General features: G+C 33.6%; 19 protein-coding genes across 22 annotated transcripts; 6 read left to right on the forward strand and 13 right to left on the reverse strand.

Annotated features, from left to right (window-relative positions):
- Positions 1-7190: 7190 nt before the first annotated feature.
- LOC109159021 (UPF0161 protein At3g09310) lies at positions 7191-8430 on the reverse strand. The gene is made up of 5 exons (XM_019306999.1): positions 8250-8430; positions 8056-8131; positions 7897-7956; positions 7639-7779; positions 7191-7440 (listed from the first exon to the last, which is right to left on the reverse strand). Exons 1-5 carry the CDS (start codon positions 8379-8381, stop codon positions 7382-7384), a joined length of 468 nt encoding a protein of 155 aa, XP_019162544.1. The 5' UTR covers positions 8382-8430; the 3' UTR covers positions 7191-7381.
- Positions 8431-8640: 210 nt separating this feature from the next.
- On the reverse strand, positions 8641-11377 carry LOC109159019 (uncharacterized protein At5g02240). The gene is made up of 7 exons (XM_019306997.1): positions 11169-11377; positions 10126-10397; positions 10001-10037; positions 9815-9912; positions 9299-9360; positions 9055-9178; positions 8641-8971 (listed from the first exon to the last, which is right to left on the reverse strand). The coding sequence occupies exons 1-7, from the start codon at positions 11218-11220 to the stop codon at positions 8852-8854; spliced, it is 765 nt and encodes a 254-aa protein (XP_019162542.1). The 5' UTR covers positions 11221-11377; the 3' UTR covers positions 8641-8851.
- Positions 11378-13098: 1721 nt separating this feature from the next.
- On the forward strand, positions 13099-18687 carry LOC109159016. Of its 2 annotated transcripts, none has more exons than XM_019306993.1 (5): positions 13099-13299; positions 17421-17608; positions 17698-17986; positions 18124-18296; positions 18454-18687. In XM_019306993.1, exons 1-5 carry the CDS (start codon positions 13145-13147, stop codon positions 18612-18614), a joined length of 966 nt encoding a protein of 321 aa, XP_019162538.1. In that variant the 5' UTR covers positions 13099-13144; the 3' UTR covers positions 18615-18687. The 2 variants fall into 2 exon arrangements, with proteins under 2 accessions (XP_019162538.1, XP_019162537.1); XM_019306992.1 differs by lacking the exon at positions 13099-13299 and adding an exon at positions 16941-17243 and having other exon boundaries at positions 18454-18684.
- A 4069-nt stretch (positions 18688-22756) lies between these two features.
- LOC109159020 (protein FAR-RED ELONGATED HYPOCOTYL 1) lies at positions 22757-24619 on the reverse strand. The gene is made up of 3 exons (XM_019306998.1): positions 24376-24619; positions 23147-23766; positions 22757-23042 (listed from the first exon to the last, which is right to left on the reverse strand). The coding sequence occupies exons 1-3, from the start codon at positions 24414-24416 to the stop codon at positions 22969-22971; spliced, it is 735 nt and encodes a 244-aa protein (XP_019162543.1). The 5' UTR covers positions 24417-24619; the 3' UTR covers positions 22757-22968.
- A 662-nt stretch (positions 24620-25281) lies between these two features.
- LOC109159017 (probable protein S-acyltransferase 16) lies at positions 25282-28399 on the reverse strand. Its single transcript, XM_019306994.1, has 7 exons — positions 27937-28399; positions 26853-26945; positions 26670-26771; positions 26410-26487; positions 26225-26323; positions 26038-26133; positions 25282-25894 (listed from the first exon to the last, which is right to left on the reverse strand). Exons 1-7 carry the CDS (start codon positions 28219-28221, stop codon positions 25778-25780), a joined length of 870 nt encoding a protein of 289 aa, XP_019162539.1. The 5' UTR covers positions 28222-28399; the 3' UTR covers positions 25282-25777.
- Positions 28400-31299: 2900 nt separating this feature from the next.
- On the reverse strand, positions 31300-34075 carry LOC109159014 (laccase-17-like). Its single transcript, XM_019306991.1, has 6 exons — positions 33887-34075; positions 33632-33783; positions 33301-33545; positions 33075-33203; positions 32015-32983; positions 31300-31675 (listed from the first exon to the last, which is right to left on the reverse strand). Exons 1-6 carry the CDS (start codon positions 33998-34000, stop codon positions 31545-31547), a joined length of 1740 nt encoding a protein of 579 aa, XP_019162536.1. The 5' UTR covers positions 34001-34075; the 3' UTR covers positions 31300-31544.
- Positions 34076-38596: 4521 nt separating this feature from the next.
- On the reverse strand, positions 38597-40656 carry LOC109158688 (aspartic proteinase PCS1-like). Its single transcript, XM_019306583.1, has one exon. The coding sequence runs from the start codon at positions 40391-40393 to the stop codon at positions 39086-39088; it is 1308 nt and encodes a 435-aa protein (XP_019162128.1). The 5' UTR covers positions 40394-40656; the 3' UTR covers positions 38597-39085.
- A 2673-nt stretch (positions 40657-43329) lies between these two features.
- On the reverse strand, positions 43330-46743 carry LOC109158862 (vacuolar amino acid transporter 1-like). The gene is made up of 12 exons (XM_019306751.1): positions 46678-46743; positions 46229-46568; positions 45461-45750; positions 45147-45361; positions 44991-45014; positions 44707-44887; positions 44370-44589; positions 44147-44282; positions 43908-44073; positions 43750-43793; positions 43590-43652; positions 43330-43490 (listed from the first exon to the last, which is right to left on the reverse strand). The coding sequence occupies exons 2-12, from the start codon at positions 46429-46431 to the stop codon at positions 43404-43406; spliced, it is 1629 nt and encodes a 542-aa protein (XP_019162296.1). The 5' UTR covers positions 46432-46568; positions 46678-46743; the 3' UTR covers positions 43330-43403.
- Positions 46744-49820: 3077 nt separating this feature from the next.
- On the reverse strand, positions 49821-51519 carry LOC109158873 (putative cyclin-D7-1). Its single transcript, XM_019306759.1, has 6 exons — positions 51302-51519; positions 51113-51199; positions 50896-50994; positions 50484-50697; positions 50219-50358; positions 49821-50090 (listed from the first exon to the last, which is right to left on the reverse strand). Exons 1-6 carry the CDS (start codon positions 51515-51517, stop codon positions 49830-49832), a joined length of 1017 nt encoding a protein of 338 aa, XP_019162304.1. The 5' UTR covers positions 51518-51519; the 3' UTR covers positions 49821-49829.
- Positions 51520-58731: 7212 nt separating this feature from the next.
- On the reverse strand, positions 58732-61295 carry LOC109158635 (L-type lectin-domain containing receptor kinase S.4-like). The gene has a single exon (XM_019306521.1). It carries the CDS (start codon positions 60965-60967, stop codon positions 58979-58981), a length of 1989 nt encoding a protein of 662 aa, XP_019162066.1. The 5' UTR covers positions 60968-61295; the 3' UTR covers positions 58732-58978.
- Positions 61296-62971: 1676 nt separating this feature from the next.
- On the reverse strand, positions 62972-67087 carry LOC109158742. The gene has a single exon (XM_019306641.1). The coding sequence runs from the start codon at positions 67085-67087 to the stop codon at positions 62972-62974; it is 4116 nt and encodes a 1371-aa protein (XP_019162186.1).
- A 77-nt stretch (positions 67088-67164) lies between these two features.
- Positions 67165-68985, reverse strand: LOC109158743. Its single transcript, XM_019306642.1, has one exon. It carries the CDS (start codon positions 68983-68985, stop codon positions 67165-67167), a length of 1821 nt encoding a protein of 606 aa, XP_019162187.1.
- A 983-nt stretch (positions 68986-69968) lies between these two features.
- On the reverse strand, positions 69969-72263 carry LOC109158864. Its single transcript, XM_019306753.1, has 4 exons — positions 71717-72263; positions 71233-71641; positions 70491-71033; positions 69969-70256 (listed from the first exon to the last, which is right to left on the reverse strand). The coding sequence occupies exons 1-4, from the start codon at positions 72166-72168 to the stop codon at positions 70146-70148; spliced, it is 1515 nt and encodes a 504-aa protein (XP_019162298.1). The 5' UTR covers positions 72169-72263; the 3' UTR covers positions 69969-70145.
- A 1895-nt stretch (positions 72264-74158) lies between these two features.
- Positions 74159-74755, reverse strand: LOC109158744 (zinc finger protein 6). Its single transcript, XM_019306643.1, has one exon. The coding sequence runs from the start codon at positions 74753-74755 to the stop codon at positions 74159-74161; it is 597 nt and encodes a 198-aa protein (XP_019162188.1).
- Positions 74756-94070: 19315 nt separating this feature from the next.
- LOC109159291 (probable transcriptional regulator RABBIT EARS) lies at positions 94071-110973 on the forward strand. Of its 2 annotated transcripts, none has more exons than XM_019307393.1 (2): positions 94071-95023; positions 110961-110973. In XM_019307393.1, the coding sequence occupies exon 1, from the start codon at positions 94250-94252 to the stop codon at positions 94991-94993; it is 744 nt and encodes a 247-aa protein (XP_019162938.1). In that variant the 5' UTR covers positions 94071-94249; the 3' UTR covers positions 94994-95023; positions 110961-110973. The 2 variants fall into 2 exon arrangements, with proteins under 2 accessions (XP_019162938.1, XP_019162939.1); XM_019307394.1 differs by lacking the exon at positions 110961-110973 and adding an exon at positions 95026-95299 and having other exon boundaries at positions 94071-94995.
- On the forward strand, positions 107081-108987 carry LOC109159289 (tropinone reductase homolog). The gene is made up of 5 exons (XM_019307391.1): positions 107081-107283; positions 107403-107610; positions 108169-108385; positions 108494-108600; positions 108716-108987. Exons 1-5 carry the CDS (start codon positions 107189-107191, stop codon positions 108902-108904), a joined length of 816 nt encoding a protein of 271 aa, XP_019162936.1. The 5' UTR covers positions 107081-107188; the 3' UTR covers positions 108905-108987.
- Positions 110974-115566: 4593 nt separating the features above from the next.
- LOC109159290 (tropinone reductase homolog At5g06060-like) lies at positions 115567-116861 on the forward strand. The gene is made up of 5 exons (XM_019307392.1): positions 115567-115763; positions 115859-116066; positions 116146-116362; positions 116446-116552; positions 116641-116861. The coding sequence occupies exons 1-5, from the start codon at positions 115669-115671 to the stop codon at positions 116827-116829; spliced, it is 816 nt and encodes a 271-aa protein (XP_019162937.1). The 5' UTR covers positions 115567-115668; the 3' UTR covers positions 116830-116861.
- A 2794-nt stretch (positions 116862-119655) lies between these two features.
- On the forward strand, positions 119656-121063 carry LOC109159282 (tropinone reductase homolog). Of its 2 annotated transcripts, none has more exons than XM_019307387.1 (5): positions 119656-119858; positions 119956-120163; positions 120235-120451; positions 120590-120702; positions 120826-121063. In XM_019307387.1, exons 1-5 carry the CDS (start codon positions 119794-119796, stop codon positions 121003-121005), a joined length of 783 nt encoding a protein of 260 aa, XP_019162932.1. In that variant the 5' UTR covers positions 119656-119793; the 3' UTR covers positions 121006-121063. The 2 variants fall into 2 exon arrangements, with proteins under 2 accessions (XP_019162932.1, XP_019162933.1); XM_019307388.1 differs by having other exon boundaries at positions 120590-120699; positions 120823-121063.
- Positions 121064-125702: 4639 nt separating this feature from the next.
- LOC109159284 (tropinone reductase homolog) lies at positions 125703-127170 on the forward strand. The gene is made up of 5 exons (XM_019307389.1): positions 125703-125823; positions 125926-126133; positions 126253-126472; positions 126579-126691; positions 126817-127170. Exons 1-5 carry the CDS (start codon positions 125762-125764, stop codon positions 126994-126996), a joined length of 783 nt encoding a protein of 260 aa, XP_019162934.1. The 5' UTR covers positions 125703-125761; the 3' UTR covers positions 126997-127170.
- Positions 127171-129077: the final 1907 nt, after the last annotated feature.

Below are 129077 nucleotides of genomic sequence, written 5' to 3' on the forward strand. Positions count from 1 at the left end.
AATAAATTTAAATATGATTAGGTTATATATATAATAATTACTCAATTAGTAAAACAGCGAACCAGCTTGCTCATGCCTAGGCAAAGCAGTTGGCACCGGGTTTAGTTGTATATATGATTTGAGACAGGACTCCCCTATCTATATCCAGCTCCTCATTCATTAATACATCATTGTTGATTTGGCTTTCGAAAAATAAAAATAAAAAACCCCATCAGTATAGAGTGATTTAGAGTATTTCCACCGGTGTTTTTGACATAATTTTTGCATGGTTTTTTAGGCCATGTATCTTAGGTGGAAGTGAGAGAAAATTTTAGTATGTTGCAGGAGAACAAGTTTTTGGTCTCAATTGTGGGCCTAACTAGTCAGCCCGAACAAATCCACCTAGTGCGCGTGAGGCGCACAAGGAGCGCCTAGTCGGGCGCGTTAATGAGAGTTTTTTTAAATTCTGATTTTGTTTTTCGTTTTTTCTCTTCTCTTCCATTTTATTTTTCCTAATCATACTTACAAAAACTTCTAAAAACCGCAACTGTTGATGATGCTCTTAGTCTAGTATTTACTTCTTTTTCTTTTATATTTATTATAATATAAATTCACACTACAGAAAAAGGGAAAAGAAGTTGACTTGATGCATAAGAAACAACAATTTAGAGAGTACACTGTAGTACTGTACACATCATATTTACGTACTATGCATATGACATTATTATTATTTCAGTTTTACCGTTCCATGAAATGCTTTAATGTGAAGTTTCCTTAATAAATAAATAAATAAATATATATATATATATATATATATATATATATATATATATACACACACACACACACATATATAGTACTATATTTATTGTGTGCTACTATTTTGAAAATAAAGAGGTTGTGGAGTCACATCAGTGAGAAATGAAGCCATGTGCCTGCAACGGATGCCAAAGTAGTTATCCCGGACCAACAGCGTTACATATTATTTTTTTCTTCCTCTCCCATACATATTAATTTTTTTTTTTTTTTTTTTTGTTTTGAACATATACGTATTAATTATTTAATTTACGTTCAAATTACTTATAATGACTAATCGAGTTCAAATCAAGACGATAAATATAAGAATCAAATTTAAAATTTTATAGTTACCAAGCTAACTGACCTATTCAATTGAAATTGCTCTCATTACATATTAATTCTCATCATTATATTCAAATCTTATGACCTAAAAATAGGGGAAAAAAATTCTCAATGCCCATAATAAATAAGTACACACACACATATATATATATATATGTAATGCACATGTGATTGGAATAATTGAGTGGCCTGGGTTGTTTTTCTTGTATCTAGCTTCTTCTTCTCCGACTAGCAAAAAAACTTGTTCCATCCTTTCTGCTCTTGGGTGAATCCATATGGGAATGGCCAACCAAGCATGTGCCTTCACTTATTGCTCCATATTGTTGTATAAAAATATCATTTTCCTTTAACGTATACAAACTAATTAAATGGTGTATGTAAACTAAAATTAGAGACAAGAGAGTGATTCATAAGGAATGTGTGATTAAACTTGTTGAATTCATGTACGTATGTACTACTACTAAACTCTGACTAAATTTGTGCTTACACTAATGAAATTTGTAGACTGATATGAAACATGACGCGTTTATACTATTGACATTGTTAGTGGATGACTAACAATATAAATACATATATATCCAATAATCACCTTGGTAGCTAACCAATATAATGTGTTCGTGTTTTGAGGTGGGTATGCAAAATGAAGAAAGAATGTGATTGTAGATGGAAGGAAATGAAATTATAGATAGAAGCTAGGTGGAATATGCACGGACGCGGGGGAGGATATGGGAAATCTGCCAAATCATCATCGTGGATCAGGAAATAAAGGGAGGGAGGGCAGTAGAAAGAATTAATAAAAGCAGATAATAAAGAGGGCAGGGGATATAATATATGCAACGTAACGTAACCAAATTTAATTTGATGACCAACTAACCGCACCAAAGGTGGTGGGTGCAGTGTAGTAGCCATCAACGTAACCCAGATCCGATCCGCTAGCCACCCCAATATACACGTGAATTTCGCACCCTTCATATCGTAATATTGGCCTCTGATCTTCAATCTTCTCCTTCTACCTCATCCCATCCTGTATGTACACTTGTACCCATCTCAACCTCAATCCCTTAGCTTTTTGCGATGTGATGATCTGTGAACTGGAAATTTGGGAGAATGCTAGCTAGCTAGCTAGCTTACTACTTTAAAATCAACATTGCACCATACATGTTTAATTTGGGGTTGATGGATATAGTACGAACGTTATTTCATCATCATCATCCTAATGATTGGCAAACTAGATAAGTTGGTACATATATAGCTAGGGTACTAGTGAACGTGTTTCAAACTATCTACACTTGAAGGCTAGCTGGCTAGCTTTGGAGATTGAAGCTAGTGTCGTTGTGCGACATGTAATAATGTGGAACATTAGGTTGTTTTAGTGTTAATCTCAACACTATTCTCCTAATTTCACATATAATCATATGTTGATTTTAGGTTGATTCGCGTACAGTGTAGGAATGCGCGCAATGGATCGGAACAATAACATGGAGGATGTGGTTGAGTGGAAGGGACTCATTCATTCTTAACCAAAGGTCAGAGTTCGATCTTTAGGCTTGTGTATGGAGCAATGAATTTCTAGGCCAGCTGTTCCACCCAAAAAAGACTATGTCCGACAATGGAAACCCTAGGTACACTCAAATGTCAAAGGTTTGATCCTTAGGCCTTGGTAACATTGTTGAGATAATTAATTGATATTCATTTTACTTAACTTAATATTCTAAAATTTGAGGAGTGAGGATGAACCACAGAATCATGAATTACAAAATTAAACTCATATTAACACTAAATTTTCCAGTTCCAAAGCGGCAAAGCCAATCATTTGAATTAATAAATGTACATCCTAAAAATATAAATAAATTAACAACAACACCACATAATAAATTATTAATTAATTAATCAACAAATAAAATTAAAGCATATACCCCACGGATGTTTTAAGTTAAGTTGGGTACTTGATAGTTGATACCTTTGTTATTGAAATCTTGAAAATTAAAATCTACGGTTTCTTGAGAGTAATAATAGGTATTCATCGTAGAACATTAGCTAGCTTATTCAGGTGGTATGCTTTATAATGATTACATTTAATAATAATAATAATAAAATTTAATTAATTAATTATCCGACTCATTATGCCTTACCCACACGATTATTAAACCACATTTGCAGTACAAATCAAGTTTTCATATTGCTTCAGTCTACACCAAAATCAAAGCTTATATAATATGCCTACACTTTTGCCTGTTCTAATAATAATTTGTATGAAAAAATATAGGTTAGAAAAAAAATATTTTTTTCCTTAAAAATGATATTATTAAATAGTTTAGAAATATGTATTTATTAATGTATTATTATCCAAGAAAAAAAAAAACATATAAGCAAAGAATCTCATACACAACATGGGAGGAGACGTGACTTAACAGCTATTGAATAAGCATATTTTTGAAAGTCAAATAATTATTAAATTTATAGATAAATTGTGTTAGTCATTTGAATAAATGCTCCTCCAGATTGCACTCTGACAATTTCTTATTATTTAGGGAAAAAAATTCATATTTTATATGCATAAAGTAATACGGAGTATTATTTTCATTCCTTAAATATTTAAAAAAAAAAAAAAAAAACAGTTTTTCATGTTTTTTTGTTTTTTTCGTACTTCTGAAATTTGGATTCCACATGTTCCGTACTGTTTCCCAGTCAAGGAATGGTAATTTCTAAATACTTAAATAATTAGTTTTTAATTAAGTATGTCGGTGATCAAATGTATTGATTAAAATAAGAAGAGACGTGAGTGGATTGCTATGGAATATGGATCATTAGTTTTTTTTTTTTTTTTTTTTTTTGAAAATCTATGGATCATTAGTTATTTTAACACAGATGGATCATTAGTTATTTTAACTTGCACTATGTTGACTTTTGATTTTGTTTTGTTTTTAACTAGAAAGTTTGATGTAGAAGTAGATGTTAAATTACTTGGTTTAACATAAAGTGATCAAGTTATTAATATGAATTTATGTAAAATAAAGATATAATAACGAATAAAAGAGACAATGATTTTTATGTAGATCTTTAATTTGTATGATTATGAGAACAATAATATTGTATATGATTATGGTTGAGGGTATTAATACTTATCAATCTTTAACTTTGGTTGTATTCTTGGTGAGCCAAGCATGAAGGTGTGCATAATACATGAGTTTAATTGACCACATCTAATATTATCAAATAGTATAAATATAATTAATTAAGAGGCTTGAACACTAACTTAAATAAGTATATAAAGCTTGTTTTATTTTTGAGTTACATACGTTTTTACCAGATATGTAAAAAAAGAAGAAAGGAAAACAATTTAATATCTTAATTTCTTCCATTTTTAAATTTTGATTTGTATTCCCTTTTGGGTTTTTGTGGAGAGATGGATATTGATGTCGAGAGAAGAAGGAACAAAGGTGCATGGAGATGACAGAAAGACTGAAATAAGAGCATGTGAGTTAACCTTTGAAATGGAGACACTACAAACATCTCCCATGCAATTTCACTACTGTATTGTATTATCAACTCTTTCTTTTTAATTTTATCTCTTTTTTACCAGACCACATATTTCCTCAGTCAGAGTACACTAGTTAATTGTATTTCTCATACTTGACTTGAATCCAAAACTTATAATTACAATGAAAGAAATTCATGTCATCTCATTTATATTGTACTCATATGTTAAAATGAGATAAAACAAATTTAGTTATAGGTCTTTTTCAGTGTAATCGCTACTCTTTTATTTATTTATTTTTATTTTACTTTTGGAGTGGGGGCTTGTGCATGTAAACATGATAGGATAGTCATTGAACATGTACATGTGGGGACTAATTCAGAAAAATAATAAAAATATATCAGAAATGGAAATTACACCATGGGATCTGAACTTCATCTCACGTAGGACAATGAAGGAAATAGAAAAGTTGAACGGTCACTATCCAAGTCATCTAAGAAATGAGTTTCACTACACAAGCTCTGTTCTTGAAAGTGAAAAGTTTTATTTATTTATTTATTCATATATGCTTACCTACTGTCCATTATTTCAAAAGTTATCCAATACCCAATTTTATTTTCTTATATATCTCTATAGTCACTAATGTCTCCAAGGTTAAACATGCAATGCATTACATTACTGTGCATGCATAGAAAGAATGCAGACAATAGGTCTTGGTATGCACTTCGTTTTGTAAATATATAAAAAGAGAAACACAAACAGACAAAATTTAATGTAGGAAACAGTGATATGAATGAACGTGGCAGAACTCAAGAACACCCAGTTTCAAGTGTGTTTAATTTCTCCCAATCCAAAATGTGTACCATAATTCTAAAAAATAAAATAAAAATGTGTACCATAAATTGACATTAATTGTGTTATATGCATAGTACAAACCAGCTGTTAATACCGACTTTGAGGCTTTATGGTCTCATATTCTAACTTTTTTAAAAACATATATCTTCACAGTACAGTTGTCATTGTTTGTTTCACTGGCTTCATCATTTTCGTCGTCGGTGTTGCCGTTGTCCTGCCTAGTACTTATGCTTCTTTCCTAAACGTTGTTACACAAGAATTAATTTTTGTTATATATCATTTGTTATTAGAGTCAGGTCAATTGAAGCATGTGCTTCATCTCAATTAAAAGTCTAAGCTGCTAGTTAGATTGCACATTTATGTTTATAAACTCTCTGACACCAAATTGAAGAGTATGTGTTCCATCTCAACTAAAAATCTAAGTTGATAGTTGGATTGCTATATACTCAACAAGGTCAAACTTCCAACTTAGAATTCCCATGCAACTCATTTAACACGATAAAAATTGTGTCTTGTAATTTTGTGTTTTGGTATGTGGGCTCATGCAAATTACGATATCATTAAAATAACTAAGAAATTGTTTGATTAGTAATTATCGAAAAAATTAACAATTGGAAACGGTGGTTTAGGGAGGATTTGGTTCATATTTTTTGAATTTGAAATGAATGGACATGTGTAAATGAAAGCGAATCAACGTTAGAAGTTGGATACTTGGATGGGGTGGTTATTAAAGCAGGGAAAATTAGTTAATAAACTGCGGGCACCTAAATGTTTTAGGTTAAATTCAAGTAGACAAGATTTATAGTTGTTGCTAACTTTTGTCCAACAATAGCTGTTACGTTTTCAATATTATCTTTCAACACGCTTTTATATATTGTCCAAAAAAAAAAGATGAGAGAAAAATCATTAATGATTACAGGACAATGTAAAAAATTAAAAAAAAAAAAAATCAGATACACACAATAAAATTTTTTGTTGATGACTGTTTGAACTTAGGTATGCAAGTGGTTGGAATCTTGAAGATAAGCTACCCAGCTCAAAATGTAAATGCATGTTTTTTAAAAAAAAAATATTTTCCATTAAATTATGTACGTATAATATGGTAGCTTTTAGCATTGAAACAGGCTTTTATCTACTCCACCTATATACCCTTTTAATGCAACTAGGCAGGTCTGCCAATAGGTGCATTAGGCCAATCTTTATTTACACGGTTGAATTTTGGAGGTCTATAAAGCTAAGTTGTTGTTGAGGTGCATGGGAGAAGATATGGTAGGTTGGATTTGAAGCATTCATGAATTGCTATGCTGGCTTCATTTCATTCACCGGCCCCCAATAATTGCTCCGAAAGCAACGTTGTTTTGATTGCTCTAATACTAAATTAAAAAAACGTGTTTCATTTTAACTAAAAAGATTGAAACGTCAAATTCAATCGAGCCAAAATGATATTGGAGTGAAAAGAACTTGGTTTTGTACAAGTAATAGTTACAACATATAAAACAATGGATAGTGTACTTGAAATAATGTAACTCTTTTCCCCAGTTTCCAAAACCCCTTAGTTCTGCAAAAGATAGTATCTATAAACAATTGAAAAAACGAAGGTCTTTCTCAACTCAGGTATTTGTACATATTCATTCAGGTATTCAAATGATTCCTAATAGTTACATAGACCTTCATTCATGTAATGGAAGGTTAGCTACAAACATTTTCTTTTTTTTTTTTTTTTTTTTTTTTTTTTTTTTTTTTTTTCTGATCAGATGTCAGATGCCATTTTTTTCTACAAAGGAATAATGTGGCAACTTGTAATAGAAGAAGAGATATCAATATCAGGAAAACCAAAATCTACTGTCAAAATGCTGCTATATATGCAATGAAGATGCAAACATGATTTAATTTGTATAATGAAGGAACCAAAATCTACTGTCAAAATGCTCATTGCTCCGGTGGACTTGCCTCATCAAACCATCTCGGGGGATCGAAGCCAGATCCTCCTGTCATAGTTAAATGACGACGATGATGATAACAAATATTATTTATCAATTAGGTATAACCACTAAATATATTACAAGAGTTCAATATGCATTAACAACCAAACAAAAGCAACAGATAATATTGGATAGATACAAGGTTAATACAAGTTCCAACTAGGCCAATTTAATTTTTTTTTTTTTTTAAAGAAGAAATATTACCCAGAGGATTACAGCGACAGAGACGCCAAGCAGTCAAGACTGTCCCCTTCACAACTCCATATTTCTTGTAAGCAATCATGGAATACTCACTGCATGTAGGAATGTATCGACAGCTATTTGGCAACAATGGTGAGATTTCTCCTGCTCAATACCCAATTCTTAAGCCAAACCAATATATATAAATGCCAATTTAAATATAACTGTAAATAATTTTGCTTCTATCTGGATAGTTACCCAAAAAAAAAAAAAAAAACTCACTTTTGTAGAACTTGAGCATAGACAATGCAGCTTTAACCCCCAAATTATTCACTTCCTCATCTGAATTAAAACACACAGGAAACTCAATTCATAAATTCAAGTTGGAAACTTTCTACATCAAAAATGCCCTCCCCAGTGTGGCAGAGTGTAGGAGCTGACCTTGAGAGCTGCTATGGCTGGAGTCTTTCTCTGCCCCATTAGCAATAACCAAACGACTCTCCTTCGCCCACCTTATCTGCAAACAGAGAACAGATTAAAAACTAACAAATCCAAAACATGACATCAATAATGGGTTTTCAATAATAATTAAATAAATTAAAAAAAAAAAACAATACAAAGGAAAAGAACCAGACTTTTTTGTTGGGAAAGAGATGATTGAAGTGACGAATTTGGTTAGGAGAAACTAAAGGGGAATTGAAATTAGGGTTCGGTGGAGAAAATGGTTTGTGAAAGAGGGTACAGTTTAGGGATACCGCGAGCGCCATTTTTTGACACGAGTTTATCAGAGGAAAGATATCAATGGGTCACCATTCTTGATCAGCTGGGATGCGGGTACACCGTACACCAACATATGTAGTGAAAGCTGTTGTCTTAATCTTAATGGGTTTACACATTATTATCTGAGCATGTGTATTAAGTAAGTCCCACTTAACAAGGTAAATTAGCTTAAGATAATTGATCAGAATCAAATTGTAACTTGTAGTTACAAAAATTTCCAAGAAAATGAATCTAAAGCCAGTAATATTTAACAGCCAAAAGAGCCCATGTATTATATAAAGACAAATCTAGGATTGTTCAGACTGTTCAGTAATACAATCCTGGAGCAATACATTTTGAATTGAGTCTGACAATTGTCACAAGGCAATTACATATGTGATTTGCAAATTGTGGATCAACATTTGATCTAGGCATAAAACAACTGGAAAAGATGATGGTTCAAAGTTGATGCAGCAAATTAGAAGCGGGTGGTCACTTGGGCAAAAAGGGCCTTAAAATCCTTAGTTGGTGTTCCAGTACCCTCAGGTTTTGAGCCCAAATCGAATGCCTTGGATTTCGCCTCATCGAACAGTACAGCCTGCCAATATGAGAATGGAGTTTATGAGGTAACGAAATGGTGCTATTACAAAGAGCATAGGAGCAAAACGAATTAAACGATACCTGAATGCAGACTTCTGCAACATCAGCCCTGGTAACAGTTCTATTCTCTGTCTGAAGAAGTTCATCGTCCTTTCCAACAAGTAGCTCCCGCTCACCACCATTCTTATCTTGCAAGCCCCCGGCTCTGCACAAACCAGAGAGGTTAAAGTTACAAATACCGAGAATAACTGCAATAGAGTTAATACCAAGAACCCAAAACGATAGTCTGCACACTCGCAAAAATGTGAAGGGAGAGAAGGGTTACCTAATAATGGTATATGGGACTCCAGAGTCCGCTAAATACTCTTCAGACTTCCTCTTCCAAATCTGTAGTCATAAGTTCTAGATCAAAACCGTTTCAACACAGAGAGCAAGACAAACAGAGAACGAAAGAAACAAAAAAGTCAAAGCAAGCTCAGGTTACAAGTAGGCACCAGTCATGTCATATTTTCTCTTTACCCTGAAAGAAACAAGTTCTATTCTTATCTTTTATTTGTCATAACAATTGCTGTTATATACTATTTTTTTTCTTCAAGAAAAGCTTTTCATGCATACTATCAAAGAAAAGGTAGATTCCATGGTTGCACCACAAATCTTTATCATTTTGATAGCTAATTGCATCATACATCTTAGAGTAGATGGTGATGCAAGTCTAACCATGGAAAGAAAGACGGTTAGGAGAGCATCAGATAGCACAAGCACCCTTTGAATAGCACACAAGGACACAGAAGAAGGACGGATTATGCAATAAAGATTTAAGGAAAATGAGTAGTCCACACACCAATATGTTTCCATTTCCTAAGGTGTTCAGGGGGTGGTTAGGATTTGTTCCTCCCATTGACCCAACCAGCACAATATGCTTTACTCCTGCGGCCTTAGCTGTAAATTGATAATGATTCAACAATACAAACATTATTCAGAATTTGGATAAGTTCAATTTAGATAAATAAAAATTCACAGCCCTCACCAGTATCTATTTGATTCTTCTGCCCAATCCAGTCCACCTAGAATAGATCAATCATATCATTAGTAAGGTGTGAGAAAGATAAAACGGAAATACAAATTGAGAACAAGTTCAACTGTAAAGCTCACTTGTTCAGGGGATAATCCATCTTCAAAGTAGAACTCTGGCCTTTCACCTTTAGATGGATCGAAACCTGGTTTCATCTTTGGCACAGCACTTGTAAGAATTATAATAGCATCGATACCCTGAATTGCAGGAACTATGCTCTCAGCATTCCTTATATCACCAATGTAAATATCATCTGCGCCACCAATTCTCGCCTTGCTCTCCTCACTTCTCACCAAACCTCTTGTAATATACTTGTCTGAATTCTCCCTCAACTTCTTATACACAATTTGCCCTGTCATCAACAGAAAAGTAAGTGAACAAACAACTTTGGAAGACATGATTTTCAAAGAATGTTGCATTTATGTGCTACAGTAATAACATGATAAAGATAAAGACTTTACTTCCAACTAAACAACCTAAACGACCACAAATTTCTGGTAGCATTCTCATAATATGAGGACTCTAAGAACCAAAGTGATCAAACTTTTGTGATCTTGAGACTGCCTTCATGAACAAGTTCAGAGAAAGATAAACAGCAAAACTTGATCATGAATCATTATTATCCATTTGGCATTCTAATGCTACAAATGTTTCCACCAATGATTACTTTTTGCCTTTTAATTATTTGATAGATAGGCAATATAACACAAATGCAATCCAATGTTAATATCGACCGAAAGAGCTTCACTACAGAAAAACTCAAGGTACTTAAAAAGTTCCTAACCTCTAATTCGATAAAGGATCCAAATTTGGGATATGAACACCTTTTTTCTCACTATTCTAAGCTTTCTCGGTCACATTTCAACTGACCCGAAAGGCCAATCCAGCAATTCAATTCGTGATACTCTAGCAAATATCAAATTACGATGCTTTCTCGTAATACTTCCAATATTAGCAAGAGAAATGTATAAGCCCAGTTTTCAATTCAACCCATCAGAATCGCGCGAATTTCGCTAAAAGGTACAGATAAGGCAAAATCAATGGAACCCTTTTATGAATACACATAGAAAGTCCAAAACGGCATATATCCGATTACAACGAAGGAAAAAGATGGGAAATCTACCGGTTCTGCCACCAGCTCCGGTAACAAGAACGGTTCTTTTACCATCAGCCATGGCCACCAACTAAAAATTGCCAGATGCTCTCCTGGTTCTGCTTCGTCTTGTAACTGAACTCGATGGAGCAAGAGCAGATTGTTCTCGATTTCCAGATTTTCGCTGCTAGTTGAAGCAGCAATCAGGACACGTGTTAAGACTAGCAGTTTCTCTTATGTGAATAATTGTAAAAGTGACATAAAATTTAATTTAAGGGGTATTTAGAAATCAAGAAAATGAATTCTGAAAAATTACTTATTTTTTGTTTTGTTTTTTGTTTTTTTTGTTTTGTTTTTTTTTTTTTTTTTTTTTTTTTTTGGTTATACTTTGGAAAATGTTTTGGTATGTTTGGTTATTTTTATAAAAGAAACAGATTTGTATAATTAAACATTTGTTTCATTCCTTTCCATTCAAAACATTGGTTTCATAAATAAAAATTAGTATTGTTTATAAAAAAAATTAAAAAATGAACAATGGTAAATGGTTTCATTAAAAAAAAAATGTTTGGAAATAAGATGTGGTTTCCAGCTTCGAATTGGTTTTCGTCGGATACCAATTTTTTTGATTTTCGTGGGGAACCACTCTACCATTGTTATAGGACCGTCCGAAGATGGAGCAGGCTGCAGTGGAAAATTACTTCCCAAAAAAGACGAAGTCATTTTTTTAAAAATTGACTTTGATTTTCTTTGACCGGAAATCAGTCATTTTTCAGAAAATATTTTTCATTTACAGTGTTGGGTTCATTATGAAAAACCGCCTTGGTGTGTTTGGTTAATTATTTTATTTAGAATATAAAATATTTATAATAATATTAAGTATAATTTTATTTATTAAAAATTATATTAAAAAATATCATTGGTTTCTGGCAGACCGGAAACCTTGTTGTGCGTTTGGTAGAAAATGACTTTCGCCAAATTTTGGTGGAAATCATTTTCCCAAAATGACCTTATTTTGTTCCGTCAACGAAAATGTTTTCCAAACACTGAAAACTTGAAAAATAATTTATAGAAATCATTTTTCGAATTTTAAACACACTCTTAGAGAAAGTATGTCTTGAAAAAAAAAATTGAAAATGACTTTCCTACGTTGTTGTTGTTGTTCTTATTATTATTATTATTATTATTATTATTATTATTATTATTTTTTTTTTTTAAATTTTCATTGTTTGATTATCTAAAAAATTTGAAATTAACCTAAAATACCTATTCAAATAAAAAAGGATTATTTTCAATATAAAATGTGTTTAAATTTTTTTTTTTGAAAGAGACTTTTCATATTTGTTTCTCAAACTTAGTTCTCGCCATGAATTTTATCAAATGACAAATTCGAGATAGTTTACCATTTACTCATTTACTATTGACAAAATTTTAGGTTGAACTTAGTCCACACAGTGCTGTGCGAATTATAAAAAAAAAATATTTTTAATATATTAAACGTACATTATTTGAATACTGAAAGTATTATTTATTATTCAAATAATGTATTATCTCTGAATACAAAATATATTTTTAATATACTAAAAAGAATATAGTAATATGCAAAATATAGTATATTAAAAATAATACAACAGATAATTAGTGAATAATGGGAAATTAATTAATTTTTAAAGATGTGTATGTAGCATTTATCACACGTTAGAAATTAGAAAAAGAAGTAAATTTGCATCACTATATATAATAAGGAATTTGAATTGTAATTTTTGGGATCGGAAGTAATATTATTCACAGTGTACAAGTGATCCCTCCCCCAAATCCTATATACAAGTGATCCCTCCCCCAAATCCTCAGAAGTTCATTGCCTTATCGAAAAGTAATCCCTCCCCCCATTGCCTGCAGGCTGCAGCTATTATAAAGGCAAATTACACACCTATCCGCCTTGCCACCCAACCTTAACCGCAGATCAGATCAGAGAAGTGAAAAATTAAACAGACATTTGGAAACCTAACATGGATTCTACTGCAGCTGCAGGAGGAGTCGAAATGTTGAAAAGGGATATTCCACCAGCTCATTTCATATTTATGATACGTTCATTTTCTTTACTCTCTGAAACAGGGAACGAGAAACATGAATCTGGAGTTTTCCAGGCCTGTGATAAAAAATGGTACACCCTACGACTATATATATATATGTTAATTTCCTGTATGGTGCTATGCATATATAAGATGTTGGAGGAACAGTGAGGCGGTTTCACTAAATGAAAACTCATTGGGGCTTCGATCAGCTACTTCCCTTGTCCACTTTTAACGATCTCTCTAATGGATATTTGGTTGATGACACATGTGCATTTGGAGCTGAGATTCTTGTCATTTCCAATGCTACAAAACGCGAATGTCTTTCGATGGTGAAAGATCCATCAAGCAAAACTTACACATGGAAAATAACCGACTTTGCATCAAAAAGGAACCAACTTTTCATATATTCTGATGAGTTCACCATTGAAGGAAGCAAATGGTACCTAAGTTGTGCCCTTTTACTTTGGTCAATATATATGATTTGGCATGCATATATGCATTTCTAAAATCCCCTCAAGTAATATAATGTGTACGAATTGAAAATGCTGCGAGCAGGAAGCTGAATGTCTATCCCAGTGGACAATCAACTGCAAAGGGCAAATCTTTGTCCCTCTTTCTGGAGTTGGTCGATTCATCAAAGCTTAAGGATCTTGGTAGAAAATTATATGCAGAGTATAAGTTGCGGATATGCAATCAATTGAACAGCAGTGAACACAAAGAAAAAAAAGGTTACCCTTTTGCTCATATATCCAACCTATCATTTGTACATATATATATATATATATATATATATATATATATATATATATATATATATATATAGTAGTTTGAGTTAATATTGTTGGGTCTTATTTATACTTCATCTGTCCTATCCTATTCTATTCTATTCATCCATCTTATTTATTCATAAATAAATTGTGCAGTGGAATATTCTTTTGGTGCCTCTGCAGAATTCACAGCCTATGGCTTTTCCAACTTTATGTACCATGACGAATTGGAGAGTGCTACAAAAGGTTTCCTAGTCAATGACACTCTAGTTGTGGAAGTTGAATTTATGCTTTTGACTAAGTTCTCGGAATTCTAGTTAGCTACAATTATATATATTGTTTCTATAGATTTCATTCATCATATTGCTGTGTAATATGCATGTATTCTTCGGGAATATAATATTTCATTACGACTATTGAATTGTAAGCAAACTTTAAAAATCCTCCTTAATTTTAAAAAGTATTTAATGGACGCAAGTATTCACACAAATTCATGATTTAAGATATTATATTTTATTTTGGAATTCGTTGTAAACAAACTTTAAAAATTAAAAGGAAAACTAATTTACGACAAACTATTCCTTGGTATCTTAGGGTGCGCTTGGTTCATGAGTTTACACCTCTAAAAATGAGAATCAAAATCATAATTTTTGTTTAGTTGATAACTGTTTAAAATACAATTATGAGATTTGATTACTTCTCCTTCAATTAAAATCAATATTTTCTAATTAAATGTATTATTCCATTTGATCCCCCTCATCTGTCACTACCCTACCTCTCCTTCAATTAAAAATTACATTTCCTAATTAAAAACGCCTATCATTCCATCTTATCCTTCGTTATTTGTCACCTTCTAATCTGTCGCCTCCTTACTATATCCCTCATATTTTTATTCTTATTTTTTGTTCATATTGGTGCTTTAATTTGAATGCCATTATATTAAAATTAATTGCTTTGATTTTTATTTTTTTAGATTTAATTAATTTTTTAAAATTTATCCAGAATTACATATTTAGTTGTTACAGAGTGCATATTTAAAAAGTGAGGTTGACGATAATTACAAAAATACCCTTACATATTTTTAAAATTTGATCTATCCATACTAAGATTAGTTCTTAGTTTTTCTTCGAGGTGTGTTCTCAAGGGATCATAAGCCTATATGATTTAGCAGGCATTTTTGAAATCAAGGAAGTGCAGGAAACTGAAGCTCTATCCCAGTGGATATAGTAGTGCGAAGGGCAAACATTTGTCCCTCTTTCTAGAGTTGGCTGATTAATCAGACCTTGAAGATCATGCTAGAAAATTATTTGCAAATCGTACGTTGCGGATATGCAATCAATTGAAGAGCAGTGGACACCAGGAAACACAAGGTTACCCTTTCGCTCCAATCCAGCAAACTTATCATTTTGATGCATCGAGTTAATATTGTTATACTCATCATCTCTCCTATTCTATTCCTCTTATATATTCATAAATAAATTGTGCAGGTTCAGCTTTTTATGGTGTTGGCTCTTCAGCAAGCTCTATCTGGGGCTATACCAACTTTATGAACCTTGATCAATTGGATAGTGCTACAAAAGGTTTCCTAGTTAATGACACCCTAATTGTTGAAGCTGAATTTATGGTGTTGTCCAACTTCTCAGACTTTTGATCTGCTACTGTACTACTCTTGTGAAATTTCAATTTGTGATTGTTGTTGCAGACTTGCAGGACATAGTAATATATATTCACACATTATTTGATTTTCATCACAACATAATTAGCATGCCAAAGTACTGCTCAAACTCTTTGTCAATTGTTAGTTTTTTTGTACCTTCTTCAGTGTCTGCATTCAACAAAAAGGAGATTAGCTAGCTAGGTTCCTATTCAGATTATTGAGGCAAAAAAAAAAATTAAAAAAAATGAAGGGTTTTTAAATTTAAACTTGAGTTGAATAGAGATGTTATGAGTGTTTTCAGAATTTCAGAGAACAAAATACATACCTTGGCCAACTTCCCATCTCCCTGATGAGAGAACAAAATTGTTGGGGGTGATACCATTTGAGTATAACATATCTTCAACTTCCTTATCTGTACACGTTTCAATGTTCTCATTTCCACATTCTGAGCAACTGCACTCTACATGGCTTTCAAAGTCCAATAGATGGTCCTCGTAATTCAAAGAATGAGGACGCCATCCAAAATTCTGATCCAGAAAATCACATTCAAAAGTTCTGGTTTCATTACCTTTATTGCTTAGTAAAGAAAATTGAAAATTGATAGGATAGTGTGGTTCACACGTCTTCAGACAATGATACAAATAATGAGACAATGATACAAATAAAAATGGATTCGGTCTTTGGTTCACACGTCTTCAGTACTCAAATATTGTATTTTATATATACAAATAATGTATTTTTTATTTGTGGACCATTGTCCATAGAATAATGAATGTTTACCATTTGGATTGGATTGTCTTGAGTTGGGCCAAACAATAAAAATCGCTCGACTTGTCTCATAACCCAAAAACAATAAAGAGTATTATTTTGTATTTTTAAAAAATAAAAAATTAAGTTCAAAATTATTAAATTGAACCATATGTATTATTTGACTTGAAAATTTAAGATTACTCCATATCTAAAGTCAATAATAGAATTCTTGATATGCTTTGTGGGGTCGGAGTGTGTGGGGCTATTAGAGTTGCGGTTCAACCTTTTGGAAGAATAATCGAATTCTTGACATTTGGTTAATAAGGATGAATGAGACATCATCCATCTATTATCCTGGAGATGAGATGGAAGCAATCCTTTATTAATTTATTCAATGCCTTGTGTGCAAGTGATCCCTTCCCCAAATCATATCCTCAGAAGTTCGATCATTGCGTTTTGGAAAAGTAATCCTCCCACCCAACCCCATTATATTATATATATTGCCCGCAGCTATATATATATATATAATATGTTATATATAAAGCTAGGCAAATTACACACACGTATATAGTACCTTAGCTATATATCCGCCTTAAATTAATTGCCACTTATTAATTTCACAGTACAAACAGTAATCCCCCTACAGCCACCACCCAACTTAACGCAAGATCAGATCAGAGAATTGAAGTTCAAACACTAGAGACATGGATGTTTCTACTACTGCAGGAGGAGTCGAAATGTTAAAAAGGGATATTCCACCAGCTCACTTCATATTTATGATACGTTCATTTTCGTTACTCTCTGAAACAGGAAATGAGAAACATGAATCTGGAGTTTTCCAGGCCTGTGATAAAAAATGGTACACTGGCTTAGCTTGGCCCTAGCCCCACTCTCATCTTGTTTTAACTAACTTATTGCTAATTATTATATATAGAATTGAGGAGGAGGATTTCGATCTCATTCATATATACTATATATAACGCCTTAACTCTAGCGTGCGCCCTCGCTTTAATTATATTATATTTATTTGGTGTAGGAGGTTATGTGTTTATCCCAAGGGAAAGAAGAAGCAGCAGGCAGATAATGGAGATAATGGAGATGGTCATATCTCCCTCTACTTACAAATTGTTGATACTCATAATTTTTCTCCAGGATGGGAAGTTTACGCTAAGTTTAGTCTCTTTGTTTATGATCATGTTCAAGATAAATATTTGACAGTCAAAGGTATGTAAGTATATATACATATATACGTACAAAATTTAAGCAATAATCTTTCTTATTATGTTTTCCTGCATGGTGTTTTATATATATAGATGCTGGAGGAAAAGTGAGGCGGTTTCACTATATGAAAACTGAATGGGGATTCGATCAGCTACTCCCTTTGTCCATTTTCAACGATCCCTCCAATGGATATCTGGTTGATGACACATGTGCATTTGGAGCTGAGATTGTTGTGGTTTCCAATGCTACAAAACGCGAGTGTCTTTCGTTGGTGAAAGATCCAAAAAAGAACACATACACTTGGAGAATAAGCAACTTCGCATCAAAAAAGACCCAACAGTTTATTTACTCTGATGAGTTCACCATTGAAGGAAGCACATGGTACATACATAACATACCTAGCTTAGCTACTATACGTTATGTCCTTTTACTTTGGTATATATATATATATATGAATTGGGATTTCTAAAATCCCGTTAAGTAATGTATGTGTAAGAAATTAAAGTATGTACGTGCAGGAAGTTGAAGGTCTTTCCCAGAGGAGATTCAAGTGCGAAGGGCAAATATTTGTCCTTCTTTCTGGAGTCGGCTGATTCATCAAATCTTACAGTTAATGATAGAAAATTATATGCCAAGTATAAGTTACGAATCTGCAATCAATTGGACCAAAGAGAAGACCAGGAAAAGGAAGGTTACCTTTCGCTCCAATCCAACATATCATTTAATTTCTAGTTTGACTTCAAACACACACACATACATATATATATATATATATTTGTTTGGTTTTTAATTTAATTTATACTGATATGTCCTATATTTGATTTATTCATACATAATAAATTGTGCAGCGACATGTTTTTTTGGTGGGTCTCCTGCGGTCACCAGATGGGGCTATTACTACTTTATGCTCCTTAACCAATTGGAGAGTGCTGCAAAAGGTTTCCTACTTAATGATACCCTAATTCTGGAGGTTGAATTTATGTTTTTGACTAAGTTCTCAGAGTTTTAGCTACAATTTCTGGATTATGTAATATGATTTTATTTAACACTGTTACTGTACTTGAAATTATTGACAATCAAACTTACAAAGAAAAACTAATGATTTATTATGACATAATTACATAATTATTGCTAACTATCTCTCTATCCCAGTATACGAAAAATATAATGAAATTCTCGCTATTCAATAATAATTTATTATATTGTACAAAGGGAAAAAACCATTAATTATATATATTGTTTTAACTCGATCTTTTTGATCCCTATTCTCTCTTTTTGATATATATAAGAAGATAAGATTGAAGAAAATAAATTAGTATTATATGTTATATTAGTTAAACTCGTATACGATCAATTGCTTAGGTATATAGTATACAACTATTAATTCAAAATATGTAAAGCCGTAATATTTAACAAAGGGTATGCATATGTCGATGTAATTTTGATATTTTATTGAAATTGTTAAATTAATTGTGAAATATATAGTAAAATTTTAATAAACATATAACGTAATAGTTATTCATATTGTAAAAAAGAATCTACAATGTTATGTGGGCTCGGATCCATGATATAAATAAATTGTCATGCATAATAATTTTAGCCGGTTTGCAAAGTAGGAGTATAAACGAGCCGAGCCTAGCTCGAGCCTGAGCAGGCTCGAGCTCGAGCTTATTAATGGAATCTCGGCTCGAGCTCGGCAATTTTCGAGCTGCTCGAGCAACTCGATTGTTTGAGCTCGAACTCGATCTTGAACTTGCGTTCGAGTTTGATCTTGAACTTTTTAATTGTTATTTTTATATATTATAATTATATTATGTTATATTATATATTATAAATATTATATATTATACGGCTCGCGAGCGGCTCGAGCTCGATTATCAAATGAGCTGCTCGAGCACGACTCGAGCTCGAATCGAGCTTTGATCGAACCGCTCACGAGTAGCTCGCGAGCGACTCGGCTCATTTACCCCATATTGCAAAGTGACTTGCATCCCACAAGCCCACTATGCCCACTTTTTCATGGGCCAAATTTTTTTTTAATACTAACTCGCCCCACCGCAAAGGTTAAGGCTTCCCCAACCCTCTTTCACAAATCGTTATACCGTGTGTCAAGGCGCATATAGCAATATGCATCCCGCACCTTTTTAAATGACGCCATTTTGTTAAGCTATGTGGAGAGTTGACGCGACATAGTGTATGTGCATTCTGTTATATAATTATGTATATTATGTTATGTAATTATGTACATTATGTTATACAATTATGTACATTTTTTTATACAATTATGTACAATTTTTTTATACAATCATGTACATTTTTTTATACAATTATGTACATTCGTAACAAAAAAATTATGTGTATTATGTTAAGAGTTTATGTATATAATGTTAAGAGTTCGTGTGTATTATGTTAAGAGTTCATGTGTATTATGTATTATGTTAGATTATGTGTATTATCTTTTCAAAAAAGAGTATGTGTATTCTGTTATGCAATTATGTACATTCTATTATACAATTATTTACATATTCAAAACATGAGATTTTTTTTAAGAACTTAGAGCATCCACATTTGTTGGGGAGAATTGGGGGATAATGTAAGAGTGATTAGGAAAGAGAATATGGGAGGGGAGAGAAAAAAAAAAAGGGAAAAAAAAAAGAAAATTAAATTTAAAAAAAAAATAAAAATTAAGACGGTCAGGCGCGCCTGACGCGCCAGATGGGCACGTGCACTGCACGCGCCCGCTGTGCGCGTGCACTGCACGCGTGGCTGTCACCAGTGGTGTTTTATTTTACTTTTTGTGGTGGGTCTCACCATTTCTGAATTCTCCCTTCATTTGCAGGAGAGTTATTTCTCAAATAATTCTTCCCCACATTAGCTATTATCTTGGATGGGGAGAATTAATTCTGAAATAACTCCATATAATCCACAAATGTGGATGCTCAACAGCTGACACAGAAAGCAAATTTTTTTTTTTTTAAAAAAAGTATAAAACAACGTTGTTTTGCACTAGAGTGCACAATGCAATGTGCGCATTGGTGCAAGATATAAATTGCCCTCTTTCACACCCTTAGTTGCTTTATATTCATCAACTCAATTAAACAAAAACTATTTTAATTCAATCTACTTAATAATGATCCCTTAGCTTTTTAGTTTACAACCATTATGCATTTTAAGGGACTATTTTGTGGTACAAATATATGTGGAGTCCACTTCTAATTTGAGTAGGGTCAACGTAGATTTGAGTTTTTCGCAGTGAGACGAAAAGATTGATATATTATACGCTCAAAACGGATAATTAGTAAATGAAAAATTAATTTTCAAAATAAACCCATTTGAGTTGAAAAATAGATGTAGGAAAACTTATATGCAACATTTGTCCCACATTGAAAATTGAAAAAAGAAATAAGTTTGCATCACACTATATATAGAATACCCTTTTATAGGCAAATAACACGCCTATCTGTCTATATATATCCGCTTTGACACCCAACCCTAGATCAGAGAAGTGCAAAACAGACGTTTGGAAACATGAATTCTACTGCAGGAAGAGGAGTCGAAATGTTGAAAAGGGATATTCCGCCGGCTCATTTCATATTTATGATATATTCTTTACTCTCTGAAACAGGGAGCGAGAAACATGAATCTGGAGTTTTTCAGGCCTGTGATAAAAAATGGTACACCCCACTATAAAATGGTACACCCCACTATATTTATAGTTTAGCGCTTTCATATATTGTATAATATAACCTCTTAACTCTAGCGCTTTAATTATTATGTGCTATACTTGGTGTAGGAAGTTATGTGTTTATCCCAAGGGAAAAAAGAAGAAGGCAAATGGAGATGGTTATATCTCCCTCTACTTACAAATTGTTGATACTATAATTATCCCGTGGGATGGGAGGTTCAGGCTAAGTTTAGTCTCTTTGTTTATGATCATGTTCTGGATAAATATTTGTCAATCCAAGGTACATATATAGATATGTGTCAATTATTCCTGGCCAGAAATTTTATATATATTTGTACAAAATTTAAGCAATAATCTTTGTTATTATGTTAATTTTGTTCATGGTGCTATGCATATGTAAGATGTGAGGCGGTTTCACTATATGAAAACTCAATGGGGCTTTGATCAGCTACTTCCCTTGTCCACCTTGTCCACTTTTAACGATCCCTCTAATGGATATCTAGTTGATGATACATGTGCATTTGGAGCTGAGATTCTTGTCATTTCCAATACTACAAAACGTGAATATCTTTCGATGGTGAAAGATCCAACAAGCAAAACTTACACATGGAGAATAAACAACTGCGCATCAAAAAAGAACCTTGTCATAAAATCTGATGAGTTCACCATTGAAGGAAGCAAATGGTACCTACGTTACGTTGTGCCTTTTTACTTTGGTCAATATATATATGATTTGGCATGCATATATGCATTTATAAAATCCCCTTAAGTAATGTAATGTGTAAGAATTGAAAATGCTGCGGGCAGGAAGCTGCAAGCCCATCCCAGTGGACATTCAAGTGCAAAGGGCAAATGTTTGTCCCTCTTTCTGGAGCTGGTTGATTCATCAAAGCTTAAAGATCAGGGTAGAAAATTATATGCAAAGTATAAGTTGCGGATGTGCAATCAATTGAACAGCAGTGAACACAAAGAAAGACAAGGTTACCCTTTTGCTCTCAGCTCATATCCAACTTATCATTTGTACATATATATAGTAGTTTGAGTTAATATTGTTGAGTCGTTTTTATACTTCATCTGTCCTGTCCTATTCTATTCTATTCCTCCATCTTATGTATTCATAAATAAATTGTGCAGTGGAATATTCTTTTGGCGCCCCTGCAGAATTCACAGCCTATGGCTTTTCCAACTTTATGTACCATGACGAATTGGAGAGTGCTACAAAAGGTTTCCTAGTTAATGACACTCTAGTTGTGGAAGTTGAATTTATGCTTTTGACTAAGTTCTCCGAATTCTAGTTAGCTACAGAACATATGAAAACTTACATTATCATAATGTTTATGATAATGTTCATTATACATTACTATTAATTGTTGCCTACACTTACATAGATGTTAGCAGAAAAGTGAGGCGATTTCACAATATGAAAACTGAATGGGGTTTTGATCTACTACCCTTAGCTTGTCCACTTTCACAATCATCCCTTGTTTATTAAGTGCTAAAATTTGAAAGAAACAAATACATATATAAAAGGTGCAGAGCAGATACCAGAAAGAAGCAGTAAGCAATTGAAACAGAAGAAAAGCATACATACATGGATCGGGCGATGTACAAAATTCAGTTTCAGATTGGTTGGTTACCTTGTTGCAGGACATACTAATATTCACACAATTGATTTTCATCACAACATAAGCATGCCAAAGTACTGCTCAAACTCTTTGTCAATTGTTAGTTTTTTTGCACCTTCTTGAGTGTCTGCGTTCAACAAAAAGGATATAATATTAGGTTCCTATTCAGATAATTGAGTTGCATAGAGATGTTATGAGTATTTTCACAATTTCAGAGAACAAAATATATACCTTGCCCAACTTCCCATCTCCCTGATGAGAGAACAAAATTGTCGGGGGCGATACCATTTGAGTATAACATATCTTCAAGTTCCTTATCTGTACACGTTTCAATGTTCTCATTTCCACATTCCGAGCAACTGCACTCTACATGGCTTTCAAAGTCCAATAGATGGTCCTCGTAATTCAAAGAACGATGCCATCCAAAATTCTGATCCAGAGAATCACATTCTTTACTGACATGCGTTCGTTCTGTTCTATGTGAATCTGATTTTGTCATTGATCTGCTCTCCAAAGAATACAAGGCATCCTTGGACCAACTGCTACCCAAGTTAGCCGATGAAGTGGAAGGGCAGTTAGACGACGGGCATGCTTTCAGAAATTCAAGATCATCGACTTTAGCTTCACCAGACATGACACAATCAATGTCTTCAATAAAACCATTGCTCCCTTTTCCAGACTGGGTTTCAAGTTCATTGTCTTGGTTGTTAACTAACGAGCTATATCTCGTAACAAAGCTTTGATCAGCACACATATGCTTTGGCAGAGGCATGCCCAGTTGTTCAGCTCTAAGCTTCCTTTTCTTGTTCAAGCAAGCAAGGCTGGCATGTATCACCACACCCATGTGTTTACTGCCATATGGATGTTCACCAAAAAAGGAATATGAGAAAGTGACATCATTTTTCCACAGAAGGATAAGCCATAACCAATTTTCACAATTAATTAAGTGGAAGTTAAGGAAGATGGATTAAGTAGTGCAATAAAAGCTCAGATTTTCGCCAATAAAACTTAGTAGGTTAGATTCACCAAGCTAACCAAGAAGCAATGGTGTATTAACTATTAAGACATCACTGGCATAGCCCTCTTTCTGCAGATGACTACACTTTTTTTTTTTAAAAAAAATTTAGTTCTAAATAAAGAAATCGGGATTCTGAATCACACAAAGTTTCAATCTTTACAACAAATCAGACATTTTTCCGTGGACTTAATCCCATTCCTCCAAGAAACAAGGCAAAAATGGGGGAACACAATTCAAGAAAACAGATCCGTCTGATCTGTAAGAGCTACAAAACCAATCGATCATCATATCCTCAAAAGCAAAGTACTTGAGAGCTTCCAGAATCAAAAAAGCATTACACAGTGAAGAATGAAATGAAGTAGAAACTAGAAACTAGAAAGCATGCAATTGAAGGCGAGTGAGAAAGCTTGAAAAGAAAAGAAATGAAATCAAGAACCCAAACCTGGTGACCTCAGTTGGGGAATCAATATTTCCTTGCTCCATTACGTCTCAGAAAAGAAGGGAAGTTTGGGTCCAGAGAAGTGATCACAACAAGCGGATTGTCTCACCCAAAACCGGTCAACAAATCCGATGGAATAGCAGAAATCGGCTGTTTTGTGAAGACAGAGTCAGTGGGATGCTGGCTGGGTGAGAGCTGTATTGTATTGTATTGTGGTTCTTTCAAATCACCTATCCTAGGAAAGTAGGAATAAATATTATCTTCAGTACCCCAAAAAAAAAAAACAAAAAAAAAAATGAAGAAGAAGAAGCAGCACATGTCCACACCATGCTGTCGGCGCGTGTGTCTAATCTCTGTATATTGTATTATTATTGGTTTATTTATGGATTTACATATAATAATAATAATTATAATGACTTTGATTTGTTTAACTTACTTAGTTACTTACTAATTATAACTAAGTTAGAAGTAGTCTTAGATTCCGAATCCACTCCAAAGATAAAGATGCTAACAGAACAGAATAGTGGGGATAAGTAGGATAAAAAGGAAAACCAAAAAGCTCTCAAGATTTCCGTAATCAAGTGAGATGTACGCTTTAAGAATGGAAGGTTTGCAATTTTGCATCTTTATATTGTTGCTGACTAGGATAGGATCACCTCAAACCCACGAGGCCTCTATTGCGTGGCAGCTGATTATTGGCCTGGTGGGCCCACGCCTTTCTCCCGTGGCAAAACCCAATTGCTTTTCCCATCCATCCATACAATTAAATTAATAGGAACTGCTATTGACGATTTGAGTCAATCAACTATAAACCTGTATACTTTCTTATAGTCTTTTGCCGGCAGGCTAAAGTCACAAGACAAAGTTAAATCAATGCATATTCTCGAATAATAGCTGAGAGTTTTCTCGTCACTCAAAAAAAAAAAATAGTGATATTGATTAAATAACAATGAGTAGTTGGAGTATGAACAAGATGGTAATGCCAATACAAATGTGTGAGGTCACAGAGATTACAGGATGGATGATGAGTATCATCCATTTGAGCTTTTATCGCCTCCTGAGTTAGAGCTTTGAAAGGGTAGTTTTTTCATTTTTGTACATGGTGGTGTACGTACGTAAGATTCACATTTCTTCCAACTAGAACAAAACCGCCTAATTCTAAAACTGAGTCCATCATTTTCTCCTCTGCTATCTTTGCCTACCATGTGCAGCCTGCAACCTTAGCAGAATCAACGACAACCCATCACAAACACCTCTTACCATCAGTAATACACAAGCCGCTTCACGCCACAGCTATTCCCAATACAAGAGTTAGATACTTTCATTCACACGAAACCCAAATTCCATTAATATCTGCACTTGTCACCTTATGTATATCTTGCACGCTCTGCATCTCATCACACGCTTACTGTGATGATGCTGTTGCCTTCGCTGTTTTATCAAATGCAGAGGGATAGCGAAGGCCAGATCCTATGTGTCCTGTTGTGGGGAACAGCCAGCAAAGGACATTTGGGCCTAGAACCTGCCAGACAAACAAAAGATTGAAGCCATATGCAACAAAGTTGGTGTGTTCTCCTTGAATTCAAGCAAAAAGTACAGGTCTTCATTAACAAGGAAGGTAAGAGAAGCAGGAAGATTAAAAGATAAGGGGAGGCAATTTCTTACTGATATAATATTCTCATATGCACCAAGATCATATGGATGCGAATAGAGATAGCCCCCCTTTTCAGCAAGCCACATAGCTCTTACACCTTCATGGTACTGTTGAATGTAGCATCAAAAGAGTAACTCTCAGCAAATTCAACAGGCCACTTATGAACCAGAATAAAATATAGACCTTAGATCAACAAACCTCAATTGTAGTCTTGTTTTGCAAAATGAGGTAGATATGCCATCCAAGAAAAAATGTCAACGCTAGGCTTAAGGGAACTAGTAAGAGACCTGAAATAATCTGGTACAGCGTACAGGAAATCGTTAATTAGCAAAGTGCCCACAAGATTAGGATCAAACAGATTGGAAATTTGGAATAGACATTACATATACAGTTCTGTCAGAGCCTCTACTCTGCAGCTCATCCTCGTCAGATTCAGTGGCTAGGCTACCAACAAGCAGAACCTTGAAAATAAAAGTGAAAGTTTTACATCTCTGATGTCCCATTAGTAAGTCAAAGGCTGACAACAACATGTTTCCCATAACACGGCCCAGACTAAAACATGTAAGACACAAGGGAAATGAGGGATTTACTGGAAGGAAGAGGAAAAAGCAATAGGCAACAAAGAGAAAGATTACTAACTCACCAGTGAATATAGGCATGCAATAACAGCATAGACAACAAAGACGAAAAACGCCTTATAGTTTGCATGGCCCACACAATTATTCATCCATACGCAATGATGATCCTACAATTCAATAGGTTGCACTTTGAAACATTATCATGGAAATTTATAAAAGGCTTTTATGAAATCATATACCAGCCATACCATTCGTAAAACACATCTGTTACATACACGGCAGTGATGGGCACGAGGTGGCTTATAGAGGGCACACTTTTGGCAGTATCTCAAATCCCCACCCTACAAAAGATTTCATGGTAAGAGAGAACAAAAATCAGGTCCAACAAGTTCACATTCCATGCAATAGAGGCTAATTGGTATCCATAGAATCATAGAAGGTAGATTTATCACAGATAACAAAAATATTCCCTTGCCCAATAGGCCAATACACTGAATTGGAGTTCGAAGGAATGTTGAGAATGTTAATTTCCAAAAATGTTGGAAAATTGTCGATTTAAGGTTCATGAAGTGTTAGACTGCCAGTAGAAGGGATTTAAGAAATAACAAATGCAGCTGCCCTTCAAAGCCAATAGCAATATAACTGACCGAAGATTTGAACATGAAACAAACAAACAAAAAAGACACATCATGACTATCATGATCTATGGATTTTCAACTTCCTCAAATTCAAAATGCTTCATTAGATGCCCCAAAAAGAAAGAGCTCTGGCAAATTATGAACTTTTCGAGTGCCTTGAATTGCCCATTATACTGCCATTCGATATTTGAGGAATAAATTAATTAATTAAAGAGCAACATAACTTAGGACATTTACTTCTTCTTCCTGTGCACGTATTAAAGAAGGCTCTTTAACAGATGAAATACAAGCAATGCCATTCTTTTAGATAACAGCTTTATCAAATAATATAGACAAAAATGAAAAACTCATGAAGCACCACAAAACCAAAGCTTTTCCTACCAAAAATTCAATAATCCTTTCAAATCAGCAAATGAAACACTCCACGGTCAAATAAAGGATTAATTTCGAACCAGTTACACAAATTTTAAAGAAAAAGAAAAAAATGGCCGTTTACAAAAACGTTAAAAATAAAAGTTCTCCCCGAATTGAAAGAATATGCAAGAGATTAATTTACTATTTCAATGAAATTGATCTTTAACAGGAACATTCCTATGTTCTGCTTTCGTTCTATTTCAGCTAATATCAACATAACAGAAACAGGAAAACGCATAATCACGAAAAATGTAATGGAGGAAGAAAGAAAAAAGAAGACCTTGCGCTTGATCTCGTGGATTGTGTTATGAGGATCTTCAATGTCGGGTAAGAATGAGGCGGGGACCCGACCCGGGTCAGTGTATATGGCAAGGCGGTAGTTGGAGACGCAAAGAATAGCAAAGACGGTGAAGACAGCGGCGTTTAGCATTCCGGGCGAGGACGCGAGACCGAACCACCGGTCTATGAATACAAACACCGTCGAGAAGTAAATGAAAGCGATGGCCGATACGACGACGCTGACGTAGAGAGAGAACCGGCAACCACGCGCCATTTTCATTTTCATTTCAATTGAAATTCTGGCAATCTAGGTCGTCGTCTCCGGCGGCGGAAGCGGAGACCCCGGCGTAAAGAGTTTTACGACGGCGTCCCCGGCGAGATGGGTCGGGCGGGATCTAGAAAAAAAAAAAAAAAAAAAAAAAAGAAAGAAAGCGCGATGGGTATTTGGTAACTCCGGCCCGGACAACTTTAAGTAGGTATTCTCTTCTGTTGTCTTGACTCTTGATTATGCCCTTATGCTTCCTTCAGCCTGAGGACTTTTTCTCTCAACTCAACTATATTTTACTCCGTTATTATTTTTGTTTTCTACATCCTGATAAAATTACTATTTTCTAATAATAAATAATAAATTCAATACAAAATTACACATTTAAATTTAAATAATATGTTTCATAATTTTGATTGAAAAATATTTAATTACCATTTCTTGAACAATACTTACAAAAACCTTAGGAATAAAGTTGTGTCACTAGGAAAATTTCCATCATCATTTAAAAATAAATTGGTCTCTAAGTTATTAATTTAACAGGGGAAAAAATCCATAATTTTATTAGATAAGATTTATCTTTTTTACTAATTATGTTAAGTTGTAGTAGTATAATATTATGCATTATTGGATACTTGAGAGTAAAACATTTTTGAGTGTCCACATGTTTAGAAATTGGAGGTCATGAGTTTGAGCCTAAGTGGGATAGTAGTGACTCTTTGTGATTCAGTTGGTTGATAAAATAGTTATGGACAAATACTACATTATTCTAATAGGGTCAGTAGTACTCAACAAAAATTTTGAAAAAACAATTATTTATTTCTTTTTTCCTTTTTAACTATTTGATCTGATTAATTTTTTTTTTTTTTTAATTTTAGAAAGAAGCCAACAAAATAGGTCGATAAAAAAAAAAAATCTCCTTATAGATATATAGTTAGTGCGTTGGTTTGAAATTTGATATGGTTGGTGGCATAGATTATATAGACCTATAATTTGAACAACCATGTTCAATTCATAAATACAACAAACCTAACAAGTTTCTTCAAGGTCGTCTGATAAATTATTGCTCACAACAGCCATAGTTTTTGACTTAAATTTATTGTTACCTAATACCAATAAATTTTAAAAATTAAATCCTTAGCATTATAATAAAATATTATCATTTGTATCAAGATTTTGAAATATTTAAATAAATAAATATACTTTAAATATTTTTACCCACTCTACCTATTTCTCTTCTTAAACTTCTCTAAAAAGACATTTAATTTGATCTTAGATTTCTACCGTACGTCATCTAAGGAGAAGATAGAAAAGAAAAAAAAAAAAAGAATTAAAAAGGTAGAAGAAAAAAATAAAAAATTGTATCGTTCTGAACTATGTTGTTACATTGTATGCATGGTGCATTTCCGCATTTGTAGAATTTTCCAATAATATAAAAAAATTATACTTATTAATCAATATTAAAGTAGTTGTGATTTTTTCCCTAATTTTTTTTATTTTTATAAATAGAAAGAGATTTAATTACAAATAACACAAAAATTGTACAAATAATTCTTGTAAACATTGTCTTGGTGGAGTCCATTGCACAGGGCCTTTTTGCTAGTTATGTCTCTTGGTAGTTTGCAAACTATTACATATGAGTGCAATAGTTATGCCATGGAACCGTGTTCACCATTCATGGTGAACACGGTTCCAGCGGTGTTAGTATACACCGTTATCTTTTTTTTTTTTTTTTTTTAATTAATTGCGTGACTTTTCTTCTTCATTTTCACATTTCGCGGTTTCAATTTAATTTGAGGTGAACAATGATTTCAGATATTCATAAATTATGAATTCATGCCTGCACATTCACTTTGGAACCATGCCTACGCATTCCCGTCTGAAATCACGGACATTCATAAATTATGAGTCCATGCCTGCACATTCACTTTGGAACCATGCCTACACATTCACTTTGAAACCATGAGATTATGAATTTTCTGTTATAAGATTATGAATTTTCAGTTATGAGATTATAAATTTTCTGTTATGAGATTATGAATTTTCTGTTATGAAATTATGAATTTTCTGTTATGAGATTATGAATCTACATTTCATTCATAATCTCATAACAGAAAATTCATAATTTAATAAATATTTTACTTTTATGCGATTATGAATTTTCTGTTATGAGATTATGAATTTACATTACATTCATAATCTCATAACAGAAAATTCATAATTTGATCAAACGCGCGGCATTAACTCCACATCCGCGATTTTTATTTATTTATTTATTTATTTTTGCATAAGCACGACGTCATTTGGACTTGTGTTCACCATTCACGGTGAACACGTTTCCAGGGCATAATTTGCGATATGAGTGAGGTTTTATCCAATACACATTTTTAGGGAATCTCGAATAGTGACTATCGGTTTTCCGGGTTAAAAAAAATGCTTAAAGTAGAAAGAATATGAGGAGTTGGAGAATATAAAAATGGTCAAAAAAAAGAATGAAGAGAAGAGTGAGGAAGTTGAGGAAGGAATGGGGGAATTGGTTAGGAAGCATGAATTAGAAGACGGAATTATGGTGCAGGCAAATGGTTGCCCTGTACCCATCATTATATTATCCAACCGTTAATACTTACTTATCAAGTCTATATATGCATATATTATCATCATTTGTCAGTTGTTAGTTGTTGTCCTAGCTGCGCTAGAGATCTATATATTGAATTGCCTAAGGTTTTTTAAATACCGCATTAAGTATATACGGATCTAGCTTCAACTGAATTGTCTAATAAATTAATTATTTTTATGATTCTATTTGACAAGACCATTTTAAGAGTTTATATTTGCTGTGGGTGCTATTCTTTTATTACTTTTTTTTATGAATAATTAATATGTGATTGAAATAATGTTTGGTATGCTGTCTTGTGATTAAAAAAAAAATAAATTAATGACAAATTGTGATGGCTATCACCGCGGTGTTTGAGATATATATTTTTCGTGCATGTGGAAATAAATTTTTTTTTTTTAATTCAAATAAATAATCAGAAAATCATTAAAAGAATGGATCACAGTTAATGTAATTAAGTTGAGATGCAGTATGTAGAGTCGAAATGCAACTATTCATTTGCGTGAAACATTATTCAATGAATATCAACCATTACAAACATTTGTCAATACAAAAGATTGGAGAGTAGTTGAGGTGATCGAGTCAGCTTTTACAAAAAATAATTCAAAATAAATGAAAGAAACAGGCCGGTCCAAAGGGGAAGAAAACTCAAATTCTGCACATTAAAGAATAACACTCCGTGGATATGATACCAATGTTGCATGCAGGCCAGTCCAGGCCAGGTGATCAACTAACATTTTGGTAGATCAGAGGGAGGAGGAAGGAGCTTTTGGTTGGGAAGCTTTCCATCCAATACAAGCCATGCCATCTTCAAACCCCAGCTTGTATGCACTTCCAAGTGGCAATGCATGAACCACACACCTATTATATATATTCATCATTAATTATATATATTAATCATCATCAAAACATTAACACATTGTTAACTACAATATTTATACATGCATTGCAACCTAAGTTTGGGTGACGAGCAAACTCGCAGTCAGTATTCCGAGATTGTGCACTAGATAAGTAATGAGATAAATCAGTATAAGTTGTCTATAGCTGATCAAAGTCTAACTTGTAACTTCAAGTCAATCATCTGACCAACTTGGTTAGGCTACGCTCATTGCAGCATAAGTTAAATGTTTCTAATGTTAAAATTATCATTACTCACACATCAGTATACATGAAAATTCTAGTTAAAAATAAATATCAAACCTGGATTATCAGCCAAGAATCGAATAGCTACCCAACCACCAGCGGGGACACCCACAGTGTTTCTTTCAACAGGATCAACAAGGTTAAAATTCTTTGGGTCCTTTGTTTGGTTAAAGTTTCCGAAACCTTGTCCAACCACGAAAAAGTTGAAGCCATGAAGATGAAGAGGGTGGCTCTCCGCGCCAAGAATGCTGGTATCTTGCATCACCAACTCAACACTGGTGTTAAAATTCAAAACCATAACTTTTGTTCCATTGCTGACCATAGTGTTGTTGGGAGGATTTCCAGTGTAATTAAACCAGTGCAAGGGACTAACTGGAAAGTTTGGGCTATAAACATGGTTAGATTGGCCGGAGAAATGCGCCTGCAGAAGGGCTGTGGTAGGCTGCACAAAAGATACATTGTTAATTGAAGCAGAAAACTTGGTTGCATTAGTAGGACCCTGGCAAGTTTGGTTTTTGTCGCAAGGGTTCGTCCCAAGCCCCACTGTGAAAAAGAAATGTTTATCCACAGTCTGTGGCACCTTAGCAGGGTACGAAGGACTATCAAGACTTCGCAATTTCTTAGAAAAGTTGGAAGCAAAAGAAGTATCATTTAGGGCTGGCAAAATTGGTTTAAACATCGGGAGTTTCTTGATTGAGACGTTGGAATGATGATGGGGAGATTTGTATTCGAGAATGCCGGCAACGGTGGAGTTATCGAATGTTCCTTGGCCTGTCACATACGGCCTGGCTGTCATGAGAAATGTGGCACCTGGGAATTGAGGTTTGGTCTTTAGTAAAACATTTGAGGTCTGGCCTGGCGATATAAGAATTGTGTCAGTCTCGAAAGGTTTGACGTAAATTGCGTCCACATCGACTATTGTGAGAGTGTGGTTTGCAATGCTGAAGAAAAGCTCATCATTCAGTGCAGCGTTGATCATACGAAGAAGATATGTTTTCCCAGGTTTCACCTTCAGCTTGAATGTATCTGTTAAAATAAAAAAAGAAAATAATTCAACATCTATCAATATAATGGTGACAATTAATATAATTAAGGGGAAAATAAAATTAATTAAAACCTTTTGCAGAGCAATTGTATAAAGGTCCGGGAAGTCCATTGATGGTATAGGCATCAGAGACATTTGGACCTCCACCTGTTTGTAAAGCTTGGCTAATTATGGCTTCAGTATCACCATTGAACCATTCACCTGTAAATTAAACAATTACCACCTACCTAATTGTTACATTTCTAATATTCGATCATATAAATAATTGGTTATTATATTTATGATAGTAATTACGTACCAAAGATGATGGGTACTTCCTTGTAGGGTTTGACGAATGGGTAAGAAACATTTTTCTTCGGGCGGATAATAATAGGACCATAAACTGTTGCTCTAAGCCAAGAAATATGTGCATGCCAAAATAAAGTCCCTCTTTGACCAACAATGGTGTAGTTATATACATAACTCTGACCGGTTTGAATGGGACATTGCGTTATGTATGCTGGTCCATCTGCCCATCCACTGCGAAGTTGCCGAATTCCATGCCTTTTTTTAAAATAAAATTATATTAGTATTTATTTGTCAATTATGCTTACTAATAACAATATAAAATATGTATCATCTATATATACCAGTGAATCGAAATATTGTTAGCAACATGATTATTGACTTTTATTAATAGGCGATCACCCTCCCTAGCTAGAATCGGAGGTCCTGGAAATTTGCCATTGACCGTAACCATGCTCTTTGTGTGGCACAGTCGAGTCACATTTTGCATGGTGACCTACAAGTGGTAATTAAGGATGAAAGCAAACAGTAATTAAACACACTTAATGGGAAACAGTGAAAATGGTACTAAATATATATAATTAATTAGGTGAACTTACATTGAACTCATAGTGCCTAGTTTCGGCTTGTGCATGTTGAGGAAGGAGACACAAAGCTAGAAGTGGAAGTATGATTGCCATTGAAAATATTTGTGAAAAATATGTTGCAGCCATTACGATATAATAATGTGTAGTTGGAGAAGATCAGAGTGCTTATAATTAATTATATATGTTGAGAGATTGTTGAATGAATTGAAGTTATGGGAATAGTTCTATTTATAGATGAAGACTAGAGAGAAAGAGGTGTGATATGATGATGCCTTGGACCAACTGTAGTTCGTAAATAACTTTAGGGTGATGTCAAAGGCAATATTGGTCTGTCTGTTTGTCTCTCTCTTCTTTTAAAAAAAATAATAATAATTAAAACAGCATCATAAATTCATATATTATTATTATTGTATAATATTTGGCTGGCAAAACCTTTCCTTGGACGTGATTCATGCTTGCTAGATATTGGTTGGATCGGTCTGAGAATACGACATTTTAGTCGAATCCCATCTATGTTAGGTTTTTGCTGTTAGCCTTCATTATTTATTTTCACTATGCCATGCTTTCTTAATTACGATATTGCATGTGGTTTGTCCAATAACTCCACCCCAATAACTTGATTTCTACATTGTGAGTGCTATTATTAAGCCTATCTAATCAACTGAAATTCACAAATTAACAAGGTTAAAGTTGGTTCTCACCTGATTATATATATATATATATATATGTGTGTGTGTGTGATGTTCTTACTTGCTTCGAATGCAAGAATTTTATTAATTAATAGAACTGATAATAAATATCCACAATATGTGAAAGCTGTGAAATGGATGTGACTAATGATAAGGTAATTGGGCATATATATTTAATTTATTAGTTAGAGGACATATTTGTTGTGGGATTTGTATAAATGAAGCCACATAGTAATAATTAATTATATTAAGCAAGAACAAGAAGTTGATCAAAGGGAGTGACACAAACGTAAAAATGGGTGGATATATATTCCCATCCATTATCAAGGAACCGAAAAGTATATGCTGAAAATAGCTTCATATCAACCACCTCCAAACTGTTCAATCGGTCAACAAGAACTTGAAAATGACTAAGGCCAGGTGTAGGTGTTTGGTTCGCATGGGAATTAGAATCCTAAATGTGAATCAAATACTTGGTAATACTAATTGATTTTGGTAATTTTGCATGCTTGGTAGTATGGTGAAATTTGAATGATTAGCAATATTGATCTTTGGTGGTGTATGACCCTATAATGGAAATAAATGTTAAAAAAAAAAAAAAAGACAATTGATCCTAATATAATGACATACAAAGCATAAATATAAAAAAAAAAAAATCTAAACAAAAATCTAAAAGTACTAATCCAAACTTAAAAATTAGATTACCAATAAAATGGAATGATACTCCTTTTTAAATAAGGAATGAAATTTTTAATTGAAGAGTTAATCAAATCACATATATAGCTGTATTTTTAAAAGTTATCAACCAAACACTAACTATGATTTTGATTCCCGTTCCTAGTGTGTTAATCCATGAACCAAACACATCCTAAGTAATTTCATGTAGAAAGCCGGGTTTGTCATCTTCATGTGGACACTTTATTACCAGAATGAATTATTTAAGACATAAATTTTAAGGGTAACACGTAATTGTGTGAGACCATCTCACGGATTTTAATCTGTGAGACGGGTCGGATATTTGATTAATGGGTCAGATCTTTGATATCATCATCAATTAAAGATCCAACTCGTCTCACAGATTGAGATCCGTGAGACGGTCTCACACAAGTTTTTACCAACTTTTGAAAGTTATAATATGGTAATATGACACCATATTATTACTATTAGAAAATAAAAATGCTAATATTTTTATAAATAATAGTAGGCACAACCTTATAGTTGCATTAGCACTTAATTTTCAAGGTACTATTTTTTTTTTTTGGTTAGGTCATGAGGTGTCCTGAGCAGGTGCTAGACTAATTCTCATTTGTACCGGACCAGTCAAATTAAGGGACAAAGTACTGGCCAAATTGATTTTTTCTATATGGGAGGGGGTTTAAACTCCCGACCTCTCTTTAAGGGATTGGAGTGTACGACCACTCACATCAACCAAACTGATTTTTTTAAGGTATTAATTAAATTGACACAATACATTTCAACATTATAGAATCTTCCTAAATAATAAGTCTCTTCCTATGTGAAACTGCACATTTTGCTTAGTGAAATTAGATTTCATACTTTTCTTTTTTTTTTTTTTTTTTTTTTGGATATAAACTAAACAAAACGTTATCAAACCACTTCAATTCTTTTACAAGAAATGACATTATTCGACAAGTTCGACCGGTAAGATACTGATAAAATTGAATTCATTCATAACCTTTTGATATTAGAATCATACATACTTATTTGGTCCTCCCTTTCAAGGCTATACATTACTGTTTTTACTTCATAATGCATCACCTTTTTAATACTCCAACTAAGCTATGTACAAAGTAAATATAAAATTTGGTATAAGCAAGTAAGCTATGAATAACTTATACTAGTTTGTTTTCTTGTAATCATTTGTTGATTAGGGTCACAATGCGAATTTCACCAAAGCACATATTCAGATAGTGGTTAATTACGATCTTTTTGTAAATCATCATAAATATATAGAATAAATAATCATTATTTAGCCTTTTTAAGGTATCCACGTTCAATTTCATGACCAACGGCATGCCTTTTATGATTAACTTTACTTTACGTATAGTAGTAGTTATGGCATTATTGTTGTATTTAAGTACATTTCAATGATTTTATTGTCTGATAATACCAGTCATGTCAGAACAATATTAGAATCAAATATGATGGGAAATATGTGAGGAAAATTTAAGAAGGTTAAGAAGCATTGTCCTAAAAATAATTTGTGAATAACATGCGGAAATGGCAAAATTAAGGCTAAAATGTTTGGCCGGATATGTACTTAGCATTTAATAAGTTTTGTGAGTAGATATATATATTTTTTTATGGAAATTGCAGGCACGTGCGGGCGTGTGGCATAGGGTGCTGTTGACTCATTCATCAACGAAACGAACATTTTCTTTTGCTAAAGATTTTTTTTTTTTTTTAAAGAATAATTACAAGAGCAATGGTGACTTAACGGGCAGATAACGATGCAGAATCTTAGGTAGTTGGATGTAATAAATTATTCAGCTCTATGCTATTGGCGAAGTATGTTTATTTTTCTTGCCCACAATAAGGTGTTTTGGTTCCTCGTTTCCACGGTAGGACTAAGAATCAAAATTATAGTTAATATTTGGTTAACAATTTTTTGAAACACAACTACGAGATTTGATTATTCCTTCAATTAAAAATTTCATTCTTTGTTTAAAAAAAAATCATTTCCTAATTAAAAACATGTATCATTCTATCTTATTGGTAATTTGATTTTTAAATTTGGATTAGTGCTTTTAGATTTTTGTTTTGATTTTTTTTTATCATATTGGTGCTTTGGATGTCATCATATTAGGATTAATTGTCATGATTTTTTATTTTTGTATTTTTACAACATTTATTCCTATTATAGAGTCATACATAACCAAACATTAATATTAGTAATCATTCCAATTCCACCTACTACCAAACATGCAAAATACTTTCACCAAAATATATAACCATTAACAAGTATTTAATTCTCATTCCAATTCTGATTTTCATGTGCGATCAAACACACCCTAAGTAATGAGTGTAAACACAAACTTTGAATTATATTAAAATTCAAAGTTGGTTACAATGAGTGTCAATAAAGTGTCGGTACAAGATCTTTAATTTGGATGGTCCTCTGAACACTCTACTGAAGGGGGACTCAAATTGATTTGATCTTTAAGGAGAGTTGGATCAACATGCTTGGTCTTTGTCATGAAAGAGCTGCATATATGGTTGGAAGGAGATTTTAGAAGGATTTTATTTTCAGGAACAAGCTTTAAGTTTTCTCGTATCTTTTCAAAATGTTTTCATGACCATTTCTAGGATTAATGAGAGCTATTTATAGTCGTAGGATAAGAATAGTTTTGATAGATTCAATCTCTTTTGATATTGGCCATATGTTTGGTACCATAGTTAACTATCAGCTAATTTTAGCTTGTTTGTTTAACTTGGTTAAATAGTCAATATGAATGTACATTTGGTTAATCAGTTTTTTGTAACAACTTATTACTTCAAAACGATAAAATTTTAAAAGCTGCTTAAAATATCTTTTTCGATCCGCTTTTTGAGAAAATAAATTATACACTTAAAGGTCATTTTGCATGTAATCAGCTATCAGCTAACAGTTACTTTACCAAATATTTTTCTACAATCATCTAATGTTATAAGCTAGTCAAACCTGCTAATAACTATTTGCCGAACACCCAATTATCTAATTAAACATATTAAATAGTATCAATATTATTCAAAGTATATTCAAATATTTTAATAAAAAATTATTTTTATCAAAATTTCAAGGTCTACAATGAGTTTGATGAGATTTTAATATGAATTTATTATGAATCTAAAAAAAATGTAAGTTTATTCGTTTTGATATTTTATATATAGTATTAATTTTTTTGAATGATGAAAAAAATTTATTGTCATTGTTTAAAGGTATACAAGAAACATTTTACTATAAATCAAATTTGTAATTTTACAGTTACACAATTAATATTATATTATATTTTATACTATTAATAAATAGATAGAGGCATAACAAACTATTTATAGATATAAAATATTTCGTGCATAACAATGCTTATAGCCTCCTTATAGGCAAAGACTTCACTAATTAGATTATATTATATTATACAATACAAAATAAGTATTCCACTACACATACATGGGCAAGACACACAAAAGATTCCCCTGGCTGCCTATGTTCATTACCTAAGTTTTATGAGCCACAAAAATTGCAAAATGTACAAAATGGGAAGGACAATCAGCAGTCACCTCTCCTTCAAATTTACACCCATCCTTCACTCACCAAATCTACCACCAAACCTCACCGTCCTCATTTAAAGATTGGCACGGGCATGGTGAAACATAAATTCATCCGCGCCACTTTATGGGACCATAACACTTCTCGCAATCCTACCTATTATCGGAGCATCACTTGTAACTACACCAATTACCTGTAATGTCATCAAACCATACATAGCTATAGGTACGGACAACATCATCAAATTGTTTGGTGTCATACATTAAACCTTTGGCCTGCTAAGTCGCATCTCACTTGAGCAAAACCGATCCTGGATTTCGCCAGATCAAACTCGACCCAAACATTTTGTTGGTGATGATGTCCAATCAGATATGCCTCGATGCCTAGTAGCTCGGCGTTCCCGAACGTGAAGCAATGCACCGAATTATTACCCCGAACCTCACCCCGAACCCGATAGAGTAACCCGTCACCCGAAACCTTTATTTCAGCGCCCTGGAATAGTAAACTTACGGAAGGCAAAGGTGGTAGTCTTGTTTGGTTGAATGGGATTATATAGCACAGGTCCATTGCCCCTTGGAACACGTAATTCGGGTCATCCAAGACCCGGAGGATTCCCCTTGTTTGGTTCAAGAATTCTTCCCTCAGGGCAGTATAAGCCTCGCCAAGAAGGAAGGTGAACTGGGTTCCGGAGTCCACCATGGTTTGACCCGCACCCGTATGGTCGGGTTCAAATACGGATTTTGGTATCGGGAGTAATTTATCCGAAACTTTTATACCTTCAAGATGAACCGTATATGCGACCCGATCGAAATAAGGCAGAGGAATGTTGATTTGAACTAAGGGAGTGTAGTTTAGCGGTATAACCCAGGTAAAATTCGAGTCTCCGAGCAGTAAAACACCGGAAAAATCCGAACTTGAAATACAATATGAAAATTTGTCGAACCCCATTTGAGAAACAAAAGAAAGAGATCCACGGTTCATACCCATTAACCCGGTAGTCTTGGAATCTTCATCGGAGTTACTGCTGAAACCCGAATTCATGCACCCGAATATGGTGCCCGTGAAGTTGGTCCCGGCAATGCTGAACGTATCCATCGCTAAATTCCCTTCCGACGAGGAAGCGTCGGCGTAGGACAGCACCGCATGGCAGAAGTTCCGGGAGTCGCAGGATGCCGGAATGGAGAAGTCCTGCGTCCGGGTGGTGCAGGTGGGCGAGGAGCACGGCACCGGCGCGTAGGACAACGACCGGTTCGGGTAAAAAACCGGTTGCTTAATCTGGGTCTCATTGCAGCGTAGCCACGACAGCTCACTCCCGGTGTCCAGCACCATAGTCACATTCTGCGGCGGCGACCCCACCGTGAGAGACACCGTGAGGGTGACATTGTGAGTGAACGGCAGCTTACGCGGCGCTCTGGGAAAGGACCCGGGTGGAATTTGTTGAGTTTTCAGGGGCAAAGCTAGCATTCTCGAAACATTATTCCCCATTACACCAGAGCAACACCAAACCAGCGAGTTGAGAACAAGAACAAGAACAAAAAGATTCACCAGACGCCGCAGATTCATGTTTTTTGTTTTTCCTTAAACCCCCAAGGTCGAAACAGAAGTGGCCAGAATCCAGATATCTGAAGATTGGGTGTAAGAAAAAAACAGAGAATTCAGGAGAAACACTCACTCACATGAATTAGAGGCAAAAAACACAACAGAATTGGTTAAGTAGTTGTCAATGGTGTTCAGACTGAGCACGACGCCGTTTTTGGACTGTCGTGAATCATGAATGCTTGAAAATGACCTCAGAGCTAATCTTTCGTACGTTTGGTAGTGATCTGTTGGAAATCTGCTTGATAGACAGTAGACACGATTATAAATATACCTTCCATTTTTTTATATTTTTTTTTCCCCATTCATTTATTTACTATTTATTTCGCATTCCGCGTCGACTGTTGATACATCATAATGAAGGCTGCAATTCCCAGAAAATAATTTACTCCGAATATCAATTGCCCAGAGTCAGAGCTGGTCCTGCTTCAGCTTCAAAAATCATTCTAAATTAAGCCGCAATATAATAATCTACTTATCATGTATCATAGTTTAAGAATGCTTAAGAACTTGGTTAATGAAAAACTCGCCCCACGCAGGGCATTAATGATACGAGGAAATTAATGTTATCTGTATGTGAAAAAGTTAACTATGATTTGAAATTAAGCATCCCATTTTCTATATTAACTTTATACAACTCACCATGTGACTTTTGGACCATACTTTGCTGATAATAACCTCACCAACCAAGAGAAATCGTTTTGACTGGACATATAACATGGACAATATCATAATAATAATTTAAAAATAATAAAATGTTACATTTAAAACCTTTTTTGAATGTTACTGTCTTTATTACAAAGTAGTATCTGTTCAAATATACTTTCTCAACCTAATAAAGCACAAAGAGTCAACAACGTCTCCACTAAGAGACATGAGAGAGGTCACTACATGCCATTTGAGCACAATGTGCTTGATTATTACATTTAAAACCTAAAATGAAAATAACAACAATGAATCTGTGTTTCAAAAGATGGATGTTACTGTTATGTCGGCCGGTATACAAAAACATGTGGATTTGGATTGAAAATAATGTTGTGTTTGACAACAAAGTTACTGTTGGATTGAGGGTACTGTAACATTTGGCGGTGGCGATGGATCGGAGGAGGGAGGGGGGAAAGCTAAAAAACAAAAAAGGGATTGACACAAAGTCCAAGAGTGTAAAGTGGGAGGAATAATGGAAAGGTTTTTGAGGAAAGTTGACAGATGGGGAAGAAGGTTGTTTTTTAGTAGGTTTGGGCACATGGTGCTGTAATATCAAAGATGAGTAGATATTTTTTTTAGAAAATAAAAAGATGAGTAGATGAGAGCACATGCAGTGTTAGTATTCGTATGGGCACAGAATCATGGATGGGACTTGGGAGCCCTCAAAGCTTTAAGGTATGGGTCTCATTTAATGTCCATGGCCACCTTAAACCCCATTCTACGGACTCTCTCATCTTCTTCACAATTTCTAGATTTTTTCCTCTGTTAACTTTGACCTTATTTTGTGTTGCATTGGTATCCTGGATTTGGTTGCATTCTACTGTTATTAACTAATTAAGTTGTGCCTGAAGCACTTTGTGATCTATTATAATACCAAAGAGTAGTAGGTATATGTGTAATAAAATCAGGGGCTTGAAGTCTATACCATTGAATAGAATTACTTAATTCTTTCAAAAGGCTGAACCTCAACCAGACAGAGCATTTGGTGAGGATAGAGCATTTGGTGGTTGCTCACTCCGCACAAAGAACATCCCTCACTTTGAGAGATTGTTCCCACACTGTTGCTGGTGAGACTCGATTCCTTATCATTCTTCCAGACTTTCACCTCTATGACCAGTTGAGCTTTCACCTCTATGACCAGTTGAGCTGTCCATGCAAGTAGAATTACTTAATTGAAATATGGGTTAGTTGAATAAAGTCTAAAAAGGTTACATCTTTTTGCCAAACTTTTTATGTGACAACACATTATAAACATAAATGTTTACTTTAATGTTGTAATCAAAGGCCGGCCCCCACCGAAGTTGGATGCATGGGAGGGAGTATATATTCATTTTCAAGGCTGCCTCCACGCACATGACTAGGACCAATGAGAAGGAGAAGATAATAGATTGAGATGTCTGTGATTCACTCCCAAGCAACACCTTGCTCTACAATCACTAAATATTGTCTATCCATCCATGCCATATATCATTAAACAATATAAGAAATTTCTAGTCCTAATATTTTGATCTTCTTGTACATAATTCTTGATAAAATTTCTTATTTTTTGATCTTCTTGTAGACTTTCAGAATAATTTTTTGGTTGTGAAAACCAAAGGGAATGATGACCTTGGGTTGTACCAAGTCTGAAACCAAGTGGATTTATTTTTTGTCCCATAAACCCCCTCTATTATGGAGATCATAATATGCCATAGCTGTAGAATTTTTTTTCCATCTCGGTTTTTTTAACAAATTGAGCTCTATCGATTCAGAATCGTCTAAAGATATATCTTGCTATAATTTTTTTTTTTTATATAAGGAATGGGATACCCTATATACACACTACTTGCCTCAAAGAGAGCAACTGGATACCAGTGGACCACAAGCCACTTGGTGATCAGCTATGAATTTAGTATGACTTACCTCATTGTGATCCTTTGTTAACTAATGTTACAAGGTAGGGTTTACCCGGTGCACACTGGTGGACAGTGGCTACGAGTTTCGCTCGTCAACAACGTACTAAATCTTAGCGATGCTGTATTGTATAACATTATCTAAGAAATTTGCAATTAATGTGTATATTATAAAATAAAAGTATAGAGGGAAGTAACAATTTCTATACTAATAAAAGGATAAAAATTAAACTTCTGAAATGGCAAAATCAGAATACACTATGCTGGCATTACCAAAAAAAGAAAAAAAAAATTGTCAAATGGCCCTCTATTCTTTCTAGCAGACATTAAGTGAATATCACATTTAATTTAGATTGTGTTTACAACTAAAATGCTATTGATCAGATATGCATACTTTGAAGTGCTGAATATGTGCCCACAATTGAAGATACCAGTCCCAGAAGTATAATGCAAGTACATGCTGTAATCTGGGAAGAACAAGGCAAAATGACAATACCATTACTTTTAGCCATCTCCTAAGCAACATAAAACAACATTCAATCCAGTGTTTGAAACAAAGATTTTACCTCAAACTTTGTTATTCTGTCTCTGCTAATTCTGATGTAGCATGCACAGGGAAGGATAAGCGACTGCAATATAACATATAACGCCACAAAGTATATGTAAACTCAAGTTTTCTTCATGCACAACAAAAAAAAAAAAAGCGTTTTTCCAGGGAAAACTTACCACAAGCATTACTAATGCAGATCCAATTAACGCGGTTACAGAACCTACAAGTCAAATTCAAAGCAGAAAACAGAAAGGGAATCAGTTATGCAGGGAATTCTTATACTTCTGTTTCTGCACTGTGTATTGGAGTTTTGTGGGTTTTAAAAGAGTGTTACCAAAGTATGGAATCGACAGTGAGACGATCAATGTAGAAAGAACTAAAATCGTTCTGATGAGTATAGAAACGCCATGTGACCTATGCTGGTTAGAAGGTAAGATTTCTTCTATGCTTAATGCGACTGGAGTAATCGTCAAGGCATATTTCGTGAGAGGAGTTATAAACTGCAGAAACAAAAATCAAATTCGATCAAACTGAAAGAGAAGAAAGAAATAGAGATGGAGTATGTGTATGTACCACTGTCCATTTTGCAACTTTTGAAGCTAAATGTGCCTCTGGTAAGTTCAAAGTGAACTGCGATTTTGTAGCTTCGCCAAACATTAAGAACCCGAATATTGCCACTCCACCAAATGAAACGAAGGCGACCAAAAAGCTGTGAATTGGCAAGTTGAAGAAACAGTTTATAGCGGGTTTTAAGGTACAACCTAATGAAATATAGGATCTATAAATTGATATTCACCTTAACATAATAAGAGACGGGAACCTCGAAGGTTCTCTCATGGAGGAATAGATACTTGGAAAGACTGAATGGCCACCAAAGCAAAAACTGTATATACCAACTGTGACAGGCAACTTCGCAAAGTTCAAAGCTGTTCCACTTGGATGGAATACAAAGTCATTTGTCACCGCAACCCATAACAAGCAAATAATCACCAGAATAAACGTGACCACACCTCCGGCTGAATTAGAAGCATAAAACATCTGTAAGTTCATATACAAAATCGCTGCAGTTTGTGGAGCATAACTTATCATTATATTCATATAGTAAAGATAAGAATAACGTTTAGCTTTAAAACCTGAGATGTATGATAGCAAACTGAGGTTTCGCAGCATAACTGTTGGAAGTATCACGAGAGTAGAGATAATAGCACAGGTTTGATAAGAGTTGAGATCAAAGCCAGCAAATTCCATGTGAATGTTGGGGAAGAGGGCTGCTAAGTTATCTCCCATCATGATCAAGAATTCAATGCAAGAAGACTGCAAATATGGAATCAAGTTTCGATCTTTACAAAGGAATGTAGAACTTAGTCAAGTATAAATTAATGCTGAAACGAGGAGAAGATCAGAGTCCCATACTTACATATAGCTCAAGATACAAGATTATCTGCATATATATATATCAAGTTTAAAGTTCAGAGTTAGATGGTATACGAAATATTGCTTCAAGATAATATATATCAAATGAAAAGTAAAAGATGTTGGCGATAACTACAGAGTTGCATCATTATATACTTACTGCTACAAGTACTCTACCAGTCATGCCAAAAGCAGCCTGCCCGATATCTGGGTAAGTTTGAAGCCCTGGCGAGCTTTCTAAGCACCTCTTCAACAAAATCCCAGTGTAACAAGTAATGATTCCATAAAGAAGGAACAGAAAGAGGCTAAGCCAACCACCCTCTTTAACAGCTAAAGGAGTAGCAAGAATTCCAATACCACACAACACATTTATTGCTGAAAAAAAAGTCGGAGAAAAATTTCCATCAGATATACAATGCCATTCTATTAAAAAAAAAAAATGTATGTATCTCAATAGAATGTCTTTTTTCTTACAATTGATAAGTGCCTGAGTGTATGAACACTCCTGTCGTGGAGTCAATTCAGGAACAGAGACATGCGATACTGAAGTTGTAGGTGATATCTTTGCAGGAAGTGTTGATGTTGGCACTGGCACTTCCTCGTCGTTTAAACAACTTGTATCCGCGAAGAGAGGTTTACTCAGAGAATTGGAAGATTGAAGTAAAGGCGATTGAGGCCTCCTGTATGGTGAAGTTAAGTAGGAGGCGCCCCTCAAGATGCTTACAGAAGGAGAGGCAACTGATGTGTACATATCCATCGACTGCCTATACACTCAAAACATGAAATTTAACCACAGAAGATCATATAAACACACACACACACACTACTTTCTAAGATTATAAAACATGTTTTGCTAATTGATAACAATTAAGGAGTATGCAAAAACCAAACAATTGCCACTGACATGGAAGAAACATGAATTCTTGATTTATCAAGTTTAAAAGAAAAAAAAAAACTATAAATAAAAGAACCCTTAATTGTTTCAAGATTTATATATAAACCTAAATTGTTGATCAGGAAGTCTAATACAGACAGGACAACATAGAAAACATTCTCAGAAAGCAGTCAGGCTAAAGAACCTCAATAAAAACACACATTTCAAGATTCATATACAACCCCGAATTAAGGATCAGATAATTCTCCTTTAATTGAATGTTAACAAGTTGGGGGGGTGTTAATTTCCAATAGTTACACGCAAGAAAAATTAAGGGTATGAAAGACAAAAATGGAATAAATTAAAACCTGTAACTTTGAGGCCAATGAGGATAAACAGAGTCGAGGAAGTTGTTGTCGGAGGGATTTCTGCGAGGGCCGACATGATCTTCAGATTCTGTGTCGTCGTTATCCTCATCGTCTTCGGCGTGAGCGGTTTCAGCCTCATTCTCTTCATCGTCTGTTTCGATATGGATCACCCGGTCCGCCCCAAATTCCTCGTCCAGCTTCATTCGGATCTCTTAAAATGAAATATTCCTTCAATTTTCTCTCTGCTTCGTTCTTCGTAATTCTCCGTCGTCAAATAGTATGGATCAAAACCATGCAAAATTCCCTCAGTGTTCTACACCCATGCAACCTTTACTTCTGTCTGTGTAACAATGTCAGCAATTCTAGGATTAATGGAGGATGATTATATTAATATTATTGCATTATCACTATTATGATTATTATTAGTAATTTAGTATTTAGTATATAACCTTTTGTGGCAACAATTGGAATAAATTATAATTAATGCTAGAATTTGGGAAATAAAAGATGAAGACTCATGTTTGGGTTCGTCTTCTTGAAGGAACAAATAACGTAGAATACAAATTAAGTCAGCCCTAGAATCGGATAAGATCTATCCGTTTTTTTTGTTTATAATTCAAAATTTCAAGATATGTTTATACTTAAGAAAAAACTCATCCTTTAGCAGTATATACGAATCTTTAGACAATTTAATATATCAAATACTTATATTTTGTAATAATACATTAATACTAAAAAAAAATTACACTATTTAACACTTAGGGGATGCTTGGTTCATGATTCTTTAAAGTGGAGGAAAATGTTGTTATTTTGGTGTTTGGTTCATGGATTCCTCAAATTCGAGGAAAACAAAATCCTTGGTTGGACCAAGGATTTTGTTTTCCATGGAAGATGAGAAGAAAAAGTGATATGGTTTGACTATTTTACCATTGTTTTCTTTCTTAATTATATTACTCTTATTAATTTGTAGGGACATATATATCTTTATACTCGTTATTCCTTACAATTCCAAATCTAACCAAACAATAGAATTAGTATTCCCAGTAATTCTTTTTCCACCAACCAAACAATGAAATTCATCTTCCTAGTATTTATTTTTCCATGGAATTTCAATTCCACTTCTCTTAAAATATTTTCCGCGAACCAAACAAGCCCTTAGGATGCGTTTGGAAACCTGAAAAATGATTTTCATTTTCGTGTTTAGCTAGAGGGGGGAAAATAGATGTTAATAGAAAATATGAGTGTGGTCAATTAAAAATAGGGGATTTTCTGGAAAATAACTTCCCCTTTTGTTTGGGGGAAGTCATTTCCCATTTGCAACAGTAGTTGGAGTAGCCAATCACCCGCCGCCGCCACCACCTACCACCACCACCATTGTATGTTTTAAATTTTAAAGAAAATATTTTCTGAAAAATGATTCATTTTCCAGAAGTCATTTTCTTACTTTCCTAACACACCCTTAAAGAAATTATATTCGACTCGACTTTGCTGAGCTGGCTAATTCGTAGCTATTAGTTGTCAACTATAATTCTAATCATGATTTAGTATATGAGAAATTATTTTTGAAATTTTGGTTTGAACTTGTTAATTATATAAAATAAAATTTTAGGTGCATTGTATTAAAAAATGATATTTATAATTTAAATAAATGAATACTTTCTCATTTATCAAATGTAAAATAATTTGAATATATAGTTTTTTATATTTCAATGATTTAAGGTTTGAATTTTGCTTCTTTTTTTGTGCATTGGAGTGGGAACTTGGCATTTGGTGATCCATTGGTATGATGTAAGGGTGATGTTTTGTAGTTACTTTTTCATATGATTTTGGGATTGATAGTTACGTGAACACACTGAAGAATTTATGAGCATTTCAATAAAAGCATAATGTAAACTACCACCAAATAATTAATCAAAATAAGATAAATAAAGCCCGCATGGATAGCTTAACTGGTCATAGAGGTAAAACTTTGAAAGAATGATTAGGGATCAAGTCTCACCAACGATAGTGGGATTGGTGAGAAGGGCCTTTGTGCGCACTAAGTATCAATAGGGCCGGGGTGTGGAGGGCCCCTAGGGTTGGGATTCTTCCTTTTGGAAGAAAAATAAGATAAATAAACAATTTTATAGAGCATGGACGTTGAATCAATAGTTTTTTTTTTTTTTTTTTTTTTTTTTTTTTTTTTTTTTTTTAATACAAAATAGATTGAGCGTTCAATATTTACGAACTCATAAACTATTTATACTATATGAATAACAATATTAATCAATTCTGAGCTAGTCTTCCGAGTGTAATAACACTCTTTAATGATTATAATAGACGAGTGTCACAATACCAAGTCTCTAAAAATTCAATCGTTATATCCTACACCACAGCGCACATAGCACTGTGCGCCGCGCGCCTCCCAAAACGACGTCGTTTTGGGGTAGTTTTGGGAGGCGCGATAGGAAGTTGCTGAGATTATGTGTATTTGTTCACAACGTTATGTGTATTTGTTCACAACGTTATGTGTATTGGTTCATACAGTTATGTGTATTTTTTATACAATTATGTACATTCTTTTTATACAATTATGTACATCCGAATCAGAAAATTTGTGTGTATTATGTTAATAGTTGATGTGTATTATGTTAAAAGTTTATGTTTATTATGTATTATGTTAGATTATGTGTATTATCTTTTAAAAAGAGTATGTATATTTTGTTATACAATTATGTACATTCATGTATAACATTATGTGTATTCTAGTATAACATTATGTACATTCTTGAACAGCGGGTTTTTTTTTTAAGAAAAAATTACTGTCATTCACTGGGACGGGAAATTTCAAAAAAAAATAATAATTAAAACGACGTCGTTTTGCATCGGGGCGTATAGTGCAACGCGCGCCGTGGTGTAGGATATAAATTGCCCTAAAAATTGGATTGGGCTAGCCTCACTAGCTTGGCTGACTTCTCAGTTCACATGATGGGCTAATAATTATAATTACATTGGCCATGTTTGGTAAGTCAATTTTGTCTTATTTGACATTATTAGCTATTTGACTTAATTAAAAAATCAATATAAGTGTTTGATTAATTAACTTTTTGTAACTCTGAAATGCTAAAATTTAAAAAGTTGCTTAAAACAACTTTTTTCAATTAGCTTTTTGAGAAAAGAAATTATACTAAACAACTATCAGTTAATTTACCAAACACATTTCTACAATCAGCTAGCTAACAGCCACCAAGTATTTTTATTGCATAAAAAGGGGAAAATTGAAATTGAAATTAAATAAAAACTTGTAATGATAGTTTATATCATGAGCTGACTTACACAGTTACACGTACTCATGAGGCAGTACAATCTCTAAAGGCACCCCCAAGCTATCTAATAGCTTCGCTACTAGCTAGCGCGAGCTGAGCTTTATTTATTATGGTTTAATTAAGCTGTTAAATAATCCTAACAACATTAATGCATGTCGTCACATTAGCCGAGTACATAGAAAACATAAGCAGTTAATTAATGATTATTGTCTAAGCCGAAGTTATAAGACCAAATTATATACTGGAAACGGGCGCATAATGTTTCAACAGTAACAGTTTGTTTGGTCTAATTCAAATTAAATTAAAGGAATTGGCATCGGATCGGAGTCTTCTGGGTGTCTCTTCCTTTTCTTAATGGATGATGATCCAAGGTTAATGTTGAGTGTCTGTTGCATATTGATGAGGAGGGAGCAATCAGAGTGCGAGTGCGAGTGCGAGTGGTTGTGCTTGGTTGTCAAAACAGTTACTGGGCTTGATGGGCAATAAAGTCTCCCACAAGTCCTAACGTTTTGAATCAGTCCTTTGTCCATCATTATTTCGCACTTTTCCAGATCATTCTGCCAGAAATATATAATGTTCATTACATGCAAATTAAAGCTAAGTTAAAGGCCGGCTTCAATGAAACAGTGAAATTCGATCTTGTAATGATTTAAAAAGTTTTGGCCTTTTGGGTATTATACTTTACCTTGTGATCTTGAGGAATAAGAGCAGTAAAATGGTTGAAACAACTAGAACTGTTCGTTTCCAGTGGGAGAAACTCTTCAAGACTGCATTTCAGTGCGGTTTCAGCAAGAACACAAGGTCGAAACTCTACCAATTTCGGGTCTGCATGTTTCATGTTTCAATCATCATTACATTAATTTTAAATAGTACAGTGACAACTAACATATATAAATCTGATCTGATCTGAGACAAAATTAAAATGAATGATTATATATATATATATATACCTAAAAGAGCTCCGAGGAGCATGTCGGTAATATGTGAGCGGAGTTCCTCCTTCTCCGGCTCCGATAGGGTTTGTTGAAAGTGGAAAGAAGCAGTGAGGAGATGCAGGTAAGAGTATGGGGTTGTAGAAGACAGTCGCCATCCTAAAGCCTGTAGCACCGTCAATTCCATCCGTTGGATAAGATCCGATTCCAACAAATTCTCATAGCCCTCCATCTGCATGCCATCACCATATCCTAGTACTGTTTAATTTAATTTGTCAATCCAATATTAACAGTCCCAACTTTCATTTCATCCAATTTTTAATTAGTTGACAATCATAATATTCTTTAAGAACAGATCGAAGAACTATGATAAGAATTATAATTTGCAAAAAAATAATAAAATAAGGGGTGGGAATTAATGAGCAATCACCTGTATTTCATGCAAGGGAGGAGGGTCTGTTTCATTGAATTTGGTGGCAACTGATAAGCATGCAACTGCGAGTAGGTCAAACATCCAACATTTCCATTCCTACCAAACAAAAGAAAAGGTTTTGTTTTGAGGTAGTCGCTAGGTGTCAGACAACGTAACTGATGATTAGTGTATATATTTTGAAGCAAATTAAAAATAAATTTTCAGATTCACGTACCTGGCATTTCTTCAACGAGATGAATCTGTCCAGATAGTTGACCGCATCAAACACACTCTCAAATGACAGATTCAATCTTCTTCGAGACTACAAATTAAAACATCAAGAAATCCCAGAACTGAATGTGTATATATATTAATCATAACAGAATTGAAAGATGTGAATAATGGTAGCTGCAACTGTACTTACCCTAATGAGCCAGTGAACAGCTTTAGACCTAGCGTTATGAATGAAGCGGTTGAGTTTGAGGTAATTTGCGTAGCCCGGTTGAGGCATGTATCTGCCTTCCTTCTCCACAAGAATCCCAAAAGCCTCTTCGCACCCTTCTTTCGTATACTTTTCCACAACACCGCCTCTGTCTGCCTCGCCGTAACGGTCACCGTTTTCTTCACCGGCGGGACTCATAGCCGCCCACACTTCATCGCACAGCAAACTGTCCATTATATATATTTCTCTTCAATTATATTCACTGAACAGTATAAAAGGAATGATTATAAGATGATGACCAGTGATGAAGAATGAATTGAAGTTATGTTGTGAAATGGGAGTATATAAAAGGAAGAAGCTAAGGATCATGAAGTATTTTTGGTTGGAATAAAAGATTGAAGGAGGGGGAGGCGATATAAAAAGGAGGAGACGAGGCTCATGAAAAGCGGTAAATGCCGCAAAATAAGATATCATATATTTGTGTGAGTTGTGGGGTTGGCTTAGTTTTTGACCGCATGCCAGTAGTAACTAACTGCGTGAACGCACGAGGATACTCATACTCCCCGTTTGGCTTCAATTTATATATAACAACCTCTTTGCCTGGGTTCAACTTACTTTCACCATTTTTCACCAAACCTGCCGGTCCCACGCTACAAATTTAAAATGTTGCATTTTCATCCAAAAAAAAATTCCACATACATTTGTTTGTTTAATATTACATATTATTTTATTCAATTATTATAATTATGGATGTAATTAACATGGTATGAAATATACGCAAGGTATCTGCGGAGCTTAAGTACTGCTTAACTCAATGTTTTTTAAACGTGGCCTCTATACAACAAGGATGAAAACTGAGAATTAATTAAAAGACTAGTGATTTGCCTTCTTTAACGCTTTTAATTTTGACAACTGAGACAATATGGAGTATATCAAAAAAAAAAAAAAAAAACCTTATATATACAGGGTGGACCACGTACGCCCGCATTTATGAAGTATGAATTATGAACCGCATATGATATCCTACAAACTAGGTGGAGGGAGTACGTGATAGCAGAGAAAGCCGGAATCAATATAACAGCCCAAACTGCAAACCAAATATATAGTTCCCCATTTCCCCATGTTTTTCTGCTAAATATTTGGGCTACGTTCAAACTTAACTCTCTAGTAGTAACATCAAATTTTCCTTGTACGTCTTTATTTTCAAATCCAAAAAACATTATAAGTCTCCCTCCTAACCCATGACCGCCCACTTGAGAGAGTCACTTAATGTCGCTTGACCACAAGATATTTGGCATAGATATTTATTTATTTATGTATATCATGCAGGTAAAACACAGTATAAAATTTAACAAAATTATTTATATTATTATTAAACAAAATATAAATTCTTTTATTATTATTATTATTATTATTATTTCTCTATAATTTTCAAATACGATGATTAAAATTTGCTACCTTAAGATTTTTTTTTTTTTTTTTTTTTTTTGTGAATACTACCTTAAGGAATTGTAAAATATAAATTAAACTAACATTTATAATTATTTTATTTATCAATATTTTAATATTGGGTATGAATTTTTGTGCATAGCATGTACAAAATGTTAATAATATGGGTGTTTATTAATTAATGGATAGCTAATTGTGTTGATTATTGAACTGTATTAATGGTTTATAGTGGAGGGTTTGATAAATTAACTGTTTATAATTGTAAATAGCATATAATTAAATGATTGATGACATAAGTCTATTGTTTTATTTATTAAATTTATCTTTAAATTATTTTTAATTTGAGATATAAATTTAAAAATAAGTTCATATTAAAATTATTATTATTTTTATATAATTATAAATAAATATAGTTAATTACATTTCAAAATTAATGTTGGTTTTATGGGTTGACCCAACATAAACCTAGAAATTATATAAAACAAATTACTGAGAAGTAAGAAATAATTTGTGAGAAAAATAAACAGGCACATGGATTTATACGTGAAAATCATAAGCATTTTAGGTGTTGTCAAGCCAAATTTACTATGTTTCAAAGAATTCCGTATATGTACATTTTGTATAGAAAACTCTCAGGTTTGAAATATCTTTATAGATTTTTTAGAGTTAAAAGGAAGAAGACTAATCATGTTGATCAATAATCTTTTTCTTGCTTTTTACCATTGTCATTTATAGTATAGGAATAGGAATTTGTAATGTGTATGGTAATATGGTCTCTTCTTATGGTATTATTCAAACAATATATGGTAAGATGACATGATTAATGGAATGTAAAGGTAATTGAAGTTGGCTTTATGGGATTTCCATAATTGTAGGATTGTCATTTATTGCCTTTCCTTAATGTGTAACTACTGCCTTAATTATTATTTTTACTGGGCCAACTCATGGACCGGATACTATATATATTTTGGACACCCACCATCACTGGGACTTTTGGACTTATACCATCAATTGAAAATTTGAAATCACAAATTCAAAATAAACATAATTACATAAACACCACAACCAACAACTACTACGTCTACTGGGATTAAATCATACTTTTAAAAATAATAAAATGCAATATAAAAAATTACTTCATGCATGTAGCTTTTTCACTTTTACATTATTGACATCAATAAGTCAAACAAATTAAAACATATATTTATCAAACATTTGATTTTAACGATTTGATCAAGTCAAAACAACTAAAGTTGATCAAATCACCATTAACTCGTTTACTAAACATTCTCAATATATAATCTTACTTTTTATTCCATGTTTTGCTTCTTATTATCGTAACAAGCTTTGATTAATCTATTTAACATTATTACAAATCTGTTATAATTGACAATGGCGTAATATTAATTATAACTTAACTCCTAGTAAAGTACGGAGTAACACCAAATTAATTCCAAATAAGCCTATTTAATATTGGACAGCACTCACAACAGTACAAAGGTACCAAAAAAAACTTTCACAAGGGTAATTGAAGTTGTCCCACATACAGTACATAATTTTGAAGTTAGCTGTCCGTCAATAATATCCATCCATCCAGCAGCACATTATATTGCTAGTACGTCTTAATGTCACGGCCACCTTTTTCTGCACCATCGTCCATCCTAGTAATTGTACCATATTTCTGCCCGCACAGAATTAGCTCAGTGATTCATTATTAGGCAGTATATAAGATAAGAGATCAATATTCAAATTTCGGCAGCAATAGTGTGTGAATTATGACCAAAGTGGACAGATCCCTTGTACGCACTGACATTTGATGCTGCTTCATTGAATCATCGTGATTTACATCCTCCCAAATATTTTAATCAAGTCAGGGTGTGAGAGGCCCTGTGATTCAATTTTTTGGGAGAAGAAATGTACCAGCTGTTCGGAATTCATTTCACTGCTACTTCAGTTTATGAACATGGCAAATTAAGCCCCACCCCCTTGTAAACCTGACCAAATCCACCATGCCCAATTCATTGTGAGCTCTCTCTTCTAGACTTTATTAAGCTTTGAACGAAGCTGATGTATTTTCTACATTAATCGCAAATATAGTTGGTAGACTTTACAAACTACATAAAAATAGTGGTAAAACATGATTGTAAATGAAATGACTTAGATAATTATTATGTGAAATCCAAATGAATATTTTTATGATATAGTTAGTTGAATAGGATAAATATATATATATATATATATATATATATATATATATATATATATATATATATATATATGTTGGGTGGGGGTTGCTTATAGTTGACTGAACCGCTCTCGTTGAAAATTAAATTTGTAATTTTCTAGTTACCAAACTTGGTTTGGGTTATTCCCATTCATAAACCCCACTTGATTGTTAAAGTGACCGGTCATTCCATCTACCAAAGACTTAAATCAAATTTCTTTGCAACAACCAATTGAATACTTAGTCATCTTTAAAACAAATTGATTTTTCTCTCCTTAACCAATCAAACAACTCTTAACCAATTGATTTAAGTACATCTTAGTATCTGACGATATTACCCATCATTTATATTTATATTATTAATAATTTTCATGAATTAAAAAAAAGGAATTAGTAAATAAAAGTTAGGTACACTCCAACAACATATATTAATTAATTGATTTTAATTTGACCCCCAACCTATATATAAGTTGGAAAGAAGAAAGGAAAATATATTATTACGTAAAGCATAGAAGTTGATTACAGAAACACTAAGGGATAAAGTACAAATAAGCCACTGTACTATTTGGAAAAAAAGTAATTAAATCATCGAACTCAAATAACCCCCAAATAAGTCATTGAACCCAGAAAAAAAGAGTAATTATCATTTTTAACCGGTTAACTCCAGGTTTTTGCTGATTGGACTGTCAAATATTTATTTTATTTACGTTTTTTTTATTATTAAAATCCACTTACATAGTAAAATATTTTAAAGTAATTATAATCAAAATAGTTTTGTTTTGTCTAGATCTAATTTATTTATTTATTATTATTTTTTAAACAAAAGATCCAGTGAAAAAATAATAATAATAAATAAATCAAAAAATCTCGACAAGACAAAACTATTTTGATTATAATTACTTTAAAATATAATACTATCCAAGTGGATAATATTATTAAAAATAATAATAATAATAAACGTAAATAAAATAAACATTTGGCAATCCAATTAGCAAAAATCTGGAGTTAACCTGTAAAAAATGTTAATTGTTCTTTTTTTCAGGGTTCAATGACTTATTTGCTCTTTTTTCCCAGGTTCAATGGCTTATTTGAGGGTTATTTAAGTTCGATGGCTTAATTGCTGTTTTTCAAATAGTTCAGTGGCTTATTTGTACTTTATCCCAAACACTAATATAGATAGAGCAAATTGTTATATCGTGGACGACTAGAATCCACCACGTGTATTATACATCTAGTTCCAGATAATGTAAATGTAATTACTATAGTATGTACATCCAACTTATTTATCTACCATTCACATATAGTTAACATATTATAAACATTCAGCAACATGTACATAATCTATTAACAGAAGTTATATAATATGTTAAAGGCATATATATAATTTGAACTAAAATCTACAATGCATATGATGAACCCTAGTACACGATATAATTTAGCGGATTAGATCAAAATTAAGAATTAAAAACTGTTTTTGCTTTTAACAACTTAAATGGAATGTTCATCATGTGTTATAACCGGATATAAATATTACAACTTTTTATGATCTAGTTGGGAATTAGGCCCCCTCGATTGTTGCCCATGACTCATGACTCATATATGAGGTGGTGGGTTTTTATTTTTAATATATTTTTTTTTTGTTGGATCGTCATAGAATAGAATAAAATAAAATAATGCTGCATAATTTATTTATTTATTTTAAATCATGGGAGTAGAGCTTAGAGCATCCACATTTGTTGGGGAGAATAGAGGGATAATGTAAGAGTGATTAGGAAAGAGAAGATGGGAGGGGAGAGGAAAAAAAAAAGAAAAAATAAAGGAAAATTAAATTTTTTTTTAAAAAAAAAAAAAAATCAGACTGTCAGGCGCGCCTGACGGGCGCGTGCGGTGCACGCGCACCAGTGGTGGCTTTTGTGGTGGGTCTCACAATTTCTGCATTATCTCTTCATTTGCAGACCAATTATTTCTCACATTATCTCTTCCCCACATTAGTTATTATCTTGAGTGGGGAGAATTCATTCTGAAATATCTCCCTATTATCCACAAATGTGGATGCTCTTAAGAAGAAGATACATATATAATTTGCGTACATGGACCACAAGATAGCTTCATGAATTCAGTTTGGATTATATGTGAAGCATGTGTGTGTACTAATGTTTCGAAGATATAATTTTAAAAGCTTTAGGTTCTTTTGAATATAATTATGAGTTGACAAAAATATTCATGGGAGTATAGTTTTTCAAACAAAACGGTGTAGTGGTACATATCATATTAGCTGAAGTTAATAAGGTTTATCCATTCCATAACAGTGATCGTTTGGTAGATGATTGACCACTAATCTTCAACTACTGTGAGTGTTCGTGAGCCTTCCCTTTTAGACTTTATTAAGCTGGAAAGTAGTTAGAAGACATTCCCTAACAAAATCTTTCTTAAATTAAAACGTTTGTATCCTAAACTCAATAGTCTCACTCGTTCTTATCTTTTCTTGAGTAACGAGGGAAATTCATATGTAGTCACTAAATGATGGTGTACATTGAGCAAATACTACATTCTTCTGTAATAGTGCGCAAAACACACATGAGAAGTAAATTGCACTAGGAAAATTATATGCGACGAATTTGACTAAAAATGTGTTGGTAAAAATTGAACTTGTAATCTTCTCACTTAGCTGCCTCTTTCGATGCCACTCACTCTTACCTTTGCCCCTAAAGTCTTGGTGGAGGATATATTGCAATATATACATCAATCTTCTCAATTTTTTTAAAGTACGTACTTCTACATTAGTATCATAACTAGTCTAATTCATACAACTACTTTGATAAGATTTAAGCTCACTGTCAACAAACCTTGTTGTAAATTTATCAATCAATTGAGTTTATTCGAGGTGCCATGTACTTTTTTAATTGTACTAATTTTGGAGTCTTAAACCTTAAGTCTAATTTCTATGGGTGATTGCACAGTACAACCTAACCTTCTTTTATTTGGGAGTGTAAGACACATGCCCATCAATTTTAACAATGACTGCAATAGTAGGTGGCTGGCTAACGTGGGTTGTTTGATGTAAAACATGTTGCAGGTGCCTAACATGGGTTGTTTGATGAAATAAATGTTGTAATGTATTTTTTTTTTTTGGCCTGATGAACTTGACTTATTATAAAAATTTAATGATTTAAGTCAAAACTTAATTATTTATAAGTTCAGAATGTCAAACTTCAAAGTCATTTTTGACAAAATGTTTTATAAATAGTTTTGTTTAAATTTAAATCCTGCAAATTAATGTATATATGAAAATAACTCGAACAAGGCAAACAATTTAGATGAGTTCTGATCTAATGTAAATGACTCGAGTTGGGGAAAAAAACTTATTATTATTATTATTATTATTATTATTATTATTATTATTATTATTATTATTATTATTATTATTATTATTATTATTATTATTATTATTATTATTTGTTTATTTATTTATTTATTTATTTATGTGATTATAGATTCACTGAATTAATCCTAAGCTCACATTATCCCGCCCTTAGAACTACTGCAAAAAAAGGTCTCACAATTAGCTCACCAGTCATACTCTAATTTTTATGCGCCCAAGATATTTAATCCACACTTTCCATCATCTGTCGCCTTCAGTCGTCAAGTTAGACAATGAACCACTATATTAAGTCTTGGGGCAAAATATTCAAGATTATTTTTACCCAATTAGATCAAACTGGCTTGGTATTCAAAAGTCTAAGGATTCAAGATTGCTTTTGCTTCCAATTCTATATTCAAACATTCATTTCAATCTTCATCTTCCTAATTCCATTTTCAAGGTTGGAAACAAAAGTCAAAATTTAATATAAGATGAAAAATATATTACAATGTTTAATGATAAAGAAAAAATCCGACATCTCTATCACAAATTCTGATTCACATAGGTTGTGCTCGCGGAGTTTAACTCTTACCGATGAAAAGTCTGGTATACTTAGCATCCGAATTTAAGAAGGGTATGTATCTGATTTTCTACGCTCTGCAGTGGAGAGGAGTGATTGAGGGGAAGATAGAGAAGCAAAAGTGGCATCCATTTCTTGTAACCCTACGTCACTAGTCTTATCTGGCTCCATTACAACCTCAGGCATTTCGGACTCTCCGTCCAAGTAACTCAACACTTGTCGTATGGTCGGTCGAGCCGTAGGCTCATTGCCAGAGCACATAAGTCCTAATCTCAACACCATTACAACCTGCGACTCATCAAAATTGCCTCTCATTCGCCAATCCACCACGTCAAGAACATTCCCCTCCTTAAATTTCACCCAAACCCAATCCACTAAAACCATCTCCTCTATCCGAGCTTTTGTCTCTATCGGCCTTCGCCCGCACACCACCTCCAACAAGAACGCACCGAAAGCGAACACGTCTGACTTTGTTGTGGCCTTTCCTGTCTTTGTCAACTCCGGTGCTATGTACCCCAATGTGCCCACCACCTTGGTCGTGCCCGGGTTCGTGCCGTGATCCTGTAACCTTGCTAGCCCGAAATCTCCTAGCCTTCCATTCATCTCGCTATCCAGTAAAACGTTACTAGCCTTAATGTCGCGGTGGATCACAGCTTGTTCATATTCTTCGTGTAAATATAATAGCCCCGAGGCGACGCATTTGATTATATTTAGCCTCTGCTCCCAACTCAACACCGTTCTGGGCCGATCAAACAAGAGCCTGTCCAGGCTTCCATTAGGCATAAAATCATAAACCAGCAAGAGATCGCCGCGTTTTCTGCACCATCCTAGTAATTGAACCAGATTCCTATGACGAAGCCGTCCGATTGTCGAAATTTCCGACACGAATTCGCGTAATCCCTGCTTAGATTCATTCGAAATTCGCTTCACCGCCACTTCGGTTTTTGAACTCGGCAGAACTCCCTTGTAAACCTGACCAAATCCACCCTGCCCAAGTAGCTCTCTTTCCTTGAAATTTCCGGTGGCTTTCTTTAGTTCTAGGTAAGAATATCTATGCGGGCCAATCTCAAGCTCCCATGACTCTATCGCATCAGCATTCTTGATCTTTTTGTACACGTAAACTCCCACGAAAATCGAAAGTAATGCAAAAACAACCGCCAAGACAGATACCGTCACTACAAACCCCATATGTGTTTTCTTGATTCCAGGGAGTAATGGAAGGGAATCAAGATCGATACTTTTGGCTTCTCCGTTCATTTTAAAGCTCCAACCTAAGATGTAGTGAGAGCTGGAAAGTAAACCGGTGGAAGCAGAGAAGCCAACATACATACTTTCTTTTAAAATTGCAGAGAGATCCAAGCGATAGGAGAAAAGAGGAAGCTTGGGTTTCGAAGAAGATGGTGAGAGAGTGACATTTAGGAGGTTTGAAGCCGAATCGTATTCAACCCAAGCAAGAATTACCTTCCCATTCTTGAGATTCAGATCTTGTTTCTGGGAATCATCAGTGAAGAAGGCTGCGGCGGCGGACTTATTGGACACCAAGCTGTTGAGGTCAATCCCGACATGGTTATCATTAATATCCCCGAACTCGAAATCTTGGACAGTGTCGAACTCCACAGCGAAGAGATGGTTGGAGAAGTTTCCGACATCGGTGGCGTTGAGCATGCCGAGATACTGGCTGGGAAGAGCCGTGGTAAAATCCACGGACTGCGAAATCGCGAAGGCGAAGCCATGGCCGCCTAGCTTTTGATACTCAGGGAGTATGGCAAAGGCGAAACAGGTGGAGAAGGAGAAAGCGGAGCCATTGGAGGAGTTCTTGAACTGAAAGGGAGAGGAGTAATAAGCATGACCCATTAATCTACGGGTTTGATTGGTTAGCTGAAGAATCCCACGCCCGGTAACCGTTGCCACTCCAGTCAAGCTTATGTTGTCGTTCCGCTCATTGAATCTGGTGTAGATAAACCCATCTTGCTGAGACGAAACTGGGATTGAAAGCAAAATGAAAGAACAGACGAGCGTTGCAAAACTCACCATCCCAGATTTTCAAATCTGAAAAGGAATTCAAGATTCAGTCATGGGGCTACAGGACTACTTAAAATGTACAGAGGATATAAATCAGAAGGACCACGTGGGGCTGCAGAGAAAGAAAAGCAGGCAGCAAAGGAGGATGAAAATGGTGATAGAGTGGGATGTGTTTTCCCAGTGGCGCCCCTTTAATATAGCTCAAATTGGATTATGATATGATATTTGGTAACAGAGATTCGTAGCACCAAATGTTGGGTTTTCATCACATTGACAGAACAGTATGATGAAACAACCAAGCTAATATTTACGGAGTACAACTGCAGAAGTCAATAATCTTTTCTTTACTCAAATACTGATCACTGAACCATTGAGTTAAATCTGTGCAGATAAATCAATAATCTTTTAACTTGGTAACTCGAGGTAAACGCGTGTCAACTATAGTGTGAACACGGACCAACCCGGGTGGACACAAGATCCGTGCCCAAATGATATAACATGTGAATTGCCAAATATGAATATATTTTGACATATATAATATCTTTTTATGTGAACATTATAGAATAAAAATTATGAGTTTTTAAAGTTAAAAGTCAATCATAATTTTAGCAAATAAGTTGGTCTTGTGTGATGAAGTTCAATTGCGTTTAAAAATAAACACCATATTGCTAGAACATTTTTTAAACAACCAGGATAGTTAGTACTGCTTACGAAAACCTCTTTTATAATAGGAAAAAAAAATCAGATTTTGTGATTTCCACCTGTAAAATTCAGGGAAAAAAAAAAAACAAAAAATTTCTAGCCAACTGTATATAGGTTGGACGAATCAGAAATTACCAACCAAATTCTATTCACTGCTATTTTTGTCATAATTTTGTAAGAAAAACATTGGTACGATAAAAAAAGTGGACGAAAATTTTCATTAATCTTTTAATATTGGATGGAAATTGTTGGCAAGAAAAATGTAGTTTTCCATGGGTGAAAGTGGTTGAAGGGGCTTCCATTGGTTTTGCAATACGAAAGCGATTTTTACAATACAAGTGTAAATACCGTATACAATGGTTTTTATAAGTCAACTTTTGTGGCTTCAAGAAACATAATTCTAGAGTTGCCCATAAAAAGCAACGGATTATAACACAAAAAATACTATACATTAACAAAAAATGGTTGTGCTTGATAAGTAACGTGATGCTATACATCTTCCGGATTTGTTTAGCTAACACGTTTATTTTGTATCTTTTTTGGTTCGATGAACTTTAGGAATATTTGCTTCATTAATTTTGAATGGAATTAATCAAGATTGAATTAACTGAATTTTCATTTTAAGGAAACCATACTGTTTACAATTTACCAAATCACATACTGACTAATTCAGTTAACTAATTATTATTATTATTTTTTGATGAAAAATATGATCAAATTGACTCAAAATGTTAACGAAAAAGCACTTAGACTCTTGGAATTTTAAAATTTTATTTATGAAAATAATACTGCATCTTTTTAAATTTTTCTTTTAAATATGATCTATTAAATATAGACACGTGGACGGCTGTGATTGATTCTCAGTTCTTTCCGGGACGTTTGTTCTCACCTGAGCACACCGTTATATATATATTACAATAATTGATACAATTCAATCTACAATTTATACTTTTACAACATTATTATATTGGTTCATTTTAAAATTTGTATTTGATTAATGGATTTAATGCAAAAACTTATTTTATAATAATATTTATATAATTAACTTTATTGTAATGTGTGATTGAAAATTGTGCATATAGCTAACAAACACAATAAATTGTGTTGTTTTAAACGTTGGTATATAGTATTTAGTTTGATTGTTGCCACATATATACTTTAAAATTTTAATTCTAAGTGAGAAAAATAATAAGGATATAGCCCTCTAGATACTGGCTTCATTATTTGTGGTGTGATTGTAATTTTTCTTTCTAGTTATACATGCTTTATTATTATTTTTTTTTTCTGAAAAAGGAGGGGTATACCCAAGGGCCGTTATGCAACCCTCACAATAAAAGTCTCGCCAAAGAGGCCAAGCTCATCTTCACGTAGAAATCTTTGGATGTCTCTTGGTGGGCTAACAAACCAATTGAAAACATCCCCTTGTGTGTAAGCCTGGTTGGCCAACATGTCCGCCACTTTATTTTGTTCCCTAGGAGCATAAGTGAAAGAAATCTCCCAATTGCGTGTTTTGGCATCTCGACAAAGCTGAACCAGGTTCTTTGCCGTTCCATCGTAGTCCTCTGCTCCATTAATCAAATTTATAGCTTTGGAGCAATCTGTCTCAAACATCACTTTCCTATAACCCAACTCCCATGCCTTTTGTATTCCAACATAAATTCCCCAAACTTCTGCTTCCAAAGCACTGCAGGTACCAATCTTCTTTGAAAAACCTCCTATATACTGTCCTTCGTTGTTCCTTAGAACTCCACCGCAAGCTGAATGTCCTTTCGTTCGAGCACATCCATCTGTATTAACTTTGATCCATCCTTCATTTGGGGGTCTCCAAGGTTGTTTGCGTCTGGTGTCTTCTCTTTGTCTTCCTCCTTGCTCCGCGTTCCTGCTTAACACATCCTCGACTTCCTTGAACTGTCGGTGTAGCCAGGCAATCTTTTCATTGATGTCCTTCTCCACTCCATTAAAAACTCTATCGTTTCTCCACTTCCAAATCCACCATGCCGTTATGGCAAATCTGGCACATCTTTGCCTTCTTCGTTGTCCTCCCTGGTTCCCTGTCACATTGGTTTTAAGCCAGGTGTTAAAATCTGAGTTTAGAGACATACCTTGATTATCTCCATTGTTGATTAGCTTCCACACTTCCTCTGCTGCTGGGCAACTTCTCATGGTATGTTCCACATCCTCCTTTTCTGCACCACAAATGGCACAACGTTCATCTGCTGTGAAGCCCCTCTTTCTTCTCTCAGAGTTACACATAATTCGTCCATGTTGGACTAGCCAGATGAAGGTACGAATTCGATTAGGAACTCGGAGCTTCCAGGTTGCCTCCCACTCTCCATTCTCTTGGTTTCCTGTAGTTTGGCGAGTTAGTTTGTAAGCTGATCTAGTCGAGAAAGATTTATCCTCATTAGGGCTCCATCCCATACTATCAACTCTTTGCTCATCATTAATAATAACTCTCGCAGCTAGTTCGGCTCTTTTGTCGGGGTGGAGACCTATGTCGATAGCGTCCCAGTCCCAACGACCTCTTCCATCCCATATTTCCGCCACCTTAATATTGCCAGCATCCCTTTGCATTGGACCGATCAAAAAACTCCGGAGAGATTCGTCACCGATCCAGCGATCCTCCCAGAAACTAGTATTTTTACCGTTCATTACCACTTTCATCATACCTCTCTCAAGAATAGGCACAGCTGCACAAATGCCCTTCCAGATATTGGAGTCATTCCTTTTCCTTTTCATTCTATCCATGCTCCTTTCTGCTTTCATGTATTTGCATGAAAGGATCTGGGACCAAGTACTAGTTCCATCTTTGAGAATTCGCCATCCAAGCTTAGCGAGTAAGGCAAGGTTCATGTTCCTCATTGATTTGATTCCAAGACCGCCTTCTTCTTTTGGCAAAGTAACCGTATCCCAGTTCACAAGGCTCGTTTTTCTCTTGGTGCCATCTCCTCCCCATAAGAAGTTTCTCGTGGTCTTGTCGATTGCATCACACACCCCCTTCGGCAGAAACATAGTTTGCATTGCATACGAGGGAATGGCATTAAGGACCGATTGGGTCAAAACGTGTCTTCCTGCAAGGCTTAAGAAACGGGTCTTCCACCCTTCTAACTTACTCTGAACTCGATCCAAGATACTTCTGCAGTGTTCTTTTGTGATCCTCCCATGGAGGGAGGGGACCCCTAGATATCTGCCTAAGTCATCAGTTGCCGGAATGCCCGCAATTGTGGCTATTTTGTGCACATCTTCCCTGCAAACATTTTTAGAAAAGAAAATGTTTGATTTAATTTTATTAACTTTTTGCCCAGAAGACTTACAGAATCTGTCGAGGCAATTCATGATCGTACAAATTTGGCTCTCATTTGCTTCCGCAAACAAAACCATGTCGTCTGCGAAGAAGAGGTGAGATATGCTCGGCCCATTCCTCGACACTTTGATTCCTTTCCAACTACCTTGAGTGACTGCCTCGGTTATAATATGACCTAAACGCTCAATGCAAAGAACGAAAAGGTAAGGAGAAATGGAGTCTCCTTGCCTGACTCCTCTTTCCGGTTTGAAACGTTCAAGTTTGTTCCCCTCCCATAGAATGGACATCTCTGCGGATTCCACACAATGCATGATGTTTCTAACCCAAACGTCATTGAGGCCAACTTCTTGAAGAGTGTTTCGAATAAAGCTCCAGTCCAGTCTGTCGTAAGCTTTTTCGAGATCAATCTTCAAAACCATATAGCCTGGCTGGTTCTTCTCGGTACGAATTGTATGAAGGATCTCTTGATAGGTAATAATATTATCCGTTATCTGTCTCTCGGATACAAAACTTCCTTGATTGGGGCTAACCACCTCTGGCATAATTAATTTAAGTCTTTGCGCCATGATTTTTGTGACCAATTTATATGCCACATTGCAGAGACTTATGGGCCTTAATTGATTCACCTTCTCCGGCCTTTGAACTTTTGGGATAAGAACGATATTGGTCTCATTGAGACCATTTGGGAGGCTGCCAATATTGAAAAAATCATTCACTAGTTGATATAAACTATCCCCTACAATGCTCCATGATTTTTGGTAGAACATTGCATGGAGTCCATCTGGACCCGGGGCCTTGAGCGAGGCCATCTCCATTAAGGCATCTCGCACTTCATCTTTGGTAACCTGTCTGTTCATGTGTAGCCATTGTTCCTCTTGAATAGGTGGGAACATACCCGTAAAATCATCATGGTTGGACTCCTCATTTTCTTTCCTGTACAGACCTTTAAAATAATTTTGAACCATGGCTTCTAACTTAGCCTTTTCGCTTACCCAATTGTCGTTATCATCCTTGAGACCATAAACTTTATTCCTGGTCCGACGGACCATGGTTGCAGCATGGTAGTATTTCGTATTTAAATCGCCAGAAAGGATCCAGTCTTCTTTAGATTTCTGAAACCATTTCAACTCTTCTTGATGTAGGACCTCCTCTAATTCTTTCCTAAGCTTTCTTTCAAGTTTAATGAGCCCATTACTTGATTGACTTCCCATGCACCGTTGAATACCATCAATTCGTGCCATGAGCTTTCTTTTCCTATTTTCGATGTTGCCAAACACTGATTTATTCCACTCCTTACAATTATTTTGAGTGGCTGTTATATTTTCAATAATACTCATGTTGCTCTTCCAGTGGCCTTCTATCATTTTTAAAAACATAGGATGCCTTATCCAAGCAGCTTGGAATTGAAAGGCCAGGTTCCCGCTAGTTCTTGTGGTTGATCCAAGCTCGATAAGAAGAGGAGAATGGTCTGAACAAACCCGAGTTAAGTGAGTCACCTTGGTCTCCGGATGATTCGTAGTCCACTCCAGGTTGCACAAAGCTCGATCAAGGCGAGCTCCAGTAAAAGTGGCTTTCTCCTTTCCTCTCGTCCAAGTGTACCTAGCACCAAAAAAACCCAAGTCAATTAATCCTTCTTTGAATATCCATTGACGCATACCTGCACATCTGTTGTTGCCAAAATTCTCCGTGTTGCTCACATCCTCCATGCAAGTAACAGCATTGTAGTCTCCCACCGAGAGCCAGCTTTCCCTCATGCTGAACCTGTCGTTGGAGAGCCCTTCCCAAAGTTTGTTCCTGTAACTTTGAGACGGACTACCATAGACGAAAGACACCAGCCCTATATTTCTGTTCTCCTCACCAATTCTGGTAAGGATGAACTGGGGGTTAGTTACAATAATCTCCACCTTCAGATTGTTGTTCCACAAAAGCCAAATTCCGCCACTGAACCCAACTGCTTCGACTCTGAGCCAGTTTACAAAGCCAAAGCTTTTGCAAGCCTTGTCAGCAGCGTTACCTGAGATCCTCGGCTCCAGTAAGCCCACCATATCAACTTTGAATTTATTGACAAAAGAGGAGAGAGCGCGTCTAAAGCCAGTGGACGCAGCTCCCTGGCAATTCCAGGACATAATCTTCATAGAAAATAGAAAAAAAAAAAACAGCCTAGACAACCCAAAAGCACAAAACGAAAACAAAGAGAGGGGCCCTAGAGGAGGGCAACCCCCACACCAGTCAGCGACTGGCCATCACCAACACAAACGCCAACCATTGGATCACCCGGCTCACCATCATGAGCCATTGGAGACGAGTTCGGGGGGTCGTGATGATGTTCACCTCCCTCGACTTGTGTGTGCACAATATCCATGGATTCCCCTTCTTCGGATATCATGATTCTCTCCACTCTACTGCCATTGTCGTATCCTCTCACCACAGTATGTCCTTCATTTTCCGCTGCCTGGTTCGAACGTCTATTAGTCTTTGCAGTAACTTGTGGCCCTTCGTTCTTTCTGCTCGCCATCGTACTTCCCATGTTGTTCTTCTTGCTGGGCTCTGATTTATCATTAGTGATTTGAGCTTCAGTAATTTGGACTTGTGGTCTTTTACCTTTCCCAGCTAGAAGTGCCCCTGTTGGGCCATCAGGCCTCACAAAACTAAATTCCTCTTCATGGGCTTCGGTCTCCTCTTCCTGGGCTACCTTTTCCATATTCTCTCCTAGATCATCAAGGGCCCCAAACCTTGAGTTATTCCAGATTTTAAAACCCTCTTCATTAAAAACCTTACCGTTATCTCCGCGGTTATCTCCATCTTTCCTGTTAGATGTCTCGCCTTTTTCCACGTTAGCTTTCCCTTTATATCGTCTCGGATCACCTCTATTTTGGTAAACCCTTGATTTCCTCTGCGCAATCATCCACGTTCCATATTTTTCTTCTAACGGTCTCAAATTGCCCTGATTTTTCTCATTGTTTCCTCCGACTTTCCATACTGGCCCATCTCTTGTCTCGGTCATGTTTCCGGCTGCCTTCTCCGCCACTGCACCGCCTGCCTCCGGCATCATGATAGTTATTTCCGTCACTTCCTTGTCCAATTGATCGTCCGGCACTTTGCATGCATCCTTCCGGTGACCCACCATTCCACATTTGAAACAAACCAGATGGAGACCTTCATACTCGATTGCCCTGCGCTTATTTTTCAACTTGAAACTGGCTATGAGGGGTTTTGTTATGTCTATTTCAACACACACTCTAGCAAACAAACCACGGGACGCCATGCTTGTTGCATGATCGACCTTGACAGCCGATCCTATCATATCTCCCACCCTCATCAAGAAATCGTAGTCGTAGTATTCTATTGGTAGGCAAGGGAAGCGAATCCAAACGAGGAGTCTCTGAGTTTCATCACGCATGGGATCAAAGTCTGGTTCCCAGTCTTTGACGGCTAAGCAGTGATCAAGAACAGTCCATGGTCCTTCCAGCCTTGCATGTTCGTAATCGGCGACTGATGCAAACCTAACCAAATGGTACCCGTTTTGTATGGCAATGAGATCCATACCTGATTTTGGATTCCATATGGTTCTTAATCTTCGTAGTAAATAGTTGTATCCAACCGTCTTCCCTAGGACTTTGATTATCAATGTGTTTTCCCATCTACGCCTCATCCTTCTCTTTTCTTCTTTCGTCAGTTTCACAACTGGGCACATCGGATCATCATCTTCTTGCTCGCCAGCTTCGTCATCAGAGACATCATCAGTCCGCCCCACATTGTCATTCAGTCCAGTTAATGCTCGACGGAATGATATTGGTGTGTTCGCCGGACTAGGAACACTTTGGTTGTTCTTCTCTTTCATAACGTCCAAACCAATCGACGTCCCATTGGTTTGAGGTCCCATGTCCGCTTCCATCTCCATCGTCTCGTTATCCCGCTCAGTAACTCCTCTCTTCGTTTTCTTGGTACTTCGTTGGAGGAGATCGGATTCCTCCGTAGTAGCGCCGGGCAGAGTGTGGTTTCCCGGTGAGCCAGAGAGATTCATAGAGAGAGTGTATTAATTAAAATTTATTAATTAATAATATTACACAATTACATACATGCTTTATTATTAAATAGCATATTCGACTATTCGAGTGGTGTCGGAGATTTTTTTTTTTTTTTTTTTTTAATTATATTTTGAATGAGCGGTGCCGGAGATTAATCCTTTTTTTTTTTTTCCCCTTTCTTTCTTGTGGTTGGGCAGTTTCTTGGTATCTTGAATTGTATTGGTGTTATTGTCGGCAGAATAATTGCGCCACCGCCATCAATTCATCATTCATAGCAGCGCATAAACAGTTTTTGTTAGGATCGGATAAGCTTCAATTCCCTCATCAAACAAATCAATCCCGTGCACTCTGGAGCAGTAATCATTTCAATAATTTTATTACTTGGATTCATTGAATATGGAACTCACTTGATACGTTTATTTTAGATTTTAAAAGAAAAGAGTATTTTTTAAAGAATAAACATATTTTGATTTTATTATATTCAATTCACTACATCACAATTTGGAGCGTTATGCTGTCCAACCGTGCGCACCATGCAAAAACGATGTCGTTTTGATGTCTAACTTAAAAAAAAAAAAAATCAGTTTCGAATCCCGTTAACGGCGTTATGTTGTGCATAATTTGAACTATACATCCATAACTTCATAATTATACATTCAGAATTGCATAACTACACATCCATAACTTCATAACTATACATTCAGAATTGCATAACTACACATCCATTAATTTCATAACTATATATTCAGAATTACATAACTACACATCCATAACTTCATAACTATACATTCAGAATTACATAACTACATCCATAACTTTATAACTATACATTCAGAATGTGAAATTATAAAACTATAAACATATGTTTACGTAACTAAAGACAATCAAAAATGATTTTTTAAAAGTAAAACATCGCCGTTTTTGCAACCGTGTGATGCACACGGTTGCAGAACATAATTTGCCATCACAATTTCTTTGGGCTCATAGATAGTTGAGTGGTCTAGAAAAATATTAAAGCCCAATTTGGACCCATATAAAAAGAAGATACATATTTTCGTTCAAGTAATAAATATACAAAGAATTGAATACAATTCAGTTAGTATACATACAATTGGTCCACGTAACTGAAATTCGTTCGGTATACCTATCCTATCAGCTATGGAGGCGTAACTGATTCCCATTGATTGCATCTTCTTAGTTTGACATGCAAAATTCCATCCGCCCCATCGCCGTCGTTGACCACCTCGCAGCATTGCCGACGTGGTACCTGTAAATCCAACGTTGTTAGCCCCGAAACGTGCTACTCACTACATATTACAACATTTGACTTGTTAGGTTCATTCCAATCAAGTAAATCGACTATTAATTTGATAACTATAAAGTTACAAATTTAATTCCAAACAGAGAAAAATGTCTTTTTTATTTGAACTCGTCCATACTTCAAATATTGATTGTAAATTTCTCTGGTCCCTAAAGATTTTAGTTGTTAGCTTAGCCTTACCTTTTTCCATATCTCCGAACTTAAAATTTGCGCAGAGACATTGAATGAGTGAACCAACAACGCAGGTGCATACGTCTCGTTCTGGCATTTGTTTCCGTCCACTTTTGGCCTCGTATAAGTGCTCACGGTGCTACCATTGCCCAAGCTATGAACATGGTTCAGGTAAAATATCAAAGGCATTTCGCATGGGTCTGAGCTCATACTACGTACGTCAAAGGTGAAGGGACCTTCGTTCCATGACTTCCACGTTAAGAATGTCCGGAATGGCGTCGCCAGTTCTTTGGCGTTCACCAATGTCGGATAGAGTTGGATTGTGTATCCCCAAGCAACTGAAATGGACCAATTTCTGCTAAGATCGTAGCAGAAACTGTGCTGTAATGTCCGACTGGGGTCTAACTTGTAGGCCTCCACTAATTTCTTGACAGATTCCTCTTGACTAGTGCCGGGAAACAGAGGCTGCACGTAGTCCAGGTGGTGCAGTGATACCAGCGGCGCCACCGGGTGCGCCGCCAGCACCCCGTATGGATCTTGTCTTATGTCCATCTTCACAAGAAAAGAAAAGAATTATATTTAGCATATAGCTGTGCAATTCAACTATCAGCTTAGACTTTTAGTTGAGATAAGGTCCTAAGCATATAACTGTACAGTTTGCTTTTAATTGAGATGAGCACATGTTCAAAAAAACTTAAAAAATAGAGATATTAGTGTTAATTTAAAATTTTGTTATTAATTCTGATCTGACCTGGTGAAAGCCGAGTTCTTTGGTGAGGGGAACGCCGATCTCACTCATACAGCCACCGATTTTCTGATCGGAACCGTAAAACGCGGCATACCGATCAATGCACCCGTCTAAAACCCTGACGAGCTCCGCCGCAAGGGCGTAGCTAATGGCAAAACCGCCGCCGCCGTACGCCATCGTGTACGAGTGCACCTCATCTTGCTCCACGCTCTCCGAATTGCTACCGATATAATACATCTGTTTATGATCATACTTGGACAAAACCGCAACCAAATTCTCAGGAAGAAACACTGTGTCATCGTCCCCCATCACCAACCACCTCACGTTCTCCAACCCCAACTCGAAGCTCTCTTTCACGATTCGCGCAATCCGAACCGCCGCCCTCGAACCGTACGGGCAAGTGTACTTAAACCTGCTTTAATTTGTTTTGAAGTAAGTTCTAATAATGTCGGTACTATAAAAGCACATAATCATGGGATATATATACCTGGACGTGTCCTGGGAAACCTGGAACCGCGGGGAAGTTTCCGGCCACGATTCATTTTCCTGTGGCCGTTCATCGAGCCAGACAAATCCGCGCGTCACATTTGGTTTCCACCAGGCTTCACAATAATGCCGGCGATAATTCCACGTCTTCGCGGAGCCGCCAATGCCGAAAAGAATATGGGATATGTTCGTTTCGTCGCTGTGTACTATAACGTCGTAACCAGTACTAAACTCAGAGCTCGTACTTATGAAGATATTCTGGTACTCTGAACAGCCAAACCATTTCGAGAAGGCTAAGAAAGAGAACAAAGATATCGAGCCCACCAGGCAAATTCCTAGGAAACCTTTCATGAAATTGGTGAAAGCATCTGTTATTCTGAGGGTTTGAAAGGGAATGTGTTTCCATGGTTTTAGAGGGTCATGAAAGGAGTCTTGGTGTAGGTGATGAGACATTTTTAGGGTTTATTGTTTGATGTAATCTTGAAGGAGTCTAATGGCTTACTGAAATGTAATGGAAACAGTTTCCTTTTTTGTACGTTTTGTCAATTAATATCTTTTTGCTTTGGATTTATGTTTATTTAATTTATAAGGGTTGCATACTTGCATTAACATCTATATATCTCAACGAATGCCGCATGGGAGTGGGGTATATGTCAATTTTAACCTTTTTGGGGTTTTGATTTTCTTGATTGGGTAGGGGTCAAGTTATGGAGTAAGATGTCATTTCACTTTTTTTTTTTTTTTTTTTTTTTTTATATGTATTTGTATTTGGGCAGGAGAAGATCTTGAATTGATCTCCTGCTAATACTGAGCTTGATTAAATAACTGATAGACAATAATGGTGTTATATATATAAATTAATTCATTAATGGAGGGTGTAGTGAGGGACTTGTTTGTAATAACAAATTGTGATTCTCAAAGGAGTGGTGGAGTTCACCTGGAGCATTATGCAGGGATGTATGTTTTGATTATCTGTCAAAGTCAATGGAGCATTCAAAGCACTCAATTCAATTCTAAGTAATAAAAATCTAATTAAAGGAAAATAATAACATGATAGTTGTGTATTTATCTAAACTCAACACCAAATTGAGATTCAATTGTTAACATTAAGTTGATATTGAATGTAACCATGAATTATCCTACATTATTTCTTTATAGTTATGTAACAATATTTTGATGGTACAATCCTCCTTAGCAACTCTTATATAATTAACCACTTTCAATTTCTAATTGTGCATAATCTTTCAACCTCTCATGTTGCTAATTTGTCCCACTTTCCCACTGCACCCAAACCATAGAAATTCTCATGTTTCCTATATACGTACTCCCTCCAAAAGTTATCAAAACTACTCGTTCTAGGAAAAGAAAACATGTTTTTATTTTGTATAAATCCTAAAGAGTAGTTATGCCTCTCTCATCTTCAAAAGTCAATTTTCAAATCTTGTTTAGCACTATGTAAAAAAAAAAAAAGCTATAACCTAATGCAAAAAGTTATAGATAGTAAAGAAAGCGTAACTTCATTTTCTTATAAGAGAATATTATATAATGTAATAACCATGGTGTCTTTTAATGTTAATGCTGGGAATTATAAATTGTACAACATAATGTGGTTTATTTTAACTAATAATTCATAGCCAAGTTTAGGTCCCTTAGCTTTGATTATGAATCTACCATAATCCAAAAATTATAAACTACAATATTAATTCATAAATTTTCCATTTATACAAACAGTGCCTCAGTGTGATTTGATTTTCTGATCAAGAACAAATTTCATCTCCTATAAAAGTACAGTCTTCCTAATTCCAAGACATCATTTTAAAGCTTATGTATAGTAGTCTAAGTACAACATTGTTGATGAAGTGATTAAAATGAAATCTAACCCATACTTTTGCGTCCTATATATTGTCATATTCTCTACCTAAAATTCTTAGTTTACACTTATTGCTATATACTTGTCTGATTTTTCCAGGAATATATTCAAATAATTAGGCATGCATATATGTATAGGAATTGTTGTTACATTTTTTGAATGAAATTCAAATAATGAAAAAGACAAAATCTATGAGTAATGTAAGAAAACGTGCATATACTGTACCTCTTTCTAGAATCAAACCTTTGCAACATTAATTCCCCACTATACATCATCTGGTAGTGATTGCAAATTTTTTTTGGTCATACAAAATATCTTTGCAACATTAAATCCATGCCTCCAAATGACAACTTGAATTGGACTCGACACGAACGTAGCACTGTATCGTCTGACAATATCATTAACATTAAAATCTAAAAGTAGAGATCAATGAGAGGTTGATGAAATTAATTTGTGAGAAAAAATATGACAAATAATAAATGAAAAAGTTTATGTATTACTGTATTATCATGTATATATATAAATGTCGTATGTTGTAAAAATTCTGAACATAATTATTGTTACTTTGTATAACTAGTGTTGGCTAATAACTTGGTTGATCGGCGGGATGTTCACTACCGAATCATGTTGCTGAGGCTCCACTCCTAATCGGAGCTCCAGGTCCAACTCCGGCGACGCTGGCGGTGAACCGTCGTCGCTCAACTGCACGGCCGCCTTAGGAACATCCCCAACCACACTGCTAATCTCCTTTCCGTTGTTAGCCGGCGATGGGATCTCAACGAACAAGGGTAAAAGCAAAAGATCTTCCCTTCCATTAGCTTTCCCGTTGGGGACATGACCGTCTCCCACTTCCGGCGGCCGCTCCGGGGGACTACCTGCAGGCTGTTCATCACCGGAATCAACGCGCTGCGGCGACGGCGAATCGTGAGCATGAGGGTGAGCGGAGACGCTGAGGGAAAGCAAGTTGTTGTCGCCGGAAAACTCCCGAAGCTTGGCTCTATCTTTCCTGTGGATGTTCATGTGGCCTCCGAGCGCCTGTGCATTAGAGAAACCTCGCTGGCAAAAGGTGCAGCGGTAGAGCCTAACGCGGCCCATGCCCAAGCTTTGTTCGTCTGAGCTGCTCCATCTCAGTTGCTCCGATTTCTCGACGTTGATTGGATCAATTTCCATGCACCTACCGTACCCTACCAGTTTTGAGCGCAGAGATAATCGTCCACGTGATAGCTAGCTTCGCCGGCCGGCGGCCGCCCTTTAGCTTAGCTTTGGTATATGTAGAAGACAACAAAAGGGTGGCTGGGTCAAATGGTCGGCAATTCAAAAGAGGATGTTTTAGTTGAGATGAAGAGGCATGCTTGATTTCGTATTCACCAGGTTAACTATCCTATCTCCTTTATGCCTCTGCTGATGATAGCGATATGTGTATGAACAAGCTAATACATACTTTAACAGAACCACCAAGAATTTATTTTTTTCTTATTATTATTATTTATCTATTTTACACGTTACTTTTTGTTGCTACTATGATTCTAATTAAATTAATATTTGATAATTACTCCATTTATATATAACACAATTCTCTGGCCGGCCCCTATTATTCTCTTAACAAAGTACAAGCTAGCAACCCAACCAAGTTAATCAAGTTATTGACTTGATAATAACAATATTACAAATTCAGCTCTAAATGGGAGTGATCTATTAATCTTATTGATTTCAGCTGATCAACTTTGAGCAAGAATGATAGTAGTGGTTGTGAGTTTTAATCGTTAATTACTTAAAAAAAAAAAAAAAAACTTGTATATATGTATTTAACTATTTCCCCCCACATCAATGATCAATATAATGTAATGTCCCTTTTAAACAATATAGTACGGAGTACGACTTGTTAATCAATACTTGAACAACATTGATTGAGAGGACAGAAGTATTTCATTATTCTCAATTCATAAATTCCACTCATATGTTAACCAATATAATTACTACTGCATGCACTAAGAAGCTCAATAGCTCATGGCTTAAATTCTTTATGCACTAAGAGACTTGTCTCTATAACGTGACAACACCGCACTAAATATACAAAATAATGCATATCATCGCGGTTACGAGTTTCTTTCGTCTTCAAAAAAAGATACAAAATATTTTGTATTGCTTTGAAAGGGGTTGTTGAGTGGGTGGTGTATAATTCTTTTACCTAATGGTTACTAGTTCAGTTCTTGTCAACAGCCTCTTGATTGAACCTAGCCATTATACACATTTTTGGTGTAATTTCTGAGTTATTACACAAAAACAGAATTTACCTAATGTATACCATTGAGAGGGGTACTTGTGTTGAATAATCAGGACAAAAATATACAATTTATACTCAGAATAAGGTTCAAATTGGTCATTGAACGTAACCTGAAAATGCAATTAGGCCACTGAACGAAAAAAAGTGCAATTAGGCCACTGAACACTCCAAATGTATGCAATTTTACCTGATAACAGGTTACTATCAATTTTAGCAGGTTACTGGCTTACGTGGCAGCTGAGTTGGCATTTTTAATAATTTTCAAATAATTTTTAATAAAGTTTAATAATAAAGTTTTTAAAAAAATTATTTAAAACAATTTTTTTTTAAAAAAAAAATTATTTATTTTTTTTCAATTTTTTTTTAAAAAATTATTATTAAAAGTTAGTAAAAATTATTTAAAAATTATTAAAAATGCCAACTCAGCCGCCACGTAAGTAGGTAACCTGCTAAAATTGATGGTAACCTGCTATCCGGTGAAATTGCATACATTTGGAGTGGTCAGTGGCCTAATTGCATATTTTTGGGTGTTCAGTGGTCCAATTGCATCTTTTTTTCGTTCAGTGACCTAATTACATTTTCAGGTTACATTCAGTGGCCAATTTGAACCTTATTCCTTTATACTCTATATATATAAGATAAAAATCAATCTCCGAATTAAATTCATAGTACCTCATTAATTATAACTAATTACACTCGTATAAAAAGGTCTAGAACAGAGACACGTGAAACTATATCATTTAACCAAATAACCGTCTGTAGTCTAGGAAGTACTGCTTTGTTTGTATACTCAAAATAATGGGAATTTTTCGCGTTTGACCTATCCGGATGTTCCTATCCATTACAGCGTTAATATTAAGTATTAACATACACCAACAACAGTACACTTCAATCAACTTGGCTGAAGAGGAGACCTAGTAACAAAGAACTTCTAAGTTTGCTTCATTAGAAGTTAGAACAGGCGAGATTTAAAATTGTATCTGTTAATACAAAAAATAAATTGAGAAAAAAAATCTTAAATAAATTATATATATTTTTTATCATCTTGAAAAACTTAAAAATTAGAAAATTTATATACCACGAAGCTAGGTTTGATAAATAATTGGGCGGTTACCTATTGAGCCGACTGCATCTATGGTCTCTGTCCATGAGATGACGTACGATTTAAAGAAGCATGGCATATTGGCATTCGATCAGATCCAAGGTACTAAATAGTGCCATGCGCGACGCGCACATGCAACTTATGTGGTCATGTATCCTCATTATAGTATTACCACACATTATATATATATATATATATATATATATATATATATATATATATATATATATATATATAGAGAGAGAGAGAGAGAGAGAGAGAGAGAGAGAGAGAGAGATCAGATGTGGAGACTATGTCTAGGTGAAACATGCGGTGATATGATATCCTTTGATCTTGCTAAAATCAACATTCAGGATGAACACATATTGAAAAAAAGAATCGCGGTGGTAATTTTAGTCATTTTGCGTATTTTTCAAACATAAAGTGCGTATTTTCTATACTTAAGGTATGTTGTGTTAATACTTAATAAAGTGCGCCATTTTAATACTTAAGGTGCATGCATCAGTTATACATTTGAGAACTTAAGGTGCGTTTTTATTGTAACTTAAGGTGCGTCGTCATTCTAAAGCTTAAGATGCATCCTTTCAAAGCTTAAGGTGCGTCCATTTAACAATTAAGGTGCGTCATTTTAACATTTAAGGTGCGTCAGTTATAAATTTAAAGTACGTCAGTTGTAAACTTAAGGTGCGTGATTTTACTACTTAAGGTGCGTCTTTGTAACACTTAATGTGCACCATTTTAAAAACTGGAGGTGCGCGATGTTAAGACTTAAATGCGTCATTCTAACACTTAAGTTGCATCTTTGTAATACTTAAGGTGCGCCATTTTTACACTTTGCTTCTTCCTCTCAGGATGCATGTTTTTTAAAAAATATTTTTTATTGATTTGAGCCGTTGATCTAGATTTGATCAACTGTTCAAATTTCACTGCATGTTCGTGCTCACGGACGCGCGTGCGCACACACGCACACACGCATATGTGGTTGGATTCAAGTGAAAATCCTTTCTTAATTAGTAGCTGAAAACTGAATAAATAGTAACTAATAAGCTAACTAATTAGCCGATAAGTGTAAAAAGAAATAAAATGATAAATCAAGATATTCGAATTTTGATTAATGAAGGGTAGATGATGTAGCTTTTGTAAATTAATAAAAATTAAAAAACAAAGAAAAAAATTAAAAAATTTAAGAATTTATTTTAAAATGCAAGTAGCGTTTCCAAATAAGCTATTACTTTGAATTTTCTATATTTTACCAAATAAAACTTATAATTTCATTTAAAATAAATTATAAACTTTAAAATAAGCTCTACTAAACTTTAAGAGCGGCCCTATTCGTTGTATGGATGATGTTCATCTGGCAGAAGCTTTTGCGGTAAAGGAGGCTCTATCATGGGTTAAAGAGAAGGGTATAACGCAAGCTTTGATTTTTTCTGATTGTCAAAATGTTTGCCACTTGCTAAATGCTCCATTGCTAGACTTCACGTATACAGGTTGTGTTCTCGAGGATTGTAGGCAACTTCAACGACACTTTATCCGTGTGTCTATCCAGTTTATTTCTAGATCGGTGAACAAAGTTGCACATGTGTTAGCTAAGACAGCTCGTTCTCAATCTGGTCCTTTAGTTTGGTCTATTACTATTCCAAGTTGTATTGAACATTTGGTTTAATGAATTTATGGTTTTGATTTTTAAAATAATAATAATAATTTATTAATTGGCGTGCCTGTTCTTCCCTGCTTATACTGTAAATCCACTGAACCTATTTTCATCAATAACACTATTACCACCCGCATAGGCAGTTAAGCTGGTCACAGAGGTAAAACTTTAGAAGAATGATCAGGATTGAGTCTCACCAACGATAGTGTGGAAGCCCTTAGGGTTGGGATTCTTCCTTGGTGGAAGAATAACACGATTACCAAATGATGATCAAAATCCTTTGCACGCTTGGAGACTAACCCTAGGTCAACTACATTTTTTAGTTAGCCCCCTTTGTCAGTACGTGCCTTCCCTTTTTGGTTTTCTGTTTTTGTTTTTATCAATTAATAAATTTAAACTCTCTCAAATAAATTGACTCTTGTATTTTACTATTAAAATATGACATTAATTGTTACGTAAATTAAAAAAAAAAAAATTACACATCCACTACTATTTATAACTTTTGATATAGTGGTAGACGTTTGATAAGTTAATACTTATTGAAACAATAGATAAAGAGTTAATACCCAAAATTGTCCTCGACTATAGTGCTTTTTCTCAATTTCGTCCTAAACGACTTTGGTGACCTAATATAGTCCCAGACTTTTGTGTTTCGCTCTATTTAGTCCTCCGTTTGTTATTCCGTCAAATTGGTGTTAAATAAAGAGACAATTGAATAATATCAATATTGACCTCTCTTTACTTTCAACATGCGAAGTGAGAAATCTCTCTTTCTTGTACGAATTACACTCAGAATTACTCCCAGGCCTACGAATCAAATTTTATATTCGTAGGTTTATTAAGAGTTATTTTGGGAGTACTTCGTTTAAAAAAGATGGATTTTGCACTTCACATGTCTATGAGTAAAGAGATGTCAATATTAAAATTACTGAATTGCCTATTTATTTAACAACAAATGGACGGATTAACAAATGAGAGACTAAATTGAGCAAAAACACAAAAGTCTAGGATTAAATTGAGTAAAAACACAAAACTATGGGACAACACTAAGTCACCAAAATCGTTTAGGACAAAATTGCAAAAAACCACTATAGTCGAGGACTATTTTGGGTATTAACTCAATAGATAAAACATATCTTATCTCATTATTTAATTTATGATAGGTTAATTTGATGATTAATTACACTTTTTACTATTATGTAACAAGTTTAGGTTTGAATCACGCTACTTCAACTGTCTCTTATATATCAAATATACGAAAATATGGATTCGTAATTTATCTTATTAATTTAAAGTTGTTTGGCAAACGGCAGACAAGAAAGAACCCTTCAGGAGAACTAAATTTAAAAAAAAAAAAAAAAAAAAAAAAAAAAAAAATAAGGTTTCGGAGACCTTTATTTAAACTTCCCCGGTTTTGTCATTTGTGTAAAACAAGAGCCTGCTTGATCTTCAATTCCATGGGAGTTGGTGGTTATCTATGTACTAACTTTCTCAAAAGTCTTATAATTTAATTAGTATTATCAACTTGTAATTTTATTAGTTAAATTCCGATGGGCATGTGGTTTCCAAACTTTGAGTTTGACGAATATAATAGGTTTGGTATACGTATTACTATAATAAAAAAAATATATTTATCAATGAAAAAAAAATGTAAATAAAATTTTGAAATCTATATGTATTTGATTTATTTAACTGGTTTTTAAATTAAATGTATAAATTTTTTGTTGGTTTCTTTTAAATCTTTACATAATTTTAAAGAGAAACAGTTATTATTTCTTATAGTTTTTCTGATGGAAGGTAATGTTATACAGATTTATTAAAGACCATACTTACAACCAAAGGGCTATGATCATTATTATTTAAAACAAAAATCAGTTAAACCACGTAGTCTAGGTGCAAACTTATTGTGATTAATTTAAAGTTAAAAATTTATTCATGATTGAGACTTTAAATTAATTAATTTCTTCGGTCGAATGTAGTGAAGCCCTAACATCCTTGAAAAGATGGTAAAGCGTGACAGGCTAAATATATATATATATATATATATATATATATATATATATATATGGTGAAGAGCATGTCGCATGATAATATTACGCCATGTCTGATGTAGACACTTCCTCTAAATCCAACAAGATTAGTCATGCCCAAAATTAAAGGATAATGAATGCACGTTGTCTTCTCACATGCGGATCCGAGCGTCATAAACAGAATAAAAATTAGGGAAAATATTAAGAATTATCTTTTTATATATTGTGATCAATAATGATGTTAACTTTTGTATTTTAAGGTCTTAAAATTTTCAAAATTTTCTTTGCGTTAAGTCTTTTAGATTCAACTCTTATATAGACGAAAATTACGATTTAGTCATTGTTAGGCCTTGCAGTTGTAAGATCTTGATCGACAGATCTTGTAGTTGGAGTTTTATAGTTGATAGACTATACAATTAGCAAACTTTAACTTGCTCGGTAGATCTTTCACTTAGGAATCCATTAGATCTTGCCCATTGTGTTCAGTAGACCCTAATGGTGAACACCATCAACAGAGCTAATCGGTAGATCTTAACTTCCCTTGAAGTTTTGGTCAATGATAGACCAATCAATTCAAGTGTTAAGGTTTTATGGTAGATGTCTCATCATCTGACTATAGCTGAAATTAGAAGAAGTATTGAAGTTAAGACATGACAGGTCTTTTTATGCATTAGATCCTAGGTTAGGTCTACCATCAAGCATATATCAGCAAAAGTCAATACAAGAAATTTTCTTTGTCCTTTAATTTGCTGAAAAGAGCCGTTGGGCACTTTTTCCAAAATTCCTAACTACGAGAAATTTACAATTCATTTCATTTTCTCGACTCAACTTGCTTGGATTAAAAGCAAAATCAGCATCAACATTGACAACAAATTAAAACACTTGGTATATAGAACTGTTTAATAAAGGTTTATGCATAAAGTGGCAAACTATTTAACTGCATGCATTGTAGTGAAAATGCAGTAGTAGATACTCCATAGTTAATATCAATTCAACCAAAAAAGGTTTACAAATCTCATACACACACACACACAAAATCAAGTACTACACTCTTGCATACTAATTCAAAAAATATGAAGTTCAAAATGAATAGGTGCAAAATGGATGTGAAAATTTTGTATAACACAGTGCGGCATTAGTATTCAAACTACTTGCAGAGTCATTGTTGTTACTATCACGTAAACAAGTTATTGAACTAGAATTAGAGGTACTACTCATGAACCTTCTATAAATATATTAAATATTAATATTTTGTTCAATACTTTTACATGAGAATCTACTACGTACACACATCTCACAACAAATGAAACATGTAGGGAAAAAAACACAACTGCCAAATATCAACAGACGCTTGCAAGATCAAGAGTTCATAGTACAACTAAGATCCCAGTCATATACATATATAACAAGGGAAATCCACAGCTTCCTAAACCATAATCTCATTGCATGACGCTGCCATTTATGCTACCACCAGTAACCTAATTACACATGACACAGTATCAAAAAAAAAAAAAAAAAAAAAAAAAAAAAAGATGACAAGTATTGAAGTTAATGACAATGACAATGCTACCCAAAAGAGAATTACGAAGACTTAGAGAAATTCAAACCAAAAGTAGTATTTATTTAGACTAGCGTTTTTACAAAGTTGCTAATATTTATTTTAGTGAAAATTATAATCATTATGCCCTATATTATCTTGCATTCATCATATACTTTGAATTATTGATTTAAATAAACAACTCCAACATTCAATTACCTATGCATGAACATCTCCTATATATTCTTACATTGATATACTTTGAAATATTTATTTAAAAATAAACATTAGGTATTATTTCATTCGCGCAATGCACGTGACAATTAGTGTATGTGTGTGTGTGTATATATATATATATATAAGATTGATTAAGCTAACATTTATGGAGATGTTTTTGATGATAAGTTTGACACATTTTTATATTGTAGATTTAGATTCGAATTTTAGCAATTCACTCCCTTCAATGTATCAAAAAAATAGCTAGGCTAGAATTGGTTGTTTAATACGTGTGTTACAATTAACATTCTCATGTCAAAATCAAATATAATATTTATTATTATATCAACAATTATAACTAGCAGTGTATATGCAATTATATTTCCTTATACATGTATAATAATTAGTATCTTACACTATATAATGAAAGGCATAATAAACACATGATACTAGATTTAGTTCTTCAAACCTTAGTCCACAAATAAATAATTTTTAATTGTAAATTATATAAATAAATTGTTTGTACGAAAAAGTACTCCATATATATTTTCAACTTTTAAAGTCAACTTAATAATGAATCTATCTTAAGTGATTTCACTCTCTAGATGACCTCACGAGTGATATGTGTAGAGTATTATAGATTTTGGGTTGGGCCAATGGAGCGATAGATTCCAAATCCAGTTTGGGCTGTGCTTATTTATAAACAAATTCAAAGTCTATTAGCCATTTGGTCATATTTGCGTATTTGGTCCTTTACACAGACCAATTCACATATAATGATATTTGCTTTCATTCAGATTTTAAGGTCCATATAACCTTAAACAATTATTCATAACGTTAAGTTTAAAAATCTATCTTGAGTTATGTAGATTTATTTTTGTGATAGAAATTTATATCAATTATATGGGGACGTTATGCCATGGAACCGTGTTCACCATTCATGGTGAACACAGTTCCAACGGTGTTAGTACACCGTTATCTTTTTTTTTTTTCTTAATTTTTTTTTTGAATGCTTTTTTTTTTCTTAATTAATTGCGTGACTTTTCTTCTTTATTTTCATATTTTGCGGTTTCACTTTAATTTGAGGTGAACAAAGATTTCGGACATTCATAAATTATGAATTCATGCCTGCACATTCACTTTGGAACCATGCCTACACATTTCCGTCCGAAATCACGGACATTCATAAATTATGAATCCATGCCTGCACATTCACTTTGGAACCATGAGATTATGAATTTTCTGTTATAAGATTATGAATTTTCTGTTATGAGATTATGAATTTTCAGTTATGAGATTATGAATTTTCTGTTATGCGATTATGAATTTTCTGTTATGAGATTATGAATTTTCATTACATTCATAATTTCGGACATTCATAAATTATGAATTCATGTCTGCACATTCACTTTGGAACCATGCCTACATATTCCCGTCCGAAATCACGGACATTCATAAATTATGAATCCATGCCTGCACATTCACTTTGGAACCATGCCTACACATTTTGGAACCATGAGATTATGAATTTTCTGTTATAAGATTATGAATTTTCTGTTATGAGATTATGAATTTTCAGTTGTGAGATTATGAATTTTCTGTTATGCGATTATGAATTTTCTGTTATGCGATTATGAATTTTCTGTTATGCGATTATGAATTTTCATAAAATTCATAATCTCGTAACAGAAAATTCATAATTTGATCAAACGCGCGCCGTTAACTCCACATCCGCGAAATATTTTTTTTTGCCTAAAAACGACGTCGTTTTGCCTTGTGTTCACCATTCTCGGTGAACACAATTCCATGGCATAATTTGCGAATTATATGAGGGTGTGTATTGGATAAATCCTATAAAAACATATATGCTACATGCTCGATTGAGAGGATGATTCTTGAATCATGCTCCACTAATTTCACCACCTTTATTGGACGTATGATTTTATTATTATTAATTTTTAATCTTGCTACAAATTTTCTCAACTAATATATACTCGAACTCTATATATCAATAGAACATTGAGTAAAATCTTAAAAGTAAATTAAAGTGAAAGAGGTCCACACCATTTTATCTATAACAATAAGTATAAGAGCATTCACAATAGAGCATAATATGGGATTAATGTCGGTTAAAATAACTTGAGTGGAGTTATTTATAGATGTGGAGTGGGGTTAATGAGTGAGTTATTTCTCCTGCAAAGATCAAAATAATGTCAGGAAAAAAAAACATATGTTGTGCGCGTTCGCGCATAGCCAATGGCCACACGAGTGCATGCACTGCACGCGCCGGCGTGGCACGCCAGGCACACTATTTTTTTTATTATTATTTTTAAAATTTTAATTTTATTTTTTCCTCTCCTCTCTCATTTTCTCTTTCCGAATCACTTTTACAAAAATCGCTTAAAAACTACAACGGGATTAACCTGATAATGTTGCTCTAATATTTCTAAATTTTATTTTATAGGAGTGCGTATGATTTACGGTTCGTAAATCAACGGCGAGTAATATGATAACAGAGCCAAAATGGACAGCTTGGTCAGAAAATAACAATCAAATCATTAGCGGTAAGTTTGAGGTAGTGTTCAAACTTGAAAAGACAGTTTGAATTATTGTTGGAGAGTCTTTCATAATTAAACCCTACCACAATCCAATCAATGTCACCTCACAAATATTAATGCCCATTTCTGACTCCTAATTTGAAACGAGTTTTTATTTTATACTCTCAAATTCTACTCATTTACTTTTATGTATTTTTTAATTGATGTGACAAACAAGAATTCATTATTTTAATCATATAGATTCACAGAAAAGTGTCTACATCAAGAACTAGTGAGAGTAAACAAAAGCTAAGAGTATAAAATAAGAATTCACCAAGTATTTTCCGTTTGAAACCCTCTCACTCTCAACTACGGTTACGTTTACTCAGTCTTAATTACCAGTTATTCAAGTTGTATAAAACTTGACAACATTTGTCTTATTTTTTATTTAATTTTTGTTCTAATTGATAACCATATTGTCAAGTATACTTAATAGCGAACAACTTGACTCATAGTGTATTAATTCTTTTAATGACTAGTAGATATATTATTACGTACCAAATAAATATTAATATTTTAATACCTTATAATTAATATTGTGAATCAGACCTGTTATTTAAGTTATATAAAACTTGACAATATCTATGTAATTTTATCTCTTATTTAGTTTTGGTTTTACATGATATACTTAATGGCGAATAACTTGACTCATAGTTAGTACTAATAATTATCCTAATGACTAGTAGGTATATTATTACGTACCAAATACGTATTATTAGTATTTTAATAATTAACAATTAATTAATATTATGAATCAGAATTAATTAATCATTATCTCACTAAGAGTTGTAGACTCCTCTCTCTCTCTCTCGTTCAGGTTTTAAAATTGATTTGGGGGAACAACTTGGGAATAAAGACATTCGAGTTAAGTAGAATCTGATAATATCAAACAATTCCCCATGCAATTAAAAATTCTCATTGTTAGGGAAGAGTTGGGTGTCGTCTCTGATCTCTTGTCTGATTTTTTGGAATTTTTAATGAATAGTGATGATGATATATTTTACAATGATTTTTAACATATAGTTAAGCCCTCAAAATGTGTCCAAACATGTGTTACACTGAGCAGCTTTTGGATGAAGCTCATCCAACAACCAAACTGTACGCACTGGATTTCTTTTAAACAACTTGTATTAATTATTTTATTTTTCTTGTATTATTATCTTATCATTCCAATTCATCACTAATTGATTTAATTTCTGTCTTTTTTTCTTTTTCATTTTCAAACTTCACTGATTATTTTATTTCCTCATAGATCAGACACAGCAACTTGAGTACTCATGCATATTATGCAATATTTTATTAAGCTCCCCTATTTTTAAAAATTATTATTATTATTAATATTATTTTGTTTATCATGGAGTACAAGAAAATTAAGCAATAGTGTGTGAATATATAGACAGTGGGGGGGGGGGGGGGGGGGGGGTTATTGGTTATTAGTAGTAGTGACAAGTAAAATGGAGTGACGACTATTGAAAATGTACCAAGAGTGTATGTATTTGGAAATCAGGAAAATGACTTCTGAAAAATGAGCCATTTTCAGTGTTTGGTTGCATTTTGAAAATATGTCTTGATGTGTTTGGTTCATTTTTTAGAAAATGAGTATAATTGTATAATCAAATATTTTAATTTTTTTTATTTAGAATATAAAAATATTTATAATAATATTGCAAATAATGGTATTTATTAAAAAAATTAAAAAAAATCACTTGTTTCCGCCAGAAACCAAAGCTGCTCTAGTTTCTGCTGGAAACCAAGCTCGTTAGTGTTGTGATTGGTCTGTGGGAAATGACTTCCGCCAGATTTTTGCGGAAGTCATTTTCTTCCTAAACACTCATATTTTCCTAAGTCAATGAAAATCTGAAAAATGATTTCCAGAAATCTTTTTCCGAATTTTCAAACACACCCCACTATTTTATATGTCAAATGGTGTAGTTTGTAATAAGTGACGCAATATAATGTACACATCTCATTCATTGACTATATTCCTGAGTTATTGATGAAATAATTAGATAAAATTAATTTAAATATTACATGATTATATTCGGTAAAAGTAATTGCATTTCGCTTCGAATAATTTACTAACAAAAAGGTTAACAATTCTTCTCTTACATGAAGACTAGAAGAAACTATCTACACTAAGGTAAGCTTATGGAAAGGTGTTTTTTGTTTGCATTTATTTGGACCAACTAATAATCCTTGTTCAACTATTCCCTTCTTTAATCAATTCTAAATGCTTTTAACATAGAAACGGTCCTTGAATTGTTTTGGACATTCTCAAATCATCTTTGCAAGTTCGTGGCTTGTGAATTGCGAACAATGTTAGATGTTAATTAAAATGAAATTATTGAAAGTGAAGATTTAATTTAGCTTTATTACTTTCCTTTTTTAGTCGATTTTCTTACTAAAACAAACAAACAGATCACATCAACTTCTGGAATGGAGTCAAAATTTCTGGGCCACAGTGGGGCCATGCTATTATTATTATTATATATATATATATATATATATAATAATAATATAATTAATTAATTAAAGTTTTAAAAAATAGTATGCATGAGAAGATGCTTCGATTCATAGTCAAAGGCAATGGGACATTCAATTAATATATTTGGACTGTCCAATTAATTCTTTGTTAATATCTTCTTAATTATGGACATTAATCAGCTGTAGTGGACTTGCTGGCTTCAATATTCAATCACTTGGATTCAAATAAATCCATGGATGAAAACAATTCCGAATTGTTTGATACTTGGAACAACACTGCATTGCAGTATATTTAAATGTTGTTAATAACAATCAAATTTTGATTACTTCACATATAATATAAACAAGAATTCTAACCGTTACACTACAATATTCACTTGTTAAAAAATCTATTTCCTAAAGGTACAAATTTTAGTTTATATTTTTTGGAAAAAATAAGATCAGAGAAAAAAAATTTATGCACGAAAATTTTTTGAGATGAATGATTTAGCATCTTGGACACGTTTCAACATTAGAAGTTTCTTTGAAATGTTTTGAGACTAATTTTGTAATTAAAAAAAAAAAAAATAAAACACATTGTTCTTGTGTTTATCCTACATTTTTTGTTAGATGATATGACAAGGGAAACTCAAAATCAGTACCTAAGGGTTGAGGGTGTGAAGTGGGTCAGTAAATCTCGATCTTGTATAATAGCTCACAAATTACACCAGAGATGTAGTGAATGCCCAAGAGGGCATTGACAAAAGATGTCAGAATTAAAGTCTATCACTATACCAAAAACTATAGTTAGTAGCGAATGCGTAATTTTAATACTTATAGTAGTTAGCGCCACGTTTCATGGTAGGATGCTGGACTCGATCTTCGAGCCACATCCCAACAATCCCCTCCCAATATGTGCTACCCTCAACTGTATCAAGCGATAGTTTACCATTACTCTTGCCAAGAAAGTTTGAGTTCTTCTGAGATTTTAAAAAGTGAGAAAATTATTCTCACGTTTGATGCAATCTTTGACTTAGAAAAGTTCAGGTCAATACCTAGGGGAGATAGGATTCTTTTTTTCGGGAGACTAGGAATCTCCCAAATTTATTCAATTATGTATTTATCATTTTTTGCGTCAGGTTAATTAAAAGTCTCTTATAAATATAAATATATAAACTAGAAATTAAATGCGAAGGAGGTCTTCAAGTAAAAAATAGGGTGAAATATCATCCATTGATCTAGTCATAATAAACAACCCAGAATGAAGAAAACTTAAAAAAAAAAAAATGCAGTGACATTATGGTAATTTTGTGTAAGTTCAAAGCTTAAATTAAAGTGCGTAAGTTTAAAGCTTAAGGTGTGTAAGTTTATAGTTTAAGGTGTGTAAGTTTATAACTTATGGTGTGTAGGTTTATAACTTTAGGTGCCTAAGTTTAAAGTTTAAAGTGCTTAATTTTAAAGCTTAAGGTGCGTAAGTTTATAGCTTAACAAGGTGCGTACTTTTAAACCTTAAGGTGCGTCACTTTATAGTTTAAGGTGCATCAGTTTAACTCTTAAAGTGTGTATTTTTAAAGCTTAAGGTGCATAAGTTTGAAACTTAAGGTGCATCAGTTCGAGACACTTGATCATTCACATTCTGTTGCCAAGAAGCGCATTTTTTAAAAAAAAATTTTCATTTTGAGCCGTTGATCTAGATTTGATCATCGGCTAAGATTTCACCCAATTTTCACATGGGAGACCCTTCACACATGAACCAATTACATATATATATATATATATATATATATATTACTTCATATATAACTTGATTTTAATTTTTTGGTATTAATTCGATGACTTGTTTAAATGAACCAAACATGTTAATTAATTGTTGAAGTAATTTAATTGTTATGTTTGATGGTAACACCAAACATGTTAATTAATTTTTCCTGTAAAGTTATGCCTATCAAACATATCCCTCGAAAAAGAAAAGAAAAGAAAAGAAAAAAGGAAACTTATAAGAGACAACAATAAAATACATGTATAATTGTAACCATGCACCGATTTTTTCTTCCCCCATAAAGTTGAATCCCAACCCCAAAGGTCCCTACACCCCGGTCTGAAAGAATATTTGGGATGATGTAATAAATTATGACTTAATGACTCTGCAGATAGGGGTCAAATGTTGATGTGCACAAGGGATCTGCTTACTTTGAGTATAATCCTCACATTGTCGCTGCTGAAATTTGGACCTGGGTCGCTTCTTTCAAATACTGTCTATGAACCATTGAGCTAAACTCGTGGGGCTGCACCGATTTTTTTTATTTTTTTTTTTCGGTGAAAGCACCGATTTTTTCTTGGTATATAACGTAAAGACGACATCGAAACAAAATGTATGTTTTTCCTTTGCTTGTGACACGGTTTTGCAAATTAAGGTGGAAAGTCAGAAAAGAAGTAATGCTCCTATTAATGACCTCTTGTCTTGAGTTGCGCCTCGAATAAGCTCCAATTTGCCGGAATTGAAGATCAATTTATAGCTGTCAACGTACACCATGGCAGAATATAATGTTCATCGTCAACCAACTGGATGGCAACTCCGGTCCTTCTCTTGCCAGACTGGAGATAATTGAAAACTTTTATTTGCTTCATCATCAATCTGTGCTTAGTTTAATTTTCTGTATTTAACAATAATAATAATTATTATTGTTAAATATCATCTTATTCTCTCTACTATTATTTTATATGCTCGATGCGCAAAAAATATATGCCCAATATTAGAATTAAATATTAAAATCTTAGTTATATTAATTTTTTAAAAATAATTGTGTGTGTGTGTGTATATATATATATATATATATATATATATATATATATATATATATATATATATATATAATTGTATAATTCATATTAATATTATTGAGGTAAGAATTATAGAAATGATAATTTACTAAATATAACTATGGTAACATTTTAATTAAAACCTAAATGAATTCAAACTTACCATTGAAGGATGTAAGAAAAAATATTGTGTATGCATGTACATGGTAATAATAATGTGGAAAGATAACAGAAGTTATAACGGCATGAATATTTTTGTCCAAAAAATTATGTAGTACAGCTTTTATAGCACAATGTACAAAAAAAATTAACGAAAAACATGAACATAAACTAGGGGTATAACCTGGATTGAAGCTTATTATGTTTTTAGATATGTTTAGTAGCATGTGAGTACTTATATATTATGTAAAAGAAAAATTTATCATAAAAGCTGCAGGTTTATAGTTATGTTGATATTGGATTATAGCTAGAATGTCCATTGGTATGATTGTTCTTCGTCTTTTATCACGTACATTATTTATCCTCTGGCCAAAGAAATCAATCTATATTCTTCATTATTGATGGCTTGTCTAACCGAAGAGAGTTGATTTTTGTTTTATTTTGTGGCAACATAATTATAATGTTTTCAATTTATTATAGGGGTCTAGTCTTTTCATTCAATTATTGGATTGAGCAATCTCCACTTCCATGTTTTATTGGGTTGATGGAGTGATACATACATATATATATATATATATATATATATATATATATATATATATATATATATATAGATTTACATTCAGGTAAAAACACATCTTAAAATAAAAACATGTGGACAATTTGATGCCGTTGGATGGTGGTATTGGATGGTCCTGATTTTTTCTTCCTACACGGTGTGTGCATGTAAGTATATTAATGTGTGCACGAGCTTTGATGGATGGTTGTGATTTTTCCTCCTACGTGTTGCGTGCATGTAAGTATGTTATTGTGTGCACATGCTAATCCCAGAAATGGTTGGCAGTACGCCCTGTGTGCATGTAAGTATGTTAATGTGTGCACGAGTTCAAGTTTGTATTTTAATTGGAGTTTGTATTTTAAAGGGGTTTGTATTTGAATGCAACCCTCTATATATATATATATATATATATATATATATATATATATATATATATATATATATATCTTATCTTTCATGGTATAATAAATTTATTTTAGTAGCAGCAAAAGAAATTAAGCAAACTCACAAACTAAATAATGCAAATCCAAGTGATTGCATTTTATTTAGAAAAATATTTGATCTCTATGAGATTAACTATCACTAACGTCGTAAATAATTGATCTCAGTCGCTATTAAAATTAGAATAATTTGTACCAGAAATCATTATTTAATATATCAAATAATTATATCGAATAAATAATTAGTTGGTCTTCCAACAATTAAATGATACAATAATCTTTCAGCATAATAATTAATTATAGGTTTCAATTTTCTAACTGGTCTAAAAGACACTAGATTAGCCAATTACCATGTAGTGTGATGGCATCCTAGTTACCCATCTAAATAGATGGTTATAGGTTCGATTCGAACTTCGGTGGTGGGGGCTTAGATTTTTTTGTGCTGAAAATGTTTGAGAAAGTATGATACTACCTTGTAAAGAATCATGAGTATTTCAATAAAAAAAAAAAAAAGAAAAAAAAGTAGAGACACTAGATTAAATGGCCATTATGAAAATTCATTAGTAAACTAAACAATTATGAATTTCAGTAATGTATTTACGATTTTTTTTTTTTTGATAAATTAGATTTTTCTTGTGACATTACCCGCCCATTGCCCCATCAATCAATATAATGTGCTCAACTAACAATCTTTTACCTGTTTAAATTGAGGAGACAAAATAAGGTATTAAAAGGAAAATAATAGCTAGATCGTTAGAGAGTAAAATCCCTGGTGCGTGTTTCATTTTGTTGGAGAATAAAAATTATGATTCATTTTATTTTTTAAGATCAATTGTCATGTTAGCATAGCGTTAAAAAAAATAGAGTAAAAAGTGAAAATATGTATAATGTAAATTATATTAAAATATGATTAAAGTATTTATCATTATGATAAGATTTTTACGACATGGACTCTCAATTCTTATTTTCACATTTTTACTCGATGTGATAAGAGATGATAAGTTATCTTTATCATGTGGATCTCAAGAAAAATGTAAACATTACAATTTGTAGTAAGGAAGTAAAAGTGAGTAGAACTTGAGATTCCAAATAGTATTTTCTTTATGATAATATATAACAAATTTTATCCATATATAATAACCTATTCTATCAACCAGCAAAAGCTAAGTTAGGTTTTGCGTGTAGGGCTCAACAAAAATATCATTCATAATTAATACCCAAAGAAAGGTGGCACCTTATTTCAAGCATATCAATAAGATAGTTATAAACACCTTATTTTTTATTTTTTTTTATTTTTTGTCATCATGCAATTCAACCGGTGGAATCAGATGATCTCACTTTGTGTGGAAGTATTCTCAGCATACTCACAAGATGGTCTTTGATGGCCCTACTCCACTGATTTATATATGTAGGACATGATCTTATATTGTAAAATGTGTGTATTTGACATATTAAAATTTCTCAAATGTCTTTTAATTTATTTGAATACTTCTTAAAGAAAATAAATAAATAAAAAATATTTTAATAATATGAACTTTTTTTTTTTTTTGAAAATTTAATAATATGAACTTAGTTGATCGAGAAAAGAAAAAAGTAATAAAAACATCATGTATAAAAATGCCTATATTTTTATTTTTGACCAAAAAAAAAAAAAAAAAAAAACTTATTGTAAGATATGGTAAAAACTTGTGTGAGGCTATCTCATGAATCCTTACCCCAAATACTACCCACTAAACCATTGAGTTAAGCCCATGTGGATTATCTCACGAATCCTTGTTTGTGCAGTGAGATGCGTGAGATCAAAATGAAAATGTAATAATTATACTGAGAAATGTAATACTAATCACGAATAAACTGTTTGTTACTTATAAAGGAAAATGTAATATTTTGAAAAGAATATAATACTTTTATATTTTTATTTAAAAATATTACCGAGTACATTTTTTTTTCAAAATATTACATTTTTTTCAATATAAATATTATATTTTTATATTGACCCAACTCATCTTACAAATAATTAAGAATATGTGAAATTGTCTCACAGGAGAATCACTCCTAAAATATTACTACACCATAATCATATCAATACTCAAATTATATAACTTTAAAGAACTTTGCCAATTCATTTTATTATTATAATGCCTTTTTTTTTTCTGTGAAAAAAAAGAAGAAAAGAAAATAGATAACAATTTTGTCCCAGGTTAACATTTTTCTTTTTCCGGTAACCACTGTCCAAAATTACTATCACCTTTGCTCACACTTTTTACTATATTTTTTTCTTTTATAGTTTTCTTATGACATGTTATGATTAATCTATTAAAAAAATGATCATTGCTTTTATTAATTTCTGCTTCTTTTATTTTAATAAGAACATGTGTAAATTTTTTAAATGACAAGACAAACTCGCATCTAATTCTTTAGATAGGATCGGATCAAGAATTATCATACTGTAATTTTTTTTTTTTTCATTCCCTAGAAACATTCTATTTTAGAGAAGTGGCACAAGAGTATAAAATTAAATACGTTTGAGAAAATTCCACATACTTTAAAGCAGTATATAATTTTACAAGGAAGTGCAGAAATATGCATACAACGTAACCCAAAGATATGTCTTCCACTTGTACCAGCTAAAAACCAAATGAGAGCAGCTGCATGAATCACTCAGTCATCCACACTACTATACTATACTATACCCACCGTTTCATCTTTCTCCCCCTAACTTCAATTTCTTGGCCTCTCATCTTCTGATCTACCCCCTCGATCGAGCAGCTCAACCTAGCTAACTCATCGATCATATCCAAACATGGAACAAACAAGGTACTGGGTGTGGCCTAAACCAAAGCTCGATTTGAGCTCTTCCTATGGCGGCGATTCCTGGGAAGAGCAAGCTTTTGCAGAGGACGCTGCCGGAGCGCTTGGAGGGTGCGTTTGGCCTCCCAGATCTTATACCTGCAACTTCTGCAGAAGAGAGTTCCGGTCCGCTCAAGCTCTGGGCGGCCACATGAACGTCCATAGAAGAGATAGGGCAAGGTTGAAGCACTCTCCCCCGTCTCATAATGGAGATTTAAGTGTTCCAACCACTAATAATCCCCGCCGGCCCCTTCTCACTCAAGCTTCTACCTTTCTGTACAATCCCAGTTCTGATCGTAGAATTCTTGCGCCGAATCTGGGGAGTGAAACCTGCTTTCATCTCCGGGACGATGATGGTGTGAATGGGGAGACGAAGAAGAAGAAGAAGAATTATTCAAGAATTCTAGAAGATTTGGAGAAGAACATTAATTGCGACGAGGACGATGAGAGGCTAAGAATGTCCAAGTCAATTCGTTGTAGGGCTGAAGGAGAATATGACATGGCTGACTTGTCCGGCAGCTTCCGCAAAAGGAGGAGGATTGATGATAGCCTGTTTGGTTGTGATCCAAAACCGTGTTTGGTTGAGAGATGCGGCGGCGGCCTCCGTCGTCCCCAGCCCGAAAGGATCCATAGCTCCATAGAACAAGAATTGGATCTGGAGCTAAGGCTTGGCAGTAGTCCTCCAAAGGTGAAATGAAATATATAGCAAATTAAACCAATTAAAAACGTACTGGTTAATTTATTTGGAAACACAGATTATATTATTTCTTGTTACCATCTTCTTCTTCTTAGTTTATCTCTCTGATCTGATCTCGATCACTTTTACAACTTAACCTAAACATGGAGGCTTTAATTTAATTTGCAGACTGTACGTGTGAGTGAGTGAGAGTTGCCATTGTTGTACTTCTTTAGTATATATGGGTGCAGGGTCTACCAACTACGAAACTGTATCATATCATCATAAAATTAAAGCTTCAAATTAATGCATATCTGATCTTCTATATATACTTCTATTCATTAATCATTATCATATCAATATAATTCTTACTATGTAGTATATTGTAGTCTGATGTTCCTTGAATTATTTATTTTTATACTACAATGAGTATTGAATTTAATCAACTCTTGAATATATATACATCGATCTGTATGTTGGGAGACAGCTTGAAGAGCTGAGTCCAGTATCCTGCCATCGAAACGTGCCACTGATGGCTAGCTACTAGTTATAGTTTTTTTGCGTAGTAGTAAACTCTTGATCCTGACAATAAAAAAAACTAAGTTTATTGGATTACCCACACCTCTTAACAAGAGATATCAAGTTTGAACTTGAGAATAATGATGCAGCTACAGTCAAAAGTTCTGGCAAAATTTGGACTCTCTTTAGGTTTAAATCTCATGCTTAAGTAAATATGGGACTGGGAGGGTTAAATATATTATTCACATGGATGGACAACCATTTCTGACAAAAATTGTAGTGTCTCAAGGTTTAAAACCTCGTTCTGAACAACTTGGATATATTAAGAGGTAGATTAATTAATGTCAATTCTTTCATACATATATGTGCATGGGAGAATATATTGGGATTCAAGGAAGCAATTAATAATTGACCTGTATGTGTGTGTAAAAACAAGAATTTAGGATGCAAATTGCATGCAAGACATGCACTAGTTGTTGTTGATTTCATTTGTTTTGTATATATATTTTAAAAGCTGAGGATTTTTGAAGTTTTCAAGGATTTTAACTTGGAGTTCTTATTGATCAGCTTATGAGGTGGTCCTGGGCAGAAAGAAACAGACTAAAATTAAACTGCATGGAATGAAGTGATGAGCTCATTTTCCCAATCAGTACCCACCGGACATTCTCCCACCCCAGATAGTACAAAATTACTAAAAAAAAAAACTAACCTCATCACTACAACTCACATATAACATTACATGTTTTGCCTTTTCCTTTGTGTTATTACTATCATCACCAAAAGATCTGATCTGCTGCAGAACTTGCAGTTGCAGAATAACAATATTCTTTCAGATCAATATATATTATTACTCATAAACTATGTAAGACAATACAAGATTTAGTGTAAGTAACATTTTCATCATAAACTCGACCGTTTACACTTACACAAACTGAAACATTTAGTTAATTATTAGTAATAAATAATGATAAACAATTATATATATAACTCTATCTATCCCCTCCCAGCCAACCCTCTCTCCTCTTTTTTCTGAATCCTTCCAAAATTGCCACCCACCATAAAGGAATCAATCCATTTAAGTATTATACAAAGAACCCTTTTGTAGTCGCAAAAGGAATATTGTCACATAGGGGACTGATAGCCCTACATAACTAGCCCCTTTTGTTTGTTCCTCCTATGTGTGTATATACATTATTGTACAATGAATCCCCACCTACTCTATATCTATATTTGTAAGAAGAAAGAGTAACAGAATTAATGGGGATAGTCAAGTTTAAGGACTGCCACTTATTATATTAAGCCCTAACCCTAAGTCGCTACCCCTAACCCTAGTACCATAACTTCAGCCCAATATTACGTTACCCAGGTAATAAGCATAATTTTTATACATAATAATTATATTGCACATGTAAGAATCCGAGTGTTCAAAGTCTCAAACAACAATAATAATAATTAACGGTTTCTACCCAAATTCTTACGGATACAAATTTGGTAATAAGATAGTAACTGAGATTTGCAGTGGAATAGTTATATTTAGGTTATCAGTATTGAACTAATAATGATCGGGTACTTTACTTAATAACCACAATGTTCCAAATGTAACTCCTTGTGGAAATTATGTATTAGCCGTCTCAGTTTAAGCCGCTCAACAATATCCAACCTAGACTAGTTAACTTTTTTGTGGTCCTTTTCGACTAAGGTCACAATGCGGGTTTGAGTAGAATTTTTAAATTATTTTTGTGAATAATATTTTTTTAATGATAGAGGGAAATTCGTAGCTACTACTACTTGAGAGTGTACAGTGAGTATGTAAATCCCAACTTGTGACCCTAGTCGACAAAGGACCATAAAAAGGCAAATCATATCATCTTAGGTTACCCATATCAGACGGCTAACTCAAATCAAGAAAGCTAATATACTGCTCTTGCTGGGAATAAATTTTTTATTTTTTTTTTATCAATATGGTAAATGCATATATGATATAACATTGGTAAATAAACGAAATTAAATGTGGATGGCAGTGTCAATACATGGACCATGATCCACATAGCGTTATATGTACCATGGTTCAATACGATTGCCAAATGAAACTGTAATATGATTAAAATGATACTTTAGTGTTGTTAAAATGAAACTACGAAACAGAGCTCATGCAATAACATATAATGTCAACTGAAACTATAGTAGAATTAAAATGATACTTTAGCGTTAATATAATGAAACTAGTGTGCATTGAAAATAACACTAAAAAATAAGAGTAATAATATCAAATAAACCTGAAGTGTAATTAAAATGATACGACGTCGTTTTGCTTTATGTTCGATGTTGCTGCATGAACCGTGGTCCACAGGAAAATTTGCCCATTTCATTGCCATAGATCGCATGAAAGATAGATTGGTCCACCATGGTGGGCTCAAATATTATACATTTATAAGTAGGAAATCAGTTGGGCTTTGAAACGTGAAGCCATTGAGTTTTAAGACGACTTTGTAGAACTTTCGAGCATAAGCCTATTATACGAAATTATGAATCTCGTTTATTTCCACCTCCAACCTCATACTTAAATAACTTAAACCCCTTTACTTAAACTAACACCTCTTAGTATCACTGCTTTTCTTAACTCAAATGAAAAGGTATTTTCAATTTTTTTTTTAAAAAAAAAACCTAAAATTGATAAATTACACAAGTGCAATTGAACCCCTAAATTTAAGAAACTCCATTTAAATTCTTTAAACTAGTAAAAATGTTCAATTAAGTTCAAAATGGCTTATTTAGCAAGTTACCACTGATGTAGTAGACAAGTAATATTGATGAAGATGGTGAGTTTATAAATAATATTTCTGAATTTTTCAAAAAAAATTACTCCGTAAATCTTATTCTACACTTTTTTTTTTTTTTTTGAGGGGAGGATGTCCACTTGCCGTTTTTAATGTGGACAATTGATGTTGTCGAAAATAGTCACAACAATCTAATATCCAAATGTGAACCTCTGTAATATAGTGGTCTAGATCAGATTTGGCCCTCTATGAAGGGAGTGAATGAAGTCAAGGCCTCATTTTGTCTCCCTTTTGTACGATGGCAGCTAGGCCGCGGCCTTCAACTCGATCCCTTCTAGTTTAATTGAGGTTTAGATCTAGATGATGAGATAGGCAGATAGCCATGGTCGTTGAGATCTGTCCATCTTTAATGAACAACTATAGTTGTGGTTGAAAAGTCAATGGATGTCTCCCTTTGACAATTGGTGGCTGTAATAAAAAATTTGAAAAAAAAAAAAAAAAATTGGGACCTAACAGGATGGGAACAAAATGAAAAACGTATGGTAATACCCAATTACTCGGAAAATTTTTTAAACAAAATAAATTGTACATGGGATCCAAAGCATTATAAATTAATGGGTTAAACATGTTACATTAGGACTTAAATAAGCATTTAGTCAATTTAAAGGGTTTAAATGAAACCTTTTTTCTACTTAGAGAGCTCAGTTGCATGTACTATATACTGATTTATTTGAAACATTTTCCTAACTCAAAAAGTGGGTCTACAATTTATTTATTTCTCAATCAAATAACTAATGAATATATCTACTAAAATTGATATTCAATTGTTTTTAGTCTCAAAGTTCTTGCCACTTGAACAAAGTATTGAGATTTAACATCAAGAATCACTTAGAAGCCTCCAAAACTTATTATTTTCTGTTTGGCTGAAAGTACAAATTTTTTCTTGAAATACTTAGTAGTTTTAATGTATAAACTTACTCTTATTAGTTAATACTTAACTACATTATTGATCCTTCGTAAAAAAAAAAAAATTAAGTTTTCTAATTTGTAAAATAACTTATTTATTATTACTTAAATAAAATTTGATTATTATTTTTTAGGAGTTTAAACTTTGTGTCATTGTAGTTACATTATGATCTCATTTATTATATTGTAATAAAGTTATAAATTTAAATGTATAGAGTTAATTAGTTATATAGAATAACTATAAGTATAATAAAATGATGTAAGCCAAGTATCTTATGCACAGATGGCACCCGAGTTGGACTCCATATAGGAGATTTTGAGTTCAAGTCTTGGTGGAGGCATTATTAGCTTGTTGTGCTTTAGTAGGTTGAAAAAGTAGTTATCAACGGATAGCATTCACCACAAAATGATAATATAAATTAATAATTTTTAAGATGTAATTGATTATAATACAAATAAATATGTAAATTTCTAAATAATTCAAAATTAATGAAATTGAAAAAAAAAAAATCTCAATCTTTTGGGTTATAGACTAGGTCAAGTCACTTTTTAAAAAAAAAAAAAAATTATTTGGCTTGGACTAGCTTGATCATGATCATTTAACACTACATACAAAGGGAGGGAGAGAGAGCCAAGCATGGGATAGAGATTAGAAAATGTTGGAAGACATTTACCTCCAAAATGTATTTTTTTTTCTTTAACTAAAATAAGTATTTTTGTTGACTTTATTTTCTTTGTATAATCAAACACTAAAAATTTATTAAAAAAAAACTTTTATTTGACGTGAAATATTTAATTTGTTTACTATCTCATATATATCTTGAAAGTATTGTTGGAGTTACAACTCGTAATTTGCTAAAACAAAAAAAAAAAATTTAAAAAAAATTAAAAAAAAGTCCTCATTCCCCAACTATATAATGAACTTACAAAAAAACTATAACAAAATAATAAGGGGATGTTTGGTTGGATGTAGTTTAGTTATAATTGAATTGTAATCCAATGAAGGCTTCAATTACAGTGTTTGGTTCGAGGGAATTGCAATTCCCTCATTTTGTTAAATTGCAATTCATGGGGCAATTCAATGCTTTTGGAAAAGGAAAGAGTGTAAGAAATGACAAAAATACCCTTGTTGATGATATTATTATACAAGGACATTTTAGTCTTTATACCACTTTTTCCTTCTCATCCCCAATATTCTATTCTTCCCTACCAAACAATGTAGTTTGAATTCCTACATTATTCAAATGGGGGGTCACCCATCTTGGGATTGTCAGAAGTCAAACATGCTTAAGCACATAGTTCTATGGTACCTGGTTGTCATATCCTACTCAAAATCAATTGGTGATAAGTATGTGGACATTAATCATTTAAATACATCTCTCCATGGTAAGTCACAACGCCACGTCTCGAATCGAACAGGGGCTGAACTCGGCCAACCCGGTCGACTCCCAACAATGAATTTACAAAATACCGTTAGATTTTTTTTTAAAATTATACTTTCGTAAAAGTTGAAAAGTTAAAATTAAGTAATTCCAAAAAAAAAAAAACGTATATAATAATAAAGGGATCAAAATGAACTTTTCTCCGGAAACTTCCAGCACAGCTGCAAATGGAAGTCAATTCTTGAGGTGGCAAATGGGCAAATGGCAATTATGATGATGTGGAAATGCGCCAATTCGTGAATGACTTTAATCACCTAAACCACAATATATCCTCTTTAGTCTTTCCTACACTTCGTAAACATCACTCTACCATTCCTGCTTTCCTTCACTAGGACTCAAATTATATTTCTTCATTTTTATGTCCCGTTACTGCTCTAACACTCGACAATATCTTTTAAAGTCGATATAAAATTGTATCAGATATCTTACCTATCATCACCTTTTCTATATTTAATATTAATAAATACGGTATTTTTTTAACATTATAATTTTTCTATAATTAATTTGTAAAATTTTCAGTTTGACCAATTCAAGTATTTCTTTAAGTTGCAGTCCTAGAGCGATGATGACCGAAAGCTGAGGACTTTTAATTTTAGATAAGATATAGACGAAGTATATACGTTTTTCTAATAAAACAGCAGGACTGCCAGATTTTCGTTGATTTTATTTATAAAATAAGCTTTAATTTTGTCTTTTTGCTTGAGCAGCTTTGCTGAAAACTTCTAATACAATTAATGCAAGTCGTCGTCGTCAACGAACTCCCCAATATTCCATTCGATCTACTATCTCATAGTCAAAAATAACAGCAATTTTATATCTTCAGAAAGAATCCAAAATATTAAAGAAAATTATTATATTCCTGTTTCAATTTTTATTTCCATTTTCCAGTTCATATGTTATTAATATCGCGATTGTAAATTAGATTACGAAAAACTTTAACTATTACCTGAATATAAATTTCTTTGAGACTTTTAATTTGAGTAATTGAATAAACTTAGTAGATTCCTAGTAACTCAGGAAAAAGAATCATACTTTTTCTTCTCCCAAAAGGTTGAATCGCATGCAAGAGGTCCCACCTAATGTCGCCAAGGTTTGAACCTTGGTCTCTTCTTTCAAATACTGTCTACTAAACCATTGAGCTAAGTCCATGCGGATTTAATTTTTCTTGATATCATGGAATGTGATTCCCATTTACTCGAACTTTCCTAAGTCAAAGATATACCAAACGTGAGAATAAATTTCCCACCTTTAAAATTTCCAAAAAATAAAAATAAAAATAAAAAAATTTGAACTTTGTTGACTACCAAACGCCCTCTTAGTGTAGGAAAAATAACATAATTTTTTTTCGAAAACATGCATACAATGATGTTGTCCTATGCGAAATGATTTCGTCGCACAATTTAGTAATTTACGGCTTCAAATATTGAATCATTTGGTTGGATTTCATATAATGGAGATTAAATTATTATTTTTTTGAAACAATATAATGGTGATTAATTATATTGTTTGGTTAGAGAGAATTGTAATTCCTTTCTTTTGTTGAATTGCAATTTATGGGGTATCCTCATGAATTGCAATTTAATGAATTTGAGAAAGGAAAAAGATATAAAATGACATTACTATCTTGGTTGTTATTACTATTATTATTACATAAGGGTATTTTAGTCTTTATACCACTTATTTCCTTCTCAATTCCAATAATTCTATTTCTCCCTACCAAACAACGTAATCTGAATTCCTATTTTATTTCCAACGAATTACAATTCCTTTCCCCCATAATTCATTCCTTCCAACCAACGCCCCGTAAAAGAAAATAAGACAGAGAAGGGAATAGAAAATTTATATAATAACTAGCTAAAATCATACATTGCCGGCCACTACTCATAGAGGTAGTGTTTTTTTTTTTTTTTTTTTTTTTTTTTTTTTTTTGAAAATCATAGAGGTGGTGTTTGGTAAGTAGTTGTTAGTTGATTGAGTTAGTGAGTTTGACTAGTTAATAGTATTAGTTGATTGTAGAAAAATATTTGGTAAATTAGATGTCAGTTGATAGTTGATTACATGCAAAATGACTTTCTCAAAAAGTTTATTGAAAAAGCTACTCAAAATAACTTTTTAAGTTTTAGTATATGAGAGCAATAAATTGTTACAAAAGCTATTTAATCAAACACTTATATTGACTATTTAACCAAATCAAATATGTAATAGTGGTCAAATAAACCAAAAATTGACTAATAAACTAATTATGTTATCAAACATGTTTAATTTCTAGTGTAATTGTAACTACCTACAAATGTGGTCATTACACTATAATATCTTCTAGTGCAAGTTGATGTTAAAGATCTTGAATTATACATTTCTACCAAGGAAAATTATTACATTCTAGAAGGGCATAAAGTAAAAAAGTAATAGAAATAGGAATTTTAAGGTGAATCTAAAACGCACAAATTTTATGTTATGGGCCATGCTGTGATTCTTTTCCAATCATAGCCGAATTACAAACTCCTCAATTATCAAATATATTTATATAGATTATTCATTGAAAATGTATAGTTAATAAATTTGTTGGCACATCAAAATTCTAAGAGAATAGAATGTCAATAATCCAAATGCAAAAAGGCGCAACTGAAGAAGGTGACCAACTTGATCGCCTTCTCAGACAAAACGCATTCGGTCAATTGCTGATATTTGTTTTTTTTTTTTCTTTGTCGGAATTTGGTCAAATAATTGTCGAACGTTCGTTGAAGTTGGCTAGAACCTAATTGACTTGCAATTACAGGTCACCAACAGTTTAGTGAGTTTCATTGCTCCAAAATAATATGTTTGTGGGTTTAATTGCAACTTCTAAAAGTTTAATGACCTAATTGACTTTTTGGATAAAGTTGAGTGGCTTATTGACTATGAGATATATTATGAAGTTGTTAATTGTAATCCTAGTCTATAGGGCTAAGTTACGTTAGTTTAGTTGTATTAGTATATTATAATTGTAATTATCTTTTACAATTTGAATTCTAGACACATCATTCATTTGGTATCAGCAAGCCGTAGGTTTCCCAATCCTTTTCCAATACTTTCTCTCCCAAAAACCAATGATGTCAATAAGCTCCTCCGATTCTCTCCCAAAAACCAATGATGTCAATCAGCTCCTCCGAACGCACGTCGTCGGCCACCCAACAACCACCCACCCAAATCCCTTAACCTCTGCTCACCACTTCGTCTCCATCAAGCTCACGGCACACAACTACCTGTTCTGGCGCATCCAGTTGATCCCATTCCTCCGAGGCCAAGGGCTCCTTGGATACGTTGATGGAAGCCACCCCTGCCCTCCGGCGATGGTTGAGGCCACCACCACCTCCGACGAAGAAACTCTTCGTTTCCACGGCGGTCGGAGTCCTTTTAAAAAAAAATTAATAATTAATTTTTAAAATTTATTTTTTAAAAAATAATTAATTTGGGGGACGACATGTTGACCTGTTGGAAACTTTCAAATTGGAAGAATTGTTTGAAATTGGTTAGTTTAGGGACCTAATTGTTGATTTTTTAGGTTCAGTGGCCTAATTGCATTATCGTGTGTAGTTCGATGGCCTATTTGACCTTTATTCCTTATTTATAAAAACAAAAAGGAAGAAAAATCCGAACGGTATTTTGTTTAGTTCGGTAAAAGATCGGTATACAAGAACTCAATACCGTTCGATTGTTCGGTATATTACCAAACCGAATTGTCCACTACCCCTACTTATAATTACAAAACTCATTACCTAATTGAAATCAGGTATCATTCCATTAATTCAACCTTATCACTCATCATTTCATCGCCTCCTCACTTCATTGACTTCCTCATTGCATTGCATACTCACCTCATCACCACTATTAAGATCAATTATATTGCTTTGATTTTTTATTTTTTATTTTGTATTTTAAAAATCTGTATTCTGATTATAGGGTCATACGTAACCAAACATCAATAATGATAATCATTTCAATTCCCCTTTACTACCAAACATGCAAAATAGTCTCATCAAAACTTATTTCAATTATTAAATATTTGATTCCTATTTCGATTCCGATTCCGATTCCCATAAACACACCATTTTAGTGTTTTAAATCTTGCATTAAGAAAAAAAAAGAGTATAATTAGTTCTTGTGTGTATTATAAAGATAGATCGATGATTAAAAGTGAGTGTGTAGAGCTTGCCCCCAAGACACTTTCACCATTAAAGGTGTATGAATGAATAAAGAGACCAAACATTATTTATATGTAGAGTACGAAATGAAAATGCAAAAAAGTCTGAAAAAAAAGAGCATTTTACTAAATAATAATAATACCACTACTACTGATGATGCAAAAACTCAAATGAAATTTTAATGCACAATCTTTTTATGCATTTAAGGGGCCTTTGGTACGGTTCACAAAATATTAGATAACTACAAATGTTAAATTCATGTGTTTAGTTTAAAATTGAAGTATGTAAATAAGGTAACGGTAATAAGATAAATTTATTAAAATGTCAAAAGTTCAAAATTAGTAATAAGATAAGGGAATATTAGAATACATAAGAAATTGGAGGGTATTTCATATTCCCTTCCAATAGCTAAAAACTTTATACACCAAACATGAGAATCTTATATTCTCAAGCAAATATAATATTAGTTATTTTATATAACTTGAATCAAACACCCCCTTAAAAAAAGTTAATTCCACCAAAAGTCATTTGTCTTTGGTGGTAATTTCAAATTTAGTCTCAGACTATCGTTTTTGTCATTTAACATCACAGACTATTATTTTTAGACACTTTTAGTTCTTCTCATGACTTTTCCTATCTTTAGTAAGGGCATTTTTATCACTTTATATTTTTCTTTTGTTATTTTTCCGGTTTCAATCGGTTTAATTAGTTTAGGACTTTACTATAAATCGGTTGAAAAATATAGTTACTAAAAATTAGAGGTTACCTAAAGTTTTAAACCAATTACACCGGTTGAAACTGAAAAAAAAAATAACAAAAGAGCAATTGCATTTACTAAAAATAAGAAAAGTCATGAGAAGGCTTAAAAGTGTTCAAAAAATAATAGTTCAGATGTTAAATGGCAAAAATGATAGTCTGACACTAAATTTTGAATTACCACCAAAGACAATGGATCTCTGGCGGTGGCCGGATTTAACTCCATTAAAAAAAAATGCATATGATGAAACATGATCTGACATGAACTTATATAAATAATATAATGTAGAGTACACCAGTGGCAGTGTGGGAGCAACCACTCAAAGTGAGGGGGCTCCTTATGCGCAGTAAGCAAATGTCTAGTTTCCGTGATTCAGTTGAGTTACTATGATTTACATCTTTTCAAATAGTCTGTCAGGTCAGGGTGTAGAGGACCCTTAGAGTTGAAAATTCAAACTTTTGGGAAGAATATAATGCAGAGTATTAATATTTTTGTTAGTAAGTAATCCAAAAGTTTATTAATTGGTTGTTGCATGAAGGCAAAGAATTTCTAAAGTCCAAATCAACTGTTAGATTTGCCCGAAAATGGTTATTGGGTGGTGCCGTGGTGAATTGCCTTTAAGAATATATGATTGAATCTTGATTGTTGCAATGTAAAGGTGTTTTATCCTCTTTTGAGAGGAGTATTGGGGGAGGTGTTAACTTTTTGTGAATACAACGTATTAGTTCTTTAATCAAAATAGTCGCAAAATACTGTAATTTAATTCATTCATAATTTCTGTATTGCTTAGATGTGAATACTTTAGGGTAAGAATTTTTTTTTTTAATTCATTCATAATTTGGCTGGCAATGATAATTATATTTTTTTAATACGGAGTATTAATTAGTACTCAGTAGTCATGCTATAAAATCCGTCTATTGCGTGATCATAAAATATGATTTGAAAAGAGGGAAGAACGCTCCATAATTCAAAATACAAATACTAATACGATCTTGACCTGGCCAAATTCTAGAAAGGGGAGACTAAAACAAATAAAATAAAATAAAAAACTAAACTTTGACCATTAGCAACCGTCGATTCTCAATGAAACTCTCTAGTCCCATGATTTTATCAGTCACCTCAAACTTCATTGACTTCCACCCAACCGCAATTCGTAGATCACAAGTCTCTCGCAGTTTTTAAATCCAAAATGCTAAATATTAATATTATTTTATATTTGGAAGAATCTTCTATGAAACCTCACAAATTCTTATCCACATTATAGGTTAAATAAAAATGAAAATATAATATTTAGCTGTTAAACAGTTACTTATAAAAAAAATGTAATACTAATAATTGGTAAATTGATTGATTTTTATCGGGAAAAAAATGTAATATTTGAGAAAAAAAATGTAATTTTTTGGATAAAATATTAGGCATATGACTAGGAATTATACTTTTGAAAAAATTGGCCTATAAATATGAGGTATCCTTGTACCAATCTCCAAACAAGAGCAGTAAAGTAGCCATCCTACTCTGACTGTATTCTACTTCAACTCTTCAAGAACAAACACCACTTGTACAGAAGGTCAGACATGTCTGGTGAAGGAGAGCAGTGCAACCAGAGGAACTCAAGATGGTCTCTTCAGGGGAAGACGGCTCTGGTTTCCGGCGGAACCAGAGGCATAGGGTGAGTCAACTCTAAACCCACCTCCATCAGATTTTAGGGAATTATATAACCAAATCTCTTTATAGTTTTGACTTTTGAGACACTACCAACCCTAATTACTGCAACCGCAATCATCTCAGGGCTGCTATAGTCGAGGAACTGGCCGGATTCGGAGCCGCAGTCCACACGTGCTCCCGGAATCAGACGGAGCTCGACGAAAAGGTCCGGGAATGGCAGGCAAAAGGCTTCAAAGTCACCGGCTCCGTTTGTGACCTGTCGTCCAGGGAACAGAGGGTGGAGCTCATCGAGGCCGTCTCCTCTGTCTTCAATGGCAAGCTTAACATCCTTGTAAGTTCATGGGATTCAAGCTAAGATCCCCCCTTTGTGGGCTTTCTTTTTCTTTTCTTTTCTTTTCTTTTCTTGGTTTTGGAATCGAGATTACTGTTTGATTAGGAAGTATGCATCATGGGGTGACCAGATTTTCAAACATTATTATTAGTGGAAGATAATAATTACATTCGTGGAGAAACAGGAAAAAAAAAAAAAAAAAAAAAAGTAGCTGGAATAGTGTGAACAAGGATTAAGGAATCTTTATCTGCCGGCAGATTATAGATTATTATGCATATAATCCTTATTTAGCGAGTAATTAGAGAAAAAAACGAGAGAAGTGGGGCCACTCCAAAATTGGACATGGAAAGAAAAAAAGCAACCTGCGGGAAATGGGTACTACCTACGACCAACAATCTCACTCTACATACCAATCAAACAGCTGAATTTGTTGGGTTTTACCGACACAACTCGATCTGGTATCAATCAAGCAACATGTTCTTGATTGATGCAAGTTTGGCAACTTATGGCACTCGGTATCTTTATCACTATTAATTATAACTCGTTTTTATTTGTCAGGTGAACAATGCAGCAATTAGTAAGATGAGGAAAGCGAACGATTATAATCCCGAGGAATTTTCAAACATTATTCAAACAAATTTTGAGTCACCATACCACTTGGCACAACTGTCTTACCCCCTCCTCAAGGCATCTGGAAACGCAAGCATTGTTTTCATCTCCTCTATGGCTGGCGCCACTGCATTGCCTGCCCTCTCCATTTATGGAAGCTCTAAAGGTAAAACAAATATAATAATTCTGGAGGTCTATTTAAAGCTCAGTTCGAGTAAACTGTAAAATTAATACAGATCTGATCAGAGTAATATAATAATTATAAATATTTCAGCTGCTATAAACCAGTTGACCAAGAATCTGGCATGTGAATGGGCAAAGGATGGCATCCGAGTCAACACGGTTTCACCCTGGGCCGTCAAAACCACAATCATGAAGCCTGTAAGACTTGATCCTCAGCTCTTACATACAGTAAAAAATTAATTAATTTCGTATCATCATCTGTTACATATATAGTAATCAAAGTATATAAATTTGGTATTAATTTAATTTGCAGGAAGACATTGATCCGGCAATACAGGCAATGTTTGGTCCAATTATGATGAGAACTCCAGTGAAGCCGTTGGCAGAAGCCGACGAGATATCGCCGTTGGTGGCATTTTTTTGCCTGCCGGCTGCTTCCCACATCACCGGTCAGGTTGTCCAAATTGATGGAGGCTACACCGCCGGTGCTTTCCATTTCTAGATATATAGTACCATTTGTATTGTATTTTCATACAACGTACTAATTCTAGCTTATTTCTATTTTCCTTCCTAATAAGTTTAATAGCGCGCAATAAATCTTGTATTTCATCTTGTAATCTGATATTAATATATGTTGTTGCATGAATATTATATTGGTCATCAATGAATTAAATTTTGGTGGTGTTAAAAGGGTGTATTATATTTGCTTTTCTTGAATTTAATCGTTATCTTTATCAATAAATTTTTTGCACCAATTATAATTAAGGCTGAATTATTAATACAAATTAATAATGCTAAGTTATGCATGCGTGGTTCTAAGTATTGGTGGAACATATTGCAATCTCATAAGTCCTAAATATACAAATTGAAGGGTATTTATTATAAAGTCATCAGACTTAAATTACATGCTTAATATCACTTGTTCAAGGGAAAATGGTCAAATAAGTCCCTAAACATTACTTAAGAAGTCAGTTAGGCACTTAAACTTTTAAAAGTTTCAATTAAGCCCTTAAACATGTTATTTTAAAGCATTGAGACCCAAAAATCGATTGGTGACTTATAATTACAGGTCACTAGAATTCCAGCGAATCTCTAACGAGATTTCGATTATTCTGACAAAAAACACCGACGAAACTATTCCCAGTGTCGTTTGGTTGCCTTTTCCAACGAAGGAGAAGACAACCCATATGGTCGCCTTCTCCGGCAAAGGAGAAGGCGACCAGATGGGTTGCCTTCTCCAATGAAGGAGAAGGCAACCAAATGACACCGGCCACCATTTCGCTGGTGTTTTTTGTCGAAATATGGTTGGAATCTTGTCAGAGGTTCGTCGGAACCCTAGTGACCTGTAATTATAGGTCATCAACCGGTATTTGAGCCTCAATATAATGCTCTAAAATAATATGTTTAAGGGTTTAATTGCAACCTTTGAAAGTTTAGGGTCTAATTGACATCTTGAATAATGTTTAGATGCATATTTGACCCTTTCTCCCTTGTTTAATAACAATTTGTTCTAAATTACAAGATTTTAATTTCTCTTTTAATCAAAAGGAAGGCAACACCTAATGAACATATCATATATGACATGCATGCATGATACACGCCTAGGTTGAGGGATACCTAGGTAGTTGTCTACAAGAAGTTTATGAAAATCCACAAGAGGAGAATGACCAATCACACAAACTCATGAGCAAACTAATGAATGCTTTAACAAGCACATCAATAACTCTTGGTCATCTAAATATCTGTCTACAGATCTCCGCCATATATTGGTCATAGGACCTCTCAAAGCATCACCCACAGCGTAAGTCATTTCACTACCATAATTGAGTCGCATTCAACTATAACACTACAAAATTAAATCCTCTATCACATCACAATTATCGATATTATAAGTGAATCTTGCCAACCACTAACCAATCACATCTCCCAACTAACCCCACATCTTGTTTAATTCCCATGTTGGAGCAAGTATTGATGATCAGAATTCATTTTCACCCATATTTTTTATATTTAATAAAAGACATTTCTTATGTGTTGTATTATATTATTATAAGGAAATATGGAATCCATTAGTGCACAAGAATATTGGTATACTTACTACTATCCTTTTATGTATGTCCAAAAACCAAAAGCACTTAAAATAAAGGCAATAAAAACTGCATGCATCATAAAGTCATTTGTTAATTGTTGTATACCCTCCCATTAAAAGTCGAAATTAATCCAAACAAAGATTACTATACTGTTTTTTTATCTACCGAAAGCATTGGCTTACGTTCGTAGTGACAAACGTTGCTTGAACCCTGTCGCTAAAAGAGCATCAAAGCATATTTTCAGGGTTCAAAAAACTGAAAAAGCACTCATTTTTAGAGCCTTGTTGGTATGGCATGCTCCATTTTTATTTTTTGATCACCTAAATCACATGCCCCAAGATGTGCTTTCATGCTTTTGCCTTTACTTAGGGCCCAATAAATTACTCTTGCTTATTTGGTATTCTTGATTTCGAATTAATTTTACCAAAGAAAACAAATAAGTACTTGTCGCAGGACAATACGAATTAGTGGTTAATTGGGATGTTACACTTTAAATTTGTTTTCAGCGGTAAGGTAGGAGCTGAGTTGTATTATAGATAATTTGGAGTTGCGCTTTTTAAATTAGGCTAAGGTTGGTGTTGGGCGTGCACAAATTGTATAATTAGGTGTGTATTTCAATGTTGAACATATTTACGCACTTACTTCCTTCAGAATATAGTTCGATAAAATTTAAAAAACGTGATTAATTAAAAAAAAAAAAAACAAATTAGTGCTAAATTTCTAGTAAAGTACGAAGTAGTAGACAATGTGGCGAACAAGTTGTCCGGGTGTCTGTTAAGAATGGTACAGGTGCACATTGTTCAATGCTTTTAACTACTTTTGCCGCTGAAGCCATTTTGGTTTCACATTTTGTCGTGTGACATAAACTGACAAAGAGGAAAAAAGGTATGTAAAATAAGTTAATACACAACCTCATACTTAAATGATTCAGTTTCTTCCATTTAAATTAAAACCTTATAAGAGTGTAAATTAAATGACACAATTTTCTTTAAATTTAATTTGAAGTCTTGGGTTCAAATATTGGGATGTAACTATTTTAAAATTATAAATTCAAAAATAAATATTTTGTGAACCCGCGAGATCCTACCGGTCTCCAATTTATGTTTTTTTTTTTTTTACATTGTATAAAAAGAAATTATTCTTTTAAGTTAATTTTATCAAATATCTCATAATCAGTCCAAATGTATTCGTGCACGGACACAGACACACATATATTTGCTTATTTATACATAATTTTTTGACAAGACCAAAACAAAACAAAACAAAACAAAACAAAGTTTGCCCATCTTCTTATCAATATTTTGGGCAAGGACCTAGATCTAGCCCAACAACAGTCGAAAATTTGAGACAACATATTTAAAAAATAAAGTATAGGTGGATTAGCCCAAAAAAGATATGTTGCAGATATTAAGGAAAAGCCCAAACACATAGACTTGAAAATGATGTCCTAAATCTCAGGTGGCTTACAAATGGACTGATGTAGCAATATACCAAACAAACACGTCGTAAAATCAATTGTTATATCATGGACCGATGTCTACCTTGCCTTGTAAATCAAAATTTAAAATGACATTTAAATTATGTGTCTAAAGTTAATATATTATATACTTTTAATTAATAAATTATGCTTTTATTATAATTTACATATTATGTGTCTGTAGTTAATTGATTATGAGTATGTTTGATTCATGGGTTTACACACTAGGAATGCGAATCAAAATCATAGTTAGTGTTTGGTTGACAACTTTTTAAAACATAACTATAAGATTTGATTACCCATTCAATTAAAAACATCATTTCCTAATTAAAAAATGTATCATTCCATCTTATTGGTAATAAAATTTTTAAGTTTTGGATTAGTGCTTTTAGATTTTTGTTTTGATTTTTTTTTTTTTGTTCATAAAGGTGTTTTGAATGTTATTATATTAGGATCAATTGCCTTGATTTTTTGTTTTTTTTTTTTTTTTAAACATTTATTCCCATTATAAGGTCATACATAACCAAACATCAATATTGGTAATCATTCAAATTTCATCCTACTACCAAACTTACAAAATACTTTCACCAAAACCCATACCATTACCAAGTATTTGATTTTTATTCCGATTCTGATTCCCATGTGCGAACCAAACACACCCTATGTGTCTCTAAGAATGTCACTAACTCCATTAGATTCAATATTACCTTTCAAGTTTCAAAAAAAGACAATTTCCTTTAGTTGTCTCATATTCAATGACACCCAACCAAAGTCAAGATCAATCACTATCACATGTTGTCTGTAGTTTTAAAGAAGCCAGTGTTCAGTTATGGTCAATTATATGTTGTTGTTTCTGGAGTTACAAGTCGTAAGAGTTTAAAAATTTTGGTGTGTGATAAAAACAATGACCAAGAGAACTCAACAACAAATGTTACGTTGTATATAAGAAAGTATTTTAAAATTTGTGATTTAATTGTTTTCAAGCCAATTATGCATTCTAATTCTAAATCTCATTATTAGAAAATTTTCTTTTGATGCAGCTCAATAAAATAACTTCTTCTGTTTATATATAGATATATAATCAAAAGCATAATATTATATAATATTTACAAATTTTAAAGTAGTATATACATCATATAAATATGTTATAAACTGTGCATTACACAGCTGAATTACTACTAATAATAATATCTTCTTCAAATTGATGTAAAAGATCTTGAATTGTATCTGAGAAAAATTATTATATTCTAGAAGGTCATAAAGTAAAAAATGATAGAAATTTTAAAGTGAATCTAAAATGAACAAATTTAATGTTTTGGTCCATGCTATGATTCTGTTCCAACCAATATTGCAAAAAGTTGCACCTAGGCACTAGGCGGCACCTGGCCGCATTGAAGAATGTCGAATTCAGCTTCTTCCACGGCTAGGCGGTGCCTAGACCGCTGAGCCGACTGATTCGGTCTCAACCCTGTTTTTTAAAGGGTTATTTGTCAAAACGATGTCGTTTTGACGAATAACCTTTTTAAAAAAATAAATCAGCAACAGTGCGAGACGAGATCAAACGCCGTCCACGCCCACATCTCTCCGCCTTCGCTCCACCAGACACAACCCAAGCCTCCACCACTCTGCCCAGATGCCAGCCGGCGGCCGCTGCCTCGCCTCCGCCACCGCCCACCGGTCGCCGCCTCAGATAAATTCTTTATTTTTTTTTATTTGTTTCACTTTTTGCTTTATTTTTTTCTTCGAAAGCTTTTTGCCTGCCATCCTTTTATATTATTGTTATTATAAGAATAAGAATTGGAGTGGTTGGAGATGTTTTGTTTTGACTGAAACAAACTTTACATTTACAAAAAGGAGAAAAAAGAAAAAGAAAAAAAGGCACAAACTTTCTCCAGTTAAGAACCAAATCAATCCAATATTAAGAGTTTTCAAAAAAAAAAAAAAAAGAAGCCAATATTAAGAAATTAATGTTAAAGAAAAAGAAATAAAATCGGGTGCCTAGCGATTTTTTGAACATTTGTTTAAATCATACCCGATCAAATAACAAACTCTTCTATTATCAAATATAATTAGATTGAGTATAGTATGAGTTTAAATGTGTCTCATATAATCAAGGCCTATTTAGAATAATTCGTGATTTATATAAAGAAATAATTATTTCATTGAAAATGTATATTAATAAATTTTTCGGTACATCAAAATTCAAACAGAATAGAATTGTTAATAATCAAAATGCAACATAAATCTAAGTTTGAAAAGTAAACCTCAAGAAATCTCCACCCTCTAGAAGTTAATGTTTTTTCACTTTTAAAATATGCACTATCTTGATACTTTTCACATCAAGCAGTCAAATATAATACATTCACATTATTTCAACCGCTCATCTAATTAAAGTCCATCAAATGGTTCAAATAATACCTAAGTACTCCTTTTCTTGAGCATATGAAGTATATTAGTGCTTGTGTGTATTACAAAGATGATGATTAAAAATGAGTGTGTATGTAGGGCGATTTGCTAGACAATTATTGGGTGGTTCACTACACCCAAAGATATATAATCGAATCTTGACCTAATGTGAAGGTGTTTTATTCTTTTTTAAAAGGAAAGATGGGGATAACTCTTTGTAAACATGATGTATTGACCCTTTCACCTAATGAATCACTGGAACATCGTTATTTAACTCATTCACAATTTTGGTAGGACAAGGATGTAGAAACTCTAGGCCAAGAGATTTAATTTTCAATTTTTATGCACAAAGTTAAGATTTGCCTGTCAATGATAATTATATTTTTTAATATTAATTAGTATGGTAGTTAGCCAGTAGTCAATGCTTTCAAAGTCTATTGGGCAATCCATAAAATATGATTTAAAAAGAGGGAAAAAGGCTCCATATATAATTCAAAATGCGAATACGAATACGATCGATCTTGACTGGCCAAATTCTAGAAAGGAGGGAATTTAAATAAAAAAAATAAAAATAAAAAACTAAAATTTGACCATTAGCAATGAAACTCTCTAATCCCATGATCTTATCTGTGACCTCAAACTTCATTGATTCCCACCCAACCGCAATTTGTAGATCAAAAGTCTCTTGCTGTTTTTTAGTCGAAAATGCTATATATTTTTATTATTTTATATTTGAATGAATTTTCTAGAGACCTCAGAAATTCTTATTCACAGTACAGATTGAGTTAAAATGAAAATATAATATTTACTTGTCAAATACTAATAAAAAAATATAATACTAATAAATAATAATTGATAAATTGATTGATTATTACTCACGAGAAAAAAATATAATAGTTATGATAAAAAAAATGTAATTTTTTAGATAAGTCAAGAATCTTGTGATCTAGTAGCACCGAGTCGTTCCTCATATAGTAGGTTGTGGATTCGACCTAGTGGAGGTGATATGAAATTCGATCCATCCCATGAATTATGTAAAATGATTTTATTGGAGATTTTGTCCTATATGGTTAACAAAATAAATAACAATAGGCATCCTTTTACTTTTTTTAAAGAAAAATGTAAGCTATAACTTTTATTGTTTTATTTTTCATATGACTAGACTATTCAAAATATTGGACTATAAATATGAGGTATTCTTGTACCAATCTCCAAACAAAAGCATCAAAATAGCATCCTACTCTGACTGTATTCTACTTAAAGAACAAACACGATTTGTACGGAAGGTAAGACATGGCTGGTGAAGGAGAGCAGTGCAACCAGAGGAACTCAAGATGGTCTCTTGAGGGGAAGACGGCTCTGGTTTCCGGCGGAACCAAAGGCATAGGGTGAGTCAACTCGATTAGATTTTAGGGAATTATATAACCAAATCTCTTTATAGTTTGGAGACACTAACATATCACTGCAATCGCAATCATTTCAGGGCTTCTATAGTCGAGGAACTGGCCGGATTCGGAGCCGCAGTCCACACGTGCTCCCGGAATCAGACGGAGCTCGACGAAAAGCTCCGGGAATGGCAGGCAAAAGGCTTCAAAGTCACCGGCTCCGTTTGCGACCTGTCGTCCAGGGAACAAAGGGTGGAGCTCATCGAAACCGTCTCCTCTGTCTTCAATGGCAAGCTTAACATCCTTGTAAGTTCATGGGATTCAACAATTTCACTTTACATACCAATCACTGTGAAATTAATCCTAACTCGTTTTTGTTTCTCAGGTGAACAACGCTGCAATGAGTAGAATGAGGTTAGCGAAGGACTACAATCCCGAGGAATTTTCAGACATTATTGAAACAAATTTGGAAGCACCATACCACTTGTCACAACTGTGTTACCCCCTCCACAAGGCATCTGGAAACGCAAGCATTGTTTTCATCTCCTCTATGGCTGGCGCCACTGCATTGCCTGCACTCTCCGTTTATGGAAGCGCTAAAGGTAAAACAAATTATAGTAAACTGTAAAATACAGAGTAATATAATAATTCTGATCTGGAGGTGTATGTATTATAAATATTTCAGCTGCTATAAACCAGTTGACCAAGTATCTGGCTTGTGAATGGGCAAATGATGGCATCCGAGTCAACACGGTTTCACCCTGGGCCGTCAAAACCACAATGATGACGCGTGTAAGACTCCTCAGCTCGCACACTAAAAAATTAATTAAGTTTGTATCATCATCTGTTACATATATATAAAGTTGGTATTAATTTGCAGGAAGACATTGAAGAAACAACCCAGGAATTGTATGGTCCAATTATGGTGAGAACTCCATTGAAGCCAGTGGCAGAAGCCGACGAGATATCGCCGTTGGTGGCATTTTTTTGCCTGCCGGCTGCTTCCCACATCACCGGTCAGGTTGTCCAAATTGATGGAGGCTACACCGCCGGGGCTTTCCATTTCTAGATATATAGTACCATTTGTATTGTATTGTTTAATAGCACGCAATAAAGAAGGGTTATCCATCAAAATTTTTGTATTTCATCTTGTAATATGATATGAATATATATATATATGGTGTTGCATGAATATTATATTTGTCAATGAATTATATTTTGGTGGTGTTTAAAGGGTACGATGTATTACATTACAGAGTAATTTTATAGTGTTTCTTGAATTTAATTCTTATCTTTATTATTAAATTTTTTACATCTATTATATTTAAGGCCAAATTATTAATACAAATTAATAATGCTAAGCATGGTTCTAAGTAATTGGTGGAACATATTGCAATCTCATAAGTCATAAATATACAAATTGAAGGGTATTTATTATAAAGTTACACTTAAATAACATACTTAATATTACTTGTTTAATAACAAATTGCTCCAAAATTACAAAATTATCTCTTTTAATCGAAGTGATGGGAACAGTACACCCAATGAACAAATCATATGACATGCATGATATATACACGCCTAGTTTGCCCATCTTCTTATCAATGTTTTGGACAGGGATCTAGTCCTAGCCCAACATCAGTGGAAAACTTGAGAGTTGAGACAACATATTTAAAATATGAATTATAGGTGAATTAGCCCGGAAAATATATGTTGCAGATATTAAGGAAAAGCCCAAACGCATAGACTTAAAAATGATGTCCTAAATCTCAGGTGTCTTACAAATGGACTGATGTAGCAAACAGGGCAAATTATGCTATGGGTCCAAAACACGTTTTGGAATAATGGTGTCGTCAGTGGCACCGTTTCCTCAGTCAATAATGTGTGTTTTTTTTTTTTTTTTTTTTGAATATAAAGTTTAAAAATTGTAAATATAGATTCAATAATGTTATTATACTGTTGAATATAAAGTGTTTTAATTGTGAAAATAGAGTTCTGTAATTGTGAATATATATAGGCCCTGTTTGGTAAATAGTTGGCTTATAGGCCAATTTTGACTTATTTGACCACTATTAATTGTTTGATTTGGTTAAAAAATCAATATAAGTGTTTGGTTCATTAGCTTTTTGTAACTCCAAAATGCTAAAATTTAAAAAGTTAGTCTAAGCAACTTTTTCAATTAGTTTTTTGAGAAAAGAAATTATACCAAACAGTTATAAGCTAACGGCCAATTTACCAAACACATTTCTACAATCAGCTAATATTATCAACTAGTTACACCCTCTAATTAACCAAATCAGCTAACAGCTAACCACTATCAACTAACAGTCATTTACCAATGTTGGGTTGAGCTACCCTCTTATGTGGTAAATAGCTCTTTTTGGACTAAACCAATTTATATTCACTATAATATTTGTTAGCTTATTGGGAAAGCTTTTCTGACAATTATTAATTTTCATGGGAGAATATGAAATGGGTAGAAGTTGGAGAGGAGTTTGGGCTGAAGTTGAAGGGTGGAAGTTGGAGCAGAGGTTGTTTGGGTAAAAGATGAGGAGGAGTTGATGAGAAGAGAATGAAAGCTAATTTCCTCTCATTCTTTTCCCATGTTCGTCACGATTGGGGTCACGCAGTGACCTCCATCGTGACGGGCAGAACAGAAGTGTAGAACAGCGGTGTCACGTTTTGCTTCTCATTTGCACCGATACTCCGTTGATCCTTGCTATGATTTTGCCCTTCCTTCTTTGAACCACTTGGCCTTAATATTATATTGATTTGTCCTCATTTTAAGTTTATGTATGCCCCAATCTACATTTCCTTTCCTCAAGCCATAAACACCTGAAATACGCTTCCTTCTTGCATAATTACCTAGCATTCGGTCATAAATTAGTACAAACGAAGCATAATTATGGGCTAATTCAAGGCTTATCAAGTCCCAACACGTCCAAACACATATCAACAACAATAGGGACTTGAACGCATAGAATAAGCCAAGAAACAACACAATCGAACCCTAAAAACAAACTCTAAACATGCCAAGACTCAAGGATAAAACCCACATCTATAACCGATGATTAACCCTGTAGAAACTAGGATGGCACCACTAAGAAAGTGTGCAAGAACCCCTGAGACGCCGACTAACGAACAGTTGGCTCAGAACTTGCATCAGTTAACTCAGGTCACCCAGACGCTAAGTGACAACCTCCTTCACAACAACAACCGCCCGCCACCGAACGAACAGAGCCCCAGAAACAATTAGGAAAAAGGTTTTTGCTTCTTATGGGGCACAACGGATCAATAAAACGAGGAGTCAAGAAATCAACACACCGTACCAGTGGGCAGTACGATGGGAGGTCGAGTTTGACCAAACACCTTTAGTTATTTGACCAAGTAAAACAGATAAAATTAGTCAAATAAGCTAAAAATTAACTAATAAGTTATATACCAAATACCTTCATTGATATTTTTTTTATTTGACTAAAACATGTCAAGTTTGAATTCACTTTATACATTTGAATTAACAACTTTTTAATAAATAAATTTGTAGAGAATAGTCAGTTCGGATATTTTCTAAATGGGATATTATTACGGAGTATTTTATAGCATGGCAATAAGTCAGAAGCAAGCACAAACCTGGAGTTCGGCTCGCCATGACAGACCGATCTATAGGTGGAACATTTTTTTATTATACTTTCTTGTCTCTACTTACCAATAAGCTTGCTATATATATATAAATAAATAAATTAAAGGAATACTCAATAATCAATAATGGCGGGCCTGACGGCTGCTAACTAAAATTAAAAATGTAAATAGCATATCTGTACTCAAGGGGAAATTAGCCTGCCAGTAGTCTGCCACTCTTGACCATGTTGGGGTTTACTTCTACCTATATAAGCCACCTACTTACTGCTGACACAAAACCACAACAACAACAACGAGAATTGGTCGTCTCCGGCCTACACTCTAATCATCGTACTTAATTTAGTATCACCTCTGATTTCTCAACCTTAGTGTATTTTATACTCTAGCTTCAGCTATGGCGGCACCATGGTGTTTCAATGGCAAGAATGTCCTCGTCACCGGTGGTGCTAGAGGAATAGGGTAAGTGAATTATTGATTATATCTTATTTTGAATGATTTTTTTTACTAGGATTTTGTAATGGAATATTTATATTTTTATTTGTTTGAACTAAATTAGGCTTGCGATAGTAGAAGAATTTGCAAAATCTGGAGCTGATATATACACTTGTGCTCTGGAGTCGGGAGAACTGGACCAATGTTTGCAAGACTGGAATAGTAAAGGATACAAAGTATCAGGACTGCCTTGTAACCTAACAGTTCGAGAGGAGCGCGAAAATCTTATGACGACGGTTGGTAACCACTTCAACGGAAAGCTTGATATCTTGGTACGTAAGTTATATTACAAATTTAAATTATTAATCCTATATAAGCCAATTAATTAGCATGTTGAATGCAGGTAAACAATGCAGGTCTGGCAATATACACTGAAGCTAAAGATTGTAGTCCAAAAGATTGGTCTCTTGTTATGAGCACCAATCTTGAGGCTTCTTACCACTTATCTCAGTTGGCATACCCTTTGCTAAAAGCCACTGGAAATGGAAGCATAGTGTTTGTGTCCTCTGCTTCCGGGGTTATTTCCACACCTGGCTCTACTCTCTATGGAACATCCAAAGGTAATTTGATTGTAACGATATTATCCATATAGGTGTTAATCAATGCTATAGAAAAATTGATATGTTTGGGGATAAATAATAAATAAAATACAAGATTATATATTTAGATTATCTAACTATGTAATTTTTTAATTATAGCGGCAATAAACCATCTGACAAAGAATTTGGCATGCGAGTGGGCAAAAGATGATATTCGCGTCAATGCTGTGGCACCATGGATCATCACAACCCCTCTTACTAAATTAGTCTGCGTAAGTAAACTATTATTATTATTATTATTATTATTATTATTATTATTATTATTATTATTATTATTGTGGGCTTGGTTTTGAGTAATTAATCTAATAATGTTTAAAAATGTGAACGTGTTACAGCAAGATCCTGCAGCAAGAGAATCACTGAACAACATGATCAATAGGGCACCATTGCGTCGTGCCGGTGAAACTGCAGAGGTTTCTGGGCCAGTGGCATTCCTCTGCTCTCCCATGGCTGCATATATTACTGGCCATATTCTATGCATAGATGGAGGAGCCAGCATCAATGGTTGTCCTTAATTAATCACGTATTTAATTCAAGTGTCCCAATATATACTAAGTTCTTTTTTTTTTTCTTTTTTTTCTTTTTTTTTTTTGCTTGATTGTGATTTTAAACATTATTGGAATAAAATTGAGTTGTATTCGAATTTGATATGCATAGAACTGAATTAACACTAAAGTTGTAATTAATCAACCCTATTCGTTACTCAGACTAGAAAAAATAATTATAAGATTCATCAACTAGTCTGACAAATAATTGGTAAAAACACAGGAGAATTTTAATTATTCAACCACCATGAATTCACAGTTGACGCAAATTTATCTTACAGTACAAATGATTTGTGGTTCACGTAATTTGACCAAAAACAAATAAATTAGCCAGGCACGGTCATGAAGAAAACTGCAAATAAGAAAGAAATTGTAGAAATTCGTAGACAAAAGAAGAAAATCTTATGCCCGAAAAGAAATAAATTATCCGTGCCGCGCCATACCTTCTGTACCGAATGAAAACAAAAATTTGCTATGAATGTTAATCTCCTTTTCTTTTGCTTAGAGTTTGGCCAAGCCATGTTATGGGCTAAAAATAATTTTTAAATAAAACTAAAGAGTTAAACTAAAAGCGTCAAATGATTGTTGTCAACACAGCTGTGTGGACCACGGCCTAAAACGACGTCGTTGAATTTTATGAGTTAGAATGATGTACATTATGAATTAGAACAATGTATTTCGTGTGTTAGAATAGTGTACATGATGTGTAAGAATAATGAAACTTCTAGGATAAAATAATGTAATTTATGAGTTAGAATAATGTACATTATGCTTTAAAATAATGTATATTATGAGTTACAAAAATGTATATTGCAGCGGGTCGCATGAAAAAAAAAAAAAAATTCTCAAAACAACGTCGTATTTCACTATTTTGACCGTGGTCCACACAATAACTATTGGCTAAAAGCGGCAAATTATATCGTGCGCCGCGGTGCATAGTCGATTATGCACCGCGTATCAAAACGACGTCATTTTATTTAATGAAATGAAATGGCATCTGTTTCCCGCCGTTCCGCAAAAAGTTACTCTGTTATTCAATTTCATTTTGTATACACCGCAGTTTCGGTTCAACACAACTACAGTTTCATTCAATATTTTATAGACTCAAATATGTGAAAATGTTATTTAATTTTATTTTATATACACTATAGTTTTATTAAAACACAACTACATGATCATTTTGATATAATTACAGCTTCATTGCACAATATACACTCAAATATGTGAAATGTTGTTCAGTTTCATTTTATATACACTGCAGTTTCATTTCACCACAACTACAGTATCATTTTGATATAACTGCAGTTTCATTTGACAATATAAAAAATAATACGTGAGACAGTGTCGGTTTAGATATACTGTAGTGTCAGTTGGTAATTACCATATACAAAATGCGCACTATGTTAAAACTAACGGCGTACCGTTTCTTTACTTAAAGAAACGGCGTCGTTTTGGCCGCGGTGCATAGGATATAACGACGGGCTCAAAGCTTTAAATTATTATTATTATTATTATTATTATTATTATTATTATTATTATTATTATTATTATTATTATTATTATTACTATTATTATTACTATTATTATTATTATTAGGAATAAGGGTCAAATATGCCACTTAACCGCACGCCAAACTATAGTTAGGCCATCGAACTCAAAAAAAATACAATTGAGTCACTGAACAACACAAACTCATGCAATTAGACCAAAAATGACATGTTTGCCTGTAAGTATGCTGACATGGCAGATATTGATTTTAAAAAAAAATAAATAAATAAAATAATTAATTAAATTAAAAAAACAAAACAAATAAACTAGAACTATCGTCGGCCAGCTTCGTCTCCATGGCCAGGGAAACGAAGGATGCGGGTGAATGATAGCCATTGATCTTGTCAAAATCAACGTTCAGGATGAACACAGATTAAAAAAATGTGGTGGCATTTTGGTCATTTTGCGTATTGTTGAAACTTAATGTGCGTATTTTCTATGCTTAAAGTCCGTCGTGTTAATACTTAAGGTGCATCATTCGCTAACACTTAAGGTGCGTCAGTTCTACCTTTAAAACTTAAGGTGCGTCACTCTAAAGCTTAAGGTGCGTTATTGTTGAAACTTAAGGTGCGTCATCTAAAGCTTAATGTGCGTTTTTTCAAAGTTTAGGTGCGTCATTTTAACACTTAAGGTGTGCCATTTTTAACATTTAAGGTGTGTCAGTTATACACTTAAGGTGCATAAGTTTTTCAGTTAAGGTGCGCCAGTTTTAACACTGAAGGTGCGCCATTTTAACACTTAAGGTGCGTCATTCTGACATTTAAGGTGCGTATTTGTAACACTTAATGTGCGCCATTTATACACTTTGCTTCTATAATCTCGGGATGCGCCATTTTTTAAAAAAATCATTAATTTGAGCCGTTGATCAAATATTGATCAACGACTCAGATCTCACCGAATATTTCACCTGGAATCTCCTCCGCACTAGATATTTTATATATATATATATATATATATATATATATATATATATATATATATATATATATATATATATAGAAAATTACACTTTTGGTCCTATGACTATTGTTGTCTTGTTAATTTGAGTACTTAACTTTAAAAACTAACAATTTAGTCCTGTAACTATGCAATTTTTAACACATTTGGTCCTCCCGACTAAATCATCGACCAAATGTTGTCGAAAAAACGTAATTATTTTAAAATAGTTTATTTATGGGGGTAAAATGGTCATTGTAAGCTAAAAAAAAAAAATAGGGAAAGTTATTTGTTCTTGTTTTTTGCTTCCCTCAATCCCTCCTCGTTATCCTCCCCACAACAACGCTAAACTTATCCAACCCAGAAAGTTTCCCAATCGCCGGATCAATCCTTCCAGTCAATCCCGGTGACCCATCCTGAGATTCAACGCGACCACCTTTTCCCCATCGCAAAAAAACTCTGACGAAGCCACAAGGATATGCGCATTCTCTGCTTTATTCCTGAGAAATGTTTATAGTTTGTGGGACTGCACTGCCTGCCTCGCTAAGATGTGATATTAGTCTGTTGTCGACTTTACTATTTTAATCTCCATCTAAACAAATTATGTCCTTTTGACATTATCATATGATGGTTTGGTGTGTTGAATGCATGTAATGAATTCTTTGCTTGGGTACCAATCAATAATTATGGTTTGAGCTTTCCGATCCAGTGTGAACTAAAGGAGCAATATAAGATGAAGAAGGAAATGAAGAACCATTCTGGTCTTCCATTTACAGACCTGTGTTTCCGATCGGCAAACCCGGAGAAGAAGGATGAAGAAGAAGGAAGATGAAGAAAATGACTGATTTGCCCCCGAATTAAAAAAAATTAAAATGGATTAAAAGATTCCGGCGACATTTGGCCGCCGATTTGGTCGGAAGGACCAAATGTGTTAAAAATTGCATAGTTACGGGACTAAATTAATAGTTTTTAAAGTCAAGTACTCAAATTAACAAGACTGCAATAGTCACAGGACTAAAAGTGTAATTATATATATATATATATATATATATATATATATATATATATATATATATATATATATATATCCAAATTCTAGAAGTCACTCCTGCCGGATGAGACTTTTTTTACCCGTTTGAATTGAAAAGTCAAATGAGTTAATCCACAAGAAAATGTCCCACGGCTCGATCACCTATAGTATATATTTTCTATTTTGTACAATTATATATAGTAAAACACATTTCATTATTTGACTGGTCAATATTTTGTTTCAAAAATTTTAAAATTTATATACCATTTCCATTTTGAGTTGTCTTTTGCAACGTCATATATATCAGGAGTTGAACTGATGAATAAATAAAATAGAGTAATACTATCTTTTAGAAATGTGTACGTATACTAATCTTTTTAATGAGTAATACAACTTTATATATAATTGATTGTGATGAGTTTATTTAATTTATAAGTAATAAAAACTATGGGCACTTTTTAAAACTTGTATTGTCATGTCTTGAATTTGACTTGGGATAAATAATAAAAGTTATAAAATTATAAATTATTACAATACTATATTTTCAAAAGAATAAATTCATGTAGTCTAGTTAAACAATTAATAACACTGAAAAATTGATAGGCAGGGGATCGGAAAGTGCATTAATTTATATTTATAGAAAACAAAATAGCCCCTTTGAATTTTTTGCAAATGATTTCCACTTGCATGATAGAGGTTTGCGACCCGCATGAATAGTTCACAGTTGATCACATAGGTGAAATTTAGTAATAATAATAAAGTTATAGTTTGCGGATGGATATATAATTCTCAATAAATTTTCATTGATTGTTTAAACTCTCTAAATTACAAATTTGATTGTATTAGGGAGAAGAAGGCGACAGATTTACAAATATAATACTCCATAGTTTTCATCACATCCAGAACTAATTATGTCACAATTACTATATTATCTCAAGAATTAAATGCGATATGATGACCCATCAACATGCCACCTTTGGCAATGCATACTTCTAATATTTCCAGCTATGTATTGTATAATCCACATTTGACCATGTTGGGGTCTAGTGTACCTATATTCCATTTGGGACTAATTAAATCGCATTAAATTAAAGGACTCAATGGTCTAGCTTGTACTATATATACATACTAGCTAGCTTATTTGGGTTATATTACCACTATATAATTCCTTTAGTTTAAACCATTTTATACTATAGCTTCAGGCCTTCAGCTATGGCATCATGGTGTTTTAATGGCATGACTGCCCTTGTTACTGGTGGTGCTCGAGGTATAGGGTAAGAGAATTGTAGAATATATATTTCATATAAAGCTTTAATATTTTTTATTATAATTTTAAAACATTTAGAGTGTGTAAATTTTTATTTTATCTTATTTAGACTTGCCATAGTAGAGGAATTAGCAAGCTTCGGGGCACATGTATATACATGTGCACTAGAACAAGAAGAATTGGACGTGTGTTTGAAGAAATGGATTAGCAAGGGATATAAAGTATCAGGATCGGCGTGTAACCTAATAATACGAGAGGAGCGTGGAAAACTTATGAAGATTGTTAGTGATCACTTCAATGGAAAGCTTAACATCCTAGTAAGTTGAAATACATAGATTGTGATTTATCTTGAAGAAATTACAATTAAGACTTGGTATGTATTATTAATCAATAATATAATTAACGGTAATTAATTTAATTACCACGTCCAATCTAGGTAAATAATGCAGGTGTGGGAATACCGTCTAAAGAAATGCAGCATATTACAGAGAAAGATTGGTCACTTCTTATGGGCACCAATGTTGAGGCTTCTTTCCACATATCTCAAATGGCATACCCTTTGCTAAAAGCCTCTGGTGATGGAAGCTTAGTGTTTATCTCTTCCACTTTAGGAATTGTTGCATCACCTGGTTCTTCTCTCTATGGACTCACTAAAGGTAATCACATCGATCATATCATATCCAATGTCTGTTTTTAAGTTATGTGCTATAATTCAATTTAGGACCTCTCACCATTTAATCTTTTTAATCAATTATATTATAGGGGCAATAAACCAATTAACCAGAAACTTATCATGCGAGTGGGCAAAAGATAATATTCGCGTCAATGCAGTGGCGCCATGGGTTATCGAAACCCCTCTTATTGATTTAGTCCGTGTACGTATGCATTTTCTCTCACTTTTGTTTAAATTTAATTTGCTGGGAATTGAGTTTGGTTAATTACCTTGAATGGATGGGTGAACATAATATATACAGTCTAATTATCTTTAAAAATTTTGCAGCAAGATCCAACGTCAAAAGAAGCAATCAACGGTTTAATCAATCGTTCTGCATTACATCGTCCTGGCAAGCCTACTGAAGTTTCTGGGCCGGTGGCATTTCTTTGCTCTCCGGCAGCTTCATATATTACTGGTCACGTACTCTGTGTAGACGGTGGTGCTACCATCAATGGTTTTCCTTAATTAATAGGCCAGTCGTCCTCAATAAGCAATAAGTCAATGCTCTTTCTTTTTTGTTTTAAAGATTGTAAGTGCGTTGGAATATGTATTGTATGTAGAGTGGCTGCTTGTCTTGGAATATCCAGAGTCCAGACACATGAGCACACAAATATAATAACACCTTATGTTGCCACAAAATCAATCTTAAGTTTCCTAGCTAGAACTCAAGTATCACACTATTAACAAATATATGTTTCATCATATATATATATCAACTAAAATAGTAAACTAATAGTTGAATTATATATATATATATATATATATATATATATATATATATATATATATATATATAAATTATATTAAACACACATCAACTCGCTTTCAATCACCAATACACAAATAAATGTAAACATATTAAAATATTTACCTATAAAAAAAGGTAATAATTAAATTTTTTTTCTAAGAGACAATAAACTAATAAGTTGTACTATAACAATTAAAGACCATGCAATTATATATATATATATATATATATATATATATATATATATATATATATATATATATATATATATATATATATATATATATATATATATATACACCATTATTCATGTGAGTCCACCCCTTCCCATGAGTCCGTGTAGACAGATCTAGACTATTGAATGCCTGAAATCAATGACTTAAATTTCGCCGACTGTGCAAACGTGCACTTCACTTGAACAGTTCGCGATGCACAATTGATGAAATCTAAGCCATTGATCTCAAACATTCAATGACCCAGATCTGTCCACACAGACTCATGGGAAGTGTGTGGACTCATTTGATCAAGAGTATAGTTAATTCCACCAGAGATTCCTTGTCTTGGTTTAGGACTTTAACCTCTGATTTATAGTAACCATATTTTTCAAACGATTTTTAATAAAAGAAAGAAACAGCTTAGTATAATTTATTACAATTATAGGAAAAAAAAAACAAAACAAAAAAAAAAAAAAAAAAAAACAACAACAACTACTTTGAAATTCAATGTGATCCATTAATAAAGTTTGGAAAAAACATGGTGATAGATTCTAGAAAAATTAGAATAGGTATTGCTTGTACCACCCTGTAATGAAAAGTTGATGTAAATAACCTTAAAATTGTAAAAAGGATTAAAAAAACAACAATTTTATAGGTGATGTAAATAGCAATAAGGTTATAAATATAGCTATTTGATCAAATATAATTTACAATATTCTATAAATTAACTTTTTAATTAAAAATTAAAACAATTAAAAAAAAAAAAAAAAAACCCCCTCATCTTCTCAACGACGAGGGACTGCCTTCTCACCCGAGAAGGCGACCCAAATCACCATTTAAAAAAAAAAAAAAAAAACATCTCCTTTTCACCTGTTTTTTTTATGTTTTGATTTTTAAATAAATAATAAATATTTTAAATTAAAACATAATATTTGACTAACGTTAATGGAGGTGGTGCAAATATCAATTTTCTATCACCTATAAAATTAACACATCCGCTATCAAAGGGTGGTATAAATAGCAATTAGTAGTGTAAATAAAATTCCCCACTAGAATATAGGACCATGTAGGACACATCAGAAAGCAGACGACTTGGGAGGGGAGTAATAAATAGGAACTTTGCATAAAATTTATGGAACAGCAATGCAATCCCACCATAAAACATCACCTTACCGACCTAATGTCATAAACTTGAGCCCCACATTGGGTGCCCGGTAATACCCTACCCTCTTGATAGGACCATATGCCTCAAATTCCCTTTTGATTTCTGTTTTCAGTCGTCTCATAGTTCTGAAAACAAAAACAACACAATCAAAAAAGTCCTACAATATACAAACAGACCGCGGCTTAAATTGAAGTTAATAAACATGTTGTAATAAGCTCTACTCACAAGTCTAGCTACAAAAAGTGTCTTGTATGGATCTCCAGTAAAACAAATAGACAAATTTATGCAGAGCATTATATTTACTACCATTCACATGTGTCAATAAATACAAAATGTCGAGTAGCTTCTGCTATAGAGACTAGAAGTGGAAATGGCATCTTCCAGATAGCAAAATTGTTCAGACATGTCAAGGAAAACA

Source organism: Ipomoea nil, unplaced genomic scaffold (assembly GCF_001879475.1).
Source record: "Ipomoea nil cultivar Tokyo-kokei standard unplaced genomic scaffold, Asagao_1.1 scaffold2826, whole genome shotgun sequence".
Lineage (NCBI taxonomy): Eukaryota > Viridiplantae > Streptophyta > Magnoliopsida > Solanales > Convolvulaceae > Ipomoea > Ipomoea nil.

Excerpts from the sequence above, each read along its gene's own strand:
- LOC109159021 (XM_019306999.1), bottom strand. The coding sequence starts at position 8,381 with ATGGCGCTCGCGGTATCCCTAAACTGTACCCTCTTTCACAAACCATTT. Across the intron at positions 7,957-8,055 it reads CAGCCATAGCAGCTCTCAAG|ATGAGGAAGTGAATAATTTG; the intron begins GTCAGCTCCTAC and ends GTTTTAATTCAG. Across the intron at positions 7,441-7,638 it reads CTGTCGCTGTAATCCTCTGG|GAGGATCTGGCTTCGATCCC; the intron begins GTAATATTTCTT and ends TAACTATGACAG.
- LOC109159019 (XM_019306997.1), bottom strand. The coding sequence starts at position 11,220 with ATGGCTGATGGTAAAAGAACCGTTCTTGTTACCGGAGCTGGTGGCAGA. Across the intron at positions 10,038-10,125 it reads ATGGATTATCCCCTGAACAA|GTGGACTGGATTGGGCAGAA; the intron begins GTGAGCTTTACA and ends GATCTATTCTAG. Across the intron at positions 9,179-9,298 it reads GTCCCATATACCATTATTAG|AGCCGGGGGCTTGCAAGATA; the intron begins GTAACCCTTCTC and ends TGGTTTGTGCAG.
- LOC109159016 (XM_019306993.1), top strand. The coding sequence starts at position 13,145 with ATGGATTCTACTGCAGCTGCAGGAGGAGTCGAAATGTTGAAAAGGGAT. Across the intron at positions 17,609-17,697 it reads TAAATATTTGACAGTCAAAG|ATGCTGGAGGAAAAGTGAGG; the intron begins GTATGTAAGTAT and ends TTATATATATAG. Across the intron at positions 17,987-18,123 it reads ACCATTGAAGGAAGCACATG|GAAGTTGAAGGTCTTTCCCA; the intron begins GTACATACATAA and ends ATGTACGTGCAG.
- LOC109159020 (XM_019306998.1), bottom strand. The coding sequence starts at position 24,416 with ATGGAGCAAGGAAATATTGATTCCCCAACTGAGGTCACCAG. Across the intron at positions 23,767-24,375 it reads TCCCCAACTGAGGTCACCAG|TAAACACATGGGTGTGGTGA; the intron begins GTTTGGGTTCTT and ends TCCATATGGCAG. Across the intron at positions 23,043-23,146 it reads GAGATGGGAAGTTGGGCAAG|ACACTCAAGAAGGTGCAAAA; the intron begins GTATATATTTTG and ends TGTTGAACGCAG.
- LOC109159017 (XM_019306994.1), bottom strand. The coding sequence starts at position 28,221 with ATGAAAATGAAAATGGCGCGTGGTTGCCGGTTCTCTCTCTACGTCAGC. Across the intron at positions 26,488-26,669 it reads TTGCATGCCTATATTCACTG|GTTCTGCTTGTTGGTAGCCT; the intron begins GTGAGTTAGTAA and ends TTTATTTTCAAG. Across the intron at positions 26,324-26,409 it reads GCTCTGACAGAACTGTATAT|ATTATTTCAGGTCTCTTACT; the intron begins GTAATGTCTATT and ends ACGCTGTACCAG.
- LOC109159014 (XM_019306991.1), bottom strand. The coding sequence starts at position 34,000 with ATGGCTGCAACATATTTTTCACAAATATTTTCAATGGCAATCATACTT. Across the intron at positions 33,784-33,886 it reads CTAGGCACTATGAGTTCAAT|GTCACCATGCAAAATGTGAC; the intron begins GTAAGTTCACCT and ends TACCACTTGTAG. Across the intron at positions 32,984-33,074 it reads ATACAATTGCTCTGCAAAAG|ATACATTCAAGCTGAAGGTG; the intron begins GTTTTAATTAAT and ends TTATTTTAACAG.
- LOC109158688 (XM_019306583.1), bottom strand. The coding sequence starts at position 40,393 with ATGAATCTGCGGCGTCTGGTGAATCTTTTTGTTCTTGTTCTTGTTCTC.
- LOC109158862 (XM_019306751.1), bottom strand. The coding sequence starts at position 46,431 with ATGAAGCTGGACGAGGAATTTGGGGCGGACCGGGTGATCCATATCGAA. Across the intron at positions 44,074-44,146 it reads AAGTTGCAAAATGGACAGTG|TTTATAACTCCTCTCACGAA; the intron begins GTACATACACAT and ends TTGTTTCTGCAG. Across the intron at positions 43,653-43,749 it reads CTGCATTAGTAATGCTTGTG|TCGCTTATCCTTCCCTGTGC; the intron begins GTAAGTTTTCCC and ends GTTATATTGCAG.
- LOC109158873 (XM_019306759.1), bottom strand. The coding sequence starts at position 51,517 with ATGAGTCCCGCCGGTGAAGAAAACGGTGACCGTTACGGCGAGGCAGAC. Across the intron at positions 51,200-51,301 it reads CTGTTCACTGGCTCATTAGG|TCTCGAAGAAGATTGAATCT; the intron begins GTAAGTACAGTT and ends TTTAATTTGTAG. Across the intron at positions 50,091-50,218 it reads TTATTCCTCAAGATCACAAG|AATGATCTGGAAAAGTGCGA; the intron begins GTAAAGTATAAT and ends TATTTCTGGCAG.
- LOC109158635 (XM_019306521.1), bottom strand. The coding sequence starts at position 60,967 with ATGGTGAGTTTTGCAACGCTCGTCTGTTCTTTCATTTTGCTTTCAATC.
- LOC109158742 (XM_019306641.1), bottom strand. The coding sequence starts at position 67,087 with ATGTCCTGGAATTGCCAGGGAGCTGCGTCCACTGGCTTTAGACGCGCT.
- LOC109158743 (XM_019306642.1), bottom strand. The coding sequence starts at position 68,985 with ATGAATCTCTCTGGCTCACCGGGAAACCACACTCTGCCCGGCGCTACT.
- LOC109158864 (XM_019306753.1), bottom strand. The coding sequence starts at position 72,168 with ATGTCTCATCACCTACACCAAGACTCCTTTCATGACCCTCTAAAACCA. Across the intron at positions 71,034-71,232 it reads AAGAACTCGGCTTTCACCAG|ATGGACATAAGACAAGATCC; the intron begins GTCAGATCAGAA and ends TTTCTTGTGAAG. Across the intron at positions 70,257-70,490 it reads GTTCGGAGATATGGAAAAAG|GTACCACGTCGGCAATGCTG; the intron begins GTAAGGCTAAGC and ends TTGGATTTACAG.
- LOC109158744 (XM_019306643.1), bottom strand. The coding sequence starts at position 74,755 with ATGGAAATTGATCCAATCAACGTCGAGAAATCGGAGCAACTGAGATGG.
- LOC109159291 (XM_019307393.1), top strand. The coding sequence starts at position 94,250 with ATGGAACAAACAAGGTACTGGGTGTGGCCTAAACCAAAGCTCGATTTG.
- LOC109159289 (XM_019307391.1), top strand. The coding sequence starts at position 107,189 with ATGTCTGGTGAAGGAGAGCAGTGCAACCAGAGGAACTCAAGATGGTCT. Across the intron at positions 107,284-107,402 it reads GGCGGAACCAGAGGCATAGG|GGCTGCTATAGTCGAGGAAC; the intron begins GTGAGTCAACTC and ends CAATCATCTCAG. Across the intron at positions 108,386-108,493 it reads CATTTATGGAAGCTCTAAAG|CTGCTATAAACCAGTTGACC; the intron begins GTAAAACAAATA and ends TAAATATTTCAG.
- LOC109159290 (XM_019307392.1), top strand. The coding sequence starts at position 115,669 with ATGGCTGGTGAAGGAGAGCAGTGCAACCAGAGGAACTCAAGATGGTCT. Across the intron at positions 115,764-115,858 it reads GGCGGAACCAAAGGCATAGG|GGCTTCTATAGTCGAGGAAC; the intron begins GTGAGTCAACTC and ends CAATCATTTCAG. Across the intron at positions 116,067-116,145 it reads ATGGCAAGCTTAACATCCTT|GTGAACAACGCTGCAATGAG; the intron begins GTAAGTTCATGG and ends TTTGTTTCTCAG.
- LOC109159282 (XM_019307387.1), top strand. The coding sequence starts at position 119,794 with ATGGCGGCACCATGGTGTTTCAATGGCAAGAATGTCCTCGTCACCGGT. Across the intron at positions 119,859-119,955 it reads GGTGGTGCTAGAGGAATAGG|GCTTGCGATAGTAGAAGAAT; the intron begins GTAAGTGAATTA and ends GAACTAAATTAG. Across the intron at positions 120,164-120,234 it reads ACGGAAAGCTTGATATCTTG|GTAAACAATGCAGGTCTGGC; the intron begins GTACGTAAGTTA and ends TGTTGAATGCAG.
- LOC109159284 (XM_019307389.1), top strand. The coding sequence starts at position 125,762 with ATGGCATCATGGTGTTTTAATGGCATGACTGCCCTTGTTACTGGTGGT. Across the intron at positions 125,824-125,925 it reads GGTGGTGCTCGAGGTATAGG|ACTTGCCATAGTAGAGGAAT; the intron begins GTAAGAGAATTG and ends TATCTTATTTAG. Across the intron at positions 126,473-126,578 it reads TCTCTATGGACTCACTAAAG|GGGCAATAAACCAATTAACC; the intron begins GTAATCACATCG and ends ATTATATTATAG.